The sequence below is a fragment of the Gasterosteus aculeatus genome, chromosome 15, assembly GCF_964276395.1.
Source record: "Gasterosteus aculeatus chromosome 15, fGasAcu3.hap1.1, whole genome shotgun sequence".
Taxonomy (NCBI): domain Eukaryota; kingdom Metazoa; phylum Chordata; class Actinopteri; order Perciformes; family Gasterosteidae; genus Gasterosteus; species Gasterosteus aculeatus.
This window is the reverse complement of record NC_135703.1, coordinates 11,734,345-11,875,435: the sequence shown is the minus strand read 5'-3', so window position 1 is coordinate 11,875,435 and position 141,091 is coordinate 11,734,345. Positions and strand designations below refer to the sequence as shown.

The window sequence follows — 141,091 nt, the reverse complement described above, 5'->3', positions numbered from 1 at the left end:
CAAATAACAAGATTGTGTCAAAAGATATTTAACTTTACTTTGTGGGTTGATCTACTTGGAGGTTTACGGAAGACGGCTGTTCATCTGGTTTCAGTGAATAAAAGTCGTTTCCAAGGCTGCGGATGAGAGAAACTTGATATACAGACATCAGAGGCCGTGCAGGCCAGGAAACAAAGAGGGGATTGTGTCTTTTGATCACTTTTTGAGGTCGGGGAGGAAACCCCTTCCAAATCAAACAAAGTCTAAATATTTAACTAACATTGTTGGACATATTTCTGCCATCTATTTTCTTCTTCACTGTGGAAAACCAAAGCTTGAATTGCAATGAGAAACAAAGGCAGTGGGGGAAAGCTGCATGGCAGACTGTGGTGTTCAAGCAGTGGCAATACAGAATAAATAACCAGGCAAGCAATTTAAGATGCATTAATTCATCTTTTTGGCTCCTTTGGTGCAGGACAGAAAACAACAACAGCGCTGACAAATCATCACTTTGTAAAGTTGTTAAGCTGTGTTAACAAACAGTTGCCAGTACATATGGAGCAACAAAATCATTTATTTGGTTTTGCATCTGATAAATGCAAATCCAATATTTACTGTAAATGCTGTGTTCATCAGCAAGTTACTATTTATGTAACTTGGTTGCATGGTGCAACTGAGAAACAGGTTATATGAGTGGTGAGAGTGGATTGTTGTTGGCTTAAAATCCCAAATACTGAGATAAAAGACATTGAAACCCTCTGTAGACTTGAGCTGAACTGTGGTGATAATTCATGATTATTTATGATGTGGAAGGAGAACGTTGCAATATGAGAATTTCATTGTACAGACTAACTTTGTTAACTGTAGACATGAGAATAACTATCTTGAATCTCGTGATGGATGTTTTCTGATTACGGAAAATAATAAAACCCCTAAATTTGCTCCAGCATGCTCGGTGGCTACAACGAGTTGCAGAAAAGACAACACAAGGTGATATTGCAAAACTGGGCTTCTAAAACCAGCAAAGAAACCGGTTTCCTTTTATGTGGACAAAGTGCATGAAGCCAGAAAGGTGAGTTCTATCAACAAGCAATAATTCAGGTTCTGAAAGAAATGCCTGAATCTGCAGCTGCGATCCAGATAATATACTCGGGTAGTTAAAAGTGAAGTATGATGTTTCTCTCTTTAGAAAAGAAATAACATGTGACAGATCAACCAATAGGTAAGTGTGTGCAACAAATCTTAAGGGCCAAAATGGGGATCAGGGGAAAACTGCGAGGCTAAATACTAACCAGATGTTGATCATATTCATGCCCTCTGGGGTAACATATATTATTATAAGCCTCCATGAAGCCAGCTACTTGTTTTATTAAGGGCACACAGTTCATTTTTTCCATCCTTGAATTGATTAAAACAACACAATAATGATAATATTAAGCATCACAATCACTGTACAAAACACTGAATATGGTAGAGCTACAGGTCAGATTACTGCTTAGAAACACATTCCCTTCATTTCCTGTTTTTGCTTTGTTACCATGGCAGCGCACACAACTTTGCTGACAAACAATTACCCAGTTGCCAAGGAAATTACAGCTTACCCGACTGTTTATTTACTTGACCTTTCTTTTCCCTCTAAATAGTTGAGCCTGTGCCAGATCCCAGCATTAAAAGAGTCTTAATGACAACGGTTTACCGGACTAATTTGGCCTTTTTTTATGGGATACTTTTTTTTATCAAAAACGTCTGCAGCAATGGTTTTCTCTTTATGCTTCCCATTTTGTACTTTCCTCCCCTGACAGTTCCCATGAAGATTCAAACGCGTGACCTCTTCTCATTCCGAACCAACCGTCTTTGTGCAGGAATCAAAGCAATGTGTGTGTGTGTGTGTGTGTGTGTGTGTGTGTGTGTGTGTGTGTGTGTGTGTGTGTGTGTGTGTGCGCGCGTGAGAGTATTTGTTTTGATTGAGAGTCATAACTGAAAGACTTCCAAGTCAAACACGGCTTGAGCTTGTTTTCCTGCAAAGAAGGGCTGAAATATTTAGGCGGCACTTTGCAAACATGGGAAGAAAAGGTAACATGACGTGCACAAAACCCTTTACACGATCTTGTGACGGGAGGGAAGTTAATCAGTGCGACGCCCACATCCAGCAGGCAGTTCACATTCACAGTTTCATAGGACGTAGTTCAAATCTCCTTCACATTCCCGGGAGATAAACAGGACATGATGATGAGCATATTTATGTTATTTGTTCCTGTGACTTTGTACTTTATACAGTCTCCTACATCTTAGAGATAAATGCTCTACTTTTAGTCCACATAACCGTAGTCATTTTGCAGACTCAGATTAAACATGTAATCAACAAAGATTGATCCATGGTGGGAAATTCAAAAGCCAGCAGCAAATAAAGTAAATAGAATTATCTCATTAACTGTGGTATCAAAGTGATAAACAAACATATGCATCAGTGATAATAATCCCAAAATATCAAAACATATTTCTGGCATGGAGCACTCTCTGCTTGATGTTTACTTTTACATGATTAATATATTAATACTAAGACATTTTCTGTGGAGACACCACAGTCGTTCAAGCTGCCCAAATAACTGCTGTCTAATTAGCAGGAGATTGTGGCCACACATGGCAACATTTGTACCTCACACACGGGCCTCCCTGTGGTCATCATGAAACCAGGATTCACTCAGTACCTCAACACTCAACACGCATCCACTCATCTCGTGCACCGAGTACCCTGCAAGGGGCCGAAGGGATCTGTTTGCAAAAGCCTAAGTGCGTGCAAACAAGCTGAGTATGACTCTGCGCAGGAAACAGACCTGATGAAAGGGAAAGAAAAGCCTGCGAGATGATGTGATGCAAGACAAATGACGCCACAAACATGCAATGAGCCGGGTGAGGCCGATGTTCAGGGCAGTTGATGGACATGATCACTAATAAGAGGCCATTTGTAACGCACATGTCCTGTCCTCTAGAAATAGAGTTGCATGGGAAGAAACTTCTCTTCAGGTTACGCGTCAAAACGTTCGATTTATCGACCATGACATGGAACGTCAAGACTTTCAGGAAAAGCGTTTTATTGCAGTCCTCACTGACAAGAGCGCAGGACCAATCCGCTCTTCTGCCTCTTTGGGGATAAGTCATCACTCCAGAGACGACTATCGGCCGCCGACAGCCGAGGCGCAGATGCTGCGGTGTTTCCCGTTTCAACTCAAATCTCCGGTTTGAGCGTGAGGTAATGCGAGCATCAAAGGCGAGCGGAGATAAGAGAGCAGACAGCGACCTTGGGAAAACCTGGAGTGTGTCTGAGAGAGGAGTAGTGTGAGAAACTGAGAACCCGGCAGTAAAAAGCTTAACAAAGAAAAAAAAGAATACTCAAATACATATACATATACATACATATATACATATATTTGAGTAAAATACTCAAATATATGTAAAGGTCCAAATTCAAATTTGTGCTTTACATAATGTCAAAAGTTGAGCTATGGGAAGCTAAAAAAACACAGTTCATTCATTGTTTTGTCAATACGAACGATAACCATGTGAATAAGAAATGTGTTGCATACAGTATAGTGGCTTTATGTGCTTGGTCGCTTTTGCTTCGGTTGGTTAAACATCTGCTGCAGATGAGATATCATGTGACTTTACTGCCATTGGTAAAGTATGCTTGCACGTGCACAGGCTGTATGAATGGTGGGAGCGGAGACTGAATACAACTACAATAAATGAATGCGTGTATATGATTTTTTTTTTGTGTGGTTTCTATGTGTGTGAAAGCGATGAATCAGCCGCTCTGACGCCATGTGCTTCACTAAATGGCCGACACCCCGACACGGCTAGTTTTGCTTTCCTCCCTGTCTGCTTGACGCTGATAGATCACTGTGTATAATTACAGTGCTGCTCACATGAACTCAGCAAAGCTATTTGTACTAATAACACAAGCAGAGTAGAACTTGTTTCTGATCCTTGGCAAGAAATGTATCGCAACAGCTTTGCAGCTCTGCAAGTAATCTCCTCAATTCATTCTCAAATCAGGAGGGCCCTCTAATTGTCGAGTAATTTCCAGATTGATGCAATTCAAATGTCAAATAAAGGGTTTTCTCTATTTTTCAGTACATTCAGAGGAACAGGATCTTCTCCCTACAAATGGGGATACGGCGGACTATGAAGTCGCGCTTCAGAATTTATGGCTCCCAAAAGGGAGACATAGTTTAGCTGCTCTTACAGTAGCTCCTCTGTGTTTGAGCAACTCTCTTGGTCAGGCGGTTTTCATTATAATACCTCACAGTTGAGAGGTCAATGCACAATCTGAATGAGTTTGAATGACGTAAAAGGTGCACAAAAAGAAGTGGTGTCCTTCCCTTAAAGGAAAATGTGACATGATTTTCCTTTAAGGACACTACTTTAAGAAGGACACTAAGCACTAGCTGCTTAAACCTAAAAGCTATTCCAAAGCATATAATCAAGTTAAACAAAAGACTGAATCCTATAAATTGAACTATCTTGAGTCTAAAAAAATGGATAAACCAACCAACAAAATGTAAGATTCTAGATTGTACATCGATTATTGGCCTTGTGCTCTCACAGGTTTCCCTATATTTTGAATTAAGGCTCCATCTTTGGGGCTGGACAGAAGCAGCCTGCTAGACTTCACGTCTCTCCTGCACACTGCGCACATTAACGTCTTCAGCAGTCTGCGTGTGTACTTGATCGGCGATGTAGAACATGAAACCTACCTCCATGTTAATCTTGTCTAATTTAAGGGAGGCTGATCACTGAATAATATAATTACAAGGCAGTAACGGAGGCCTAACCGGCTGGATCGGAGCCAGACCCAAGTGGTCGCTGGGGCGAGACCATCAGCCACCTGGGCGGCTGTTGAGAGATAAGCTGTCAGATCTGCGGAGGGCAGAGCTCGGGCCGAGCATCCATAATTTAATGGCAAACCATCCCAGCGAGGAAATTACAAGGCGGCCCTCTAATCAGGAGGACTTTGGAGATTCTCTCCACGCAGCAAAAACCTGCAGGTAAATCTGTCACAGTAAACCACGTCTGAAAAGGATCTCGCTACAATGAATTGTTATTATTTCACCTTTGCATTGTTGTTGTACTTTTCCACCAAGTTGCATTACTTGAGTCAAGCTGTTTTTTTGTGTGGTCTAAAAACAGTTAAAGTCATTTGTCATCTGTTAAGAAAGACATAAAGTAATCTGTATGTGTTTACTGGGATTTATCATGAAAATGTCCTCTTGTTAGTCAGTCAACATCAGAATGACTTTGAAAGCACCAAACGTCTGTCAAGATCAGCTCTTTGTTTTGTTGCCATGGTGATTTCATTAAAGACGACCCTCAGGAGGGTTTGTTGTCTTTTAGAAGTCACTCAACTGTGAGAAAACAGACCGAAACAGGCTTCGCTTTGCAGGTGTGATGATCCGCAGCAGGCACAGACACGCTCACAAAAGACAACTTAACAGCTTTATAATGCGACATACACATAGTCATCGACATAATAGAATCTTTTCAGGCGCACAGGCAAAGGTCAAAGGTCGCCCTGGGGCTGGGTGTGTGGCTTGTGTTGCAGGGATTACGCCCAGCAGGACTATGGAGTCAATGTCAAAGCAGAGTCCAGGCCAGAGGGACGTCATGGTGATCAGAACGCAGGCCCAAGACAAGCCGCCACACCCAAAAACAACAGGCTGCACGGCTACGAATCCGAGGAAGAGGATGTTATATGATGTGCATAGATACATATAACAAATCCTCCTACCAACCTCCTGGAAAATGCTAGATTTCAACTTCAAATTTTCTCACGTCGGGCTACTCGTAGTCAAGTAAATAAATAAGGATCAGGACGCGGCAACGTGGCAACGGATCACTTGCGGAATGCAGTTTAATGATGTTTTATCTAAGGGGTGATTCAGACGTTAGTGAGATTCAAGGCAAACCCACTGAAGATCAAGCCCCTATCTGACAAAGGTTGGGTTGACCTACAACACACTAATGATCATCACACTATCGTAGATTACACAAATGTCCACATAGCTCTGCAGCAGCTCTCTACTTTGAGCTCTGGGAAGGTGCGATGTAAAGTTGGCAAAAAGGAAATTAGCCAGACATCATAGAACAAAGGGAGAGATTTCGCACAGAGTATTAATAATTCAGCGTTTATTCCACAGAGGCCTCTGTGATGGTTAATTAGTAGATTATATGAGAGTGTGAAATGCGTCCCAGTAATTACTTCTTGATTACTTCAATCGGTTGACACTTAAACTCTGAACTTACACGGATAAAACATGACTTCAAAATAGTAAACTTTATTGTGTTTTTTTTGTAAAGTATCCCCTCCTGATTATTATAAGACAAATAGGATTTTGCTTTGAAATCAAAATTGCCTCCATAATATGTTCAATGAACACCACTTACGTAAAAGCTCAAATATAATCCAGTAAAGCCACAAAATAGCATAAAACCGCCTACATTAAACGTGTATGGTACATTAAACAAGTACCAAAAGTAGAGGTAGCCATTGTGCAAATGATCCAGTTCAGAATTCTGTATATTACTGTATAATCATTAATGTTGAAGCAGACAAAAGATAAAAGCTAGTTTTAATATATATACTCCATTATTTCAGAATGTTACATTATTTGGCCATTAATCTGAGCAAAGCTATAAAGTAAATGAAGTGAAGTAGAAACTTTCAAGCACAAGTACTTAAAGTGAGTTGCAGCCTACTTGAGTGAATGTACTTCACAGTGTTTAGTATGTACTTTGATTAAGTGTAAACCTCATCCTGCTCCACTACCCAGTTCACTGTGACCGTGATAACAAAATAAAGGTTTAATAATGATGATTCTAAATTGGGCGGTGATGTTTGACTCCTTGTGTTAGAGGAGAACTGCTCATGATAAAAAACACTTCAGTCCAGAGTTCACTTCCACTCTTACATTCCAGTACCCGAATGTGACTTATTTATTTATTTTTTCTTTCTGGAGCTCCACACTACCTCAGAATAAGCCTCACCCACTGGTAAAAAAAAAAAAAAAGCTTACTATTTGCTCGCTGCTATAAAAGCGGCGCGCATCGCGCACCGAGTCACAGCAAACAGGTGCGTCAGTCGCTGCGCTCTCACCTCATCGCCCGGATACCTGCCGCGTTCCCCTCCGTCCAGCCGACACACACACACACACACACACACACACACACACACACACACACACACACAACTGCAGCAACATGCCAAAGTGCCCCAAGTGCCAGAAGGAAGTTTACTTCGGTAAGATCTCTTTCTCTTTGTTGGTTTTGTACGTGCAGGAAATCGCGTTTCCTGGTTTATGAGTTGGCGGCTTTTTCTGCACAAACGAGGAAACATAATATAATATTGATAGTGATAATATTGAATAAGACGTGATTCAGAAAATAAATATTAGTGTATGTATTGTGTTCAGATCATTTGCTTGCGCGAAAGTCACTGTTACAAAATAGAAGTGTTGTCAGGAAAGTGAAAGTATTCGTGCAAAACGGCTCCTTAGATTCTCGCATCTTGTGTCATTATTACTGCTGCAACAGTGCCTAATGTTGTCATTGGTAAAAGTGGAACTTATCTTAACTGCTTGTGTAATAAATACACCAAAATCTCACATATATATCGCAAAAAGAAAACAGTAACTATCTCTTTGAAATAAATGTATGTAAGAATATCATATAAGAAATAAGTTAAAATGTTAATTATCTCCCTAATTACATATCATCATGCTATTTTAGTGGAATACCTATGAAATTGTGCTTGGTTAAAGTACTTAAGCGAATGTACTTTCCACCACTGAGAATACTGCATTTTGAATTGCAGTGCAGCTTGAATTACGTAAATCATCTTAATGCTTCTTCCACCTTGTAGATGTAAAATACAAATCTGACTAACCATAGATCGCAATTTCTGTCAGTCTACTCTCTTAGCTGTAGATATAAATATTTGCACATTCATTTCCGGTAGTCTGAAAGGCCACTGTACTCTATCAGCTTTCTAGTTATCAAGTTATTTTGGACAGATCAGATCTGTGCACCCTGATCGGATGCAGCGGAGGAAGTCGGCTCCGTCTCGTGGGTTTTACCATCGGAGCAGGCAGCTCATGATGCGTCCAGGGAGGACACGGACAGCTCCATTTTATTTGTGACTTAATCCATTTACCACATTGCATAAAGCTCCGTCGTGCAGCCGAGTTGATCTCCTCCAGGGAGACGCTCAGAGGCTGAGAGCCGACGCAGAATCCAGAGCCAAGTCTTTGGAATGTCAGTCAAATGAATCGACCGTGCGACCGGGGAGTCGTGCCTCCCGTTCTTCCTTTTCATGGATAAACTTTCCCCATCTGGCCAAAACAAACAAACCAACCTGTTGTGTCCAGAACAAGCCAGCCAAAGAGAATATGCTTTTTCTAGTATATATATAAACAGAACTGCGAGGAAATATAGCGTGGGAAAAAAAGCTTTGGATTCTTTTTATGGAAGCAGATTTGCATCAATATCCTCAACTGTCTGTATCAGTTTCCCCCCAAACCTCCTCAATAAGCTCCATGTCTCTCCTCACTGTCCCACTCCCCCATCCTCGTCTCCCTCTCTCTCTCTGTCTCTTTTGCGTCTCATCTGTCTCAATGTTTCAGATGGAAACAATCATGCTACTTGGAACAGATCCACAAAGAGCATAAGAGCCCCGCCCCCAAAAAAGCAATCATGATTTCCACTGTCGTACTTCGAAGAAGCGTTGGGCACAAAGAAACTAATGTGTAGTTTGTTATTTGAGCGGAAAGTTATCGCAAACACATTTTTAAGCCAAACATTCATTTGACTTAACGTATTTTTACTAAACTAAGCAAACTGGCTGCTGGCCAAGCTTAATATTCGGACGTGACGGTGAATAAAGTCGTAGGCTACAGACAGCCGCTGGGCTACGTAGCTTAGCATGACGACAGGGGAACACCGCTAGGCTAGTTTGTCTTAGCTAGTCTGATTGACTGTAACAAAATCCACCTACCAGCACATCAAAAGCTCACAAATTAATATCAAACAGAAGGAAGTCACTGGCCCAAATAATTAGCCAGCTGTTGAGCAGCTGGCAGGTGAATGTTTATAGATGGAGCAAGGACAGCTGTTTTCCTCTGTTTGCAGTCAGTTGCTAAGCTAATTGGCTACTGGTGGTATATTTATATTAAGTGTGACATCAATCTCCTCATCTAACTCTTGTCCGGAAAGAGATTAAATGCTTAACCATTATAAAGTATTGGTTTTAAGTTATTCCGTCAACTGTAAATGCTTCGTACTGCATTCTTCGCTTCTTCATTCTTTTTTTATCGTGACCTCGAGCGCCTTTTGCTTGACAAACTGTTATACAACCACTCGATGCATCTTTTGGGGATGGAATGATTAATGCTAGTTAAACATCCTCCCTCACTCTGTGTTTTTCCATTCAGATTTGGGTCTGTGTACACTGGAATTCCTCCATGAGGCTCCAGGCAGTTGAGTTGAGGTTGAGAACATACCTGATTATTTCTTTTGGTTTCTAGTGCCCCATTTTCAATCATATTGTCAGACAAAATGAATAACCGGTGCACAAAAACGCGTGCTTTTATGAGATCAACATACAATCAAGAGTAAAACAACACATGGCGTCTAAAAGCTCTTCTTTAGCTGTGAAGCTAATTCCTCTTTGTACAGGAGAGAACTCGCGTGTTGCACAGTCCACTTATGTGTTATTTTAATTCAACTGCACTACTCAAACAAGCTCTGTCCCAACTTTCTGAAAACTGGCCTGAGAGACTGACCTCGCCCCGGAGCTCTTTACCCGTTTCCGCTGCACGTTGCATTATTTCATGCCACACCAGGCTATTTTAGGGAGGAAGTATGTCGCATCCTGGTATTGTGGGAAGGTTTGGCTTCACCTGTGTTACACATTAGACGTCCATGTATCTGTAGCCCTTTTTGAATATGTTTTTTAAGGTTTTTCTAAATGTGTGAGTTATGACTTGTTTAGTAGAAACATCCTCGGTTTCCTGGCAACACTTCCTCCATTTCAAGACTTCCTGTGCACTCCCTGTAGGCATTTGCAAAAAGATTCTTGCACAGATTCTTGCTTGAAATCACGTGACGGGTCTCAAACGTAGTCTACACTCTCATTTGATCCACTGGAGGCCTGCAGAGGGTCTCCCCACTTTCACAGTCCTCTTAATGGGTGTTTGTGCAGATAAAGAGGGCCTTTCATTGACGTCTATGGGGCAGGATCTCTTTCCCTCCAGCACCCAAACAATGTGCTCAAAGTCATCTGCAAAGACACGATCTACAACTGAGAACTGACCCTGTGACCAGCTCCTCTTCAGACTGACTCTATGCGGTGGATGTTTAAGGCTGTGGTGATTCATTTGGTGGTTTGTGTGTTTGGCAGCTGAGAGGGTGACATCGCTGGGCAAGGACTGGCACAGGCCATGTCTGAAGTGTGAGAAGTGCAACAAGACGCTGTCGGCGGGCTCCCACGCAGAGGTACGGACAAGAATATCCTGTGACCTTTAATAATTTGCCTAAGGTTTGGTTTGCAAATCTGAATTCACACTTAAATATCTGTGGTTGACTCCAAAAGTTATAAATCAGATCAATTTCAATATTGTCATGACAGAAATAGGTGATCAGATAAGATGCAGGATTTGTCTCTCTTTGGCTAATACAACTCTCCCTTTTACAGCATGAAGGCAAGCCGTACTGTCACAACCCCTGCTACGGTGCAATGTTTGGACCTAAAGGTAAGCATGTTCCCCTTTGATCAGAAGACTCTCTGCTCTGTTCTGTGTCTAATAACGTTGAAGCTGTAACTCAATAAACCACTTCTTACATAATTGGCAACACTTTTGTTAAAATCTTGTGTGAAAGAGTAGGTTCTCGCTCAGATTTCCAAAGTAAAAGTCACACATGTCTCATGTTAATGGTCGTTCATTGATGTATTTCCTTGCTTTCTCTTCCCTCTAAGGATTTGGCCGTGGTGGAGCCGAGAGCCACTCATTTAATTAGACAGGTGAAGTGCGCACATTCATTGTTCAGTCATTTGCTTGTTGGCCTCATGCATTTTCATTTTATTTGTTAAGGCAAACACAACCCTTTTCTTTAGGCAAATCCATTCTTGTACTTTCCCTGTATGACTAATGTGCCATTTCCTCTGCTTCACCCGCAGGTTTGAAGTTGCCTCCATGGAAACTAGATAAAAGAAGCCAGCACTGCTCCCAAAGTTCCAATAAAAAGGGCAAACATTCAGATTTCATTGTTGTTTTTACTTCTGATTTCTGAAGGATGTCTTTGTATCATTCCCATGACATAGTAATGAAGTGGTTGACCAGTCTCATTCTGTTTTTACGGTCATTATGAATAAACTTTTTAAAATTTGTGTTATTCTTCAATTCTATTTTTTTAAATTTATATTTTCTCTGCAGCCTTTGCATGAAACCACATTGCATTGGAGCAAAACATGACATAGTTCAAGTGACATGCATTTTATGATTTATTCCTGACCATAAACATAACTGAATATACAACAGAATCTTAAACCCCCAAATAGGTCGATATAAACTAAGCTACATAAATACACCTAATCAAAGCAAATACAGAGATCAAGTTGAATGACACCATCAGCTCCCCCGTGTGATGAAAACCAAATCCCCTTTAAGTATTACACATGGAGGCTCTGCTGTTGTAGCACGCAGCTGTTTAATAAGTAGGTTTAAAGTTTATTCTGGACCATGAAAAGCAACGACAAGGAAACGTGTATTTCACCTGGTCAAGCTGCAGAGGTAGAATGTGTGAAGGGTTGAAAGCTCCAGGACGGCGACTCAAGAGACCTTGTGGTTCGGGATTGTTTTGCCAACTATTTTTGGAGGCCATTGAATGAACTTTAAATCTCCACAGTAATACTTTGATTGATGCTGCTCAAAATACGGTCAAAAGGGTTTTTTTTAGCAACGCATGCAAATCTGTCAACTGCGCTCATGGTGGTGCATTGTGGGTGGACAAGGTCGGCTTGATGAGTTTCTCCCGATGCAGCACATGCTTTCCATTTCCTTCCCTTTGGGTTTGTTTGCCAAATGTTTCCTCTGTACGGCCGCCCTCGCCGTCCATGAGTTACGAAGCAGCCTCCACCCACCACCGAGCCTCCGCCATCCCAGCCCAGCAGTTGCTACGGCAACAGACACAAACAAGACCCAACAACCAGTGTGCCCAGCCGTCCATCAGTCTGGCTGTCACTCTATTTTTTTCTCTGCAACAAAGACGCTCGCTGTCACAGGAAATGACAACCAAGGACACACACACACACACACACACACACACACACACACACACACACTGAGGCAACTGATGAAAACATGCAGAGGATGTTTGGGAGTGGAGCATTTTCCAGATTTTTCTCTAAACTAGTTGTCAAATGAAACACAAAGGTATCTTGTCCATGTACGATCTGCAACATGACCTGAGGTTACACCGTAGTCTTTGTTGTCATCTGGTTTTTCCATCCATCCATCCATCTTCAACCGCTTATCCGGGGTCGGGTCGCGGGGGCAACAGCTCCAGCAGGGGACCCCAAACTTCCCTTTCCCGGGCCACATCTACCAGCTCTGACTGGGGGATCCCAAGGCGTTCCCAGGCCAGTGCAGAGATATAATCTCTCCACCTAGTCCTGGGTCTTCCCCGGGGCCTCTTCCCAGCTGGCCGTGCCTGGAACACCTCCCTAGGGAGGCGCCCAGGGGGCATCCTCACCAGATGCCCAAACCACCTCAACTGGCTCCTTTCGACGCAAAGGAGCAGCGGCTCTACTCCGAGCTCCTCGCGAATGGCTGAGCTTCTCACCCTATCCCTAAGGGAGACGCCAGCCACTCTCCTGAGGAAACCCATTTCGGCCGCTTGTACCCGTGACCTAGTTCTTTCGGTCATGACCCATCCTTCATGACCATAGGTGAGGGTAGGAACGAAGATTGACCGGTAGATCGAGAGCTTTGCCTTCCGGCTCAGCTCTCTTTTCGTCACAACGGTGCGGTAAAGCGAGTGCAATACCGCCCCCGCTGCTCCGATTCTCCGGCCAAACTCACACTCCATCTTCCCCTCACTCGTGAACAAGACCCCGAGGTACTTGAACTCCTTCACTTGGGGTAAGGACACATTCCCTACCTGGAGTAGGCAATCCATCGGTTTCCTGCTGAGAACCATGGCCTCAGATTTAGAGGTGCTAATCCTCATCCCGACCGCTTCACACTCGACTGCGAAACGCTCCAGTGAGAGTTGGAGGTCACAGACGGAAGATGCCATCAGGACCACATCATCTGCAAAAAGCAGCGATGAGATCCGCAGCCCCCCGAACTGTAGACCCTCCTCCCCCCGACTACGCCTCGATATCCTGTCCATGAAGACCACAAACAAGATTGGTGACAAGGCGCAGCCCTGGCGAAGGCCAACCCCCACCGGAAACGCCTTCGACTTACTGCCGAGCACCCGAACACAGCTCTCGCTTTGGGCGTACAAGGATTGGATGGCCCCAAGCAAGGACCCCCTCACCCCGTACTCCCGCAGCACCTCCCACAGTATCTCTCGGGGGACCCGGTCATACGCCTTCTCCAAGTCCACAAAACACATGTAGACTGGTTGAGCATACTCCCAAGCCCCCTCTATGATCCTGGAAAGAGTGAAGAGCTGGTCCGTTGTTCCACGACCAGGACGAAAACCGCATTGTTCCTCTTCAATCCTTGGTTCGACTATCGGCCGAACCCTCCTTTCCAGCACCTTAGAGTAGACTTTACCCGGGAGGCTGAGTAGTGTGATACCCCTGTAATTGGCACACACTCTCTGGTCCCCCTTTTTAAAGAGGGGTACCACCACCCCGATCTGCCACTCTTTTGGCACTGTCCCAGACTTCCACGCAATGTTGAAGAGGCGTGTCATCCAAGACAACCCCCCAACACCCATTGCTTTTAGCATCTCTGGACGGATCTCATCAATCCCCGGGGCTTTGCCACTGTGGAGTTGTTTGACTACCTCAGTGACTTCCACCAGGCTAATTGACGATGATCCCTCCTCCGCCTCCAGCTCCGCCTCCACCAAAGAGGGCGTAGTAGTTGGATTCAGGAGTTCCTCAAAGTGTTCCTTCCACCGCCCGATAACCTCCTCAGTCGCGGTCAACAGGGTCCCATCCTTACTGTACACAGCTTGGATGGTTCCCCGTTTCCCCCTCCTGAGGTGCCGGATGGTCTTCCAAAAACACTTTGGTGCCGACCGAAAGTCCTTCTCCATAGTTACCCCGAACTCCTCCCATACTCGCTGCTTTGCCTCCATCACGGCAGAGGCTGCTGCCCTTCGAGCCTGTCGGTACACTGCAACTGCCTCTGGAGTCCCACCGGATATCATAACCCGGAAGGCCTCCTTCTTCAGTCGGACGGCTTCCCTGACCACCGGTGTCCACCACGGAGTTCGAGGGTTACCGCCCCTTGATGCACCTAAGACCTTGAGGCCACAACTCACCGCCGCGGCTTCAGCAATGGAGGTTTTGAACATAGACCACTCTGGTTCAATGTCCCCTACCTCCACAGGAATGTGAGAGAAGCTCCGCCGGAGGTGTGAGTTGAAAATCTTTTGGACCGGGGCCTCCTCCAGACGTTCCCAGTTCACCCTCACTACACGCTTGGGTTTACCGGGTCTGTCCCGAGTCTTCCCCCATCCTCTGACCCAGCTCACAACCAGATGGTGATCAGTTGACAGCTCTGCCCCTCTCTTTACCCGAGTGTCCAGAACATGCGGCCTCAGATCAGACGATACGATTACAAAATCGATCATTGATCTTTGGCCTAGGGTGCTCTGGTACCACGTACACTTATGAACATCCTTATGTTCGAACATGGTGTTTGTTATGGACAATCCGTGACTAGCACAGAAGTCCAGTAACAAACACCCGCTCGGGTTCAGATCAGGGAGGCCATTCCTCCCAATCACGCCTCTCCAGTTATCTCCATCGTCTCCATCACCATCTGGTTTTTAACTTTACTTATTATTTTGTGACTGTTTAAGTCAAGGGTTAAGGGTTTTCAACTTTAAGACTCAAATATAGATAGATTTAATTAAAGAGGGGAAAGAAATGCTAAACGCACTCTAACAATACTTTTTAAAATGAAAGAATATGAGAAGAAATTGAGAAAACTATACTGCTTCATTGGCCTAAAATGAAGACATTCATGGATAGCCACAGATTTTTTACAAATATTTTTTAATGATTTTTGAAAGTAGCATTTCAGGTCGACATCTCACTTCTTTGATTAACTCATACCAGCTAGCTAATTGAGCTATAGTCTACTCTACTTTACTATTGCAAACAATAATCCGTCATAAAACAAGAATTTTGTATAAAGATAAATACATTGTATACAGTTTATACATGAGTGGGGTGATCATGTATGATGTAATAAAAAAACTATTGCTTTTCCTTGTGAGGAACAGTTACTGGCTTAAAAAACAAACAATCAGTAAAGCAAAGTGGAAAATCTTCTTCCATTCTTCTTCTAGTAATCACGTGGAGAACGCAAATATCACTCTTTTTGTTTGTGGGCCAGGAAGCACAAACATCTTGGTCTTCAGTGCATCCAGATCTCTGTGTGAAGCTTTCAGCAGTAGTAAAGTTCACAGTTAAGTAGAAGCTACGTCTCCGGCTCACAGCGCATACTTGCTCCATGATGTCGAGACCTAATGAGCATAATTTCCGGACATGATCATAACGAAAGCTTTGTGAAGGCAGTAACCACGTTTGTAAAGCACTTACGATGACTTACGCCGCACTTAAAGTGGAGTGTTACCAGTTTTTTTCTTCCTGTCGAGCTGGAGGAGGGAAGCGGGACGACCTGCAGCGTCAGCGTGAATCGGAGGCCCTCAGTGATGAAACTATAAAATTAGGCTCATAAACCTATTAAGGGCTGGAAAATAAGTCTCACGGCTAATACAGCTCATCTCCACATGCAGCCCAGGAAGCTCACGAGTAAGAAATATATCAATTCCAGTGGACAGTGAGGGTTTGGCTTAGTTAACTTTATTGCATGTTTTATGTGAGACCAGAGTAAAATAATGTCGTCTACAAATGTTAAAGCGGATAGGGCTGATTTTGATACTTGTTTATGTTGTAGCACTTGAAGAGAGTATAGAGACAAAATAATCAAATCATTATTATATTAGATAGAGATTTAATTATCAGGTCAGACATACAAGAATCTACCATGGTTCTACCTCGACTAAAAGACTAACAAATTGTAGCACTTAAATTCTACTTTTAATGGCACTTAACTATAGCAAATTATAAATTGGCTTATTTGAGGAAATTGCACTTTTGTGTTTCTTGCTCTTCTGAGTTTGTATCCTTATGGTTGAAATGTACTTATTGTAAGTCGTTTTGGATAAATGCATTATCTAAATGACATGTAATGTAATGTAAAAGAATAAATTACACTAATTTCATGGAGTGTAACATGATTGATCAGGAAAAAAACAAATCAACTTCCGTTTTACAGTGCTTTATTTTAAAACTATCTGATGTTGGTGACTCCTACTGATGTAATACTGTGTAATACACACGTGGTAGTTCAGCCATAGCAGTAAGTAACACTTAATAATCATACAACATAGTCACTGACACCTGACGTTTTTTTCCTATTTTTAAAAAACATTGCATTGTAGGACTGTTGGCAAAAAAATCTAAATGTGTAAAAATGTCCATAGCTACAGTTGTGGAAATTAACGTAACCAGCTGCTGTACTTAGATCCAACTTTGATGGACTTTACTTGAGTACTTCCCTTCAAAGCGGCATTGTGCTCTTCTACATGTATATAAAGTGTGGTCATTACACTTACATCAGAGTATGTAACATAGTAATGAAAAGGTCTAAACACACCTTCCACCACTGCAGAGCCCCATAATGTGGGTACGTTTAACTATCAGAATAACATGGCGGTGGGATATTATAAACCTGTGCGCTGTGGAGTGAACAGGGAGAGTTATTACTGTTATTGCCTCAGTGTCAATGAATATTTTACAACATACAGGCTTTAAAAAGTAGTTTCTTTCAATTTCAAAGAGAAATCACTGGCATCAGAACCAAAAGGCACCAGAGAATTTATGATACAAATACCAGTGTTAGTGCTCAGCCTGCAAAGATTTCTTCACATCTGGAAATGCTGTTTAGAATCTGCACGTCAGAGTCAATGCAACTAGTAGTTTGCAATTTTTATTTTTGGTTATGAACAAATCTACTTCTAAACCCACTGTTCGGTCTTGTAGGAGAGGCTCTCCTCAGCGTGTGAGACATTACTCACCCATTACTGGACTTCCTGCTTTCCTAACAATGTGTGACTGTTGAAAAGCGTCAAATACATCATATCCTCCAGCTCACGAACACACAGAGGACTTTAAACGGTTTCACATGAGTGAAACTGTAGAAGCCAGTTTTAATATGGACACACACCGGCCTTTTGCCAACAGGCTTTTATTATTTTTCACATATGTCGTTCCGACAGGATTGAACTTTCTAAAGTGGGCCAATAAAATAATAATGTTCATTTGTGTGAATCATTTACATTCACCCGTCGTTTCCCACGTTGTCATTAGTAATTCAGCCAGGGTTTATCATCAATGGCAATAACAACTAAAACCAAATATTGATAATAAGCATTATTATTATTAATTAATAATTCAAGAATTATCTTATTATAGTAATTCCTGGTATAGAGCGATACAAAGACACAATGACACAACAAATAACTGAAGAGAGGGACGACAACAACAAGGAGACCTTAAATGACTACAAACAGACTGAACGCAATAAAGAGGCAACAAACAAGTGATGGAAGAGACTACAAAAAGGGGATGAACTACCACAAAGAGGCAAATAACGACTACAAAGGGAAATAAATCAGCTACATGGGGGCTCCAAAATGACTTAAGAGACTCCAAAATGACTTAAAAGACCAAGTTGCAACAGACACCAAAGGGACAGAATGAGACACAACATCATTACAAAGACACTCAGCTTAAGAGACACAAAATGACTGCAAATGCAGAAAAGAGTCAAACCAACTACAACTACTGAGAGACACAAAATGACTACACGAGGAGTCAAAACAACCACAGATTGTAACGGCCACAAAGACACAGAACAACATCTGTTAAATGGGGCTCTTGCTCCTATAAGCGGGGCTTTTTGCGTGTCTGTATCTCGGGGCCTGTTGTCTCATAACCCTCCTCCTCCTCCTCCTCCTCCTCCTCCTCCTCCTCCTCCATCATCGTCGTCCCTGGACAAGTCAGATCCGGTGTGTGAAATGTGGAAACTTGCTCCTGCAGAACCTCCGGCCCTGACAAACGTTAACTCGGGCCGAGCCTTCGGTCCTGTTGCAGAGCGGCTGAGCGCTTCGATCCGGAGCCTCCGAGACAAAGAGCTTCATTTTGCTGCATCTGGTCCTCGTTGCTCCGATGGAACACGCAGAGCCGTCTCAAATGATCTGTGTCACCTATCATTCCTTCCCTCTCATCCTTCCTCTCCTTCTTCCCTCCACCCTCCCTCGTTTAGCATTCCTGGGCTGCAGCTAATTAGAGCTGCTGTACGCCTGCGCCGTCACTGCAGCGCCCCGTCGCGGCACATGCGTATAAATAGGCCCTGTGGTGCTGTAATTGCTAATAAGGATCCAGAGGAGGAAGAGCCGCTGCCATGAGCATTTGTAATCAGCAGCGACTTCAAGCACGGGAGGAAGCTCTGGGCGCCGGGCTGCATAATGAGGTGGACGGGCCTCTTAGGCTGCATCTCAGAAAATGATCTTGGTGAATCAATCAAGCGCTCTTTTCCCTGTTGGAGCAAAAGGGTGAAAGTCTGTTAAACTCCCTTCTGCTCCAATTAGGCGTCAAGCAGCTTCAATAAGAAGAACGTGGATAAAAGGTGGATAAACTATTTACCATGTTCAGTATCTTAATTTATACTTTTAGCATAAGACCATTGGCTCATGCCGGTGTTTTGTTAATTAATCAAAGTATTGGAGGTGGTGTTATACATAAAAGGTCAAATCAAGTCATCACCAAAGTAATTATAAGGAATCCTTTAGGGAATATGAGTGTGTTCAGAAGCTAATTTAATCCTATCAGCCTGGACCAAAGTGGTAGATCAGAGTGACTGTGATAGCGTGGCTAAAAAATGCATCATGCAATCATTTTTAATTGTGTACCTTTTTTTGTCCCATGGGACATTATAATGAGTCTTGTTTACTATTTGCTGACACTTTGTAGAACACACGGCTCCGTGTTAGACCCGATATTAAACCGTGTCACACGGAGGTGGAGCAGATCGACGGGTGATGAGTGTTCTTCCATGTGTGAAAGGGGCAAAAAAAAAAAAAAAACATTAATTTCCTCTCTTTTCAGTGCACCTGGCCAGGATCACCGGTTATTCCCTCGATGCGCGTTGTCTGAGCCCACAGGGACCCTTAAATTGTCCTGCCGCAGTGATGAATACCGTTGGAGGAAATTCTCAGAATTGTGTTTCTGTAGAGAAAAGACCAGTGCAGTTTTTCACACTCAAAAGACAAAGACAGATGGACGCGAATGAGCTTTCAAGCAATTTTGTGATTCGGTGTTGTCCAAAGATCTCCTATGAGACGTCCCTTTGGTGTCTAATTCTCTCCAGCTGCACGGCCGTCCGATAAAGTTGTGTTCTTGCACCGATCTCCTCCAATCCTCTCGTCCCTTCCCTCCTGTTCCTTCTCCTCCCACGGTTTGGAACAAGCAAAAAAAAAAGAGAGTACACGAGGACACATCTGATCCGCATGCTGTTCTTGTTTGCCTTTCCCAGAATGCATTGCTGCTGGACCTGGTGCTAGTGGGAGTTGGCAGTTCCCCACCTCCTTGTATCGCCATTATTTTTATTTATTTATTTTATTTGTATATCGCTTTTTATTGTACTCAAAGACACTTACATTGAAATAATCAAACATTAAAAAAAAGAAAGAAAAGAAAAATTGACCTTTTCTACAACGAACTGCTTCATCGAGGAGAAAAATCCCAGCGCGGTAAACAAAATATGGCGACAGGTGTAAATGAAAGAAAACAGAAGCAATAAACAAAGTAACATTACAGTAAGAATCAGTAAGAAAAAGGGAGTTTGTGCACGTTGGCAGCTTCAATTTGAACTCAAAATTCACTAGAACTATTGATTTTACATAAAGAGACACTGTGTCTTTACTGAGACGGATCACGGTTGTTTTGTCTCAGTTTAGATTCCTTGATATTTTGCACTGAAGTTTAAATATTTCACATTCTGAGCATGATTTGGTTGAAATGATTATCACAAAATCAAAAGGATTCATTTCACTTTCAAATGCAACATAATAAAGAAATTAAAATCCCAGTTCTTAGTTTGTCAAGTATCTTAACTTAAATTCAGAATTTGTGGTAATATAGAACAATTGCCCATCGCTCTATGCTGTGATGCCATAAATTATTTTGTCCACATTGTAGAATGTCATATATATATTATATATATATATATATATATTATTATATATATATTAATATAGTAAACTGGGTAGAGGAGATGCTTTCCTCTTTTTCAGCTCAACACATTTATTCAAACCAATAATAATATGTATAACTTTAGCGGTTTTACGAGACTGCAGCAATGCTGCCCCCTTGTGCAGCTTCTCCTCTGAAGCATTTAGCAACAATGTCGACAACTTAAAAAAAAAACACTCCAAAAAGATTCTTGAAGATTCTAAAATTTTAATATACAGTGCTTTGTAAATCATTACTAAAAACAAAAAGGTGGTAAAAATCAAATTGAAACCAATAAGTTACACGGTAATAAAATGCACTGGAGATTCCTTTTCATGTTTCCTCATTAGTGTGAACCCCATGTATGAAAATAGCATAGAAAGTATGCAAACGTAGAATTTCATTCTGATATATTTGTGTCTAACTTTTTAGCTAAATAAAACATTTGTCCGCTTCCAATTCCCTTTAGCAACTGGATGAAATAAGGAAAGTTTACAGCCGTGCGTTTATCTCAACAGCCTCCATTTCATCTAGAATTCTGCTTTTTTTTAAACTTCTCAAAACAGCTTGAAAAATCATCTTGGTGGCGACAATGACGACTTCAAGACAAGCCCAAATAAAAAGGAAATATAAATACACATGTCGCAAACAGTCTGCAAAAACCTTTTCTTTTCCTCCTCTTGACTGGCTTTGACCCCTTTCACACACGCACGTACACGCACACACACACACACACACACACACACACACACAGTCTGTGCATAGACACCGTTTTTTGCGGAGTAACCGGTATTTGGAGCACCCCCCCCCCCCCCCCGAACTTCCCCTCTGTGGTTGAACTTCCCCTCTGTGGTTTGTCCTGGAAAGGAAAACTACCCTCTAACCCACTCGTCGCTGTGATAACAGCAGCTGGCTCCGGGCCCCCGGGCGCAACGCAGAAACACGCAGCAGAGATCACAGAAACAAAGTCGACCGCAGATACACACGACATATTTACAGTCCACTTCAGACGTTCGGATTTGTTTCCACCCCCCCAACTGCATTCAAACGTTGGCCACGTTGGCCCCGGAGTTTGTTGCAGAGTCACGCTGCCCTTCAGTAAACCGCTGACCCGCATGGCCGAGGTTTCGACACAGCGTCAGTGTCACAACAATCTGAACACAGGCTCGGAAACAAGACGGACTCCACTCCAATACTTTCCTGGCATAATATTTTTCAATTTAGACTCCCTGAATATCAGCAAACTGGGAATTTATATTTGTGAATGTAGAATTCTGATAACAGCACTCAAAACCCCCCACTAGTTTGGCAGAAAATAAATATTCTTTCTTTCTTAGGACAGTAAACTATTTACTGAATTATTTAAAGACTGTGGGAAAAGTGTGTAAGTAAGAAGATATCTTCAAAACATTAAAAACACTAGTTTAAGTTTACAGGAAAGAATTCTTCTCTTCCTCTAAATGGAGCTTTGTTGATTTCAATAGTTACTGACATTTGATATGTGGTTGTAAAAAATAATAAAATAATTAGAGATATATATCACGTTTCATTTAAAATCTCCTTAATAAGGTTTCAGTTTGGTTCATAGGTGGGGGGGGGGGGGGGGGGGGGGGGGGGCTTCTGCTGCTGTCTTAATGTTTTTACCAGCCAATTGTTTACTGGAGCTAAACCTTCATGTTAGTGGTCACGTCATCATCTGCCTGAGATCACTTTCCAAAACACGTGTTGAATTTTTCTGTGCAGTTTGTTGTATCCATGGAGACCTGTAGTCTGCAACAGTCGGTGCCTCCTATCGGTTACAGGGTTGACAACAAGGCATCCTGAGAAGCAAGGGGGGGGTGTCAAGTTGTTCTATTGCACATACATTTCTTCATTTCTAGCTTCCAAGAAGATGTCACAGTTATAAACAGGCAGCAATTAGCATTGTTTTTTGTTTTTCTATTTAAATAAAAAGAACGGTAGCAAGAAAAAAAAAAATGCTATGGACAAGAAAGAAAATAGCGCTTAATTGAATTGCAGCCCAGATCAGAATGATATAATAATAATAATAATAATAAATGATAATCAACAGGAATATTCACAAAAACAATAACCACATATAGCAACACAGGCATTAAAAGTAACGTCTACCTGTTTATACATTTATAAAAAAACAAGTGTAAAATTGATTGTCATTTTAAGATAAAAAGCATTACAACATCCAAGGCATCAACAGTGAGGAACAAACTGGGAACTATAGAAAAGTGACACGAACAGAGGGGCGATTCACAAAACAAAAGGACAACGCTCAGATGGGGGGGGGGGGCTCATTTAGTGCACATCATGCGTCTGAGAAAAGCTTTTCGGCAGCTTTGAGTGCAGGAGGGGCGTCAAAACAGTTTGTACGTGCCACCTGTCCGTCTGTGTCCGTCCGAGAGCAGAGGAACTCGCTGCACCCCCCCCGCCCCCCAGCTGTTCAGTGTTCACATCAAACAGATCCCACTGGGAGGCAGCTTAAGCGCGCGCGTTGCGGTTCACCGCGAGCGGATACAAAAGGCTCCTTCACGGAGGAGGGCGTGGCGAGCGATGGCTTTGATTTGAGCCCTGTGACCAAGGGAGGTAACACTTGAGAAGCTGCTTTGCAAGCAGAGTAAAGGGGGCGTCGGGAAGAGCGCGTACCACGCGGTCAGCCGGTGCGTCCACAAACACAGCCAATACGTCCCTGAATGTGCAGCGCAAAGTTCACAGGAAGGATCCTCCTTCTTTCTTTCTTTTTATTTATTTTAAACGTCCCGCCCCCCGTGGAGGACGGCGCCCCGCTGCACCCGTCTCCCTTACGGCCAGTCCTCGTCGCCGTCGTCCTCCGCGTCCGACGAGTCGTCGTTGGTGCTGTCCCCGCCCACTTGTCTGGTCCCGTTGAGCTGCCGCGCGGCGGCCTCGGAGGCCGCTTTCACCGCCGCCACTCGCTCCTCGGCCTCCTTCTGCCGCAGCGCGGCGGCCTTCTTCTCCTGCTCGGCGTGGCTCTTCATGTGGGCGCTGCGGCTCTTCACCTTGTAGAAAATCCTGAGGGAAACCAGAGAAGAGCCATTTAAAAGAAAAGAAAGAACAACGGAATCTGTGGCATTGCAGGCTGGATGGCGCCTGTTACGGCTTCTTGTTGTTTGGAGCCACAGTGCTCGCACTCTGTTTGCCATCTGGCACGCTGGCGCCACAGCTGAGGTTTAAATAAACAACACCATGGCGTGCAGTTTGGGAAAAAGATAATTAATGTACGCCCACGGTGGGTGAAGAGAAAGTCTCCCCACCTTTCATCGCAGTGTTTATACACACACACACACACACACACACACACACACACACACACACACACACACACACACACACACACACACACACACAGCGTTTATCCCCCCGGCGTTGTAAATCTAGGGGAAACATGTTAATAACGCCTTAATCATGCTGCCTGTGTTATTTTACTAATATGTTTCATGCATTGTTAACATGGATGAAAATCAAATATTTGAAAAGAGGGAAATGGCAAGTCGGATTATTTTGAGTCATCACCACTATTTAAAGTGGGCTTTTAGTCAGTTTTGACAATTTTTAATAAAGGAAAGAACAACCGGTAACATTTAATACAGAGATCTGGATCTCTATTATATTCCGTTCATCTGCTGTGGCAGAAAATATCAGTGAAGGGAAGAAAAAAAAAAAAAAAAAAAAAAGCTAATGCACTAAGGGAGAAAATGTTCCTTCATTCTTGTTAGTTCATGGAGTTTTTTGACCTTCTGTAGATTCCCAGAATAGCAAAGCGCAATTTATCATCCATCAGCCACAATCTGAGGTTGTACAACATCGCAAAAAGAAAATGCTTGTCTGTGTCTAATTTAGAGAAAGCAAATGAATAAAATGCATTAACCGCTCATCACATTTATTTATATTATATTGCCATAATGCTACAAGAGAGCACGGTTATAAAAGAATGTATCTTTCTCTCGGCCTGTCTTCATAAAAGACGAGTGAAGGATGTATGAAAACACCCCAGCATGTGACACGAGCTTCCTGTGAACACACACTTGGTGACTCTGAAGCGGTGGATGATCCACAAGCAGCTCCCTTTGAGCACGGCGAGTACCCAGAGGGCGAGCGACGTCACGCCACCGGGCTGAGCTGTCGAGAGGCGCGATGGGCCCCCTCCATCTACCTTGTGTTTCAGTTGCTAGGACACCGTTGGCAACAACAGGCCCCGGTGTTGCCAGAGGACGCGCGGTCATCTAATCACGAAGGTTTGATTCCTTCCAAACCCCCAAGAGACACTTGGCCTCTATGAAAAATCCAAGTGGGCAGCAGCAGGAGCAACATTCCCTGCAGAAACCGTGCACTTCATGTCCAGCCGGTTCAGTCGGAGGCCACTTATGTAACCGCCGCCGTCGGCTTCGCATCAGCCAAATGAAGCCTCCGTAACATAACAGCAGCGCGTGAGGCGACGATCACTCACCTGCCACATTTCTTGCAGGGGAACTCTCCCTCCTGACCAGCAGGGACTTTGGTGCCCGTCGACGGGCTGGTTTTACGCGCGTTGGCGTCGTAGCGAGACTTGGAGCCGGGAGGGGGAGGCGGAGGCGGTTGGGCGACCCGGGACAGCAGCTGGTCCCTCGCAACGTCCTCCTGGCCCTTCATGATCAGGACGGTCGCCGGCTGCACGCGCCACACACAGAGAGAGAGGCAGGGATTTAAAAACGGGACAGAAACCGTCGCTGGGAGCAACTAGGAAAGAAAATGTGTGCGCCTGCAGCTGGTTTATGAGCACCTTTGACGTAGGTCAGTGGGTCAGTGGCAGGCACACATATGGCAGTTAACATAAAGACACATAAACAAGCACTTTTAACAACAACCCCTTATGTGTGCTGAACGCTAAGCGGATAAAGGTTTCTTGCAGAGTCATTGTTTGCTGACGGACGTAATGGGGTTACACAATCCAGCCTAAAATATCTACTCTAAAACACCCAGCAGGGGGCAGCAAATCCAACACTCGAGCCGGCACAAGAAGGGAGCAGTTCAAAAGGTCACGCCTGATGAGGTCAAATGGGGATTTTAAGCAGTAATGTGCAGAGGAGGCCTTTAGCTTTGCACAGTCTCTGTAAACAGGCTTTTGTTTCCTTTAGATTCATGCATATCTGAGTAAAGGCTGGTGTGAAGACAATAATATTAGAACTTCTATGAGCACTTTCATGGCTTTGAGAAATTACACTTTTTGCCAAAATGAAGAACAGCACACGGTATTGTAATTAGAATTTAACCACCAGCGTATTAATTAACACATACAACAATGACATTAATCCCTCCGGAGTACTGACCTACTTCATGGTTTTGCATGGTTTTTCAATACCATTATTATCACATTTTCTATAGTAGTTTATGAGATATCAACATTAGATTTTTTTTTCTTTGTATAAAGTGCACGAGAATGTCTTTCAGTGCAAATAAAGTTCTACCCTATCAAATCTTATTTTACGGGTTGTTTCCAGCCATAAAAAGAGAAACAAACACTTCGTAAGTCCTGAAAGTGGTCAAAAATCCCAACTGAAGCTTTGAGTTTGTGATGCAAAATACGCACATATTTACTTTACTTCAAGCTTTACTGCAGAAACACGACGAGGAGCCGACTCATCCGCCAAACTACAAAAAGTTACTACTACTAAGTTACTGTGGACATTCATGATGAAGACTTAAAAAAACACATATAAATAATTCTGATCACCTCCGAGACCCTGACAGCACAGTGTGCGCGGCACACACTATGCCGCGCTGTGCATAGTGTGTGCGTGTGTACGGTGTGTGTTTGTGTGTATGAAGCATTAACTGACCCTGATAAACAAACAGCATTTCCTGTTGCACTTTCAAAGGAGAGAAGACTTGTGAGGGCAGATATTCTAAAAACTATCCCAAATCAGGAAACCCTTCCCAACAGGACTCGCCTGAAAGTGTTTTCTTTATTTCAGTGAGACGAGGATATTTGATCACTAAAGAAATTATATAATTTTAAACTACAGGACGTTTTGCCATGATTGTCGGTTCAAGAAGCAAACTGATCCCAGACAAAAACAACCCGTATACGATGGATGTCTCGTCCCATGTCAGTGATTAGCTCATGTTGGGAATCAATTAACACTGATGTTATTATGCGCAGCAATGGAATCGGATCCTGTTACATTTCTCAAGTTGTGTTTGTTATTTCCCTTCCGTTCCCATGCAGAGCTGCTAATTGATCGCACACTCACATTCTCAGCGGACTGCAGCGTGTGCGCCGCTCCGGCGGGGCCGACATCCGGCTTCCTGTCAGCTGACCCCTCCCACTTCCTGCCGTCCTCCTCCCTCTGTGGCTCCAACCTGTGATGACCCTGCTGGTCCCAGGAAGAAGAGTGTGAGACGCCACAGAGAAACGACCTGTGGAAAGCTCTATTGTGAGTCATTTACTAAACATTACTACTAAGTTTTTTCTTTGTGAAAGGGACGAGCAGTAAACACGGACAACTATACATTTATGTAGTATTGAATAAACAACTTCGGTGGATTAAACGACTCTGCATCTACTATTCAGATGGAGAACAGTATGGTGGAACATCCGGAGTGAACGCAGCTCATGGCAGGTATTCTGAGCCGTGTTATTTCTGAACAGACACTTTGCATTTAGTTTCATGTTTTATCACATGGTCCAGATCGTTCCACCTGCTTTATTCATTTAAACTTTATCGGGGGCTGTGTTCGCTGAAAAGACGTCTTTGCCCGTGTGTCGGTGTGCCGTTCACAGGCTGGAATATTTCAATCCAAGGCGCTTGGTAGGTTGCCTTCATGCCGTTACTAAGCAACAAAAACAACAACAACAAGCTACACTGACCATCAGTGAAACAAAGTCAAAACAATTGCATTTCTGCCATGTAGATGGCGAACAGGAGGTCTGCGGCTCGCTTTTGGGAGGGTTCAGTTTGGCTGAACGATGTTGCGACGTCCTTGGACCGAAAAAGGTGCAGCAAGTGGAAGACAAACACACCTCCAGCGCAGGAACTCGACGCTGCACGCCACTGACCTTGTGGTCCGTCGTCTCCTCCTCCGTGGTCTTGCTGTCGAGCGGCTCCAGCTCGCCGTAGATCAGCAGCCCGTTGCGGCCCATCTTGACGTGTTTCTTGTACGTGTAGTAAAACTCCACACACTGCGCCACTGACTTAGTGGCCACCTGGAAACCACACACACACACATTTATTAAATGAATAGACTTTCTCTCACTAGGTTTTAGAGCTCATAACGCTTTTAGGGCATTTTGGAGCTGCCAGTGCTGCTGTGGAGCGGCAGAGCAACCTCCCAAGACGTGCAGCTGTTGTTATTCATAGTCTGCTTTTATTTCCATATATCAAATGTCCTACGGATAACACAGCAACATAGGATTTGTTTGGAGAGGCTTCGTTGTTGCTATCCGCTACAGCAAAGACGGGGCCAGGCACAATAAAAGCCTGAAGCACATTAAGAAAAATCCCATTTAAAAAGCCTTTATTGTGGCGGGTTAGCCGATGAACACTGAATAACAATGAAACATATTTACTTGAGTTTACTTCTTGATCAACAAAGTGCCACGGACAAGAAAAATGAATGATTGACTGCAGACACTGGCAATAATCAAACCAGAAGGAAGCATTATTACGGAGTGACTGGACATCCCTTCTCAGGAAAAACATTGCGTGCAGCGGTTTCATTTTTGGGGACGTTTTACAGCCACTGCGTGACCTTCGCCAGCACAGAGCGCTTTTGTTTTCATCTCCTTGCATTTGAAACCACAACATACCTGTTTCTGCACCATGAAGAAGTCCTTCTTGTATGTGGCGATGCCTTTGTTGAACTGCCGTCGCTCAGCTGCGCTCCAGCTGTCTGATCCTGAACGAAAGAGAGAGACGCAGACCTTTAAAAAGCACTCGAGGATCTGCTTGCAGACTACATTCTGAATGGGTGGGGAGACCCTGACGAGTTCAATCCCAGCCCCCCACCCTTAAAACCACACACAGCAACATAGTGGAATCACTCGATAAACAATGGCGCTCCTGTCTTCTGCTTGGGATTAGCCACATGCTGCAGACCCCCTCCTTCCCTCGTCGCGTTGACCCTGACAATCCACCACAGTCGCCCACTCCCCCCCCACACGCCACACGCCACAGCCCCGACACCCGCACTACTGCAGCTGCCACGGCCCCTGTTCAATGGTGGACACGCCCGGTATTATAAACCAAAACACATAGTCAGAGTTTTACGACAGTTTTCAATGTGTTATTTGCGTTTGTTTTGGGCGTCTAAATGCCAGCTGGGTCGGGTTTATCAGATATGGCAGAACTTTCTCGTGATGACCGAATGTTAAGACAATTGTGAAGAGTTTTGGCAACTGTCTAACAATTTGCTCGTCCTTGTCTCCACGTCGCTGCTGTAAATCTACGACTGGATTAAGGATTATGCTCATTATCAAATGGCTGTAAGGCGATCTCATTATCTGATATTCATGGCCTTACAATGTTATCATATTTGAAATGAATAATAACCCTGTAAGTCAAATTCATCTTTAAATGGGTCCGTTGGGTGTTTTGACAAATCAATTACACTCAAAATGAGCGTCGGGATGTAGAGAGAACCTGTAACCATAACGGCATAAAGGATTTAAGAGGCGCTTGACTATCTACACATTATGATTGGCATTGTTGAAACAAAATGTATTTAATCCATCACAATTGTTAGCAATACCGATAATCATTTAACTAATTGTTTGGTGGAGACAAATAGTGAAAATTGACCCTTGATATATTTCAATATGTAATTCAACATAAATACAGAAGAAAAAAAACGTGTTTTGTACCTGAGTAGTGGTAGTTTGTTAGATTATGAGACGGGGGGAAAACTGGATTCTTCAGCATCAGGAGGGACAGGGCAGCCTGAGGGACACAAAAAAACACTTTAACAATGCGTGAAAGCAACAAACGTCAGCAGCGCAGCGCTAATCGCCACACAGCCGCTCACAGACTCCATCAGCCGCTCCCATTTGTTGTTTCCTAAACACGCACAATCACACGTAGGCGAAACAATGAGCCGGTTGCTCGCCGTTAACCGGGGGGGGGGATAAGCATCGTTCTCATTTGTCCGACGTGCATCAGGTGTCCGGTGCATCACACCCAGCAGGGGCCAAGCGAGAACCAGCTCAGTGTTCTCTGGGGAAGAAAAGCGTGTTGACCGCTCATGAATGTTGAAAGACGGCAGTCTGAGCCGGACTGCTGCAGAGAGTGGGTGCATTGACACCCGCCGCCGCCCCCCCACACTAACACACACATACACGAGTGGTTTCCTTGACAACGCTGGACCAGTGTTGGTCGCTCAGGCCTGAAATTTGAAGCAGCAGCAACACAAAGCACTCTGACAACTCGGCTGTTTCTCCGCGAGTCGACTCCAGCTTCTCCTCGTTCATTGGTTTAGGATCAGCGCGTAAGTCACTGACAACACAAAGAAATGCACAGTCGGCAGATTTGTTTACTCCGGGAAATGTTCATCTTTCAGTCCCACTGGAACTTTATCGTTATAGAACCGGTCTTCTTTACGAGAGAAGAAAATTAGTTAAAAATGTTACATCCTGGTTTTAAACCTAATTATCAGGAAGATTTGTTCACATCAATATCTCAAGTAAATGTTGGACGTGAAAAAGCACTTTGTGATTTTGTAATTTGCCTGTAATCAATAATTTAGTATTATTATCTTTATTATTATTGTTAAGGCTGCTGAGATTTGTTGACTGACAGAATGATTCAGCCAACATCTACATAAATAGGTAATGAGGCATCTGGAATGTACATATTTGATCCACAGACTCTTTGGAAATTGTGACAGGCATTTTTTTTTTACATTTATTATTTTTGTAATTAACTACATTATAATCATTAATGAAAATAAAGGCTACTTGCCCACAATATAAAATTACTTTTGTTATTTCAGCGAGGAATGACGTGACCGAGAAAGAGCCACTTGCGATGTTACCTCATCGCGTTTCACTGTCCCTCATCCCCACGAACGCCACAGAGAACGTTGTTCTTGCGGCAGATTTGGAATGCTAAAAGGTGTGTTTGATACCAGCATGGTGAACATGCTTTAAATAGCCGTTTCACACAGAGGTCACGGATGGACACCTGCCCTCGCTCCGGACGCAAGTAGGCGGGACACCTTTCTGATTGGACCATTCAGACTTCTCCATGACACTATGAGCTGCCGTTTGTGAACATGTATCTATGACATGACTATTCCATATGTCCTTCAAGTGAAGCTAAGTTATACTTATTATTATTATTATATAATTACGTGAATAAATGAAAGGAAATCTACTACACAATGTTGTACACTTCACTCGGAGACAAAACACTGTCGCACCATCACAGTTTCCAAAAGCATCTTTCAAGGTCCTGTTTGGTCTGACAATCAGTCCCAAATATTCAGGTTATCATCACATAAGACAGAGACAAGCACATTTGAGAAGCGGGAAGCAGAACGTTTTTGCTTTAAAAACCTGGCCAACTATTAATCACCCGCAGAGCGTTTCATTTTCTGTGTCGTTTAACTGTCTGTTTGTTGAAGCCTGTGCATCCACCTCATCGACCACATGTGCAGCTCCACACACTCTCATCTCAGTCATCTCAGGCCACCACGAGTTTCATCTCAAAGCACACAGACCACCTGCAGATGCCTCACTTTCGTTCGTCAATCACAGCTCAGATGAAGGGACTCGATCATGAGCATGTACGCGTACACGAGAGAGATCCGCCTAGTGGAGAACGTTAAGTTTAAGTCACGCGCAGATGCACTCAAACATGACTTGAAATGCACGTTTACATGCTGCTGATCAGTAGTCAAGGTTTCGTTTTTTAACAAAGCCTTGCATACTTTTAGTGCCCAAGTCAGATACGCTTTGAAGTGTTTTGGCATTTAATTATCATGGCGCTAAGGATGCACCGCTGTAAATACTGATCTTTTCTTAGTGCCACCTCACAGGCCCACTATCTTGGAGCATTTTGCAAGTATTGATAAAACACATTTATAACAACGTTCACTTTATAAGATCAAGAAATCTGGATTTACCAACAAAAAAGATTAGATTTTTCTCTCTAACCCCCATTAAGGAAACTAAGCTTCGCCTACATGATACTTTAGAATACAAGAAACAGGAAATCAGGTTTGATATAAACCAGTTATTTAAGTGCATAGAAATGATTTGATTGCAACCATGGAAACAAAGAACTAAAATTACGTTCACACGGCTTTACGTTTCCTGTCATCGAAGAGAAGAGCGCTTCAGAAAGAATGAATCATTATTAATTTTCAAAATGAGTGGTCTAAAATACTCTCATTTTAAAATTACTATAATCTCTTTAGCATCAATCACTTTAGAACCCCCTGAAAACTAGTATTCTTCTGCAACATGAAATACGATTGACTATATAACTCATTTATTTATATAATAAGAACTGTGCTACTCAAATCAGTTGTGTGCATTTTCATTTTACTAGTTTTAATGGCACCGTCCAAAGAGGCTAAATCTAATAATAATACCGTAATAATAAAGAGTACACAATGGTACTTGATGACAAACTTTTGTCAGTTTGGCTCACTTCAAACCAACAATTCAGGTTTCTCTCACGGAAAACATTTTTTTTTTTTTTTAAATTGCGGACTTTGGTATAAAATATCGTGTTGATGTGAGTCCGGTTACTCAGCAAAATAAACAAGCTCCTTTCGGACGGTCTTCCTAAATGGCAGGTTTTGCACTTTCTACGTGTCACAGCAATATTTACGAGGAAAAGCAGTTGGTTTTTCTATTGATCATGGAAGTCTGCATGGACGGTTCTGTTGTGCTCACCATTATCTCCCCTTTGCACTCGTACAGACAATGGTGGGCCAACTCCTGGTTGGTGCCTCCTCCACACAAAACACTGGAGCAGGCCACGTGCATGAGGGCTTCCACTGCAAGACAAACGCACAGGGTTCTGAGCATTTAGTTTACCTTCAGTGGCGACAAAATTAGATTCTTGGTAAGGTAAAAACAAACGTCTAATTAGAAGGTAGTGGATTAAATTAGGATAAAGCGTCGAGCAATGAGCTTTGTTTAATTTGGGGGGAAAAGTAAAACATTTTCAGATTCAAAATGCATTTCCTGTGTGGAGAAATGAAGCTGCCTGCATCTCCTCACTGAAACGCATGTATGTAAATGCAATACAAAGAAGTCATTTACTGCCGGAATTGAACCCATTCGATTAAAAAAGACAAAACAATGTATCACATCACAAACAAAAAAATGATAAACCAGTAAGCTTTGAGGAAAGGAAAAAAGATTCTGATTTATATACAAAAAGATAATGGAATTTTAAGAACAGACGGTCAGTTTCGCAGTAAATCACCTCACGTGAAGGTTAACAAAGTCTGTCAAAAGGATTTATACTTTCAGTTCAAGGTGACTGGATGATACTACTGGATTTGGTACCTCTCTGCTGGAAGTCCGGCTTTTCCTCCAGATCCTTCATCGGAGCCCAGAGCAGCTCCGCTCGATGATGATCCAGCTCAACAGCTGACCGCCGCCTCAGCTCGGGCACCTCGGCCTGGTACCGCGACCCAATATTTATCCGTCTGGGAACAGGACATGAATTTGATCTATTCAAAAATCCATCAAGTTTGCGACCCATTCATTCACTGTTATATATCCAAGACACCGTATATATATATATATATATATATATATATATATATATGCTTACTTGTAAAAGTACGTTCTTGTTTTATTTCAGAGATCATATTTTGATTACTTGGCTTTTCTGATCTTTAAATAGCAAGAGGAAGATTGTTGCGGCTCTCTGGCTGCGAGCACCACAATCCCTGCACTGTTTGCCTTTCCAGCTTGTTACACAGCTCGCTTTTGTGCTCCCAGCAAAATGAACAAAAACCAAATTCCTTTCACATCTTGTATTTGAAAAACAGAGCGCTCTTCTTAAATTCACTGAATGGATCCTCAACCGGCAGTGAGACAAAAGGCTGCGTTCAAGTAGGAAGAAGGGCTCATGATTCAATAAATAAAGTCCAACTAATGTCTGTAGGCCGACGTGTCAACTGAAACCAGATACCTCAGTGTAATAGTTTGGAAAGTCATGCTGTGTTACATTAACAGATAACTCCGTTCCAGCACGCCCCCTCCCACCCCTGCACTTCCAGTAGGCCTGCAGTATTTCCAGCTGAATGCGTGCGTGTGTGTGTGTGTGTGTGTGTGTGTGTGTGTGTGTGTGTGTGTGTGTTGGTCTGGCAGCCTCGATCGGGGAAGGTGGGCCGCTACAAGTTGAACTGCGCTGGCTCTCGCGGGTTTGGGCAGATTGAATCATTTACCTGGCGGACTGCTGAGCAGCTTGCCCCTATGCAACCCCCCCTACATGAACTGCACCTCACCGGGGATCAAACAAACAAACAACAAACAAACCCTGACTATCAGGAGTTAAACAAAGTGGCGCCTCGGTGGCCTCACAGCTCCACCGTCTCTGCAGCTCGAATTTCCATAAACATGCAAGTGATCACTGTCTGTGTTTACATGCACCGCTGGTACCGAGCAAGTTTCAAGCTATGGTTCGCATTACGTTACAGCATTTAGAAACAGTAAACTGATAAGAGTTCAACTTGTACAAGACGATATTTCTGTTACTGAGAAGCAGCCACAGGAAATGTTTATATGTCACAAGTCTATCAAAAGCTAAATCACAGAACCCGACCATCGTTCCTACGACGGGTTAGCCCCCGAGGGAAGAGGCGGCATATTTATGGGGCAGCGAGCAGATATCTGGGCAGTGGCTTCCTTTTCCGTGCGCTGCTCATTGTAAACCGTCCGATTAGCAACTTGGAATGAGAGTTTTACGTCGGGAGACGACGTTTACGAGCCGATTGCTTCACAACAGCCAGATAACAAGCACATTTTCCACCAGTGGAAGAACCTCTGCAGATGGGGATCCGGGTCCGATGCCCATGCTCTACACACAGACACGCCCCACAGCCTGCTTAAACGTGATTGGTCTGTACAACTCTGACGCACTCTCTGCCATTGGCTTTTAAAAAAGGCCTTAAGGATTTCGTTTGACACTTAATGTGGAGCAGCTAGAGCAGGATGCATTTCTGCTGACAGACCGCAGAGGAGAGGGGCGATCGCTGGCTTCTGGATGACAGGGCAGAAGATTCCAGCGGGAGCAGCAGGCGGAGGGAGGAGCGCCGCCTAAAAGCACGGGTTTAGTATTTCAAGAAGTCCGTGTTCTCTTTCAAAACATTTGGTGATCCGGCCCAGTGTTGTGGCTTGAATAATTGATTGCAGAGGTGCTCCTCTGGCTTTGGTAGTGAACGCTGTGCTTTGAGAGGCCGCCGAAGAAAAGAACACGCAACAGATACCACTCCCCACCACCCCGAAAACCTTTCCACATTCAAAGAAGACATTTAGAGGATGCAGAGGGGGAAATACTCACGGCTCTATGCTGACCGGAGTGGCCTCGATCATGGCAGACAAAACTGGCGGTGTGATGTCGCAGCTGCCTGGAAACAGCAGCAAAACAAAATCCACTCAGTGACATTATCAAATATATACATGGAGCAGAAAGCTAAGAAAAGAAGAATATCAGTCAGGCTCAACACTACTATTTATACATCAACTATCCGTAGTCTTGCAAATTACACATAAAGTCGGAAATTACTTTTTATTAATATATATTACAAGTTATTTATACTATATGGATGGCATGCAGGTGGTTCTAGAGTTCTAGTTGTGCAGGATTCAGCGAGGTCTTCATGAGCCCGTCGGACTTACTTGAGCGCAACAGGCTGCGTGTTGCCGACTTGGGCGTTGCAGGAGGCGCCAGGCCCTGGCCGGCGGCGGAGGACAGGAAGGTGGAAAAGTAGAGGCCGGAGCCCTCGCGGACCGGACTGAGGATCGGCGGTGGCGTGTAGGGCGGAATAGAGAGCGGGTGCTCGGCGAGGCGCACGGGGGACCGTAGGTGGCTCTGGTAGGGCGTGATGCTCGAGTAGAACGGCGGGTTGATGAATAGACCCGGTTTGGGCGGCGGGATGAAAAGGGGCTCGGGCCGCGGACGCCGCTTGGACTTTTTGCCGTCATCGTCTCTCTCCCCTTCGGTTCTTCCATTCTGGTGGGGGAAGAATAATATAAAGAGCTGCATTGATCAGAGTGCGCCTTGAAAGACAACAACACATAAACGTATATGCATGCTCATGCAGTCGGATTGTTGTGCATTTATCCTGATAAATCCTCAGGAGGAGGAACATGGGACCCCAGCCCTCTACTATAGGGTACATAATGTACAATATAGCAGAGCTAAACCCTGATTATCTGCATAATCTGGGACAGGTCAACTAGTTCACCCCCCCCACCCCCACCAATGAAACAGGGAAAGGGAGAAAAGTGTGGAGGACTGAAATGGGGGCAGGGGAGACAAGGAGCACGATGGGGGGAGGGGACTGTGTGTTGGCACAGATGCAGAGGATTTAATAGCCGGAGTTTAGAAAGACTGAAAAACAGGATGAGGAACACAGTTGACACAAACCTACTGACGCCCCCCCCCCCCCCATCTTTGGGGGAGGCAGTACGTAAAGATGTTCATTAAAATATGGAAATATAGCCAATTAGAATATGGCTACGAGGTATCCAAGTGCAAACAAAGAAAGAGGAAACAAGCAGCGAATGAACAATGCGGCTACCTGCTCGGAGCTCTCCGACAAGGGGTTCCTGAGTGAGCGCCTCCGGGTCACAATGACCGAGGGCTTGTGGTCGGCGCGGCCGAGGTTCAGGGGGTTCGAGGGCCTGTGGGGCCAGTCGGAGGCCCGGGCCGCCTCGTCTCTGTCGGGAGAGGAGGGCTCCTGCCGTCGCACGGGAACCGACACGGGGATGACGAGCGGCAAGAGGCTGTCGTCTCGAGGCCGCTTGGTGCTCAGACCCCCGGTGGGACTCCACGGCCTGTGGGGATCCTAATGAAAGACGAGGGGGGGGGGGGGGGGGGGGAGGTGTTACGGTGCCTGCAATGGATTGATTTTCTTTAATAGAACGCTAAGGTATCCCGCCATTTATTAGCATTTGATTGGAGAATTGTTACCATACGCTCTAGACCAGGATTTGTATTGGTGGTCAGAAAAAACAAGTTGCATGGCATCATGATGGGCCAAACAATTAATTCAGAACACAATAAGAAGAAGAAGAAAAAAAATCCATGCATGTGAAGCAGCTCAAAGACTCGATCGCACTGAGGCTCTCAGGTGGCACATTCTGAAATACATTTCTCGTGTAACGGATACAATGCTCCCCGCAGCCGGTGAAAAGAAATCACAACAGTTAACAACTTCAGCTATTGTAGCCGAGCACCCCCAGCACACAACAGCCTAACTGAAAATCTACTTTTATGGTCTGCTACGTCTGCCAGGGAAGGCTGCCAAATTTAACCCGAAAAAAACACGACTTTGTTCTTTACCTCACATAAAAACACAGATCGTAGTGACAATGAAGTCAATACAAAAATGGAGGGTTAACAGATCGAGCCTGAGGTGTATTTTAATTGATTGATTCCAAAAAGCAGACTCTGAACTCCGAACCCTGTAGAATTCACAACATGACCATATCTTGGATGATTCACAACACAAGCTTCTTGCACCTTGTACGCCTTGATAAAAGCACCGAACCATGCGGCCCTCAAGTGACCGACCTCAGAGGCACTGCCAAAGGAACCGCCGGACAAAAGCATCCTCCGATTTTTATTTCTTTGCCAAAACCACAGCGAGTCGGCATGAGCAGCCTGCAGCGGCCCTAGAGGCAGCACCGAGAGCCCTCTGAACCACCGCGTCATTGAAGGCAGACGCATTCTGTCATCGTGCAACGCGTCTCTGGGGGGTGGCGCTCTGTACTGCTGGTAGAAAACACCAGTCCCCCCCCCCCACCTCCCACACTGGAGCGGTGGGGAGATATTCTGCTGAGCACTGCAGGCAGAGCAACCGTGCACCCCTCCCTGTATAGAAGAAGGCAGTCGAGGCGAGGCTGGAGTTTCTCTCCTTTGATGGGAGGGGAGGTGAGAGGGAGGCGTGCAGGCACGTAACCAAACACAGTTTGTATGATCGGCGCTGCGCTACGGACGCGTTGCCCAATCAACAAGCAGCACCTTTAACACAGACGAGCGCCGCCGGGGTGTTTCATCAGGTCCGCTGGCCGATTCATCTCATGAGAGCCGACGAGCACATATTTGTGAGGAGCATATTTACCTTGTGGACGGCATGTGCAATGAGGAGTACGGCTTTAGCAACACACACACACAAGGCGGAGCCGGGCGGCCCTGTTCTGCTGTGTAAACTTCCAGCGACACGTTAATCACAAACAACACTCGACCCGGCACAGCTTTTCCCTGACAGCGTGTTCCAGTTCCCGCTCCTGCTCGGGGAGCTGCAGTCCCACTGCAATTATACCCTCGGATCACACTAGAAAAATAGATTTTGAGCTCTCGCTGAGATGATAACAATTAAGGCTTACAGCTTGCAGCGATGAGTTCATATACGGACTGATATGCAATTATAGGGATTCAGAACAATCAGTACTTTTCTCTGGGAAAGGTTATCCTCGGTTGAGAGGAAATAGCAGAGAAACACATGAGAGAACAAGGAAACGAGAGTGACAGAAGCCGTAAACAGACAAATGATTCTGAAAAATAAAACGGACTACATACCTTGACAATATGCGGCGGCAGAGACTCCATTTCTGAGGCCTTCTGAGCGAGAGTCTCCAGGTTGACCTCCTGGGACACCCTGCGTTTCCTCCGCGTGCTCTGGATGACGCCCGTGGGGGCCGGCTGGGCGTCCCGGGCCCCGTTCTGAGAGCCCGGCGACCCCAGGGAAGCCTGGTCTGAGGGGACAGAGAGAAAGGGGTTGTCCGACGGCGCGCCGCCCTCCTTTGAGAGCCGCCGCAATCGGCGAGGCTGCGCCTGAGCGCGGGCCTCGGACGGTGCCTCCGGGTGGAGCGTCGGTGGCAGCAGCGGATCCGAGGGCGGCTGGGGTTCCGGGGTGACGTCCTGGATTATTGGTTCCTGGATCTGTGGGGGAGCTGGCGCCGAGGAGTCCAGGGAGTGCACCACCACGGGCTGCGGGTGAGAGTGCGCATTTTGGGGGCCGGGGTAAAAGTCGAGCACGTGGGGGTTTTGTTGTTGCAACTGCTGATGTTGCATTTGCTGCTGAATTTGAAGCTGCTGCTGTTGTTGCTGAATCTTTTGTTGCTGCTGCTCGTGCTGGATTTGTTGCTGCTGCTGAAGCTGCTGCTGCACATTGTGTTGATGCTGAATGATTTGTTGCTGCTGCATTTGTTGATGGTGCTGCTGCTGCTGAATTTGCTGCTGGAGTATTTGATGTTGTTGCTGCTGCTGCTGGCGCTGTATTTGCTCTTGCTGCTGCAGCTGGTGCGGGGGTTTCGCTTGTGCGGAGTAGTTCGGCGGGTTAGGGAGGGTTGTCCTGTTGCCTTGAAAGGTCTGGTAGTACGCTGGCAGGTGCTGCTTGGGCTGACCAAAGGCCAACTGGAAGGGCTGCAATACCGAGCTTCCTCCCGGATGGGACGCGCTGTGCTGCTGCGGGTTCAGCGCCCCGGGTTTCAAGGTCTCCTGGAAGGCCTGGGGCTGCTGCTGCTCCCAGTCCAGTCCCCGCACCTTCACTGCGTCCCTGTACGCTTCAACTGCGGGGTTTGGCCCCAGCGGCTGCTTGTCCGCCGCCCTGCTCGGAGGCGGTTGATGCTGTAAGCCGGAAGCTTCGTGCATCGACTTCCCAAACGAGTTCTGGGTCCTTGAGTCCGTCACGTTGACTCCCCCGATGTAATTAGCGAAGTTCTGTCCCCAGTTGGACACTGTATTCCACGAGGCGGCTCTCTGCTGCTGGGACAGCGACGGCTGCTGCTGACTAGGTTCCTGGTGGGCCCATTTCATAGGCACAGTCTGCTGATAATGACCCCTGTTCTGGTCACCCTTGTCCGGGCTGAAGATGACAGAGTTCAGGTACATGTGGGGGGCTTCCGGATTGGAGGTCACGGTACTTGCAGCCTCGCTCTGTCCGGGGTCCGAGGTAGGGCCCCCCGGGATATAGTAGGACTCCTCGGGGTGTTGCGAAGTCTCCTTCATCGCTATGCTTTGCTCGTTGAAAAACGTGATGCGTTTTCCGGTTCTTTTGGCGCTGGCTTTCTGCTGGGCTGGTACGCTCATGACGGGCATGAAGAAGCCGAGGCAGGAGGATGTTCTCGACCAAACCAATGGTCCTGTTGGATATATAAATCCCTTCCCATCCACCCCAAAAACAGAAATTGTGAAGTAAAGCTGTAAACTACATTGACATCAGAGGGAGCAGTACCAAGATAATCTCCTCTTCCCCTCTCAAGTTATTCGTGGCCCACTCCGTGGTCACGGTCCCGGGGTGAGCAGATCTAAAGGAGTCCGTCTGCTTTTGTCATTCACGGGCAACACCCTGTATAGAGAAAATGAGAGAGAGAGAGAGAGAGAGAGAGAGAGAGAGAGGTCAAGCACCAGACTAAAGGGGTCCCCCCAGGGGTGTCTCATTATCGACCCCGCCTCAGTCATGTGAAAACCTGCTGTTTGCTATTTAAACAATAGAGCTCGGCTGAAAGGTGTTGTGTGCGAGAATAAAGGGAGGGGGGGTCCAAACTTTGTCATTATTCACTAAGCTCACGTTCCGGCATTCAGCCGAACACGTAAAACAGACCTGCGTGTACTATCGGAAGGTGGAGATGGCTCAATCAATAGTTCCTGGAAATGGCATTACTGCACCGCGTTTAATGACGGGCCGTGACATCAGCATGAGCAGAGAACACGGTGGAAGTGCTGCTCCACTGATCTGTGACATACGTCCTCTTTCCCTGCAAACTGCAGAAGCGACAGCAGATTGAACGACATGAAAACGTGATTGCAGCTGTGTGACTCATAGAAGGACAGAGAAAGGAGGAGGGGGGGGCACACGTGGCCTTTGAACCGCGGCTGCACGATTAAAAAGGGAAGGGCAACTGAAAGTGAGCAAGCATGACTCGCAATGAAACCATCTCTGCGAGGGAAGAGGAAAAAAAAAAGAAGAAAGAAGTCAAAACGTCCTTGCAGGTAGCTTGCTTCTTGACGATCGCCATGGTAACCCGTGGCGATCATCAAAACTATTATCGGATGCCACGGTTTCGGTGCAGATTTTTGACACAGTGCGGCCTGCCAAATTTCAAGAAGCACACAGAATCCCCACTGTTTCTGTTAAAATTTCAATCCCTCCTCCGTCTGTACGAATTAAAACGGGGGCACTTTTGTGCAGCAGCCCCACTCATAAAACAGAAAAAAAAGGTATTTTTTACTGTTCCTTAAAAAAACAAAAACACAATCACTTGCAGAATACATGCTACAAAACAAAAAGGCAATACTACGCGGACATCTCTGACAACCTAGGAAGTGAATGTTGATTGTCACCCTTTACTCTGGTGGCCTAGTAAAAACACGGGCTGCTTAAAATAGACGGCTGCAGCTGTTCAGATCCTGCACGCTGGCTCGGGGGCATCACTGGCTGAGGAAGCTGCATGACCGTGCTATGTGCGTGCGTGCGTGCGTGCGTGCGTGCACCGTCAATGCCGTGCATGCCTATGGCCATGTGCGAGTCAGCCTCTTCTGGGAAAGGTGCACACAAATAAATCACATTCCCCCCCTTGCAGAAAACAGTAACACCGCTGTGTGCGCGGTCTGTGTGCACAGCCATCATTGTGACGCATCACCAGCGCAACCTTGCACAAGCCCGAGGTTTAGCCTGAAGACCAAAGTAACACGTTTAATTGGCTTACACTACGCCCCCGAGCACCGGCAGCCGCCCTAATCCATCGCCGGTCCCTCATTCCAACCAGCCTCGTGCGGCGTGGCTCGCGCACCCAGCGAGGCCTGCGCGTGTGTGCGCGTGTCCCAGGCGCGAACCGATTCAGGACATTTGAGAAGAAAAACATGCCGCGTCCTTCCGCGAGACGACCAGCACGGCGCTATTTACGAGGACCCTTTGTTACGGACCACGGATCCCCATCACTACCGCCGTGCCCCGTTGTGCAACACGCTGACACCCCCCTCCCGCCTCCCCCTTGCCCCTCCTGCCTCCCCCCTGGCCCCTCCTGCACGGTAGCGGCGTGACAGCACAGCGCACGAAAAAACAAAAATACAAATGCCGTGGATCGACGCAGCGTGTGCCCGAGGGGGGCGTCGGTGTGCATCCGAGCCGCGTCCCGACGAGGTAAACAAACTTTTGTCAGCGAGCCGTGGCGACGACAACACCAACAACGCACTGTCAACAACAGCAACAATAACAACACCGCCACCGCGGCGGCGGCTCCGGATACTTACTGTGTTCGTGGTGAAAGCGGCTACGGGCGGCAGCGCACCGGCGGCTTTGCGCGACCAGCAGCAGGCCCGCGCGGTACCGACATGCGGTGATGACTGCATACATCCCCGGGGTTGACTCATGCTATACTGATGACCTCACGCCCTGGTACCCCCCCACCCCTTCCTCTGCCCTCGTAAAGTGAAGAGGGGCCGATGCGTGAATAAGAGTGCTTTAGAGTCCTTGCCGGTCGGAAACGGAACCCGCTTAATGTGTAGCAGCGCGATGGCGCAGCGCCGCCGCTGTCAGTTGCACATTGTTGCGGTGGGATTGCACAAAACAAAAAAAGACTCACGCTTGCAATGCGGGCCGTGTGCAGTGTGTGCATCGACTCGCTCCCCGCGTGTGTGTGTGTGTGTCTCTCTGCTCGTCTTGTGATTCTCCCTCCCGCTGTCCTCCCCCCCGCCGCCACCAGCTCCGTGGCCACACCTACTTCCGTGCCCATACAAGGCGTTCCTCTGACACGCAGGGCGCTGTAATTTACGGAGCAAGATCCCTCTCGGTCCATGCGGGAAATTCCAACACACGGTGGAGGAGGAGGGGGGATTATGGGGAGGGACGCGTCCGGCTACTTTCCGTTTTACGTTCACTTTCCATTGAAAGTCACACGCTTTATAGGACTGACACAATTGCACTTGAAAGCCACGCGTGCTTATTTCCACGTGACACAGTAAAAACAAGCGAAATAAAAAGGGGAACACATTTTTGTTTATGCTGGTGGTGGGACTTGGTGTAAAACGTTGTCAAATTATATTTTGGTCCTTTGGGACACAAGTCGTACCACACTGATCCTAAATAGACATTCAATTCAAATTCTCAATTTATTCAACTCAATTCCAAAACAAATACTTGCATGGACCCAGATAATGTACAAGACATCATTAAATAAACACAATGTGTCACTTATTATGGTTGCAAATAGCAAATATTTAAGCGTGAACTTAGTTTAACTTGAGTACACAAGAGTTTCGGAGTGAAATAATACATATTGAATCCTTAACCAGGCGCAAATGTTGCAAGGTGATCTGTGGACCACTCCGTGATGTAACGTCAAACAAATAAAATTATGAATGAATGACAGACTGCTGCATTGGCCTTTTTCACAGCAGACATTCTGATGTGTCACACAAGGAAAAAGCACAAGTGTAACTAAATAAAATCAATGACGACTGACTTTAATGTAGCCGTCTTAGCGCCGGGGTCCTCGGGTCGCAAACGCCGGCTCACGTTCCCATCTTACTTGACCATTGTTATTTTCGGTTAGCCAAATGTGATTTTCTACCAGTAAGATGTGAAACGTCTACAAAAAGAGCTGTTACAAAGGGGACGACGTGGAGACTGTTGCAGTGTCGTGGCATCAGCCTGAATGTGACGGGCTCTGGTGGGCTGCAGTCTAAAATAACGTGCAAAAGCCTGAAAACATGCAGCGGCGGCGTTGACAAGGGGTCGAGTCAGACTGACATGTCTGCTGCCGCTGATGACTCTGCACTAGGAATACACGGTGCAAGTATTTGTGTTTGTAAAACCTTCTGCAGGCCGCACGAGTAGGTTCCTTTGAAGCTGAGACCAGAAGCGCTGAACGGATGAAGGGGGTCATTGGCCTAGTCGACAGAGTGACAGAAGAGTAGTGATTGGAATGATGATTCATTGAACATTTTCAAGCGTTGAAAGCCTGATGGTTGCAGATTCTCAATGGTGAAGATGAGCTAGAATTCTGGGTTTTATTTCATTTTGAAGAGAATGTGTTTTGAGTTGTTGACGGTCTTTCAGATACAACAAGCTTTACTATTTAAATTTGACCAATAAATTGCTGCACACTTAAAACACAAACATCCTGTTTTGCACCACACGCACACTGAAATATTCCTACAAAATAAAGTGCATTTCAGGTGATTATTTAAGGATATTTTAATGTATTAATTATAGCTCACTGTCTCCATTGACTTGCACTATTTTAGAGTGGACGTTTGAGTAAACCACATCATCATTTATTCAGATGATTTTATGGCCGACACCGTTTTTTATAGGAGGTTTCTCTTTTATCAAATTTCTTCCTGCACAACAGTAACTACTGTAGCTGCAGGCAACGCACACCGGGCACACGTGTCTCTCTGGAATGTGGACATTCCGCGCAGTGACGCCACTACATCCGGTCAGAGGAGGCTTAGCATGTCCTGTCCGAAGCTAGCTGACGTTAGCCTTCCACGAGCCGTCACTAACGGAACGGCGGGCGCTAGCATGGAGTTGTGGTGCAGCTGTACTCACGTTGAGCTCGGTCCCTCCATGGCGCGCTCGCCTTCATGTTCCTGCGTTGACGTCGTCGGGTTGCAGCTACAGTCGATCATAAATTAACGAAACCATGCCAACTTTCGGTTTTTTTTTTGTTTCAGATTCCTCCACAAAGCGTCACTTCCCCCAGTTTTTGGAACTCTTTTTTTTTTCTAGCTAGCGAGCGATGTCTGATGAGATGCGGTTGTATTGTATAGTCACAATTAATTGTAACCGTGGTTAAATTCACGGTGGAACGTGACGTTAGTAAATAGCTGCACTCGGGTGCTGATGAGCTGGATTATCCACCGGGTGCTGAGGGCGCGATCCGCTTCTGATTCGCTGTAACTGCTGTAACGGCTCAGCGGGGAACTGAAAAGAGGACACGTGAAAGACGAGATGTTAAACGTCCGCTATAGCAGAACGTTGGGGGGGGGGGAAATAATGTCGCATCAACATATAATATCTCACAATGGCGTTTTGAGATCTTTAGAAAAAGCGTGTTGGGTTAACAGATATCACACATCATTTCAACGGATACCGCATCGCGAATGCACTAACGTTAAATGGGACAGGAACCCGTCTATTGGTCTTATATTAAATTCTGAACATTCCAACAGTGGATGCGACGAGGGGCCGTCACAATATTCATTAAATGCTTTTTTTAAATTATAGAATTAAATGAGAGCTGCCCATTGAATTTACCTAAAGAAGATGCGTCTAACTGCCGAACGGAATCTGAACGAAGCCGGAAGTAGCTGGCAGGGAACTCTCTTGCTGAGTGAGACTAATCGCAGTGGCGCGTGTGTGTTTGTTGACTGTCTGCTAGCTCACAAGAGATTTAGCCTGTGAAGTAAACAGTGTTTATTATAATCAGTTGGCAATTTTCTCGAGGTGCACACATACGTCTTAACCCCGTTTAACTCTGACTCTTTAGCGCACGTAAAGCCGGATTGCTCGTTGCCAGATTTCTGCAAGCAGGTCACAAAGCTAAGGTTACTTTTCAAGGATGCAGGTGACGAGGGTCGTCCTCAACTCCAGACCAGGTTGGAAACTTTTAATAATTCATTTAATAACAGAATATGGCACTCGTTGCTTAAACATTAATGTGTTGAATAAAGCTCTTTATTTATGCTCAAAGGTAATAACGGGGCGCCAGTCGCTGAAAACTTCCGTCTCGAGGAGGCGACTTTGTCAGCTGACCTCGCCGATGGGGACGTCCTCGTTCGGACGCTCTGCTTATCAGTCGACCCTTACATGGTATTAATCACACAGTCTATTCTATTGGTTCAGTCTGAATGGTAATTCATTTGTTTGTGATTTTTATCTGCTCGTCCACAAATAGATCCCCAGCTGAATTAATGTTACAAAACAATAAAAACTAGAAACAAATACTCCAGCTTATTCTTGTCCCTTCAATTAAGCCCACCGAAGTGACATCATACAGTCAGCTAGTCCACCAAGACGAGAGTTTCCGTCACTCATACTTACTGTTTTTGCTTCTCAGCGATGCAGAATGAATGAAGACACCGGCGTTGACTACGTGACCCCGTGGCAGCTCTCTGAGTGTGTGGACGGCGGAGGGGTCGGCGTGGTGGAGTCCAGCCGCTGCGGCCTTTGCGTCGAGGGAGATGTGGTCACTTCATTCAACTGGCCTTGGCAGACCCGTGCTGTCATAAAAGGAAGTGTCCTGCAGAAGGTGTGGCACGGTGCGGTGTGTCAACAACATTAGGATAAAGTCCATATTTCCTCTTGCATCATTTTGAACAATGCGTTCGACATGCATGCACTAAAAGTCCCCTGCATGTGACAGGCAAGCCTTCTGCAAATAAACACTCAATATGATAATGCCTTCTGTTTATACCGCAGGTTGATCCAAAGTTGGTTGATGGACACCTGTCCTACTTTTTGGGTGCAGTTGGCATTACAGGCCTCACCGCTCTGTTGGGCGTAAGGGAGAAGGGTCATGTGACCAAAGGGGCCAATCAGACCATGGTGGTGAGTGGCGCTGCTGGTGCCTGCGGCTCAATAGCTGGACAGGTAACTACAGCATGATTCAACCTTCTGGCTTCAATGTTTATACGCAGTTATAGCTGTCTGAGATTACGGCAAAATGCACAGAAATGGCATTCTTAAAATGCCTTTATTTACTCTCTTGAATACAGATTTTTTTTTTTCTTTAATCTTTTTAACGGATTTAAACGTAAGAGGTGGTCGGTAATAACTATAACTGCAATTTTAGTAACAGATCTAATCTGGCTAAACATAAGCAGAGGTTAGATTACGGAGAAGAGGATGTGAATGTATCGCTTCCCCCCTGCTTATTTTTCCAGATCGGCAGGCTGGATGGCTGCGTGAGAGTGGTTGGGATTTGCGGCTCTGATGAGAAATGCAAAGCTTTAGTGGACGACCTGGGCTTTTCAGCTGCCATCAACTACCGGCAGGAGGACGTCCCTGCAAGACTGACGGAATGCTGCCCCGACGGGATCGATGTTTACTTTGACAACGTGGGAGGGTCCATCAGCGATGCTGTAATCACACAGGTGCTGCTTGAGTTGTGTCGGTGTTGTGCAGAAACATACCGCAGTGGTTGTGTACATTCGTATTTTTTCAGGGCATGAAAACGTGATTCCTGAGGTGTTAGTTGCGGTTTATTTTCCCTAATTGTTCTTGCAGAATTAGAAGTGGATTGTGGAGCGAAGCTTCCTCCTGAGTCCCATCGGCGAGTGTTTTCTGTCCCATTAAGTCATTTGTCACTCGTTTGACCTCCAACCCTCTTGCCACCAGATGAACAGCGGCAGCCACGTGATCCTGTGTGGGCAGATCTCACAGTACAACAAGGACGTGCCTTATCCCCCGCCGCTGAGCGAGGAGACAAAGGAAACGCTGCGAAGGAAGAACATCACACGGGAGCGATTTACGGTGCTTAACTACATGAACCAAGCTGAAGCCGCCCTGTGTGAACTCAGCCAGCGAGTTCAATCAGGCCAAATCAATGTGAGGAGGAAACGGATGACTGCGTGTGGTGGATTATGTGGGTCTGTCCTCGTGCATCATTTAGTTATAATTATGCTGTCACTCTGCAGGTGCTGGAAACTGTGGTGAATGGGATCGAAAATATGGGAGGTATGTAGGATTTAATTATCGCATTTCCTTACTGTATACCCTTTTTTTTAATTAACTCTGCTTGGGTTGAATCGTTGTTTTTTTTAATCTTTTTGCAGATGCATTTTGCTCTATGATGACAGGGGGAAACATTGGCAAGCAAATTATAAAGATTTCCGAGTGAAGGAACGCCTTGGGAAATTAACCGACAGTTTCTATCACCGTCGTTAACACTAACTTAATCAGCTTATATGAGGTGTCCCATTAATTAGGACGCAATGTTCTTTGACATTTTCTTCTTGTAAAAAATAAATATAGAGTGAGTGCTTGGAGGCTAGTTAAGTCTTGGATTATTGGTGCAGAACTTAAACAACAAAGGGCAACATTGTAATAGTCTCTCGTGATATTAACCCTCCTCCTGAATTGCAACAATGGATCTTTAAAATCTTCCAGTATAGAAAAATGCAGACGTTTCTTTGTGTGAATCCCTCCACGAAGGTTATCAAACATGTCAAAAAAATACGGAGCTTTATTTGTTTTTACCGCCACCTGAAAGCTGAACAGATTCGAGGTAAAACAAAGAAGACTGTGGTTCGTAAGCGTTTGAACTGAAACCCTCCAGCTTCCTCAGCTGGCTACGTAGCCCGAGCTAACCGTCTGCATAGAACCACGGCCAGTGCATGCAGCGCTCTGCTGCATGGGAATTTAGCATCACTGTCTTAACGCGCAGCAATGCGCCGGCTAGTATACGAACTAAAGTCATCTTTAAAACATCATTGTCTTAAAATGTATTTCTTTTTCAGCTTGACAGAAATAAGGCATTTCATTTCTTTACTGAATAAAAGATCTATGAGCAGCTTACCACGCTAACTTTGTGTTCACTAAATTACTGGCCAAAGTGCTTTAGGAGTTTATGAAGTGACGCCAGCAGAATGCACACAATTAAAGATGTGTCTTATATTTAAGACATTGTCTGGATGGGACTTGATGTCTCTTTTCTCACACTGTAAAACTAAAGATTTTACAATAACATTATTGTGAACCAACTCTGTTTGCATTAGCTTTTCAGCAAAAGCTTCTAAGGCCACCAGAGCAAAGCTCCAGCAGTGCAGAGGATAAACATGCGCTGTTAGCAAAGAGCCTCGAATGGCAGAAAAGGCCACTTAGCGGCTTTATTTTCCACCAATATTTCAGATAAGCTCCATACAAATAACCAACTCCTTAAACATTAAACAAAAAGGTAAATAGTGCAGCTGAAATAAAGCCTTTTTCTTATCACTGTTTCAATTGTTTAACTTTTAGGTTTTTTTTTACCATCTTTTATTCACTGTTGGGCAGCGTATTCTTTGGTGACGTCATGCGACAATGACATGCAGACCAACATGTATGATTTACTGTAATGAGCATTTTATTCCACAGCACTAAACCATTAATAAAATTTTAAAAAAGTGATTGGCTCTAATTTCAGTTGTCATCAGAAAAACATGTGTCCAAATCATCCACATTTCACTCATATACTTCCGTGTTTGAACATAGGAGGGGATGCAGAATAAGTCACTTGTACTTCATAAGGCGGCGCCGTCGTCTCTTCAGTCAAATCCGCGTACAGCACAGAACCATCACATCCAGGCTTAGTAATGAGTGACCATGTATACGCTTTCAGAACCGTGTCATCCAGATGTGGTGTTGCTGCCTTTCTGCCAAACAGATAAGAAACGGAAGTGAAATCGAACACAACAGCGCCTCCTTGTGGACGGACCACCAAACCTCTGAGGAGAATCATTGGAGAACTCGGCAGCAACGGAAGTTCTTCTATTTGTAACATCTGTCAGAAGGCAGGAATTACCAAACACTAGTACTACCACGAGTACTACTACGTAGTACTACTACTATGCAGAGAAGGTGTACATAATTACATTTTCACATTCTCTGAGCTGTTCATTTTAAATCACAGCACTAAGCAAGTACTCTGTGCTCATGCTGAATATTGTTTAAAAAAAAATCAGGATCAGGATCCAACTCTGTTGGAACATTGTTTTCTATTAAACAACTCGATAAATGTGGTCTTCAACCAATTTGTCTGTTTTTTGTATTAGTTTGTTCCTTTGGATCCTGCGGTCTCAGACGGATTGAATTAGAGGGAAACAGACACAGTTTACTCCCCTCTGACCTCCACAGAAAAGGGAAACGAGAAATGTACAGACAAACAATGTTGTCAAATTAACTTCCAACAAAACAAAAGGGATACCCTTTACCAGTGTAGACATATGACACGAGAAAGAGGGGGGGGGGGGGGGGGGGCTCAATACAATCAGAAAGAATGAATAAAAACAGCATAGTAATTCATCTCATTTCACCACATAACACATTTGTTTCGTTGCCGTTTCTTTGCCACCAGCACATCTGGATTGTGTAATCATGGGTTTTTAGCTCACCGAGTAGCTTTGGAGTATAAAAACATCGTCCTGAAACACTACTGTGACCTGCCTATTGTTCAAGAGCTCACATTTCTGAGAAACAAACAGCTGCTTTCTGTATTCACGTTAGGAGCACGAGGAGTCCGGCCAGCTCGTTGTCTACGCAGATATACTATGTGGCAGTTGTGTGCAGTGGAATTCTTTTCATTTAAAAACACTCAGTCATTAACTGCTGATTCCACTACAGTGTTTGTTCTATTTGTTTTTTCTTCTCTTCACTTGATTTCCTTTAAATCAAAATTAGAATAAACATGAAAATATAATTGTTTAGGTTGCATTTGCTGTGTCTTTACTTTAACTACCGCGCTCCCTCAGCTGTGTCCATGTTAAAAAAAAAGACATTTTTTCCCCCTTAGCCACAGTTTGTGTGTCCAAAGTTCAACAAGAGGTTCGATTTGGCACGTCCCGCCTTCACTGGTGAATGAAAACAATCTTCAGGGGGAAGAATGAAGTGTTTTTCTTATTTGTCCTTTGGCAGTGGCGAAGGGACAGCTGGCCACGGCGGATGCGTGAGCTCGAACCACAGCAGGACGTACCGCTGACCGCGGCTTACATTGGACTTGTTCACTTAGCTCAAACAGGCTATTTTACTCCCAATGTCACCTTGGTGATGCTTCTTTTTACACTGTGCACATTGCTATGAATAGGGCCAGAAATGTGCTCAGTGGTGTTTTACAATAACATGCACATTTAGCAAACAATACCATAAACAGGGTGGTGAGTGATGTGCTGTGAAGTGGCTGTTTTTTAAAGAGGAGGGGTAGAAGGAAGGGGGGTAGGAGCTGCCGAGTCAGCCTCGAGAGGAGTCGGGGTGGCACAGTGAGATTACTGTCAAGAGGGAGTGGCGCTCTTGCCGTTGTCGCGTAGGGGAGGGGCGGGGCCTGTCCAGGCGCGGTAGATCAACAGCAGACTGAGCCCCAACGCCCACGTGCGGACTGGAGACAGGAAGAAGGCTATCAGGCCGTAGGTCTGCAGGAGAAAGTAGCAGGAGTGGACCTGCCAGGTGAGCAGCAGCAGCATGACGAGGTGAACGGCAAGAGTCCACAAGCGGCAGCCCGGCCGCAGGAAGTGGGATCGGAAGGTGTTGCCGCGGCGACGGTGGTGGAGGCTCCAGCAGAGATAACAGGTGAGGGGCATGTTGAAGAACAGCAGCTGGCAGGGAGGAGGAAATGACTCCAGTTAGATGTGATTAGTTGGTGATGAATCCCTGTGGGCTGCTTAACAAGATAAGAATGGACTAGCATGTTAGCGGAACCTATTAACATATTAACTAACATTAAACCTTTTGGTTTCTCTCTTGGTCTCCACCAGCTCCTGGGGGAAATATCCAGCTTTTCAGCTGCTAAACAACAGCAGTAATTCTCTGTTGGTTTATGATCACGAGTGACATACAAATAAGTGCTTTGGCCTTTTGCTAATGAAAAAAAGCACCAATAGACACAATGCATGCATGTAAACACACACAACGGACTCGTAGATGTGTATTTCCTACCTGAACAACTCCAATAACATAAGTGAGGCTGCCCTCCAGGAAGTGTCCATCGACAAACACCCCAAAGGCAAAGCAGGCCCCACTATGGCCGTCTATCAGCTCTCCTACGAACCACGGACCTGACGGGAAGAGAGGGGCGCAAACAACACAAGGAGCTATTTAGACAGGAACAGATGCAGGATTACAAAGAGATCGTTCAGAGAAAACCAATATTTTAACTTCGCACAGAAGATTTGAGCCTTTGAGCACTTCGAAATCGTGATTTGCAAGATCAACATTATTCTAAAAGTAGATGCATGTTCCGCCTGAAGCGCCAGGCAAAAAACGTCAACCCACCTAAGGCTGTGCACAGATTGAACAGCAGCAGAGAGTAGTAGAAGGAGTCCATTGTGCTGACCAGATGGAGCGACGTACATGCTTGAGATGTCAATCCTGTGGAAGAGTAACAGCACAAAGATGCAGAGCAATGAGAATGAAGAACAAATAAAAACTTCAGCCTGTATTCACAAACACGCATGTTCGTCGAAGTCTGTCGCTAATGTCAGAGTCTGACAGCTGACATGGGATGATTGCTCTTTGGTGGCTGCTCACCTCTCCCAGAGGGAACCCGCAGGAACCTGAAGGCCATCAGCACCCCGACGTTCAGCAGAATCGTTAACACGAAGGCCACTCGGGCCAGGACGTAATGGTCTGTGAGGAGGACGAAGGACTGAGCAAAACCAAAGCTCGGAGTCAGGTCGTCCTCCAGAGTAAAGTGCTGCTCCCGTACTGACGCCCGGCCTGCCGAGTCCTGACTCACACACACACACACACGCACACACACACACACACACACACACACACACACACACACACAAAGACAAAAAACGAGGGGACGTTTTAATCCCTTGAGTGAAAGAAAGAGCCTCAGTGCACACAGAGCAGATCTATCCGTGAACTCAAGTAAGCAAACCAACCTAGTCGAGACCTAAGACAGATAAAAGAGTCTCAGAACGATAAATGTGTGCCGCACCGACCTTCACGTTCACCCTGATGGTGTGCAGTCCGGTGAGGTAGAGAGACGGATCCCACAACAGAACGTAGAGAGGACCTCCGGCCGAGTGGCCGTTCCCCAGAGGTTCCCCATCTACGCTCACCTGCACCGCTGTGATCGGGGCCTCTGAGAAGGCCAAGATCCTATCGAGGAAATGAATGATCTCACATTAGAAATGTCATATTAGATATCTAGAGAGATTCCGAACATTTGGCGTTTAAAATAAATCTGCAACAGAAGTGCAGATGTGCTTTAGGAAAATATGATCAGTTACGGTCAGTGAAATGGCTGCAATAGTTTCAGAGAAATTGCCAAAAAAAAAGTACTTTAAAAAGATGAAATACCAAACTCAAAATGTAGTTGCTTGTTCCAGACCAAATGACATCAAAAGCCAACACCTGATTTTTACACACGTAGTACTGCTAGCAGAAACATTACCAAAAAACGTGCATTAATGATAAAACTTTGCAAGCTGGGTGTATTATGTATCAGGGCCGCGTCGTCTGTGAAAAGAAGCGTTGTGGTACCACGTGTAGTAGACGGGTTTTATGGTTCAACAAACGCCAGAACAAACACCTGATGTGTGTCGATCTCCGTATTCGGCCCAGCGGTTCCACTCCGGGATGCAGGTACTGGGCGTTTTTGGGGTTGGTGATGAGCACCGCGGGCCACTGCTCGAACCTCAGGTCAGAGAAACTCAGCAGGTCGTGGTCCAAGGCAAGAACCCTGTACCTAGAGACGGGGGTGAGACGCTGTTTCTGCAGGTCTGTGAGGCCTTTTAGTTACCACAACCAGGGCAGTTGAATACCCTTTTTCACAGAATCATAACGCAATAGAAAAGAGGTATAACATATGAATGCATCATTTCTTCTTTATCTGGGTATAATTCTGTAATAACACCCGTTCTTTGTCCCTACCTGCGGTTGTCCATCCAGTCGCCCAGCTCCAGCTCCAGGGTGCCTTGAGGGTGTCGGCTGTGGAGGACGGGCATCAGGCCCCCCAAGGTGTGCAGGTGGCCACACAGATATGCGACTGCAGATCTACAAACAAGAAGTGCAGACATCAGGAAGCTGTGGTCCCGACGACTGCTTGAAAATACGCTGAGTGTTCCATTTATTTCAAAATAAAAGGAATCGAAAATGTCCCATCACATGGATTTGAATATATGTAAAAGAGAAAACCGGCTGCCAGTCAAACGCTGATAACATTTGGTTTCCTAGTTGTAGGATTGTGTAGTAAAATTCTAGTTTGTGTGTTAAAAGAGCAGCAGAAGAGTCAATATGCGCTCACACACACACACACACACACACACGCTTTGAACCAACCGGTTTAACATCCAGCATCGTCTTACCTCATCGCGTCCCGAAGCCCCGGAGCCGGAGAGACGACAGTGGAAGTGGTGTAGTGGCCGAACCAGATCGACTGGTTGCTTTTCAGACTCTCTACTCTGAACGTGTCCAGCAAGTCCATTTGGGTCTGTCACATTTTGAGCAAAGAGTGTATGGGTGCTTTTTAATTATCCCTTTGAAGACACATATAGCGCCGTATATCATTTAATTATTTCTTAATTTAAAATGACTATTCAACGGGAACATTTCTTTATAGTGGAATACGACATTAAATCATTTAGGTCTGATCCAACCTTCAAGTGTAATAAAATGATGAGTGACTATTGAAAGCTTCTCTGCTTTGTGTTTGACACAAATACACAAATCCCGTGTACAGTCGTACCTGGTTGAGAATACCAAAGAAGTTGTATGGCCTCTTGGGTCCTGGATCCAGAGTGGCATCCGCACAGACAAAGGAATAGTTGCCGAAGGGTTTTTTGTGAACGTAGTGAAAGGAGCCTACTTTCTGATTAGCAGAGTATTTCCTACAGAGAGTTGAAAGAAAAAGAAGAGTCAATGTGAGATACGTCAGCAGCTCAAATAGAGCCCAAAGATAATACGATGCATTTTAAATAAACAAATTAAGCTTGCAGACATTTTTTTGAATATTTAGGAGATAAATGATGATTACAGCAGTAGCAACGGCACAGGAAACATCCTTTGTGTCAGAAGGAGGGCGAGTCAGCCTCTGTTCTTGCAGATTCTGCTTCTATTTCAGTCCTCAGGAAGCTCAAACAGCTTGAATTATTGTCAATAAATAGGTCTGCAGCTTCTCATGTTTCAGTGGCATTGAAGTTACGATGTGCTCTGAGCCACTTCACGCTCAGCGAGCCATGCAGGAGGAGGCTGCGAATCAGGCATTTACTGTAGTATTGATCAATTCATACTGACCGGTAGTAATTGTTGACGCTGTCCAGAGAAATAATATTGAAGGCATCTGTTGAGAGATTTTTTTAAATAGTGAGATTGAGCAGTATATAAATAATAAAAGAGGTTACTGAATGTCTAATGAGGAAATTCCCAATGGAACAATATAATGAATATGAATATTTAATCCGGGAATCAAATTTCACAGGAAGGTAGAAAACAATATCAGTTTTTACAATAAACGCAACCAACTGACGTCAACAACTGTGATCAATAAGAGCAGAACGTCCACATCCAATAACTAGTTTCTTTCCAGCTACAAAGTAAAGATATCTCCTTTCACATCAAATCTAATTGAAGGGATTGCGATCCAATAACGGAGGTTGGAAGCAGCACTGAGGAGGACCGGGTGGCACGAGGAGCGAATCAGTTAATGGATTCTTGGAAACGTCCTAATTGTACTCTGGGATGTTTCTACTGGAAAGAACAACAATACGGTTACAAAAGGGCTGCGCTTAATCACCATGGTTTCCCCGGATGTCTATCCACCTGGTGCGCTCCATCACACGCGACCTCTTCAGGATGTTGTGGTAGGCCTGCCACTCCACCTCGTGCTGCAGGGAGCCCACCTTGCTCTCCGTTTTGGCATCTGTCAGATCTCCTGCGGAGTCGGTAAAAGATTCATGTGAGATAGGAGAAAAAAAAACTAACCTGGCCACACCTGTGTAGCCTCAGTGAGGGCCTTTTTAAATGACTTTGGTTAGACGGGCGGTGGGTTACTGCACCTGTCGCGAGCACCAGATCCGGCTGGATCACCTTGATTGTGTCAGTGCAGAACTTTTCAAAATCCGGAATGCGTCTCGGGTCATGAAATCGACTAATGTGAATGTCAGAGACCTTAAACCAGATATTATAAAAAAACATCAGGAATAAATAAATAATATTTCAAATATGGCTTTTTTACAACCTTACCAAACAGATTAGTATAGGTGTTGCAAAACAGAATGGTACAAAGTCTGATAATAATAACGTGGGCGAACCACCTTTCCTTTCGGTTTTTTTCTTCCTGACAATGACGCTTCTGTGGTCAGTGACCCTTCCTGTTAAACACTCAGTTCAGCGGGGGAATTACACACATGTATGTAATCCCCTTTATCTTTACCTTTTTTATGTTAAAAATTAAAACAGCATCAAAATACAAAAAGGAGCAAGCAGAGCTATCGAGACGAAACAAATCCCACCTGTATAAACCAGAATATATTGCCCAACTCGCCGCCGGGGAACGGTGGAGACTTCCCCGCTTCTCCATCGCCGACAGCCGGCTGCCGAACGCTCCGCTTCGGGTGCCAAGCCGTGTCGTAGCTGTCCAGCACCCAGGAGGTGATGCACGCCAGAGCCAGTCCGAGGAACACCAGCGCACCGAACAGCTTCAGCATCCTCCTGTAGTGGCGACTAGCTGCCGCCGTCTGTCCCGGGTACAGGGAGGGGGAGGTGGGCGGGGGGGCTAGCTACTGGAGGAAATAGCTACGGCGCACGAATCACACTGACATTAACTACGGATATTGTCAACCGTCTGGCTACATAGCGAAGACCTCAGACCGTCACTGTCGCTGCCACCGCGGCTACGGGAGATACATTGAGGCGATGGGTTTCAGTCACGGCTCTCCGCTCAGCTGCCTTCTGAGGCGGAGGAGGAGGAGGAGGAGGAGGAGGATGTAGCTCGGTGGGTCAGCTGTCAGCTAGCAAGCTAGCGGCTAGCTAGCAGGCTAGCAGCTGGAGAGCGGTTGGATGTGGAACGTCACCGGAAGAGAAAGAGAGACAGAGACAGAGACAGAGAGAGTGTGTGGTGGAGGAGGTCTCACTCCGACTCGGTTTTCAGGGTACCGCGGTCAACAGACCTTGTCATCACCCCACAACATACAGTGTATGCTCCTTGATGTTATTTGATATATTCCATACATATGGGACGTTATAAAACGAAACAAAATCATGAATAATAAACAGAATTGTAAACCTAATTATTTTCAATTATTTTATGTATTCATTATTTTATTTAATGTTATACTACTGTTTACACATGTATATTATGTATCTATAAAAAATGTTTCTCCTTTTTCTAGCTTTCATGTTCTTGTTTTTCAGTTGCATGACTACGGAAAAAACGCGAATGTGTTGAAGTTGATTTTGATTGTAAAGGTCGTAATTGAGTCTTAAAATGTCTGTTCCACTGCTTTTTTACTAAATGGGAAAGATCATTTACTAAACCATCTGGGGACCTGACTAAATTTCAGTCATTAATGTAATTGTCAATGGGAATATAGTGAGATACATGTAACTTGTAAATTGTGTTCAAGACCCAGCAGTAAAACAAGTGCATTTGTCATTGCAAAGGGATCTTTTTTAAATCCATGTGAAGACTATCCGCCATCAGTCATACGCCATATTTAACTCAATGTCGCCTCCTAGTGGTCTTTGTGAAAAGTGTCATTTTTCTCCTTGGCCACATTCCAAACAGTTCCCAAGTATAATCCTCTAGATAAAAACCCCGACAATAATAACTTTTGGTGAATATTCATTGATGGCTGTCAACGGCGTTTCATTCACTCATTTACTATCCCGTTTGACAACATGTTAAAGCCTTGAAAAAAACAACAACTGATCCGTGCCCGTGAACGAGCTTTTAAAACGACCCCGGTGCGCGCTCTCGTGGCTTGTTGCGAGGGGCAACTGAGTCGGGCACGCGCGTTCAGGGAAGGCTCGACGATCATCACAGAGTCGTCACGTCACGGATCCGCAGCGACCGACAGAGATGCCGAGGTGACAGGCCGCTAGCAGAAAGAAGGGGGACCACACTCACAGACATATTTCCTTCGTTTCTAACCCCCCCGACCGCCTCTTCTTCACGGGCGGTTTAACTCGCGATGGGATTCCGCCCGACGTCGTCCCCGCCAGCCTCCAACCTAGAGGATTTGTCGTAACCACACCCGGCCCTTCTTCACGCCGAGGCTCGCCAGCGAAGAAGACCCCGGAGGTAAGGACTCAGGGATGCATTAGGCCGACCGTCCCGCTCCCCCGCGCCTGTCTTTCGCTTAGCTGCACCGAAAATCGAGAGAACCGCCCACGCGCCTCGCAGGCCGGACGAGGTGGCGCGTGTCCCCGTGTGGACGGCCGGCGCGCGTGGACGCGCCCGAGTAAATCTGCTGGCGGTCACCGACTCGTTGTGCAGGCGGCTCTCTGCACTGTGGGTCAGGGGACAGGTGATGTGTCACCAGCGGGACACGGTGTCTGCTGTCCCGTCGATCACAGCCGGCCAAGGGGTCGTTTCGCACGATTGGCTTCTAATCGAACACATCTGAGCTTGAGTTGCTCTTTAGGTGAGTGCATCTTTGAGTGCAGCCGTTATGCCAGAAACACACACACACACACACACACACACACACACACACACACACACACACACACACACACACACACTCGTCCTTCACAGATTCTTCAGGCTGGATCAGTTTCGTCCATGCTGTGACTTGGAGTGTGCAGGGCCGCCCCACGCTGGCTCCTCTCCAGGGCTTGTCCTGCTAAACCAGCGGCCCAACAAGTGAGCTGAGCCACGCCGGGATCAGACACAGAGGATGCATCCACAGTCAGCTCATTCTCACCCGAGCCATGCATTCTTGCACGTGCACGCTTGAGATTGTCCTTTAGGATTAGGACTTTTACCCCCCCCCCCCCTCCTCCCATGTCAATATTTACAGACAAATCTCCAGGAGCGAAGGCTTTGTTTGGTGGGTTCACTCATTGACATTTCACCATCGCTTCGGTGAAGCTGTGAAGACTTGCAGGCGACGACAAGCTGCCGTCAGCAAAGGAGACGAGGCACTGCAGCTTCGCCAGCGTGGAGATGGGGGGGGGTCAGGGAGTGTGATTCATCATCATGATGAGAAAGGAGTGGGTTTGTCATAGCCGGCTCCTCCCGTGCTTTTATTTACTGTTTTCAGTTAATTGACGTGGGTCGTATGATGATGGAGGAGGAGGAGGAGGAGGCGGCAGATGAAGAACAGCGTCTGCCGGGTGTGAGATTAGTCCCAGCGTGGGGCTCCTAGGAGCACAGGTGTGTGTTCGGTCATGCGGTGTGTAATCAAGCTTGTGTTGGAGAGAGAGAGTCGGGCGTTTGTACATCCAGCGTGTGTTGCCTAAAACAAAGAAGCGAAACCTCCAACTGTCCCTTCCACATTCACGCTAGAGGTCAAACAGCAGAAGTCTCTCCCGAGCGACTCGCTCATCCTCAAAAAGAAGACAAAGACGAGACGTCTCGTGCGATACCTCAGATATGACAGAACCGTTATCTCCGTGTTCCCCGTAAAGGCGGGACAGCGCTGGCGCGGGGTTGACCTTGAAGTTTGGGACGCGAGGCTCACAGCCGAGGTTGTTTAATCATTGTTTACGGCGAGTCTCTCCCTCTCTCCTCCCCCTGTGGGTCAGAAGAGTCTTGTTCAGCATGTTTCTTGTGTGCTTTGGACGGCGTGCTCCAGATGACTTTACTGGTAACATAACGCTGCTGTTTTCCCCGAGTCAGCCCTCGCTGGGTTTGTCAGTGTCTGAAAAGATTTACACGTGTGCAGTCAAAGGTTTTAGTGCTTGACGCGGCAATAAAGAGACACTTTGGTTCGGTTTGGGCCAAAAAAGAAGCTCGATCAAATTCAACTTCCCTCCTGTGGATGTCGCTTTCTAGGTCCAAAGGGAAATATCTTCATAACAGTTTGATGGATTCTTGTACTGTTTGTACAGCTGTTCGTGATCCCCAGAGGGTGAATCCTACTGTTTCACCTGATTCTTCATCCAGGGTGGACTATGCAAACGTCTGTGCCCCCCTCGGGCCTTTTACGAAGTTCTGTCGGGTCATAATAGTGCTTTTTAAAAAATTGCCAATACCTACAAAACTAATGACATCCCATTTAGTGTTGGGTGTTCTGCTAATTAGCAAACTGTAGCATACGGACACGCCAAACCGTGTCAGTGGTAAACATCACCGTGGTAACAGTGTTATTTTTAGCATCATGCTGACGTTAGCATTTAGCTCAAAGCCCCATTGTTCCTCAGCAGCAGAGCTTCTAGCTCAGCCGCGGACTTTCAGTATTGTCTTGTTTCTGTTACAAAATCACACTTTTCTTTTTGTGTGCACAGAATATCACCAACTCAACTATAACCTATTCATAATAAAGTTACAAAAAGAAGGGAATGTTCTGTTATTTATGAGCGTAAACGTACTGGCTGCACGCTAAACAGATTTCTATTGTATTATATAGATCTATCTTCAGAGTAATTAAGAGTACAGATCTAGAGATTAGGACCGTTACAAGACTTCTAATGAGACGTCCCACGTGCTCCTGGTTCCTAACCCCGGGTCACATTTCATGCTGGTCGTTTGGCTGATATCTGCTCCCCCCACGCTTTGCCCTCTTCCATCTCCTGCATGACGGGAGACTGATGGCCTCCTTGATCTTGGGTTTATGCCCCTGTAACCAAATAGTGTTTTGAAGGCTGGTTGCAGAAGCGTAGTCGTGTGCAGAATGACGAGTCCAAGTCGGGTTCGCTGGGTTCGCTTCGAGCGCTTGAAGCCGTGCCGAGGAATGCTGCTCCATGACATGGGTGATAATGTAGGAGCGTACACAACCACCAAGTTCGTACTTCCACCACAAGGCAATGAATGTATTAAGTATTCATGAAATAACAACTTTTGGGAGCAAATAAAGCTGCCGGTAGGACAGATCTCTTTTTTTAGCTAGAAGTTATTCACCTTCTGAAGGAAGAACTACGTTATTACCGACTTATTAAGTTATTGTCAAACTGCAAACACGATGGTCTCTTTGAGAGCAAGAAACCATCAAGCATTTATTACTGTAATAAATATCTGTGATGACCAAAAGAAAGGATAGAGATTCTTCACAATATGTGCTGTGTCTGTAGTTTATGACGGATTTTTAAAAGCATTAATAAATTAGGTCAGAACCATTTACACACCATTAAACTAATTGGCCAACCTACAAACCTTTTACAACAGGAGACTTAAAAAAGAAAAAGAAAAAAAGCAGCATTTTATCTTTTGGCATCTGATTTGTTTCAAGGACAAAACTTGACTTTGGTTGAACAGAAATGCGGCGAAGCAACGTGAGCCTTGAATTAAGAAAACAAGCGAGGCTGAATTCTGCCAAATTCTATTTCAAGCAACTTAATGAAACGTAATCACTATGATGAATATCCGTGTATCATGACCTCAACTTTCTTCTCTCACAGCCAGCGCTAAATCCAAATTGGGCTTAATAAACCTCCTCGTTATATCTGACAAGACCGCTGTGTCTATGAGAACCGCCCCTTAGTTGTTGACACAAATGACGAATGGAGGTGAAAAGTGGTACTGAGATGAAGCCTTTTTGTAACTCAAGACGCTGGCCTGTGGCCTGCGCCCCGGCGGGGCGAGCCGGTCCGGGCGGACAGCTGCTGGCAGCAGGTGTGGCAGCTGCACCGATAGCGGAGCATCAGAAAGCTCCAGCCGTTAAGCCAGGGGTTTAACTTAGTCCCCCGACGGAGAGATGCTGGAGTTTGAATTCGTGCCCTGAATAACCTCATTTGTCACATCATTTGAAGTTTTGTGTGTCTTCTCCTTCTCGAGGGTTCTCCATCAAGACCCAAATGCGCGGCCCGGTCTGAGGCAGCTGGAGGAGGAGGAGGAGGAGGAGGAGGAGGGGGCCAAAGAAGTGAGGACAGCGTCCCCCGGCGCGCAGACGGGATGAGCGGGGGAGCGGAGCAAGCCGACATCCTGACCGTGCTCTCCCTGGTCAAGGAGCGATGGAAAGTGGTGAGTGACGGCGCGGTCGGCGACAATGGCCGGCGACAATGGCCGGCGTGTGCTTGCGCGTCCCAGGCGCCGCCCGCCCGCCCGCCCCCATCTTCCCGTGTCTCTTCCCCGCCGTCCCACAAACAACAGCTCTTTGTCTCCACCAGCGATGCCTTCCCCCCTGCCCATGAGTCTCCGAGCTATCTATCCAGGCCCGGGCCTCGGGACAGTGTGGGCTCGCCCCACCACCCTGTCCAGGTCGGGCTGATGCAGAACAGGGCATCCTAAAATAGCCCGCGTAGCTATTTGTGTCGGTGCGGCGGGCTATAGGCTCTCTCTGTTCCCCGCCGACGTCACTTCCTGTCTTCTGAGGAGCGGGGTTACATAAGGACGCCGCAGCTACATCCCACGACTTCAGCTCCCAGTGCGGGCGCACGTGTGCGTGCACGGAGGACGCTGAAAGACAAATGAAAGGAAATTAAAGCTCCGCTAATTGGAAGCAGTGAATAGAAGAGAAGCGTGTGAAGCACATGCAGTTCTTTGTGTGAAGCAGCTTTAGGCCTGTTTGTGGCCTCCGTCAGTGCTGTGAGCACCAAGTAGAGGAAATGTTCATAGATGAAAGGTCAGGCACAACTGAACCAGGCTGGGAGCAATTATTGATGAGACAGAAAAATGATCAGCAGCTCTTCTGATCATCTATGTTTTAGATATTTGATCTTTTAAGTATAATCGTTCAAGGTAAAATGTCCCAGAATACTTACCTACTGCTTCTCAAATGTCATGAGTTTCATTACTTCTTTGTCTTTGGTAGCAACAAACTGGTAAACTGAACAGCTCATAATCATAAAGAAAATAGTTTTCGAATCTTAAAAAACATTGTTTTGTTGTTGTGTTTCTAGGTTTTCTAAAAATACAATTCTGGATATTCTCAAACTCTCAAACCAACTCTGGATAAACAGGACTGAGTCAATTCGTAACATTTCAACATTTGCTGAAATCCTACTAAGAAAATACAAGAACTGTTATTTTTTCACATGTGCACAAACCCTTTATAAGTAGGTATTAAATGAAAACAAAATTACAAGAAAAAAATGACTCAAAATAACATATAATATCCTGCACATCACACACAGGTTGTCAGTGTTTATTTCGTCTCACGCGGTGTGTCATAACCTTTCTCTAGGTGAAGAAGATCGGAGGCGGCGGGTTTGGGGAGATCTACGAGGCGGTGGACCTGCTGACGCGGGTCAGCGTGGCGCTGAAGGTGGAGTCGGCCCAGCAGCCCAAGCAGGTGCTCAAGATGGAAGTCGCCGTGCTCAAGAAGCTCCAGGGTGAGTCGACATGGATTCAGTGGATTTGGTTACATTCCTGGAATTGGCTAATGGTCCCCTGCACCTCAACCTATCCATGACAGGACGCCTTTTGTCAGAAAAACAAATCCTTAGGAAATGCTTTCTGTCAAAGATTTACCCTGGATCGATCAAATAAACACGAGTGAAAAAAGAGGGGGACTAATCCAGGAAATCTACACAGAAGGGTGAAATAATCTACATTATCTGACCCTCACATTTTCTCCATCTCTTGATTTCCGAGTTTCAGAGTGACATGAAGTGCTTGTCATGTACACGAGTGGCCGGTGTTCCACACCAGAGTGCGAACAGGGGGCTTGCATAGTTTTACTCCTGCCTCTTTTCTTTCTTCTCTCCCGTCCCCTCTCCTCTTCCTGCCCTGCTGAACACTTTGCCTGTTTTTCTTTTCTCTCTCTTTAACCTCTGAGAAGAAAATCAATGGGCCGGGATCATGTTTGCCGTCTAATGGCTGCCGGCCTCGAGCACTGTGGGTTTGTTGCTTCCTGAGGGAACCAGCATGTAACGTGAGACAAAGCTGAACTCCAGCCCCCCCCCCAAACATTTCTGACCCCGCCCAGCTGTAAACGCCTCACATCAACCAAGCGCCTCACAAGCAGCCTAGTGGGTCAGATCACGCTAACCGTAATTGCTTCTTTGTTTTTAATTGCATTATTTTGGATAATGTTGTGTTGGATTTTGGTGAAAGTAGTCAATCCAAATCGTTGTGTTTGTTAACGTGGAAGCTTTGTTCGAAACCGTTGGCATTCACTGCATGCCGAAGGGTTCAGGGTGTGGCTGCAGTCCAGCTGCAGTCCAGCTGCTGGAGCAGCCATGTCCTTTCAGAACACACACACACACACACACACACACAGATGAATGCACAAACGCACTAGGCAAATTCATGTACATGTTCAGCCCTTGTGTTGGGTGCTGTAGCCCATAAATCAGCAGGGCGGTCATATGTGCGCTCTGCAGGTGGGGTGTGGGGGGTGGGGGGGATTCAAGCTCGCACGTCATCATGATTCACGCAGCATCTTATCGAGTGATTGATGTCTTGTGACTGTGGCATGACCTCGTCTTTTTTTTCCCCTCTTATTTCTCAGGTAAAGACCACGTGTGCCGCTTCGTGGGATGCGGCCGCAACGACCGCTTTAACTACGTGGTGATGGAGCTTCAGGTGGGTTTAAATGCAAAGACAATGTGCCCCATGAGCGCTTACTTTTGCTTATCAAACAAATGAATCAGAATTACCGTAATAACCTTAACCATTCTGATGATGGATTCACTTCTCATGCATAAAATGGCATAAATGCTTGCATGGCTAAGCGTGTACACTAATCATTGCAACAATACTCCACGCAGAGATTCAGGGAACGGTTCAGGTACGATGGGATCTACCGAGGCATCACATCCGCTTCAACCACTTCACTCGTAGTAACAAAGTCATCATATTGAATCACAAATACTTGTTGTGCTCTGGTTTCAATTCATGCCAACATACCCACAGGAATGTTACGTTTTGCTGTACAGCACTGACTCCCAACCGGACCATCAGATCATCTGTTTAATTATAGATGAGGCTCAATGTATGTTTTCTCCTGCCGTTCGGCTTGTGTTCTGTTTCTATTCTCACTCCTGTTACAGTGTGTCGCTTCCGAAGGAGAATCAGAAAACACCCCTTTTTTTTATGTCGAGACACACAGACCTGCTGAGTTACTTGAAGGGGTGGTGGCGGGATTCATCAGATCTGACCCTGTGCATCTGCTCTCTCTCAGGGTCGTAACCTGGCTGACCTGAGGAGGAGTATGAGCCGGGGGACCTTCAGCATCAGCACCACCCTGCGTCTGGGACGGCAGATCCTGGAGGCCATAGAGAGCATCCACTCTGTGGGCTTCCTGCATCGCGACATTAAACCGGTGAGTCACGATCAGCAGCGGAGGATATGAGCGGCCTGGTTGTTATTTCATGCCATAGCTTCAACCGTATTTATTCCCGACGGATGGGAATGTTTTCTTTTTGCTGTCCGGGCAGTGTTTGTGACTCCAGCACTTTACTGCCTGCTTGCATAGTTGCTGATTCAGTATTTTGTTGCACTTACAGCGAGCCGGCGGATTGTAAATACCCTCTGTCTTCTGGGCTATTAAAGTATATTCTAGCACAGACAGACATTTATTGTTATCATTCCTTTTAACCGTTGCCTCCTTTTTTTATTGCTTCAGTCCAATTTTGCAATGGGCCGCTTCCCAAGCACCTGTCGAACCTGCTACATGCTGGACTTTGGTTTGGCTCGTCAGTTCACCAACTCCTGCCAGGAGGTCCGACCTGTAAGTGTGCCCCTCTGTTACTGGCCATATACTGAACTTAAAGCTGCACCGGTCTGATATGGTGATCTGTCAGTGGAATTGAATGGTGATGAAATTGTTTAGCCACAAAAAAGAATCTCAGAGAAATGGATCAATCTCACCTAAATTGAAATATTCCCTCAATCCAATTAATATGTTTATTTGAATGCATGTAAACATGCAACACGATTGCAATTGAAACTGTGGGGGAAATATTTGCACTGAAATTCTAAAAAATGTTATGTGATAATATGTAAAAATTCTGCTATGCCAAGAAACAATTGCATGCTAGTGAAATGTCAAAAGGTTAAATGAAAGACTGGGAATAGTCCATTATTCAAATATGTCAATATTTGCATGTTAACACTAGTTTCTGTGGTTGTTCGTCAGCCTCGGCCAGTGGCAGGCTTCAGGGGAACGGTCCGCTATGCATCTGTCAATGCACACAAGAATAAGGTCAGTGTCCGTCCACCCCTCCAGCTCTTGTGTAATCAGTGACGCTGCCCCACACACGTCTATTTTAGGGCTTAGCGCAACCTTCTCTTTTCTTTCTTTTTTTTTTGTCATGATTTATCTATGTAAACGTAATTGATTTGTGCTCATCCCTAATGTGATTCTGCAGGAGATGGGCCGTCACGATGACCTGTGGTCTCTCTTCTACATGCTGGTGGAGTTTCTGGTCGGTCAGTTGCCGTGGAGGAAGATCAAGGACAAAGTAAGGGCAGCCAATAATCGCTGCCCCTCGTGGAAGCTGAACAGCCCTCCCTGTCCACGCAGCTGTGGATGATGACATTTGACAGTTGTGTGTGTGTGTGTGTTTGCTCCCAGGAACATGTGGGGAAGCTGAAGGATACTTACGACCATCGTCTGATGCTCAAGCACCTGCCGGCAGAGTTTGGCGTATTCTTGGAGCACATCGCCAGCCTCGACTACTTCACTAAGCCCGACTACCAGGTGACGCAGGGCTCTAATTTGAATTTAAAGTAACAAGGAATTGTTTTGTTTTTTTCTGCTTGTATCAAGTACAGCCTGTCAGTCAGAAGTGCAGCACGTGATCTAGATTTTCTTTTTTCTGTGTTATTAAGCTGCTGATGTCAGTGTTTGACAACAGCATGAAAACCTACAACGTTGTGGAGAACGACCCTTACGACTGGGAGCGCACCGGCACCGATGGCACTCTGACCATCATTGCCGTTGCCACAACGCCGCAACATCACACCCGCCTCACTCCGGCACACATGGGGTATGTTTGATGGAAGCGTCGATCCCTTTCTTTCATTTTCTAGAACCCACAAATATAGCCTGTATCTGCAATTATGGAATACAGAGACTCAAACATAAAACAATGTCCTTCTGTGGCCCCAGTATGGCCAACGCCTCCCTGATACCCGGCGACCTGATGAGGGAAAACACAGACGAGGTTCTGCAGGACGAGCAGCTCAGCGACGTGGAGAACAACCCCGCTCCGGAGCGCCTGCCGGGCTCTCCCCTCCACCTGCACCGCAACCAGGAGGCCGACGTCTGGGAGGAGCTGGACCGCAACCGCAACCGCGTCCGGTCGGCAGCCTGGAAGGTGGTGTGGCTTCACCTCCTCAAGTTCTCTCAGCGAGAAGTAAAGGCTTATTTGAAATATACCATTTCGCTTTTCCTTTCCAAAAGGCGGCAACGGAGGAGGAACACGGCAACATCCCGGGCAGCCATGGGCACCAGAGCCCCCACCCCGGGCCCAGCCTCGGATCCCCGGTCAAACTGCAAACTGATGTGGGGGCTTCGGACCGCGATGGGACCCTGCTGAGGAAGCTCCGCAACATTCACAGTTTTGACCTGGAGAGGCGGCTGACCCTGGAGGCCAAGCCCAGTCCAGAGCGCTTCCTGGAAACCTGGTATGGCTGTCAAATAACCGGTCAGCGCTTAACATCAGTTTCCCCAAATGCCCCCTGGGGTTCGAGCTGAGTATCTGCATCTGGCTTGTGTCTCTTCAGCTCAGGGAAGCAGCAGCAGCAGCAAGCTGGCAACCAGCACCAGGAGAAGGAAGGTGACGGCGCTGCAATCGTCCCGGTAGCTCAGGGTCAAGCGGAACCTGCCGGGGAGCGTCCCGATAGGGTCTGGCACTACGATGAGGAGTTCTTGTCCGGCGGTGGTTCTCCTAAACCAGCGTCCTGTGGATCTGCGGAGCAGGGAGAGGGGGCGGTCATCAGCGGGGGCTTCGTGGCCCTCAACCTGAGCTCGGGGAGGCAGGACGTTGACTCAAGGGAGTGGGTAATGGTGGAGCGGCCCAGTGGCTCTCCGGGAGCCAAGGTCACCACCAGCCCCTCAGAGGAGGACGAGGAGCCGGAGGTGCTCCAGCTAGGGGACCAGTCCCCCGGCTGGGAAAGGGGATATCCGGGGCCCAACTCTGGCAACGCTAAACAAGGAAGCGTGGCTTCCTCCAAAGGAAGTGCGAAAGTCGACAAGTTGGAGCTTAGCGTGGGTCTTGTGGGGGCTCTGCCACCCGTCACTCCGACAAGCCCGGCTGAAGCTCTGGCTGAGGGAGTTCTCACGCAGGTAAGCCCGTTGTCTTTGAAGGCCGTCTCTCAACGTGGCAGACATGATACTGACCGTAGTCAGCACTTTACCAAATTAAAGTTCCACCGGCTGCTTGATGTTTTCTGGCTTATTTGCTTGTGTTTATTGTAAGTAAAAGTATATTTGTGTCACAACTGCACAGCTTTTTTATCAGATCATCATGGGGGAAAAGAGAGCTTATGGCTTTGAAATGCATATTGAGTTGCGTCAAATTTCATGCAAAATTTGGTCTTATTTGCACTGTGTTTGGTTGGTTTAATTTATTTCACAAATACAATAATTTGATCACAATACGGCTTGGTTTCCTCAGTTTAAATTACTTTTTTGCTCCATTATTTATATTTATTTGTATAACCCTCAGCCAACCCAACAAAATCCTAATCAATCTGCAAGCTCAGCACAAAACTCCTTTCAAATAATTTACGAACAAGGAGGAATAATCTTTCCGCCCCTTTTATCCTACAACCAGAGCAACCGCCTACGAGGTGATAATGTATACGGCCTTCCCAGAAACCACCCACATTGCCTCTGTCTTCCCTCTGTGGGCCTGCGATCATCCACGGATCTTCATAAACAGCCCCCTCCACACTTGCTATACCCGTTGACGTCGTGCTCCCCACCTGCTCGTCCTGCCTCAAAGCACTTCCTTCTCCATCTTCTCCCTCCTCCACCAGTCTCACCAACCCACCTCTCTCCACCCTCCACTTCTGTCCTTCCCCCTCTCTTAGCTCCCCACCTCTCCTCCATCCCTGCCTGACGAGGTCGCCATGCGGACATGCAGCCCCGTCCCGCTGCGCTCTCCCAGCCCTCACACACTCCTGACCACCTTATCGGACCCGTTGCACCTGCGCCATCATCCGGCCATGAGGCGTAGCCAGTCTGTCGACCCCCAACAGCAGCAGCAGCAGCAGCAGCAGCAGCAGCAGCAGGAACGCCCCTCCTCCGCCTCCTCCTGCCACGCCTCCCTACCACTGCCACCGCCAAACCCCGCCCCCGGCACCCGTTCCCCCGGTCGCAGGAAACTGCCGGCCATCCCGGCGGGTGCTGCCAACGCCAAGTTTCCCTCTGTCATACGCATCACTCGCGCCCAGCTTCAGCAGGTGATGAGCCCGTCACGGCCTCATGTAACCCTCCACTCAGCTTCCTCCACCTCTGTAGCAACACTGAGGCTGTCAACATTTTTTTTGTTCCTTCTTTTTCTGTTGTTGTTTTGTCTAAGTTGCTCATATTTGGCTTCTTTGTTCAATCGGCTCGCTCTTTGTGTTGTTGTGAGGCAGCTCTCTCCAGATCCCCCCCCCCCTCCCCTCCCCCCCTCGAGGGACATTATGCAGGCCAGACAAGAGCATGGGTCAGATGTGTCCTTGTGGTCTGGACATGTGTCCTTGTGATCTGAACAGGGGCGTGTGTTTGTCTGATTGTGGCATGTGTGTTTGGAATGTCGAGTCATGACTACAGGTTGCATGGTCTCTTTTGTTTCAGATCGTCTTTGTCCTCTCTATCTTTCTCTTTCTCTCTCTCTCCCTGTATTTGTTCCTCACCCTCTCTTCGCTGAAGCCCCCTGCGAAGTTGCGTGAACCTTTCCTGTCCTACTTGCTGGTTTAGTACTCACAGCTTGACTGACACTGCCATAGCACTTGTGTGTTTCGGTCTGATAATGGTAGCTATGGTACTGCATGCTGTTGCCAAACTAATCACCATTTATTACCGTACATCACACAACACTTCTCTTTTCACACATCCGGCTCTTGCTACAGAACTACAGCACAACTCGACATGTTGTAGTCTATCAGCAACAGGCCCTTGACAACTAGCATATTATTCCCACTCTTGGTTTGGTCGAGCCTTTTAAGTAACACTCGTGTGTGTGTGTCTCTCTCTCTCTCTCCAATCCCGTGTCTCCACCTCCCCACCCCCACCCCCTCCAGTTGACCGCTCAGCGTCCCTCCGGGCTGTCCTCCCAGTCGGGATCGGATGCCGCGCCGCAGTGCCTCCTGCTGGAGAGGCGCGGCGAGCCCGAAGCCGAGGCTCGGCAGGTCCAGGAGCGCACAGCGGACATCGGCTCCCCCCAGGAGCGTGTGCTCGCCCGTCCGGGGACACCCACGGACCCTCTGGCTGAGATCCCGGTCAACGGGCACGTCCACAACAAAGCTCAAAGCCCCAACCGCGTGTCCTCCCCGCGCTCCCCCCGCTCCCCCCGCTCGCCTCACTCGCCTCCTCTGCGCTCGCCTTCCTCTTCGCGCTCTCCCCGCTCCCCTCACAGCCCTGCGTTTCCAAACGGTCGCCCCCCTCCGCTTAACAGCCAGAGGGATTTGAGTAATGGTGCATTTCCCAAGCTGAAGGACCCTGAGAAGGATTCTGGCCCGACTCTCTGCGCCACAGAGCCTCAGTTATGGGGCGAGGTTACTAGAGAAGAAGACCACGTCCCAGATCAGACAAAAGGGCCGGTCTCCTCCTCCTCCTCCCCCGTGGCCCTCCGCAAGGACCCCAGCCGGAGGCAAAGTCGCATCCCAGTCCTGGAGCCCTCCAGCCTGCTTGAGCTCCCTCCCGCCGGGTCTGCGAAGGAGAAACTCCTGCAGAAGAAGGCTAACCACCAAGGCCCCGTCCCGTCTCCCACCGCCTCGCCCTCGCTCTCCGATAGGCGGGGCCCCGCGGTGGCCTCCCTGGCCCGGGACCCGTTGTCCTCCGCCTCCGACCGCTCTCAGGACGAGGACTCTCTCATGGGCTCCCGCTCCGACCGCCAGGGAGACGACGCTGTCTCCCACTCCTCCTCCTCCAGCCCTCTGTCCCGCAAGAGCCGGATCCCTCGTCCCGTTCACGCCGCTTCTTCCGCTGAGCAGCTGGCTGCCCAATTCCTGCCACGCCCGCCACCTGGAAAGCCGCCGTGCCGCCCCACAGCGGAGGGCAGGTAATTTGCACATCTTCGTCTTTTGGCTTTTGACAACCACCGTTGTAGTAGTGTTCTCAAATCAAGCCTATTGCACGATTCCCGTTGATGATTCGTTTGATTAATTTTCTCACATATCTGCTTTCTTACAGTAGTGAGAGAATACTGTTTAACTCTTTAACGTACTCCCTGTGATGCTGCTCCGCCATGATGTCTCGTCCATCATCCTGGTTTGACCTGGCTGATATTCATAACCCGCCCACCCTCCATTCTGTCCCCACTCAGGCTTCGGCGTTTACGCATCCGAGCCGGCAGCAACAGCGACTCGGACCTCCTGACGTGCCTTGCTCAGCTGATGCACGGCTCCCGAGGGTCGCCGCTCCACCACCGCTCCTCCGCCCAGCACGGGGGCTCCAGGATGGGCGTCTGCAGCCTGACGAGCTCGCCGCACCACCACCGCAGCTCCAGCGCCTCGCCGCGCAGCTCCTCCTCCCTGCAGCGCTCCGTCAGCTCCTCGCCCTCCCGCCACGAGCACCGCGGCGGCGGCGGCGGTGGGGGTTGCCTCGGCCGCAGCCGCTCGCCACCCAGCTTCTCGGGCTCGCCACCTCCGCGCCGCTTCCACGCTCACCACCAGGACACGTGCTGCAGCCGGCAGGCTCGCGCCGGCCCCTTCCACCTGTCCAAGGGGAAAGGCTGTAGCCGAGAGGGGAAGTGCTCCAGCAAGCTGAGCAGATAGTTGCGCTCCGCAGAGGACGGGAGGACTCTTATTATGAAAGGGTAGACCTCAGGGTCCTTCCTGTATAAGTTTCCCTGTTTTCCCAATGACAACCTTACAGTTGTCCCGCTGTTTCCCGCTGTCCCTGTCAGTCCTTGCGTTTGCACACAGGCTCATTCATTTACATGCCCGTCTTTGGGGGGGAAATTAAGTAATGAACTTCCATAAAGTGGTCGGACTGAGAGACAGATTTGAAGAAGAGCGATCAAAACCCGTGCTGCAGCAACTGCGATATCCACACTTTTGCTCCGTTAAGCTCCAAAGGCTGGTCCCTACATTTACCTTTAATGCATCTCAATGGCAGAAGGGCCAAACTTCATCAAAACCCTTCGGTTTGCAAAGACTTTGTGTAAAAAAGTCTCAAACTCTGTCTGATATGTGCGGACTGAAAAGTACTCCTCACTGAGCCTCACGTGTAAGTGGGGTGCCCCCTTTAAGGTAACTTATTAGACAAACAATATGGACATGTCAGGGTCCTCATTTTATTTATATTATCGTGTTGGAGAGCGAAATAGTACAGCTGCTAAATGAAAGCCAACGCAGCCGTTACTATGATCTGTAATACTTAGCTGGTTGGGCCATTGGGCGCATAAATAAATCAGTTCCCAGTCTATTTATCTTCCTGCATCCTGCGCCACTATATATGACTTATTTATCTCCAGTATTGATGCACTTGGATGATACTGATGTAATATCAGTATAGATAGCCGGGCGTTGTCCTCTCTGCATTCAGAGATTGCAGGCAGGTGTACTTAATGCTGTGTGTGTGAATGCATATAGCCAGAATTTATGTACAGTTGTTATTTATTGAGATATTTATTTTGACGCTATCGGCTCCCACCCTCCTCTGTGTGAGCGCGGATGTGTGGTTTTGTGTCCCTCGCATTAGTTTTAAGTGTTTCAAATCAAAGGGATTACTCCGAAGTGACCCTCTTTATACAATCAATCATGTCGAGTGCGTGAGGACACACACCTTTTTGTGCCTACTGTGTTGCTAAGAGGGACTGAAAATGACCCAGTGGCCGAGGCCGTTGATGGTTAGAGTGGTGACCGTTGTTCAGTAGTAGCAGAAGTACGTTCAAGCAACATAAGGTGCTGATGAGTAATATTAAGACACAGATGTTTGTCTCAGCGTGTGCCTTTGGGGCACTTTGGGCAGCTTGAAGATTCGCTTTGTTTGTAATGAGACAAAAGAAGGAGCCAAAAACTTGTGCCAGCGGCTAAAAGACGACCCTTTTCACCGGTATTCTTTAAATGTAGAACAGGTAGCAACACAAATGTTTGTAAATCAACTGCAATTTGAACAGCATTTACCTGGAGTAGCTATTGTTTGTACTGACTAAAAGGAAAGGACAACCTGTCTCTGCTGTCCTGTGTGTAGCTACCAGGTCAGTGTTGGAGACACAACTTTGAAAATAAATGTGAATTTCAGACCTCTAACAACATTTTGTCAAATAGTATTGAAAACAGAGGCCATATGTACATATATATACATATTTATCACACCAAAAGGCTGTTCCATGCTCCCGTCTGAATGAATGTCTTTTTGTTCGTCCTGCGCCGCAGAATGTCGTTCATATGATGACGTGTGTGTGTGTATGTTCACGCACAAAAAGTATTGTTCGTGTTTTGATTTAATTAGGATTCCTCTCGGAAACGCTCCTCCACCACCTCCCACCGCTCCTCTGCTTGTGAGATACTGTATGATAACTCCTTCCAGGGCTTCTATTCGCATGCACCACAAAGAAAACACTGCATTAAGTAGTGAGCGCAGAGCCGATTACCGCTTCCTCTCTCGCCTCATCTTTCCTGGGAAGATTTTAACCCATTATCACCTCAAAATATATTTCCCATCACAATATTATTTCACTGTTCCTCTTCCCACCTTGTGTGTGACTATGACTTTTTTTTCGCTTCCTGCACTGACCCGGAATTAGCTGGAACATGACAGACTGTATTTTTTACCAGTGAAATGAACGCACTTGATGCTTAAAAATAATCAAGCCGAAAAATAATAAAGGAGAAGAGTTTTTGCTGTGATTTACGCGCTTGTATTGATAATGGCAGTTACAACCTCTAACAAGACATGGCTGCACATTGCCAAATATGTTGATGGATTTGAATCTCGATGCGACGACTGTGGGGAGCGCACAGTGATGGGAAGGGGGCACGTTGCCGATCTTGCAGATACCTGCGCCAGCCTCGCGTGGCAGCTTTGATGACTCCTCCTGAATCCAGACAGCGTTCAGTCAGTCAGTCGCCTTAACGTCTCCTCTCTGCCCCTCTGTGCATAGCGAGGGATGACTGAGCCTTGTCTGTGTTGGACATCATTCCACTATTCCGCCCGAGCCGAGCCTCCCCGTCACTTGTCTGTTGTGCGTAAATGGCACGTGCCACCACTAGAGACCACATGCCGCCACTGAAACCAGGGCTGTCTGCAGTGTGCTTCTGCCGGAGAGATCCCCGTTTAGTTTTTTTTTTTTTCTGCGAGAATGGGTGGAGGCCATCGAAGGTGAAAGTGGAAAATTTGTGATTGACGCATTCAAGGTGTGTTTTGTTAGTGTGATGACCGTGTGCCCTCAAACGTGCTAATCTCTAAACGTCGGCAGCAATCAGGCTTTGAATGCTCCATCTTTTAACTCACTACTTTAAGATATTTCAGCTTTGCTGTTGTGCAGACTTTTAATATATACCTGTAAAATATGAAGTCATTCTATAAATACAATAATTATTGTTAAACCATAACTTATACGCCAACAGGCTTAAGTGCAACAGAAGAACAGAGCGCTGCGGTTTCTAAAAGATAATCAGATTTTCAGGTTTTTTAAATCGTTATTGCATAATTGGTGTGAAGTTGTAGTAGTGTTACTCTCCAGATGAGATTTTCTTTGGCACTTTTCAAAGTGGCCTGTTTATAGCAGAGTGCCATGTATATAGTAGCTTGCTGGATATTTGTGCTAACAGATACCCGCAGGACAAACCCAGCTGTTTTATTTTGAAAAGTGAGATGGAAACTAATGGAAGCTGTGGCTTTTACGGCATAACACCAAATTACTTGTTAGTAATTTGTCATTTATGAATACAATATAAATTATTTATTGTCACATTTGCCCATCCATACTTTTGACTAACTGTCAGGATTTTTTAACGGTTGATATTTTGTGTTGTAATGCTTGTCATGGTTTTTAAATGTAACTACAGTCTCAAGGAAAGAATGTAACAAGTGGGAGTTTTGCATTGTATATAACTGTAATTATTTATGTTTATTCTATCATTTGTATCATATCAATGCCTTGTACAGTGTTTTTTTGTTTTTGTTTTAAAATTATTTTGTATTTTATTTTTATAAACTGATTATAATTAAAATACTCATTCCGCATGCAGACCAAATCTTGGGAGATTTCCTTTTTAATCCTGAAATGTTGGCCATTGGACTTGGACATAAAGGTTACAATTGTCAAATGTTTTACTGTTTTATTTATTGTCTGTAGATATCACAGATTGTACAAAAGGTTGGTGAGTTAAACATCAGATTAAGATTAAAGGCTCACAAATACCATACAACATGGTAAAATTTAAGAAACGTTTGCGGGAAAATCTCTTTTAATCCTAATAGCTCATATATAAGCAATTACCCTATTTTTTTGTCTTTTATCTTGGGAATACTCCAATAAATAACCCTAAACATTAACAAATCAAGATGCCTTTAGCTGTCAAACAGGACATGTCTGAGGGCACAGAAAGTATACCAAATATTAATTTTCAGTCATTGAACTACAATTTTTACAATATCTATGTTGTGTCATTGGTGACGCCTAAAGAAAGTAACGTGTTTTATTAACGCCTCAATGATTTAGTTTAAACTGTACAGCTCACCGTCGCATTTCCAGCGAGTTTAATGAACTATCAGCTCCCGTTAGCTGCACACGTGGTCAACCCACGTCATTGCGCATTACGCGCCTGCGTCCCAGCAAACCCCGCCCCCTTCCCCCCCAACCCTTCAGCCGCGCAGAATGGCGGCTCTTTTAGAATCTCTCCTGTGCAAGAAAGTGGATATTAAAACGGTTTTGGAATGGCTAAAGAATGATGAGGTATGTCCGCAATGATTACGAGCCACATAACCGAGACGCCTTTTACGCGGTGGCCCTTATATAACGTGTTTTCAGAGATGACATAGCTAACTACTGATTGTAAACAAAACTTTTAGCCGGAGAGCTAGCTCGCTAGGTTAGCTGTAGCCTGGATGGGGTGGACGTCAGACGAGACGCTACATCGCAACTATCTTTCCAGAAAATGTAGTGTTAAAACATTAGTATGCAATAGTCATGTACTCCTGATGTAATTAGTATTAGTGTCTGTAAAGGGCTGCGCAGTTTAGTGGATGTTAGTCACTGCATTAGCTAATAATAGGTCGGCATGCTGCTGTCTGCGGAAATGCCCTCAAGCTGTGCAGCAAAACATGCAACGTTGCTGAACCCGTTACGCTCCCCGTTGGGTTCATCATGCATCATATCTGGTCTTGATCATTTCAGTTAGTTTAGCTTTATGAGTTCTACATCCGTCACGGTTCATTGTTTTGCAACACGTAACGTTATGTCTCAACAGGAAGGTGAACGGCTGGCGTTCAGTGAACCGCAGGTGTCAGTTCACAAACAAGAATTCGTCCCATTTCTTCTGAACTTCCTGAGAGAGCAGAGCAGCCGAGCACTGACTCATGGCCCTGCCACGCCGGCCAAGACCCCCAACCGCCTCAGACCTGGTGCACAGGGCTGCAGGTCAGCGGCAGGTGCTGCAGCTGGTTCTCGGAGTGCCAGCCGGGTCCAGCTGTTTTCTCCTTCCCCATCGGTGTCCCCTGGGTCTGAGTGGGACGCTGCTGGTCAGTCAGCGTCCCACTCTCTGAGTGGGGTCAACCCCTTCAGCAGCCCCTCCTTTGCCACAGGATGGAGCCCCGCCTCCAGGCCTTCAGGTCATGAACGCCGTTCTGGCCAGAAGGTCAGTCTGGGGGACTACATGGTTTCTCCTCCTGACCTCCAGAAAAGCCCCAGCATCCAGTCGCAGAAGAGCCGCAGGAGAAGCGGTGGCAACATGGCACTGGGGGGACAAGGGAAACATGGAGGATGGCGGCAAGCACATCACAGTGATGAGATCGGAAGAAGGCCGAGTAGAGGAGGAGGGAACAGTAGGATAAGTGAGCAGGTTTCACCTCCATCTGTGGGGCAGCTCAATTTGAACAACTTGGAGGACTTTCCCCCTGTTGGGTCTTCACCCATTTCACCTGCGTAAGTCCAAACAACTCTAGGCTACTAAACAAAAGTCAACACTGATCCCATCATTGGTTTTTGTATTGGTTTAACAGTTTCCCGTCATCTTGCAGGGCATCAAAACCATCAAGAAGAATAAACCCAACGCCGGTCAGTGAAGAACGTGCTCACTCCAAACCAAAGACCTGCTTCACCTCCATCCCATTCACTGAATCTTCTAGTCCCTCATTAGCTGTAGATGCGCTCGAGGGCCCATTGACCGTCGGCAGTCCTCTGAGCCTGCAGGAAGAGAGGGAGCTACTAAAGAAAGAAAAGTAAATGCACATTATTCTACACATACTGGTATGGACAATATATGTTAAGTGGAGGAAAATGTGTCACAAATCCTTTTGTTCATACTTTGGACCTGGTCAGTGCTACAGTCTAGTTGAATGGTGCCTTGTTGTATTATATAGCGATTTGTGGAAATGTAAACAAGACTTCAAAGTCTATACACTCATTATGATGCTGGCATTTTTTTTGTCATTGCTTCTTACTTTTCTACAAATGCATCATAATATATACTATCTTTATTCTCTCCTCAACATCAATAATAGCCTCTTCTTTTTTTTAGCTCTGCAACAGTGTTTACTTTATTTCACCTCGGGCCCTTTTCATAATTGGAGATTTCTTGTTTTTAGGACAAAGCGTGCTCAGCAGGTCAGCTCTCCTCTGCTGTCCTCTCTGGACCCTTGCACCCCCACCAAGTCAGGGCTTGGGGCGGGATCTAAAGTTACACCGGAGCTGCAAACACCATGTCCTGAACCATCCAAAGTCACCTTCTCTTCGGAACTGGATCTCCTTGCAGAGCTGTACTGTACCTGTATTTCTGGTTAGTGACCACAAGGAGGTGCTAACCTTCTACTTAGAGTAAAGCTGGTTACGTTAAATGTGTTCTGGTATATATGTAACATTTAACATAATTAAGATTATTAGGTTAGGCCAAAATACATTACATTTATTTGAGGAGTCGGACATAAAATGTATGCTTAAGGAGTAATTGGAGAAATGTTTGTACAATGCAAAAACTGTGAAAATGAATTTGTTTTGTCATGTGTTACAGAAAACCTTGTGCCAAACATTTTCCTGGAGCTTTTCTTTGTTGTGCAATTGCTAACGTCTCAATCGGCTCACACTCATGATGACGACGAACGGGAAAGTTTGTGTTCAGTGAATTCAGGTGTGCAGTTAGCATTTCTTACTTTAGTCCTACAACATCAAAATATTATGATTTTTCAACTTTTGTTTGAATTCAAATGGATATTGATTTGTTTTTCTCTAGAAATTATGGAGCGATGTTACCTGAGACGAGTACACAACTGTGTGTATTTTGCGGTGAAGGTTTTGCAGAATCAGTTTCAGTGAGTCTCGTTATCTACATCATAAATTACCACATGGGTGTCTTGAATTCTTTCCCTTTTCACTCGCAAAAGTATCTAAGCACATTTCTCTGCGGTGACACTGCTCATGCTCCACGAGTTCATTCCTAAATATCTCTTCTCATCAGGTTGGTGGCTCATTTGGACAAGTGTACTCTCCGTCTGCTGGCAGAGAACGAGCGGGTGGCGTCTTTCTCTCCATCTCTCAGGGACCGTCTGACTGAGGCCCAGGGGGGGAGCACGGCCCAGGTGACACGCTTGATCTGCCACAAATACTTGTCATTCGTGTTATTGAATTTGATCAAATATTAGTACCAAACAAATCATTCTTTTTTTTTAAGATGGCTGAACTGTTTTCAGATATTTTATATCTTTTATCTACAGCGTTTTGGCTAGTTTAGTAATCTCTTGAGTGTTTTTTCAAGCAATGATACTGAATATTTAATGTATCAGCTTCTTACATTTTATTAAGTAGAATATAATTTCTTTTTGAACTGTTACTAGGAAAAAGCAAGATAATTCACAATGATTTTATTATTAATTGTTTTAATTTTTTTTTTTGATAATGTTCAATGTTCCACTCCTGTTACCTATTAGGATTGTGGTGGTAGTTACTTTATACTATCTATAGGAAACTACTTTAGTTTAATGTGTTTTTATTCCTCCATGTGTTCCAGCACTCTCCTTCAGTTTCCACTTTCATCCACTCAGTCCCATTCCAGCCAGCTACTGACAACCAGTCCAACTTCTGCAGTACTCACGCCTTCCACATCTTCAAAAAACAGAGGTAGATCACAACTCATTCGTTCTTTGTTCACAGCCGCCCTCTCACTTTGTTTCCAGTCAAAACTTCTAAACTCTAGGATTTCATTATTAAAACCGGGCTACCGGCTCCGCATTGTAAGAAATTGCTCACCTAGACCTAGTTATCATATTTACATTCAAAGTTTTTGCTCTTTCCCCAGAGATATTTTTTATGAGGTTCTGCGAGAATGGGAGGACTTTCACAAAGAGCAGGGGTGGAACTTTGACGCTGCTCTCGGCAGAAGGATAAGGCAAGTCCTATTGACGTTCATCTTTTTTTAACTGGTTGGTATTATTTAAATGTTCTAACTCACACATCCATCTAATCTATTTCTGTATTTTGTTGCTTCCCTTTGTTGTTTTTTTAGGGGAATTATGAGTCAACTCACTTCTGCAGGAAACCATTCACATTTTGCCCGTTTGTTCCTGAAGCAGCTTATTCAGGTAGACTGGCCCCTCATTCTTACCGTAACTATTGTTCTTAACAAACCTTTTATTACGTCAAATGGGATACCATGATAGCATTTCTCCTGTTAAACAGAGCGGTGACACATTGCGCACAGTTGGTGCACTAAATCCATCCATGTTCTGTGCAGGTGTGTAAAGGGCCGGGCGTGAACAGCTCTCCTGGAGAGACTCCTGACGCAGACCTGCTGGGCATGCTGGGAGCCGACAGCCTGGGCCGTCTGAAGCGGCTCGAGGAGCGGCTCATTCAGCCGCAGGGAGTCGTCGGGCCCTGTCCTCCACCGTCCTTTCCTGGTCACCAGGAGTTCTTCAGGGATTTCCTGCAGGCAGCCAGTTGGTCAGTAAATACTGATTAAAGCTCTTCATCATCCACTTATTAAGCATCCACAATGCGCATAGATAATTACTCGTTACATGTTCCAACACATTGTGTACCAGCTGCCACCTGAACCAGCACTTGCAGGACAGCTTGTGTCAGCAGCTCCTCCAGCTGGACGAGGTGTCCATCCTGAGTCCGCCTGCTTCCGTCGCAGGGGTGGACGAGGAGGGAGATGGGGACATGGAGCAGCAGGTACAGTTTGGCTTCATAGTACATGCATTTGCAAACACACCACATTGAGAAAAGGACAATCTGACCAACGTGAATCATCATGTAAACATCCGCATGTCAATTCCGTCCACTGCACCAGGATGAGAAGCAGCGGTTCACCTCAGTGCTGCTCCTGGCTCGTCTTCTGGCTAAGTTTCTGGGATTCATTTCCTTTCTGCCTTACCAAACGTCTGAGAGACCCTCCAGGGAGATACGGGACGCTGCTGTAGCCCTGCGGAGCAAGGTGAGGGGACAAACTCTTTCTAAATTCTTTGTTTTGGCTAGTTAACATTAAGGTTCTTAAAAGGCCTAGCTAGCTTGTTTGTCCAAAATGTCCCTATAAAGATCAATTAATCATTTTGATTTCTTAAAACGATCCCTCAGAGTGTCCCGGTGCTGGATGTGTGTGCCGTGCTGAGTAACAGTATGAAAAGGAGGCGCACCATCCTGACTGTGCCCTGGCTGGTGGAGTTCCTCTCCATGATGGACTTTGTTGGTCCCCTCCTGCTTTGCTATAGAACGGCATTGGGCAAACTGCTCCTCCTGTACAGGTCTTTGTCATTTATGTTATTCCCTAAACATCCCTAAACATCCGTTCGAGTAGCGACAGCCGTTGTAAAATGTTGAATGAACACACTTCAAGAGGCGTGTTTTTGCTTTTCCAGTCATGTATTCTACTTTAATTGAAGCCACACTTGCACACTGCTGAGTGGATTTCTTTTTCATGGGAAGGCCTGTGTATTAATTTGTCGATTTAATGTTTCCCCTCCGCGCCAGGGTTTTTAATTGTCGTTTGACCTCCTATTTTCTTCTCTTTTACCTTGTAGGAGAATGCTGCTGGGAAGATGTGGAGAGATGTGTTACCTGAACAAGCTACTCACGGTGTCCGTGTTGGGTTGGCTCTTCCAGGTGAGACACAACTTGTGGATGTTATTTCCCTGCAGATTGAGTAATAAAAGACGACTGCAGGCAGAAAACCTACAAAGAGCACTCCTTGAAGTTCATGTTAACAAAATTGACCTGCGTAGATCCCAGTGATTCCCGAGGACATTTTCTTCACCAATGAGTTCACCGAGGTGGCCAAGCTGGAGGACAGCAGCACGAGTGCTGCGGGGCTCGTGAGTCAAACGTTCATTTAAGTAGCCGTTTGTCCATAAATGGACCGCTGCCGGTTCTTCACTTAAACCAAGTGCTCTCTTGATATTTTGTAGGACTGCATTCCCCTGGTGGATCAGCAGCTTCTCTACACATGTTGTCCATTTCTTGGTGAGTGGAACGTGGAAGCACACGACAGGAATCGATGGCATGCTTTTGTGTCTGAATTTACTGGTTGCACTGTCTGTTTTTTTCTATAGAAGAGGCAAAAGCCTGTTCACTGCAACTCGGCAGTAAAGCGGATCATGCACTTATTATCACTACCTGTTGACGTTCTCCCTCGTTTCTATCGGTGCAGGTGAGTTCCGTAAGCTCCTAGCTGCCTTTGTGTCGGGCAGCTCCGCCAAAAGTGGAGGAATTATCCGCAAGATTACGCCCACTTCCGCCGAGCTGAAGGACGCGCCGACGGCCAACAGGTCGCAGCAGAAACTGCAGGTCAGTCCACACGGGAGGCGAGCGAAGTGGAGCACGGAGTCCCGTCTCTGCATCGCCTTTCTGCCCGTATTGAAAGCGCTTTAATGTGACAGGTGGACCTGGAGCAAGCCTTCTTTCACAACCAGCCTCCGTCGCTGCGTCGCACCGTGGAGTTTGTGGCCGAGAGAGTCGGATCCAACGCTGTCAAGCACATGAAGTCAGTATTGCACAGCCGGCCGGTTCTGTGCTTCAAAATAGCTTCTGAATGAAGTTTTTCTTTCACAGAATAGCCGTTAATCAGCCTGTTGACTTGACCTGTTGGCAAGGTTCGTTGCCTTGCTAAGAGGCTCATTGCTGTGTTCAACAGCACCAATTTACCGGCCTCTATGTGGTGGCTTGTTGTGAATTCTCAAACCTTTTATAGATGTATTTTACAGATGTTTTGAAGCTCTATTTTGAACAAAATCGAAGCATTTGTGTGTGTGTGTGTGTGTGTTCACCCCGTTTTTCCTCGGCATGGTCCTCACCAGGGCCACGCTGGTGAGCGAGTTGGTGGAGCGAGGTGAGAAGATGCTGCGGGATGGTCTGGCGTCGCCCAACTCCAATCCCTCAAAGCTAAATGACTCCATCTGTGCTCAGCTGTGTGTCGCCGGATTGGAAGCCATGGCCAAAGCCACCAGGTATGACGGCTTCTTTTACGAGCAGCCGGCTGCACTGTCTTCCTCCGTGTCCGTAGAGTCGAGCATTTCACCACTGTATGGTAATGTCTGTGCGTTGTTCTTTTCTCCTCAGATTTTGCAGTGAGAAGAGTCCAGAGGCAATACGGATTCTGCTCTCTGATGAAACGTCCCCTGCTGTACGTCCTGTTTCAATCGCCACCTATAACTCGTACCAAAAAAAGAGCACAGCCAACAAGGTTTTAAACAACCCAGAATAAACGTCTGCTTTTCCATTTTCTGCAGGTCCGGACCACGTCTGAAAACATCACCAAACGTCTTGCGACAGAAAAGGCCTGCAGCTGGCTCTCCGCCAACATCACAGGTAGCTGTTCGTGTTGTAGCATACAAATCATTTTCTTTGTTGTTTTTATAACGCAGGATCCACAGATTTGACCGGGTTGCTGCTGGCTGTTTTGCATTCCAAATATAAATAAAATAACTAGTTAAACTAGACTTACTGTAATTGTGAGTTGATTAAATTATTTTGTATTTTAAGCAACCTGACTTTAGGGACGTACCGATCCAGCTTCTATCTCTGGATTCTCACACGTCAACTCAAGTTTTTTTTTTCCGACAGCAAGCGGCGGTATCGTCTTTTTTCACAGATGTAATACGAAAGTCGTTAATATTGCCGGCGGCAGGAGGCGAGAGATCGTTGTGAAACTGATTTGGTGGCGTCTCATGAATGAATGAATGAATGAATGTGACTGAGAGCAAAAACGTAACATTGTTCAAAACGTATTCATAACTAATTGGCTTAATACGGTTGGTGTCTGGGCAAAGAATGATCCGTGTACCGGGTCAGTGGATCCATGTTTTGATATCGCTGCAAATTGGTCATCATGCCACCATGAATAATAGCAGCTGGCTCCCATGAAGCCAGGATGAAGTATTAAGTTATCCAAAGTAAAACACCGTTAAATGCCGTTGGCGCCAATTTAAAACTCAAAATATTCCCGTTTTGTTTTGGCAGGCCTAGTGCACTAGACAGACTAAATTGTGCAAGGACCACTAATTCTCCACCCACTAAAACTAAGTGAGGATACACAACACTGTAAAAAACTCTATAATCTCGTTCACAGTTGAAAGGGGGAAAAAAAAATTTTTTAAACCAGGTTCCCCGAGGACGTCGGCCCTAAGATTCTCTCCTGTGTCCTTTTATCAGCCCTGATCAGACGAGAGTGGAAGAGCAGGTACGATCGCGTGATGAAGACCGCGGCCGGCCCGCCGCCTCCACACTCTAGGCTGGATGTCGAGGCTGCCGCGCCCGAGCCGCCCACCAAGGAGGAGCCCTCGGCGGCCCCCAAGACGAGGCGAGGAAGCGAGAGAGTGACGTCCTGCCCGCCACACTGCAGCCACGGCGCCTCGCTGCCCTCCGACGTCCTCATTGAGATGAAGGTGGGGGTGCATGTAGGGCAGGAGCACTGGCCGTCACTCTTAAATGGTTGCTCTGCTAAATATGGGATTGTTTTTGCTTTTCTTAGTGATTTTTTTTTGCACAGGAGTTTTCCGTGACATTTAACATGAGGAAAGGACATAATTTGCAATTAACAAACTCGTGATTCTCTATTTGAATATAGGAGTGGCTTAGCATCGCAGTAGGCCCCCGGACCAATGATGAGCTGCTCACCGGCTCTCAGGCGAAAGCGCTGCTGCAGAGAGTGGCGGACACGCTGGCCTGCAGAAAGGTGCACACATCACACAGGCGCTTAAAGCAGAAAAAGAAAACAAAATTTGTGGTGGGATTTTACTGCTTTTTGGCCTGTAGTCCTTCCACTGTTGTTCTTTGCTCTTCACTTAGTTCTCCACTGCGACGTCAGAGCAGATGCTGCTGAACTCTACGGTGCTGCTGGCCTGCAGACTGGGTGAGAAAGTGTGCGAGTGGCCGACTCGTTCTCTGAGCAACCTGCGCTCTGGCTAAAGCCGCGTGTGTGTGTGTGTGTGTGTGCGCTCAGTGTCCGCCGAGCTGCCCGTCCTGTCTCCGTCAGAGGGGGACGGGGACGTAGCGGGTTCGGGATCAGAACCTCCGGTCCGAGCGCTGCTGGAGCAGCTCGCCGCACTGTGGCAAGCTGACGGCTGTTCCTCCGCCCCGCTCCACCTGCTCTTCGCCCAACTCACCGTCTCCGCTGTGCTGAAGGCCAGCGACGCCGAGGTTCGTCTCCCTGCTGCTCTGACCATTGATGCGACTGTAAGCGTAATACGGCACTTGTCAGGGGATGAACCCCCGATGCCATCGGCGAGCGCTAACATTCTGCATCTCTCTAGCTTTTTCCAAAGCAGTTCTGTCTCTTTTACCTTTTGTGACGCATTCCTCTATCGTTTCAGTGGAAGAACTACCTGTTTCTGGTTAGAAAGCTGGTAGACGGACAGGTCTTGAGCGAGGAAGAGGTCATATCTCATTGGAGGAAGCTAACCAACTTGGCCTTGCCAGCGGTGAGGGCTCGTTGCATTCTTGTCATCTTTTATTCCTTTTTTGGAAATTACATTTTCTGGCTCACGTTTGATCTTTTTCCTCTCGCTCACTTTCTTCTCTCTGCTCTGCGTCATTTCAGAAGCTGGTGGAGAATTTCCAGCTGCAGTCACAGAGCATTAAACCCCCGTTGCCTCTGGCTGAGTTGCAGAGCCAGCTGGACGTGCTGCAGGTCTCCCAACAGGCAGTAGAGGGCGCTACATGACAGCGATAATACCACTCGGGGAGCCCACAGCATCTGCTCTGTTATCCACAACTGTTTCATGTCACACCTGTCAGGTGTTTCATTCAGGGGAGGGATGCGGATGCCAGGGGACTTTGTGCTGTTGACCGTTTCCCTTTGAATTGCCATTGAAGCGACTGCGGTCTTTCATGTCTCCCTTTTGCTCTTTGGCTAAGGTGCCGGCGAGAGGCAGAGAGCCGTGTCAGTCAGGAGGAGCAGCTAGGGGACCACAACGTTTCAGATCTGTTCGACTTTCCTGCAAGCACAACTGGTCTATGGTTGTGTCTGAGGGGAAATACCAGTACAGTAGATGAAACATTTTAAAACAATAGAGAGACTCTGCAAAGACATAAGACGGGTCAACATTAGACTGCTGTGGACCTTAGCGTTACCGTGACAAACTTTGAATTCAAAGATTTTACGCAAAGTATTCTACCAGAATAATATTTTAAACCGACTCTTGGTGATAAAATGGACACAAAAAAACTAAAAATGTTCTGTTGGTGTTTAGACTTGCCAGAGAAGATAAAAGGTCTTCATTTTAGTAGCACTTTCACACACTGCCTTTGACCGCCACGACTAGTGATGCATGTTTCTTCCACGAACGCCAGACTGCGCTTGTGTTTTTTAGTTCACGTTGGATGCACGCTGCATTCCCTGCTGCTTTTTTAAAAACCCTTTAATATTTTTATGTTGCCACGGAAGTAATAATAAAGATGTATTCTGCTTTAAATGTACTTTTTTTTGTCATTATTTTACCGAATACATTATTTCATAATGGAACTAGAAAAGGCATTTCCTGCTGAAAATGCGTTGGAATGCAAAAAGCTGAAAGCTGCACTGAATATTTGAAAATAGCTGAAAATACAGAAAGTTGAAGGGAATTTGAATACATTTGCTGAAAAGCTGAAATGAATTTGAAATTGCTGAAAATACAGAAATGGGAGAAGCTGAAAGGAATCAATAGATTTGCTGAAAAAGCAGAAATGAAAACAGCTGAAATAAATTTGAAATATTGCAAAAAAATACAGAAATGAATATTAAAAAATTGCTGTTGATAGAGGCATAAGAATAGCTGAAATTATTTTAAAGAACTGCTGAAAATACAGGAAGTGGGGAAGCTGAATTTCAATAGATTTTCTAAAAACAGAAGTTGCAGGAGCTTAAATTTGTTTAAAATTGTTTGTAGTAATATTAGTAGTAGTATTAGTTATAATCGTGGTATTAGTAGTACTAGCAGTATGAGCAGTAATAGTAGGTTTAGTATCAATAGCAGTAGAAACAGCTGTAATACTATTAGCCATAGTCGTATTTGTAATAACATTAGTAGTAGTTGTAGTATTAATAGCAGTAGAAATACTAGTAGTATGGTAGTAGAAGTATCAGTTGTAGTACTAGAAGTACGAGTAATATTCGTAGTGGGAGACAGAATGTTTGTTATTCAAACTAAGAAGTTTTTAATTAATAGGCCTCATCACAAACATTACAGTAAAAATTCCCTCCATGTGGCTTTTATTTTGAAATTATTGGATTGGGTGGGTTGGGGGGGTGTAGATAGAGGGAGGGAGGGTGAGAGGGTGAGGAAGGGAGGGGTGGTGAGGAAGAGATAGAGGGAGAGAGAGAGGAGGAGAAATAGACAGACATACTGACTGACTGAGTGATTAACAGTAAGAAGAGGTCAGGGTGGAGGGGGGAGGGGGGGCGAGTGTCTTTATCATATTGGTCTGTTGACAGAAAGCATAGCTGCGTCATGTGACTCCACTAATCAGGTCATTGGAGCAGCTGTGAGTCACACACAGAGATACTGCAGCGTGTTTACGAGTAACCACGGCAACGGCGCACGTATTGCATTGGGTGGGGTGGGGGGGTGTAGATAGAGGGAGGGAGGGTGAGAGGGTGAGGAAGGGAATGGTGGTGAGGAAGAGAGGGAGAGGGGAGGAGAATTAGACTGACTGAGAGTGATTAACAGTAAGTAGAGGTCAGGGGGGAGGGGGGAGGGGGGGCTAGTGTCTTTATCATATTGGTCTGTTGACAGAAAGCATAGCTGCGTCATGTGACTCCACTAATCACGTCATTGGAGCAGCTGTGAGTCACACACAGAGATACTGCAGCGTGTTTACGAGTAACCACGGCAACGGCGCACCTATTGGATTGGGTGGGGTGGGGGGGTGTAGATAGAGGGAGGGAGGGTGAGAGGGTGAGGAAAGGAATGGTGGTGAGGAAGAGAGGGAGAGGGGAGGAGAATTAGACTGACTGACTGACTGAGAGTGATTAACAGTAAGTAGAGGTCAGGGTGGAGGGGGGAGGGGGGGCTAGTGTCTTTATCATATTGGTCTGTTGACAGAAAGCATAGCTGCGTCATGTGACTCCACTAATCAGGTCACAAGGAGCAGCTGTGAGTCACAGACAGATCCTGCAGCGTGTGAGTGCTCGTAACCACGACAACGGCGCACCTGTGATCATTAACGATCTACTGCAAAAGACAGAGACATGGCAGCAAGTTACACAGAATCCACACCTCAAACAAATGGGAACCAGCGCAAAACTATAACAGCTATCTAAAAAATACGGCGTTTGTATGAGACCCAAGACTCTACCGAACGCGTGGATGTGTTTTTATGTCTGTCCGGTAATAAATACGGCTCCTATGGCCGTTTACAAAACGTGTACCTTGTGGATTTTTGTGAGAAATATGTCGGCAGATTTGTATTGGAGCCTATGGGGCTTTTGGCAGAGGTTGTGTCACTCAAACACACCTTGCGCCAAAACTAAAGAACTCTGGGATTCCATGAACACATTAATCCAATCAGCACAACCATACCCTCATTAATCTGAAGAAATGAAGCCTCTAGAGTGTATACTTTGGCTGCAAGGACAAAAGTTCCATACTTTTTTAACCAGATTTCTGCGCTGCCCCACACTCTAGCCTCGAGCTCTCCACTCTAGCAGACGCAATACACACTCATGTAAAAGTCAGAAACGGAGCGAAAAACTAGTGAAACATAATCAGTGATTATGAAAAAAGTACAATAGATATCAAGAAGCAGTTTTTTTCATAAAATAGTTGAGACTTGTGTGAACATTTGAGAGTTGAAATGGTGTCTGTAGCTGAAAGATTGGCGAAGCTGAAAAATCTGAAAGTTGAAGAAGTTGAAGAGGATTTGAAAAGCAAACTCCATTTGAAAACCATGTTAAAATATTAATGATTATTGATTTATATAAATTCAAGCTTAAGAGCTAGAAAGCTGAACATACATAGCCCTCAAGCCAGAAAGAAGCTGAATATTTTAAAATTTGAACGGTTTAAATAGCTGAAAATGGGAAGCAGTTGAAAGGGGGCGCGGAAGAAATATAATAATAATAATAACTAGAAAAGGCATTTCCTGCTGAAAATGCGTTGGAATGCAAAAAGCTGAAAGCTGCACTGAATATTTAAAAATAGCTGAAAATACAGAAAGTTGAAGGGAAATTGAATACATTTGCTGAAAAGCTGAAATGAATTTGAAATTGCTGAAAATACAGAAATGGGAGAAGCTGAAAGGAATTTCAATAGATGTGCTGAAAAAGCAGAAATGAAAACAGCTGAAATAAATTTGAAATATTGCAAAAAAATACAGAAATGAATATTAAGAAATTGCTGTTGATAGAGGCATAAGAATAGCTGAAATTATTTTAAAGAACTGCTGAAAATACAGGAAGTGGGGAAGCTGAATTTCAATAGATTTTCTAAAAACAGAAGTTGCAGGAGCTTAAATTTGTTTAAAATTGTTTGTAGTAATATTAGTAGTAGTATTAGTTATAATTGTGGTATTAGTAGTACTAGCAGTATAAGCAGTAATAGTAGGTTTAGTATCAATAGCAGTAGAAACAGCTGTAATACTATTAGCCATAGTAGTATTTGTAATAACATTAGTAGTAGTTGTAGTATTAATAGCAGTAGAAATACTAGTAGTATGGTAGTAGAAGTATCAGTTGTAGTACTAGAAGTACGAGTAATATTCGTAGTGGGAGACAGAATGTTTGTTATTCACACTTAAAAGTTTTTAATTAATAGGCCTCATCACAGACATTACAGTAAAAATTCCCTCCATGGGGCTTTTATTTTGAAATTATTGGATTGGGTGGGTTGGGGGGGTGTAGATAGAGGGAGGGAGGGTGAGAGGGTGAGGAAGGGAGGGGTGGTGAGGAAGAGATAGAGAGGGAGAGGGGAGGAGAATTAGACAGACTGACTGACTGAGTGATTAACATTGAGAAGAGGTCAGGGTGGAGGGGGGAGGGGGGCGAGTGTCTTTATCATATTGGTCTGTTGACAGAAAGCATAGCTGCGTCATGTGACTCCACTAATCAGCTCATAGGAGCAGCTTTGAGTCACAGACAGATCCTGCAGCGTGTGAGCGAGTAACCACGACAACGGCGCACCTATTGGATTGGGTGGGGTGGGGGGGTGTAGATAGAGGGAGGGAGGGTGAGAGGGTGAGGAAGGGAATGGTGGTGAGGAAGAGAGAGAGGGAGAGAGAGAGGAGGAGAATTAGACATACTGACTGACTGAGTGATTAACAGTGAGAAGAGGTCAGGGTGGAGGGGGGAGGGGGGGCCAGTGTCTTTATCATATTGGTCTGTTGACAGAAAGCATAGCTGCGTCATGTGACTCCACTAATCAGGTCATAGAAGCAGCTGTGAGCCACAGACAGATCCTGCAGCGTGTGAGTGCTCGTAACCACGACAACACCGCACCTGTGCGGCTGCAAAAGGGGAGACATGGCAGCAAGTTACACAGAATCCACACCTCAGACAAATGGGAACCAGCGAAAAACTATAACAGCTATCTAAAAAATACGGCGTTTGTATGAGACCCAGGACTCTACCGAACGCGTGGAAGTGCTTTTTATGTCTGTCCGGTAATAAATACGGCTCCTATGGCCGTTTACAAAACGTGTACCTTGTGGATTTTTGTGAGAAATATGTCGGCAGATTTGTATTGGAGCCTATGGGGCTTTTGCCAGAGGTTGTGTCACTCAAACACTCCTTGCGCCAAAACTAAAAAACTCTGGGATTCCATGAACACATTAATCCAATCAGCACAACCATACCCTCATTAATCTGAAGAAATGAAGCCTCTAGAGTGTATACTTTGGCTGCAAGGACAGAAGTTCCATACTTTTTTAACCAGATTTCTGCGATGCCCCACACTCTAGCCTCGAGCTCTCCACTCTAGCAGACGCAATACACACTCATGTAAAAGTCAGAAACGGAGCGAAAAACTAGTGAAACATAATCAGTGATTATGAAAAAAGTACAATAGATATCAAGAAGCAGTTTTTTTCGTAAAATAGTTGAGACTTGTGTGAACATTTGAGAGTTGAAATGGTGTCTGTAGCTGAAAGATTGGCGAAGCTGAAAAATCTGAAAGTTGAAGAAGTTGAAGAGGATTTGAAAAGCAAACTCCATTTGAAAACCATGTTAAAATATTAATGATTATTGATTTATATAAATTCAAGCTTAAGAGCTAGAAAGCTGAACATACATAGCCCTCAAGCCAGAAAGAAGCTGAATATTTTAAAATTTGAACGGTTTAAATAGCTGAAAATGGGAAGCAGTTGAAAGGGGGCGCGGAAGAAATATAATAATAATAATAATAAGTTGAATAAAGATTAGAAGAACAATACTTGGAATGCTTAAAGCATTCCAACTAACTAGAAAAGGCATTTCCTGCTGAAAATGCGTTGGAATGCAAAAAGCTGAAAGCTGCACTGAATATTTAAAAATAGCTGAAAATACAGAAAGTTGAAGGGAAATTGAATACATTTGCTGAAAAGCTGAAATGAATTTGAAATTGCTGAAAATACAGAAATGGGAGAAGCTGAAAGGAATTTCAATAGATGTGCTGAAAAAGCAGAAATGAAAACAGCTGAAATAAATTTGAAATATTGCAAAAAAATACAGAAATGAATATTAAGAAATTGCTGTTGATAGAGGCATAAGAATAGCTGAAATTATTTTAAAGAACTGCTGAAAATACAGGAAGTGGGGAAGCTGAATTTCAATAGATTTTCTAAAAACAGAAGTTGCAGGAGCTTAAATTTGTTTAAAATTGTTTGTAGTAATATTAGTAGTAGTATTAGTTATAATTGTGGTATTAGTAGTACTAGCAGTATAAGCAGTAATAGTAGGTTTAGTATCAATAGCAGTAGAAACAGCTGTAATACTATTAGCCATAGTAGTATTTGTAATAACATTAGTAGTAGTTGTAGTATTAATAGCAGTAGAAATACTAGTAGTATGGTAGTAGAAGTATCAGTTGTAGTACTAGAAGTACGAGTAATATTCGTAGTGGGAGACAGAATGTTTGTTATTCACACTTAAAAGTTTTTAATTAATAGGCCTCATCACAGACATTACAGTAAAAATTCCCTCCATGGGGCTTTTATTTTGAAATTATTGGATTGGGTGGGTTGGGGGGGTGTAGATAGAGGGAGGGAGGGTGAGAGGGTGAGGAAGGGAGGGGTGGTGAGGAAGAGATAGAGAGGGAGAGGGGAGGAGAATTAGACAGACTGACTGACTGAGTGATTAACATTGAGAAGAGGTCAGGGTGGAGGGGGGAGGGGGGCGAGTGTCTTTATCATATTGGTCTGTTGACAGAAAGCATAGCTGCGTCATGTGACTCCACTAATCAGCTCATAGGAGCAGCTTTGAGTCACAGACAGATCCTGCAGCGTGTGAGCGAGTAACCACGACAACGGCGCACCTATTGGATTGGGTGGGGTGGGGGGGTGTAGATAGAGGGAGGGAGGGTGAGAGGGTGAGGAAGGGAATGGTGGTGAGGAAGAGAGAGAGGGAGAGAGAGAGGAGGAGAATTAGACATACTGACTGACTGAGTGATTAACAGTGAGAAGAGGTCAGGGTGGAGGGGGGAGGGGGGGCCAGTGTCTTTATCATATTGGTCTGTTGACAGAAAGCATAGCTGCGTCATGTGACTCCACTAATCAGGTCATAGAAGCAGCTGTGAGCCACAGACAGATCCTGCAGCGTGTGAGTGCTCGTAACCACGACAACACCGCACCTGTGCGGCTGCAAAAGGGGAGACATGGCAGCAAGTTACACAGAATCCACACCTCAGACAAATGGGAACCAGCGAAAAACTATAACAGCTATCTAAAAAATACGGCGTTTGTATGAGACCCAGGACTCTACCGAACGCGTGGAAGTGCTTTTTATGTCTGTCCGGTAATAAATACGGCTCCTATGGCCGTTTACAAAACGTGTACCTTGTGGATTTTTGTGAGAAATATGTCGGCAGATTTGTATTGGAGCCTATGGGGCTTTTGCCAGAGGTTGTGTCACTCAAACACTCCTTGCGCCAAAACTAAAAAACTCTGGGATTCCATGAACACATTAATCCAATCAGCACAACCATACCCTCATTAATCTGAAGAAATGAAGCCTCTAGAGTGTATACTTTGGCTGCAAGGACAGAAGTTCCATACTTTTTTAACCAGATTTCTGCGATGCCCCACACTCTAGCCTCGAGCTCTCCACTCTAGCAGACGCAATACACACTCATGTAAAAGTCAGAAACGGAGCGAAAAACTAGTGAAACATAATCAGTGATTATGAAAAAAGTACAATAGATATCAAGAAGCAGTTTTTTTCGTAAAATAGTTGAGACTTGTGTGAACATTTGAGAGTTGAAATGGTGTCTGTAGCTGAAAGATTGGCGAAGCTGAAAAATCTGAAAGTTGAAGAAGTTGAAGAGGATTTGAAAAGCAAACTCCATTTGAAAACCATGTTAAAATATTAATGATTATTGATTTATATAAATTCAAGCTTAAGAGCTAGAAAGCTGAACATACATAGCCCTCAAGCCAGAAAGAAGCTGAATATTTTAAAATTTGAACGGTTTAAATAGCTGAAAATGGGAAGCAGTTGAAAGGGGGCGCGGAAGAAATATAATAATAATAATAATAATAAGTTGAATAAAGATTAGAAGAACAATACTTGGAATGCTTAAAGCATTCCAACTAACTAGAAAAGGCATTTCCTGCTGAAAATGCGTTGGAATGCAAAAAGCTGAAAGCTGCACTGAATATTTAAAAATAGCTGAAAATACAGAAAGTTGAAGGGAAATTGAATACATTTGCTGAAAAGCTGAAATGAATTTGAAATTGCTGAAAATACAGAAATGGGAGAAGCTGAAAGGAATTTCAATAGATGTGCTGAAAAAGCAGAAATGAAAACAGCTGAAATAAATTTGAAATATTGCAAAAAAATACAGAAATGAATATTAAGAAATTGCTGTTGATAGAGGCATAAGAATAGCTGAAATTATTTTAAAGAACTGCTGAAAATACAGGAAGTGGGGAAGCTGAATTTCAATAGATTTTCTAAAAACAGAAGTTGCAGGAGCTTAAATTTGTTTAAAATTGTTTGTAGTAATATTAGTAGTAGTATTAGTTATAATTGTGGTATTAGTAGTACTAGCAGTATAAGCAGTAATAGTAGGTTTAGTATCAATAGCAGTAGAAACAGCTGTAATACTATTAGCCATAGTAGTATTTGTAATAACATTAGTAGTAGTTGTAGTATTAATAGCAGTAGAAATACTAGTAGTATGGTAGTAGAAGTATCAGTTGTAGTACTAGAAGTACGAGTAATATTCGTAGTGGGAGACAGAATGTTTGTTATTCACACTTAAAAGTTTTTAATTAATAGGCCTCATCACAGACATTACAGTAAAAATTCCCTCCATGGGGCTTTTATTTTGAAATTATTAGATTGGGTGGGGTGGGGGGGAGTAGATAGAGGGAGGGAGGGTGAGAGGGTGAGGAAGGGAATGGTGGTGAGGAAGAGAGGGACAGGGGAGGAGAATTAGACTGACTGACTGACTGAGAGTGATTAACAGTAAGTAGAGGTCAGGGTGGAGGGGGGAGGGGGGGCGAGTGTCTTTATCATATTGGTCTGTTGACAGAAAGCATAGCTGCGTCATGTGACTCCACTAATCAGGTCATAGAAGCAGCTGTGAGTCACACACAGAGATACTGCAGCGTGTTTACGAGTAACCACGGCAACGGCGCACCTATTGCATTGGGTGGGGTGGGGGGGTGTAGATAGAGGGAGGGAGGGTGAGAGGGTGAGGAAGGGAATGGTGGTGAGGAAGAGAGGGACAGGGGAGGAGAATTAGACTGACTGACTGACTGAGAGTGATTAACAGTAAGTAGAGGTCAGGGTGGAGGGGGGAGGGGGGGCGAGTGTCTTTATCATATTGGTCTGTTGACAGAAAGCATAGCTGCGTCATGTGACTCCACTAATCAGGTCATAGGAGCGAGCAGCTGTGAGCCACAGACAGATCCTGCAGCGTGTGAGTGCTCGTAACCACGACAACGGCGCACCTGTGATCATTAACGATCTGCTGCAAAAGACAGAGACATGGCAGCGAGTTACACAGAATCCACACCTCAGACAAATGGGAACCAGCGAAAAACTATAACAGCTATCTAAAAAATACGGCGTTTGTATGAGACCCAAGACTCTACCGAACGCGTGGATGTGTTTTTATGTCTGTCCGGTAATAAATACGGCTCCTATGGCCGTTTACAAAACGTGTACCTTGTGGATTTTTGTGAGAAATATGTCGGCAGATTTGTATTGGAGCCTATGGGGCTTTTGGCAGAGGTTGTGTCACTCAAACACTCCTTGCGCCAAAACTAAAAAACTCTGGGATTCCATGAACACATTAATCCAATCAGCACAACCATACCCTCATTAATCTGAAGAAATGAAGCCTCTAGAGTGTATACTTTGGCTGCAAGGACAGAAGTTCCATACTTTTTTAACCAGATTCCTGCGATGCCCCACACTCTAGCCTGCGAGGTCCCGCCTCTAGCAGACGCAATACACACTCATGTAAAAGTCAGAAACGGAGCGAAGAACTAGTGAAACATAATCAGTGATTATAAAAAAAGTACAATAGATATGAAGAAGCAGTTTTTTTCATAAAATAGTTGAGACTTGTGTGAACATTTGAGAGTTGAAATGGTGTCTGTAGCTGAAAGATTTGCGAAGCTGAAAAATCTGAAAGTTGAAGAAGTTGAAGAGGATTTAAACACGATCTCCATAGGAAAACCATTAGACGAAATATTCATGATTACTGATTTATATAAATTCAAGCTTAAGAGGTAGAAAGCTGAACATACATAGCCCTCAAGCCAGAAAGGAGCTGAATATTTTAATATTTGAACGGTTTAAATAGCTGAAAATGGGAAGCAGTTGAAAGGTGGCACGGAAGAAATAGAATAAGAATAAGTTGAAATAAAGATTAGAAGAACAATACTTGGAATGCTTAAAGCATTCCAACTAATAAGTTGAATAAAGATTAGAAGAACAATACTTGGAATGCTTAAAGCATTCCAACTAATAACTAGAAAAAGCATTTCCTGCTGAAAATGCGTTGGAATGCAAAAAGCTGAAAGCTGCACTGAATATTTAAAAATAGCTGAAAATACAGAAAGTTGAAGGGAATTTGAATACATTTGCTGAATATTTAAAAATAGCTGAAAATACAGAAAGTTGAAGGGAATTTGAGTACATTTGCTGAATATTTGAAAATAGCTGAAAATACAGAAAGTTGAAGGGAATTTGAATACATTTGCTGAAATAAAAGATATTAGAAAAGCTGAAATTAATTTGAAATAGTTGAAAATACAGAAATGGGAGAAGCTGAAAGGAATTTCAATAGATTTGCTGAAAAAGCAGAAATGAAAACAGCTGAAATAAATGTGAAATATTGCAAAACAGAAGTTGCAGGAGCTTAAATGAATTTTAAAAAGTACAGAAATAACAAAAGCTGAGATGAATAAAAAGAGGTTTAAAATTGTTTGTAGTAATGTTAGTTGTAATTTGGGTATTAGTACTAGCAGTAGAAGTCGGTTTAGTATCAATAGCAGTAGAAACAGCTGGAATACTGATACTATTAGCCATAGTAGTATTTTTAATAACATTAGTAGTAGTTGTATTAATAGCAGTAGAAATACTAGTAGTATGGTAGTAGAAGTATCAGTTGTAGTTCTACTAGAAGTACTAGTAATATTCGTAGTGGTTATAGTAGTATTTGAAAGAGCAATGCGTATTTCAACGAAACCGCTTCATGGTTAAGGTACAGATAATCATTCAGGCTTTTAGTTTGTAATGATGGAATTGGGTGAGGGGGGGTTGGGAGACAGAATGTTTGTTATTCAAACTAAGAAGTTTTTAATTAATAGGCCTCATCACAAACATTACAGTAAAAATTCCCTCCATGTGGCTTTTATTTTGAAATTATTGGATTGGGTGGGTTGGGGGGGTGTAGATAGAGGGAGGGAGGGTGAGAGGGTGAGGAAGGGAGGGGTGGTGAGGAAGAGATAGAGGGAGAGAGAGAGGAGGAGAAATAGACAGACATACTGACTGACTGAGTGATTAACAGTGAGAAGAGGTCAGGGTGGAGGGGGGAGGGGGGGCGAGTGTCTTTATCATATTGGTCTGTTGACAGAAAGCATAGCTGCGTCATGTGACTCCACTAATCACGTCATTGGAGCAGCTGTGAGTCACACACAGAGATACTGCAGCGTGTTTACGAGTAACCACGGCAACGGCGCACCTATTGAATTGGGTGGGGTGGGGGGGTGTAGATAGAGGGAGGGAGGGTGAGAGGGTGAGGAAGGGAATGGTGGTGAGGAAGAGAGGGAGAGGGGAGGAGAATTAGACTGACTGACTGACTGAGAGTGATTAACAGTAAGTAGAGGTCAGGGTGGAGGGGGGAGGGGGGCTAGTGTCTTTATCATATTGGTCTGTTGACAGAAAGCATAGCTGCGTCATGTGACTCCACTAATCAGGTCACAAGGAGCAGCTTTGAGCCACAGACAGAGATCCTGCAGCGTGTGAGCGAGTAACCACGACAACGGCGCACCTATTGGATTGGGTGGGGTGGGGGGGTGTAGATAGAGGGAGGGAGGGTGAGAGGGTGAGGAAGGGAATGGTGGTGAGGAAGAGAGAGAGGGAGAGGGGAGGAGAATTAGACAGACTGACTGACTGACTGAGTGATTAACAGTGAGAAGAGGTCAGGGTGGAGGGGGGAGGGGGGGCGAGTGTCTTTATCATATTGGTCTGTTGACAGAAAGCATAGCTGCGTCATGTGACTCCACTAATCAGGTCATAGGAGCGAGCAGCTGTGAGCCACAGACAGATCCTGCAGCATGTGAGTGCTCGTAACCACGACAACGGCGCACCTGTGATCATTAACGATCTGCTGCAAAAGACAGAGACATGGCAGCGAGTTACACAGAATCCACACCTCACACAAATGGGAACCAGCGCAAAACTATAACAGCTATCTAAAAAATACGGCGTTTGTATGAGACCCAAGACTCTACCGAACGCGTGGATGTGTTTTTATGTCTGTCCGGTAATAAATACGGCTCCTATGGCCGTTTACAAAACGTGTACCTTGTGGATTTTTGTGAGAAATATGTCGGCAGATTTGTATTGGAGCCTATGGGGCTTTTGGCAGAGGTTGTGTCACTCAAACACTCCTTGCGCCAAAACTAAAGAACTCTGGGATTCCATGAAAGCATTAATCCAATCAGCACAACCATGTCCTCATTAATCTGAAGAAATGAAGCCTCTAGGGTGTATACTTTGGCTGCAAGGACAGAAGTTCCATATTTTTTTAACCAGATTCCTGCGATGCCCCACACTCTAGCCTGCGAGGTCCCGCCTCTAGCAGACGCAATACACACTCATGTAAAAGTCAGAAACGGAGCGAAGAACTAGTGAAACATAATCCGTCATTATAAAAAAAGTACAATAGATATGAAGAAGCAGTTTTTTTCATAAAATAGTTGAGACTTGTGTGAACATTTGAGAGTTGAAATGGTGTCTGTAGCTGAAAGATTTGCGAAGCTGAAAAATCTGAAAGTTGAAGAAGTTGAAGAGGATTTAAACACGATCTCCATAGGAAAACCATTAGACGAAATATTCATGATTACTGATTTATATAAATTCAAGCTTAAGAGGTAGAAAGCTGAACATACATAGCCCTCAAGCCAGAAATAAGCTGAATATTTTAAAATTTGAACGGTTTAAATAGCTGAAAATGGGAAGCAGTTGAAAGGTGGCACGGAAGAAATAGAATAAGAATAAGTTGAAACTAGAAAATGCATTTCCTGCTGAAAATGCGTTGGAATGCAAAAAGCTGAAAGCTGAAATGAACTTTTTAAAATAGCTGAAAATACAGAAAGTTGAAGGGAATTTGAATACATTTGCTGAAATTATAGATATTAGAAAAGCTGAAATGAATTTGAAATTGCTGAAAATACAGAAATGGGAGAAGCTGAAAGGAATTTCAATAGATTTGCTGAAAAAGCAGAAATGAAAACAGCTGAAATAAATTTGAAATATTGCAAAAAAATACAGAAATGAATAGTGAAAAATTGCTGTTGATAGAGGCATAAGAATAGCTGAAATTATTTTAAAGAACTGCTGAAAATACAGGAAGTGGGGAAGCTGAATTTCAATAGATTTTCTAAAAACAGAAGTTGCAGGAGCTTAAATTTGTTTAAAATTGTTTGTAGTAATATTAGTAGTAGTATTAGTTATAATTGTGGTATTAGTAGTACTAGCAGTAATAGTAGGTTTAGTATCAATAGCAGTAGAAACAGCTGTAATACTATTAGCCATAGTCGTATTTGTAATAACATTAGTAGTAGTTGTAGTATTAATAGCAGTAGAAATACTAGTAGTATGGTAGTAGAAGTATCAGTTGTAGTACTAGAAGTACGAGTAATATTCGTAGTGGGAGACAGAATGTTTGTTATTCAAACTAAGAAGTTTTTAATTAATAGGCCTCATCACAAACATTACAGTAAAAATTCCCTCCATGTGGCTTTTATTTTGAAATTATTGGATTGGGTGGGTTGGGGGGGTGTAGATAGAGGGAGGGAGGGTGAGAGGGTGAGGAAGGGAGGGGTGGTGAGGAAGAGATAGAGGGAGAGAGAGAGGAGGAGAAATAGACAGACATACTGACTGACTGAGTGATTAACAGTAAGAAGAGGTCAGGGTGGAGGGGGGAGGGGGGGCGAGTGTCTTTATCATATTGGTCTGTTGACAGAAAGCATAGCTGCGTCATGTGACTCCACTAATCAGGTCATTGGAGCAGCTGTGAGTCACACACAGAGATACTGCAGCGTGTTTACGAGTAACCACGGCAACGGCGCACCTATTGCATTGGGTGGGGTGGGGGGGTGTAGATAGAGGGAGGGAGGGTGAGAGGGTGAGGAAGGGAATGGTGGTGAGGAAGAGAGGGAGAGGGGAGGAGAATTAGACTGACTGAGAGTGATTAACAGTAAGTAGAGGTCAGGGGGGAGGGGGGAGGGGGGGCTAGTGTCTTTATCATATTGGTCTGTTGACAGAAAGCATAGCTGCGTCATGTGACTCCACTAATCACGTCATTGGAGCAGCTGTGAGTCACACACAGAGATACTGCAGCGTGTTTACGAGTAACCACGGCAACGGCGCACCTATTGGATTGGGTGGGGTGGGGGGGTGTAGATAGAGGGAGGGAGGGTGAGAGGGTGAGGAAGGGAATGGTGGTGAGGAAGAGAGGGAGAGGGGAGGAGAATTAGACTGACTGACTGACTGAGAGTGATTAACAGTAAGTAGAGGTCAGGGTGGAGGGGGGAGGGGGGCTAGTGTCTTTATCATATTGGTCTGTTGACAGAAAGCATAGCTGCGTCATGTGACTCCACTAATCAGGTCACAAGGAGCAGCTGTGAGCCACAGACAGATCCTGCAGCGTGTGAGTGCTCGTAACCACGACAACGCCGCACCTGTGCGGCTGCAAAAGTGCAGACACAGGACAGCGAGTTACACAGAATCCACACCTCAAACAAATGAGAACCAGCGCAAAACTATAACAGCTATCTAAAAAATACGGCGTTTGTATGAGACCCAAGACTCTACCGAACGCGTGGATGTGCTTTTTATGTCTGTCCGGTAATAAATACGGCTCATATGGCCGTTTACAAAACGTGTACCTTGTGGATTTTTGTGAGAAATATGTCGGCAGATTTGTATTGGAGCCTATGGGGCTTTTGGCAGAGGTTGTGTCACTCAAACACTCCTTGCGCCAAAACTAAAAAACTCTGGGATTCCATGAACACATTAATCCAATCAGCACAACCATACCCTCATTAATCTGAAGAAATGAAGCCTCTAGAGTGTATACTTTGGCTGCAAGGACAGAAGTTCCATATTTTTTTAACCAGATTCCTGCGATGCCCCACACTCTAGCCCGCGAGCGCTCCACTCTAGCAGACGCAATACACACTCATGTAAAAGTCAGAAACGGAGCGAAAAACTAGTGAAACATAATCAGTGATTATGAAAAAAGTACAATAGATATCAAGAAGCAGTTTTTTTCATAAAATAGTTAAGACTTGTGTCAACATTTAAAAGTTTAAATGGTGTCTGTAGCTGAAAGATTTGCAAAGCTGAAAAATCTGAAAGTTGAAGAAGTTTAGGAGGATTTGAAAGCAAACTCCATTTGAAAACCATGTTAAAATATTAATGATTATTGATTTATATAAATTCAAGCTTAAGAGGTAGAAAGCTGAAAAGTCATAGCCCTCAAGCCAGAAAGGAGCTGAACATTTTAATATTTGAAGGATTTTAATAGCTGAAAGTGTGAAGGAGTTGAAAGGGGGCGCGGAAGAAATAGAATAATAAGTCGGAAATAAAGATTAGAAGAACAATACTTGGAATGCATCTCAATGCATTCCAACAATAAAGATTAGAAGAACAATACTTGGAATGCTTAAAGCATTCCAACTAACTAGAAAAAGCATTTCCTGCTGAAAATGCGTTGGAATGCAAAAAGCTGAAAGCTGCACTGAATATTTAAAAATAGCTGAAAATACAGAAAGTTGAAGGGAATTTGAATACATTTGCTGAATATTTAAAAATAGCTGAAAATACAGAAAGTTGAAGGGAATTTGAATACATTTGCTGAATATTTAAAAATAGCTGAAAATACAGAAAGTTGAAGGGAATTTGAATACATTTGCTGAAATAAAAGATATTAGAAAAGCTGAAATTAATTTGAAATAGTTGAAAATACAGAAATGGGAGAAGCTGAAAGGAATTTCAATAGATTTGCTGAAAAAGCAGAAATGAAAACAGCTGAAATAAATGTGAAATATTGCAAAACAGAAGTTGCAGGAGCTTAAATGAATTTTAAAAAGTACAGAAATAACAAAAGCTGAGATGAATAAAAAGAGGTTTAAAATTGTTTGTAGTAATGTTAGTTGTAATTTGGGTATTAGTACTAGCAGTAGAAGTCGGTTTAGTATCAATAGCAGTAGAAACAGCTGGAATACTGATACTATTAGCCATAGTAGTATTTTTAATAACATTAGTAGTAGTTGTATTAATAGCAGTAGAAATACTAGTAGTATGGTAGTAGAAGTATCAGTTGTAGTTCTACTGAGGTACTAGTAATATTCGTAGTGGTTATAGTAGTATTTGAAAGAGCAATGCGTATTTCAACGAAACCGCTTCATGGTTAAGGTACAGATAATCATTCAGGCTTTTAGTTTGTAATGATGGAATTGGGTGAGGGGGGGTTGGGAGACAGAATGTTTGTTATTCAAACTAAGAAGTTTTTAATTAATAGGCCTCATCACTAACATTACAGTAAAAATTCCCTCCATAGGGCTTTTATTTTGAAATTATTGGATTGGGTGGGGTGGGGGGGTGTAGATAGAGGGAGGGAGGGTGAGAGGGTGAGGAAGGGAGGGGTGGTGAGGAAGAGATAGAGGGAGAGAGAAAGGAGAAATAGACAGACATACTGACTGACTGAGTGATTAACAGTGAGTAGAGGTCAGGGTGGAGGGGGGAGGGGGGGCGAGTGTCTTTATCATATTGGTCTGTTGACAGAAAGCATAGCTGCGTCATGTGACTCCACTAATCACGTCATTGGAGCAGCTGTGAGTCACACACAGAGATACTGCAGCGTGTTTACGAGTAACCACGGCAACGGCGCACCTATTGGATTGGGTGGGGTGGGGGGGTGTAGATAGAGGGAGGGAGGGTGAGAGGGTGAGGAAGGGAATGGTGGTGAGGAAGAGAGGGAGAGGGGAGGAGAATTAGACTGACTGACTGACTGAGAGTGATTAACAGTAAGTAGAGGTCAGGGTGGAGGGGGGAGGGGGGGCGAGTGTCTTTATCATATTGGTCTGTTGACAGAAAGCATAGCTGCGTCATGTGACTCCACTAATCAGGTCACAAGGAGCAGCTGTGAGCCACAGACAGATCCTGCGGCGTGTGAGTGCTCGTAACCACGACAACGCCGCACCTGTGCGGCTGCAAAAGGGGAGACATGGCAGCAAGTTACACAGAATCCACACCTCAGACAAATGGGAACCAGCGAAAAACTATAACAGCTATCTAAAAAATACGGCGTTTGTATGAGACCCAAGACTCTACCGAACGCGTGGATGTGTTTTTATGTCTGTCCGGTAATAAATACGGCTCCTATGGCCGTTTACAAAACGTGTACCTTGTGGATTTTTGTGAGAAATATGTCGGCAGATTTGTATTGGAGCCTATGGGGCTTTTGGCAGAGGTTGTGTCACTCAAACACTCCTTGCGCCAAAACTAAAAAACTCTGGGATTCCATGAACACATTAATCCAATCAGCACAACCATACCCTCATTAATCTGAAGAAATGAAGCCTCTAGAGTGTATACTTTGGCTGCAAGGACAGAAGTTCCATATTTTTTTAACCAGATTCCTGCGATGCCCCACACTCTAGCCTGCGAGGTCCCGCCTCTAGCAGACGCAATACACACTCATGTAAAAGTCAGAAACGGAGCGAAGAACTAGTGAAACATAATCAGTGATTATAAAAAAAGTACAATAGATATGAAGAAGCAGTTTTTTTCATAAAATAGTTGAGACTTGTGTGAACATTTGAGAGTTGAAATGGTGTCTGTAGCTGAAAGATTTGCGAAGCTGAAAAATCTGAAAGTTGAAGAAGTTGAAGAGGATTTAAACACGATCTCCATAGGAAAACCATTAGACGAAATATTCATGATTACTGATTTATATAAATTCAAGCTTAAGAGGTAGAAAGCTGAACATACATAGCCCTCAAGCCAGAAAGGAGCTGAATATTTTAATATTTGAACGGTTTAAATAGCTGAAAATGGGAAGCAGTTGAAAGGTGGCACGGAAGAAATAGAATAAGAATAAGTTGAAATAAAGATTAGAAGAACAATACTTGGAATGCTTAAAGCATTCCAACTAATAAAGATTAGAAGAACAATACTTGGAATGCTTAAAGCATTCCAACTAATAAGTTGAACTAGAAAAAGCATTTCCTGCTGAAAATGCGTTGGAATGCAAAATGCTGAAAGCTGCACTGAATATTTAAAAATAGCTGAAAATACAGAAAGTTGAAGGGAATTTGAATACATTTGCTGAATATTTAAAAATAGCTGAAAATACAGAAAGTTGAAGGGAATTTGAGTACATTTGCTGAATATTTAAAAATAGCTGAAAATACAGAAAGTTGAAGGGAATTTGAGTACATTTGCTGAATATTTGAAAATAGCTGAAAATACGGAAAGTTGAAGGGAATTTGAATACATTTGCTGAATATTTAAAAATAGCTGAAAATACAGAAAGTTGAAGGGAATTTGAGTACATTTGCTGAATATTTGAAAATAGCTGAAAATACAGAAAGTTGAAGGGAATTTGAATACATTTGCTGAATATTTAAAAATAGCTGAAAATACAGAAAGTTGAAGGGAATTTGAGTACATTTGCTGAATATTTGAAAATAGCTGAAAATACAGAAAGTTGAAGGGAATTTGAATACATTTGCTGAAATAAAAGATATTAGAAAAGCTGAAATTAATTTGAAATAGTTGAAAATACAGAAATGGGAGAAGCTGAAAGGAATTTCAATAGATTTGCTGAAAAAGCAGAAATGAAAACAGCTGAAATAAATGTGAAATATTGCAAAACAGAAGTTGCAGGAGCTTAAATGAATTTTAAAAAGTACAGAAATAACAAAAGCTGAGATGAATAAAAAGGTTTAAAATTGTTTGTAGTAATGTTAGTTGTAATTTGGGTATTAGTACTAGCAGTAGAAGTCGGTTTAGTATCAATAGCAGTAGAAACAGCTGGAATACTGATACTATTATCCATAGTAGTATTTTTAATAACATTAGTAGTAGTTGTATTAATAGCAGTAGAAATACTAGTAGTATGGTAGTAGAAGTATCAGTTGTAGTTCTACTAGAAGTACTAGTAATATTCGTAGTGGTTATAGTAGTATTTGAAAGAGCAATGCGTATTTCAACAAAACCGCTTCATGGTTAAGGTACAGATAATCATTGAGGCTTTTAGTTTGTAATGATGGAATTGGGTGAGGGGGGGTTGGGAGACAGAATGTTTGTTATTCAAACTAAGAAGTTTTTAATTAATAGGCCTCATCACAAACATTACAGTAAAAATTCCCTCCATGGGGCTTTTATTTTGAAATTATTGGATTGGGTGGGGTGGGGGGGTGTAGATAGAGGGAGGGAGGGTGAGAGGGTGAGGAAGGGAGGGGTGGTGAGGAAGAGATAGAGGGAGAGAGAGAGGAGGAGAAATAGACAGACATACTGACTGACTGAGTGATTAACAGTGAGTAGAGGTCAGGGTGGAGGGGGGAGGGGGGGCGAGTGTCTTTATCATATTGGTCTGTTGACAGAAAGCATAGCTGCGTCATGTGACTCCACTAATCAGGTCACAAGGAGCAGCTGTGAGTCACAGACAGATCCTGCGGCGTGTGAGTGCTCGTAACCACGACAACGCCGCACCTGTGCGGCTGCAAAAGGGGAGACATGGCAGCAAGTTACACAGAATCCACACCTCAGACAAATGGGAACCAGCGAAAAACTATAACAGCTATCTAAAAAATACGGCGTTTGTATGAGACCCAAGACTCTACCGAACGCGTGGATGTGCTTTTTATGTCTGTCCGGTAATAAATACGGCTCCTATGGCCGTTTACAAAACGTGTACCTTGTGGATTTTTGTGAGAAATATGTCGGCAGATTTGTATTGGAGCCTATGGGGCTTTTGGCAGAGGTTGTGTCACTCAAACACTCCTTGCGCCAAAACTAAAAAACTCTGGGATTCCATGAACACATTAATCCAATCAGCACAACCATACCCTCATTAATCTGAAGAAATGAAGCCTCTAGAGTGTATACTTTGGCTGCAAGGACAGAAGTTCCATATTTTTTTAACCAGATTCCTGCGATGCCCCACACTCTAGCCTGCGAGGTCCCGCCTCTAGCAGACGCAATACACACTCATGTAAAAGTCAGAAACGGAGCGAAGAACTAGTGAAACATAATCAGTGATTATAAAAAAAGTACAATAGATATGAAGAAGCAGTTTTTTTCATAAAATAGTTAAGACTTGTGTGAACATTTGAGAGTTGAAATGGTGTCTGTAGCTGAAAGATTTGCGAAGCTGAAAAATCTGAAAGTTGAAGAAGTTGAAGAGGATTTAAACACGATCTCCATAGGAAAACCATTAGACGAAATATTCATGATTACTGATTTATATAAATTCAAGCTTAAGAGGTAGAAAGCTGAACATACATAGCCCTCAAGCCAGAAAGGAGCTGAATATTTTAATATTTGAACGGTTTAAATAGCTGAAAATGGGAAGCAGTTGAAAGGTGGCACGGAAGAAATAGAATAAGAATAAGTTGAAATAAAGATTAGAAGAACAATACTTGGAATGCTTAAAGCATTCCAACTAATTATCAACCAACAAAACGTAATCTCCAGTGAAACTTTTAACGGCGTATTTAAATAATAACACATGCAGGAAAAAAAGGAAAGGGGGAGAGAGGAGGAACCAGCAGCATCTCTCCTCCCTCTCTGTCCGGCAGGAAGTCCTAACTTCTCCGGGAGCGACTTTAACGTCAGTTAGTTAGTCGCAGCCGGCGGTCGAACCCGCAACCCGCCGCCGGTGACTTGACCCGCGGTCGGTCGGTCGGTCGGTTACCTCCCGCTCCTCCACCCACCACTCGGATTTAAAATGCACGGACACCCGACGACGCCGACGCGGGAGCCGTTACTTCCGTCCCGCTCGCAGCGAGTCGCCCGCTGAGCGTCATGGCCAACGTCCAGGTGGCCGTCCGCGTGCGCCCGCTCAGCGCGAGGTAGGTCCTGACGTCACGGCTCCGTCCAGCTAACGCTACCGATCATCAAACCTGATTTAAAACGGACATTTTTTTCCGGTGTTTCAACTTAACGGTGGCTGCCTAATTTGCGTCAGACGTGTTTACAGCAACGGGACTTTGGCAGTAATGACAGCAACGTGCGACATATTCTGTTTTTTTTAAATTTTGTTTTAGTACCAACGTACTTTGCTGAACCGTTAGTTAACGTTAGCTAGCCGGTTACCTAGCTGAAGCTCCCGTGGTGGATCCTGACCCCTGACCTCTGTGGATGTCACTTGTGGGGTCTGTATGATGAAGCTGTACTGCAGCCAATTATCTGCACACAAAAGCCATAAGAAAAAGGCTTCATTTAAATGAGCTTATTTACACTTTAAAGACCCTGCATTTATTGGAAAACTTTACCCCCCATTTTATAGTGCTGTGAAATGTGCTGTTTAAGTAGCAGAATAACACATGGCGCTGGTAAAGTGACTTGGATCAGCTGGGCAGCCCTGAACAAAATAAATAAATTGCTACAGCATACGGGTTGTAGTCCATATAAAGCAGACTAACTTAGTGCATTGAATTCAATTAAACTACTGCAGCATGTTTTGCAAGGCTGCTTATATGACAATGCCATCACAAAGCATTATTCAGGCTACGAGGTGCTGAACAATGATTCTTTCAACCAGTCTTCCTGGTATTTTGCATAACAAAAGCATTTCTTATAAATAATCTACACTGTCATGCAAATCTCTGCATCCTAGATTCCAATGCTGCTGGTCTCCCTTCCCTCCTCTCTCCTCTGAAGGATGGATTTCCTTACGCGTGTGTTTGAATCAGGGCCTGCTGGCAGAGAGAACCCTACCACTCACACTGGTTCAGCTACATTTCTCCCAGAAGTGTATTGCTTTTTTGTTTTTTAGGATTTCCCCCCCCCCCAAGGAGCCTCTCGCCTGTGCAAACAAACACGTCTAATACTTCTGGCCTGAGATTGAAGGTTGGTGGTTTTGGCGGCCGGGTCGCTGCTTGGGGTCGGCGAAACGAGATGATTTCAACACGAACGAGGAGCCTCCGTACCACAGGCACCGAGCGCCGCCATCGCCGCTCCTGGAGGCCGTAGTGCTCTGGTTACATGTTGGGATTGCCTCCAGTTTTGCGTGCGTTGCATCAGAGGTGCTCGGTCCAGCTGCTGGAGCACACGTGGCTGAGTTGACCTTGTTTTATATATACACACACACACACACACACACACACACACAAAAGCAGCACGCTCTCAAGTTTTCTGGTAACAGCCGCCGTCATTAATTCTCTTGAAGGCCGGAGATTTTTTTTCACAAAGACTCATTGTGTCGACTGTTGTGACAGCTTCAAGTCAAGTGGTCTAAATTTATCTGACCACCCTCTCAATTGCGTCTTCTGCGTCGGCCAAAATATTTGAAAACCTGTTTCAAATCGTAACTGCACGCTGTCGAATCCAAAGTGAAACCTTTTGTTGAATCTGTGTGTGTGTGTGTGTGCGTGTGTGTGTGTGATGGCGTCCCCTTCTTTGTGTCTCAATGTTTTCTCCGTCTTCACCCTTCCACATGGGGATGTTGGCAGAGTTGACTGAAGCGACGGTTGTCTTGTTGCCCACAGGGAGCGGGCGGAGGAAGGAAGGCTCGCCGTCCAGGTGGAAGACAAGCTGGTCAGGGTCAGAAACGTGAAGGTGAGGATGACTGCGTGTCTTCGATCAGCCCACTCCTGCTTATTGTTATGGTTATTATCTATGTTGAGCTCACACAAAGACACAAAGAGATCCCTTTGGCCAACACATGCACGGTGGCAAACTGAACCACAATGTAAACAGCAACACAACTACAGAATACCTATTGTTTTGGGGTTAAATTAAAGTTTTTCCCAGGGCCTCAGGTGTTATTAACAGTAGTTTTATTTGAAAGAAAGTGGTGTGAAAAGAGGTTTTGTAGTGTATTTTGGCTGAAAAGAGTATTTTCTGTTTTTTCTTTTTTTTTCTTATTAGTTTAGGTGTTCAAGCACACATTGGGAATCTTTATTATGCCAGTTAAACATTCTTGTAAGATGATACTTTCTCCAAATTACCAACCTGCTACGCCAGATGGCCGAGTTGCCTGATTGGTCGAGCAGCACAAAGCTACATATTCCTTTTCTTTTGGTTGGTTTTGGTTTTGGCGTGATTCAGCCTTGTGTGTTTGGAAGACACTACAAGTTGTGGATCCAAAAGCCTGGTTGCGGATCGTACATCAAAGTGTCCATTCTCTAATGAGAACCAGTGAAGCCAACCTAGAAAACCTGAAGATAAGGTCAGTCGACGACTCGACTGAGAGCTTTTGTTTACGTTTGCGAGTCCCGATGTGTAGAGCGAGAGGGGGAGGAGAGACTCTGTTACAAATGATGTGACAGAGACGGAGCACATGTGGCCTCCCTCCGCCACGGGAAAGGATCAAGGCCCTTGCAGGGGCTCATGGGAGTTTTGTGGGAAGGATTATTTATGGAAAGTGGGGCCGTTATGGAAAAACAGGAAAGATAAAAAGGAGTTTTTAAAAAAAAAAACGGGAATAAACGTGAAGCTAAGTACCAAACCGCAAGTAATATGAGCTATAAAGAGCTACTGAACTTGATTAAAAAGTGTGAAACGCTAAAACGATTTCAGGTCTTTACAAGCGGTTGGAGCTGAGAGTTTTCGTTGATGTTGCTCCTGCGTAATCTTTTACAACACACGGCCATAGTCACATTTCAAATGTCAAGCAAACCAATGGTGGGAACACAACGGATGGCCGGTGCTCAGTGTTGCTTGGTGCTGCGTTCAGGTGAAGAAAAGGCTGTTTGCATGATGGTTGGATTCATCGTTTTTCAGTTTTAGTTCATTGACTGGCTGCTTGGTTTTGAGGTACAACCCGTTCCTCTGCCATCTCCTTGGCAGGAATCTGCCCCTGAAGTGTACTCGAGCATTGAACCTTTCTCAATTCAAACGATGCTGCGGCAGCCCGGCGGCATCTCGCAGTGGTTTTTAAACTGCACCGGAATCACACAAAATGTGAAAAACACACACACACGCGCACACACACACACACACAAACAGGGAAGTGTTGCTTCCAGATTATCGGTTTCTTTCCTTTTTGAAAAACATGTTCCAGGAGCAGCGAGTTTCAATGCCACTACAATACATCTTGTTCTTCTGGTAAAGCTTCACAAACGTGTTTTCTTTTACTCAGAGTGAATTCCTCTATATGCAAATAGACGGGAGGTGAGTTTAAGGTAAAGTGGATGCACATGAATATATTCATATGTCCCGAATGGAGGACGCGGTGCTCCGTTCTGTTTTTCCAGTGGAACTGTTGACTGTGACGTGGTTCCTCATCCTCATCTCAGGATTCACTGCGAGTAAGCAGAACGGTGTTTACTGTTAATGCAGTGAGGCGACTGGAGAACCCCAGGAGGAGTGATTGCGTTTTTAATGAATGGAAACCACTTGCTTGCAATTTCACCCCATAGCGGTTCGATGAGCAAAAGCTGTAGCAGCTGTCGTCTTGGTTGTTTTCATCGTCGTCGAGATTTACTGAGTCAAATTGTTTAAAAAAAACAAAAACTTTTGGTCATGACTTTCAAGTAAAGAGTAATTTCATTGCAAAACTGAAACGATGTGATGTGCTTTTCCTCACCTGTCAGGAAGAGGTGTGTTAGATGTCTGAGAATGTCTTTGGTAGAGGACAGCTGCTGTCTGTCTTATGCTTTGATATGCAGCCTGAAATGTCTTCGTTCAGTCCTTGAAGAAAAAGTGTTTTATTTATTGTCCTGGACAAGTTAAGTCATTCCGCTGCATTTGTTATGTTGGAAATGTTACATTTCATTGGATGATTTGAAATAACATTTAAAAATAAAATAATCCCTTGTGCTTTCCTCCCTGAAGCCGGATGGACGTGCCGATGGTGCTGCAGATTCCAGGGAGAAGCTTCTGGAGTTTTGCTTCGACTACTGCTACTGGTCGGTGGACCCCGCGGACCCCCACTACGCCTCGCAGGAGGAGGTACTGCCTTAAAGCCCCACGCAAGCAGGATTCCAATGATGTGGTTCACTCCATGAACCATGACAAAATCCATGTGTGTGTGTCTGTGTGTGTGTGTGTGTGGGGGGGGTAAAAAGCTCTTGTCTCCGTGCCATGTTACATGCCCCCGTGTGTGTGCGTGCCAAACAAGGCCTTCGGCTAAAAGTGTACCGAGGAAACGTCCGCAGGAAACGCGCGTGTGTGTGTTTGTACACAGATGGCCACTCAGGGGGGATATGATATCACCTCCATCTGTTACCCAGAAGCCTCTTTGCCTCAGACTTGGCATGGACCCGGCTCACTTTTCATGTCGCAGCTTTGATTGGACGATTAGATGTCTTGGCGCCGCTTGATTTGAGGGTGTCGCTGGAACCCGAGAAGAGCTCCGGATCAAGGGGAAGTTGTCCCCGGGTCCGTGACGGGGAAATCTGTCATTCATATAGAGCCCTTGTTATTCATTGTTCAATACAATAACTGGTGTAACCGTCCCTCTGCCTCTCCTCTGCTCAGAGACGCCTTTGTGACGGCGGCCCACACGCCGCTCAGAGCAACGGACAACACAGCGCGTTCTTCTTCTCAATCCTCTCTTTTGCTGCCGTCGGCTTTCCTCAGCATAATTGTGTCCAGTCACAGGCGCCCCGGTCGCCACAAGACGTTCCTCTGTTGAGCCGGGCCGTGGGCGAAAGGACACCGCCGAAGGACGCGGGCCGTAAATCCGACCTCCTTTTTATTTCTTTTTTTCCTGCGGCAGAATGCGAAGACAAAAGAACGTCGCAGAAGACCACGTCAGCCGTTAACGGATCACATCTGTTGCCACATCAGTAGTTCATTTGAATGCGGCGTCTCTCTGATGGCTCTGAAGACACAGTCTAGATGTGGTTGGAGCGCAGGGGCAGGTGGACACTATGATAACTCTTTTACCAGACCAACAGCACTTGCTAACAGCTTCAGTCTAACTGGCGTGTTGAGGAGGCAGATTTGTATCCACAAGCGTCCTTTTTACAGCAATGTTGGGACTGGATGATTTCATTTCCCACACCGTGGAGGCTTCTCATTTCCCGTAGTGTCACTACATTTAGACACTCGTTCTCGAGTGAGGGTTCCATTTTTTCCCTCTTCTATCTAAGCACATGTATTTTTACCACATTAATGAGCCGGCACTGGTTTTTCTCATAGTTTATCATCCAAATATTTTTTTTTTTTTCGGACCAGGAAGAGGGACGCCGCGGTCCCCATGAGACCAAAGACAATCTGAGCCAATGGGGATGAGATGTAGGGAGTTTGCTTTTCCAGTGCAGGCCTAACCCAACGCCCCCCAGATCAGGACGTGGCCACGCATCACTGATAGTTCACACTAGTGAACACTAGTGAGGCTCTCCGTCCTCACACAGCAAAGAGAGAAGCCCCATGTTGGGGGGCAGACGCGGTTGCCTTCTTGATGCTGGACCCTTCCCATGAAAAAAAAAAACTAGCTTTGTTTGCGATGCTCAGTTTTTAAGGTGAGAAAGCGCTGCAGTGAGAGGGGACGGGTTCTGCCAGCTGAGCAAGTCATTTGGAAGAGAAATGTAACCCTTAATAGGAGCCAGCTGTTTGCCTAAAGGCGTCCTTTGTTTTGGGGGCTAGATATTTAGCTAATAAATTGTCTGCCCGCCCCCCCTCACTATTTAATAACACAAACCCCTCTGCTGGTGTATTGCGTCTGACAGCAGGACGCACGGCGGAGTGAAGCGAAAAGGCAGCAGAGGATTGAGGCGGGGGAAAGGCAAGAGAAACCGATTAGGCTCCAGGAGATCGTGCAAATGTGAATTCCTCGGGTGGAGGAGAAGGGGAAAGGGGATCGGCTGTGCCCCCCCCCCCTCCAACGCACAGCTGCCCCGCAAAGTAATTTTTCACAGTTAAATCTCCAGCGCAAAGACGTCACTGCTGAGGATTTATCACGGAGCACAATGTTTTGTTTTTTTTTTCCTTCGGCTGGCTGGAGTAACCCCCCCTCCTCCTCCCCCTCCTCCCGCTCTGCGATTGAGAGAGATGTGAATGTGCTCTCAGTGTTTCTGGGTCTGTGTGTCAGTGGTGCGGCAGACAGGGGAGAGAATAGCCTCTCTGTGCATGAGGAGAATCCTGCAAACACACATGTGCATCTGACCCCCCCCCTCCACCGCACCCCAGCACAGTCCAGTGGGCTGGTTTGAATACAAACAGGTCGGCGAACATGCAGCCTACACAAGGTCTCCCCCATGTGGAGACAGGAAGAGCACCTCACACATACATGTCCGAGTTTGGATGCCAACGTTGGATCTTTAGCTGACTGAAGCCTCTTAACTCTTGTTAACTCTTGTCTTTTGTGTCTTTAAAAATCACGTGTTTGATCCACTGTCCAGCCCCCGGTTGGTGCACCCATGGGTGTGGTTACTTAAATCACACACGACAGAATACTGCCCCACTTTACACCCCCCCCCCCCCCTCCTATGGGACCACTGCATCCTATGTACATCACACACATGCAGTCTCCAGTCTGCAGCGCTGTGCTTTGGCCCCTTTAACCACTATTGGGGGAGGAGCAGCACACGCCTCAATAGCCCCCCCCCCACCCACTCGAGTGGCAAAAACGAACTAAAACGAATACTCATACATGACCAGAGGTCTCTCTCCTTCCCGATTTCTCTCCTTCCCGATGTTTCTCTTGTTTCCCCGAGTAATGAAGAGCACCCCCCCCCCCCTCCCCCTCCCATACTAATTTGACCTACAAACTCTGTCACAAACGAGAGCATTGTTTGAACCCCTCAACTTCCTCTCCGTCTCTTCCCCCTGCACATGATCTGTGTCACCGCCGCCACACTTTTCTCCCCGTTTCACTTCTGATTCATCACAGATTTTTAGCAGGAATTCAGGAGAAAGTTGACCAGTTCCTTTCCCGGTGTGTCCAAAGCCCGGAGCCCAGCTGTTTGTGTGACCCGGTTGGGGAGCGTGGGACGGGCTTCTCCTGCAGCTGTCCACTGAGGAGAGGGAGGGAAACCATCTTCTAGGAGTTGAATGTTTTGTCGGATAACCTATCGAGGAGAAAGTTGCGTCTCCCTTTGCACTTGGGTCTCTAATGCCGTCCCGAGCTGAGCAGCTAGCGTCTTTACATGTGGAGAAGTGCTTCGCTGTGCCTGCCTGGCCTCTCGCCATCACCCCTGACGACGTGTTCCACACACAAATGCTCCTCCGGGGTTTAGAGTACAGCCGGCCACATAAAACCAGGCCAGCAATTGGTAATTTCCAGCCAGTGATTACAGCACTTGCATCGCTAAAGAGCCGTTACACCATTACTTACTTACTTACTTACTTACTTACTACATACTTACTTATTACTTGTTTTTTTTTCATGCTGTCCTTCTCGTTCAACATTGCCGCTCGTTTTCAACATTCCTCACCCACTGCGTTGCCTTTCTCTCCTCCTTTTTTCTGCGTTACCAGACCAAGACTTAAGCTGCCACTTTGGTGGGTGAAAATGTGTTTCCCAAACCAGTTTTTATTACCCTGCAGATCTCTGGCATGAAACCCGGCTGAAGACCTCATTTTCCTCAGAGGGCTGCTCCAATTTAGTTACTTTCCTTTTGAAATCTGTTTTAGATTAGACTACGTAATCTTATAAAATATATTGCGTCATCTGTGTTCAAGTAACCGCTGTATTTAATAGTGTCTGCCGTGTATAACGTGTGTATATATATTCTTTATCTCTATATCTGACTATTAATGGGTGACACTGGTGTGCTGTGTTTGCAAATATTATCCATCCAAATATCTTCCTGGATTAAAATGTATTTAATTATAATGATAAAAACTTGGATGTATGGTGGAGACTGGAGAAAGTGGGTGACCTGTGCCAAAGGTCATGTTTGAATCCTAACCTGTATGTCGTGCAACTTCTCCTGAATCCGCCCATCCCTTCTAACACTAAAGCCTTTTTATTCTTCTTTCCTTTCTCTCTGTTTTGACCGGACGAGTTTGAACTCAATAACATGTACAAGAATGAAATCTATATTCTGCTCTTCCTCTTTCATTGTTAACGTGTTTGTTCATACTTTTCTTTTTTCTCCGAGGATGAAGCCAACTCTGAGGCTTTCGTCTTTGTTGTGGATTGGGTTTCCTCTAAAGGGCTCCAGCAGGGAGACGCGCGCGCACACACACACACACACACGCACACACGTGCAGCGGCGTGCTGATGAGGACGCCTTCCTGTTGTAATGTTGGTGTTTATTCCGTCCCCGGTGTGTTTTGAGTCGACCAACCAGCCAGTCTCTTTATCACCGGGCGCTTTTTCTGCTGCTTTCATTTGATCCTGGAGTACATTTCCATTCCCACAATGCAATGCTGCCTCCCACCTCAACTGCTTTGTTTGTCTAAAAATACCTCCCAATGCAGGGAAACACTGAGTTGTGGCAGAAGGCCTCCATGTCCATTTAACACCATTGCGAACTGGTGATGTGTTTTGGTGTGATGTCCAACGACAAGATTGTTTTGATTTTGGCCGACATGATCGTACCGATTCACCTGCAGTTTTTTGTTCCCTTTTGCTTCCTATTGTTTTTATCTGATTTTCGATCAAACCAAAACAGCAGTAACAGGAAAAGAAAAGCGATAAAAGATGTTCAAGTTCAGAGTCGAAGTGAAGTTCCTGCTCTTTGTGCCAAGCCTGCAGGGACCCTCAGCCTCGTCTTGGCCCCCAAAGAGTGAATTTAAGAGAGTCTATTAAAGAGGGTCTATTTGAACAAGAGCTGTATTGATTCTCCGTCTTTGAGGGCGGACAGGTTGTCGGCTTGGTTTTGAATAGTAGGATGAGCACAAGGCGGAGGCGGCGCTGCTTTTTGTCCTCGTGTTTAAGCCTCCATTCAGCCGGGAGGCAGGGGGCGGCTCTAGGTGGTCTGCACCCCAGGGGGGCCGCACACTTTGTCACAGCACTATTTATGGGGTCAAAGTTACGTCACGGTTTATATGTTCTCTTTACCCGGGAAAATTGTGGGCTAAGCTTGGTTGTCTAAATTACAGGTTTTCTCTGCCCAGGCTTATAAACAGTGTAGTGATGACGTTTTGGTCACAAAAGCTTATTTTTCAGCTGGGGAAATAAATGTAATGCTCTTTATTGTCATTGTTTTTATCACTTCACTTCACTTTGTCACTTTCAGCAATAAAATACCTGTTTGTTTGATAAAGCAAGCTGAATAATGCTGGTTGGTCTCTGGCAAATTTTAATTGTGCATTTTTTTGCTACTTTCATTTTCATTCACAAAAAAATGAATCGATACAACTTGAAAGTATTTAAAGATTTATCTGGTTATTTTCGGTTCTCGTTTTGCAGTGTATTCCTACGTGGGAGGGATGCTGGGCGTCCTCCCCGCTGTGCCTGTCCGCTGGTTTCTAAGCTCACGGAGTGAGGCAGCGCTGTTAGCAGCTCCACGCGGCGCCTGGCTTGGATACGCAGTAGTAGTTTAAAATGAGAAGCGTGTTCGATGTGCTGCAGCCAACAGCTTTGTTCTGTATTCATTGATCTGTATAGTTGTCTTTGGGTAAATAGCTGAGTGTATTCTTTGTCAGGAGGCTCAACAAACGTTTTCCCCTGAGACATAACTGCATCTTAAGACACTCAATTCAAAATGACTTTGTTTCTTTTGCATCTTATGGCTGCAATCCTATTTCTCCACCTGGTGTGTGATGGAGTAAAAGTAATTTAAGTTATTCTTGAATATATTTAGTTTTTGGAATGTTGTTGGATAGAACGAGACATTTGAGGACGTCCTCTTGGACTCTGGGAAATTGTTAAGGCCATTATTTGGATATTTAACAGACCAGACACCCAATGGATTGAGCGTAAAAGTAATTGCATATTAATTAATAATTGAAATGATAGTTGGTCAGCAGACTCAAGTCTCTGTGAAAGCCTTGGGTGGTTTCCTCCCTGCTTTATGCTTTATGCTTCATCGCTGGTGGTGCAATAAGACGTTGTTCTCTGTGTGAGCTTCACTCCACTCAGTCAGTGTTTAATATTTTCCTTTACTCTGAGAAATCTCAACACACACACACGTATTCCCACACGCCTCAGAACAACCACGTGACCATTGGATCTTTTTCACATTGCGGGCGGGTGGGACGGGGCAGTGGACCCCTCACTGATCCCCCAGGTGTGTTATGGTTCTGGGGGAGAATGTGCTGTGTCTCAGGTCTCAGAGCTTTGGGGTTTCCTGAGGGGCCACACATCCCTCTTCTGATGAAGCTCCATCTTCATGTTACTCTAACCAGTAACACATCCGTCTGTAACAATTCCTCTATTAGGCCAATTACTAAACATGATAATATACGAATGTGAGGCCACTAAATTGTAATAACCTGCCCAGACACTTGGGATAAAATCTCCAGCTAACTCAAGCACATTCACATTGACGTGGAAACTGGAATGTTGATGAATTCGCACCGTCCTTGTTAAATGAATACATAAATCGTCTGCAGAAAGTCCTTTTGAAAAAATATATCAGGAAACCACAGTGTAGCATTGTAGCTAACCGCACAACGTTGGTTTACGTTTGACAGACATTATTATTGTGTGCAATTTAAGCATTAACAGGTTTCTTTCTTTCTGAATTATCTCAAAATGCTCCTTAATTTCCGTCAGATTCCTCGATTGCTTGATAAAATGATCAATGGCTGCGGCTCTGCATGCACGCACACATACACAAAGTACCGATGACCTAAAAACACCTGCTCATCATTCACAATGTGTCAGGGGCAGCGAGGTGTTTAATTAATGCTCAGTTCTTATCACTAGACTGACTGCCGATGAAGCATATGAAGATAAGTCTGCCGATTTTGCCCCTGTGACGATACCATGGGGGGGGAGAAACGGTTGGCTGACACTTTTACACAGAAACTAGCTTTTTGTGGAGCTGTGAAAGAGAATTGTGTCCATATTCCTCCCCTGGCACCAGTGGAACCGGTTTCTAGACATGGCACACTGGTGCCAAATACAGAGCAGGAACGATTAGTCAACATCAGCCAAAAAGATGGATTCATCATCTTTTTAACCAGTTTACTGAACTGAAGATTACAATTGCTGTTGAGGTAGGAATTTGGCGCAGGACGTAATCTCCAGACCCAGGAATACAGTCGGAGAAGGAAAACAAAAGGCCTCTGTTGATTGTTTTTGGTGGGACTCTCCCTGATCGCACCTCACCACCCTGTTTTTTTCCCCAACGTTTATTTTCCTGACCCAGTCACACTTTTTTTTCTTCTTCTCCCTCGCATTTGATTCTCTCTCTCTCTCTCTCACACACACATGCATTCTGCAGGGTTGTTTACCCAGAGCACTTCCGATCTCCCTGCTCTGTACCCAAGCACCTCAGCAGGATGCAGCGCTGCCTCCCCGCCGCTGTTCTATCGTTAAAGTAGTTCTGCACTCATGTAAAAACAAAATCAAGGCCATCGGATTACACTGTATGCGCAGCGCGCACGTCTTCTAATAAAACTTTCCATTCTAATTAAAAAGGCTTCTATTCACATGGTTATTTGAAGTCCCGAATCAGCGCTCTTAATTAATCATTGAGACGTTTTTTAACTCCACCCAGTTATTAATGCCTACATCAGTGTTTCTTTGTGTACGTGTGATTGAGGGGGTGTGTTTGTTAACGCTTCCTCAGGTGTTCCAGGACCTGGGTGTGTCGGTGCTGTCCGGCGCCTCAGAGGGCTACAACGTGTGTCTGTTTGCGTACGGACAAACGGGATCGGGAAAGACATACACCATGATGGGGACGCCGGTGAGGAGGACGCTGAAATCACTGCATGGCGTTGTGTACTTGATCCCCGGGCACATGCGACGTCTTAACCCTGAATTATTCTGCGCTTACAATGAGCTGCATTCTCATGTTTTTTTTCTTCTGGGTGATGTCAGGACTCCACCGGCTTGACCCCTCGGATTTGTCAGGTACGTCGGGGGATTGTACGACTCAATTTGGAGAACCCCCCCCCCCCATGACCCGAGTGTTTAAGCATCCTTTGTGGGAAGTAATTTGCCTTTATCCTCTCCTTGCAGGGTCTCTTCCGGCCTGAGGACACTGTTCCTGATGAGCAAAGCTCGAGCAGAGTGGAGATCAGGTATTGTGTTTATAACTGCCCGATTCTGGGTCCCCCCTCGCCCCCCCCCCTCATCATTGACATATGAACTGTGCGTGGCACGATAGCAGTGTGTGTTGTCTTGTGACCTTGCAGCTTCCTGGAGATCTATAACGAGCGGGTGCGAGACCTGCTCAGAGGAGGAGAGCCGAAGAAGAGGGCCGGCCTGAGAGTTCGAGAACACCCGGAGAAAGGACCCTATGTCCAAGGTCGGTGCTCCGCTACCTTCCTGCAGCAAAGACACGCCCGAGTCTGAACTTCCAAGTTCCAGAGGCATCCGTTGGGGTGGATAAGATGCCGATTCTCTTTTTATTAACGTTACTTGTTCCTATGCACATCCGCCTCAGTGTTTTCCCCAGGTTTACAGCTCTTTGTTGTGCGTGTGTGTACGTTTGTGTGTGCACACTCTGGCGTGTGCAATGCAGAGAGCGGAGGAGGGTATTAAACGTAAACCATAATAAAAATGCAATTCAACTAAATAAACTTCACCTTCGCGGGGGGGCACCAATGGTTGGGAAAATGTTATGTGTGGATCCTCCATAGACATTTAAAAAACCCTGTGCAGAAAATGTAGTGCGCGTAAGTAGAACTTTTAATCAAATTATAATTCCAATTTAATAATCAAACGTGACCCCGCAGTTCAAGTCGTAATCAGACAAAATGATGAGCTCAAAAATCACCAGATCATTTCTGCTTTTTGTCTTTTTCTGTCCGTCTTGCTTATTAATCATTAATTACAAGTGCTCATTTCCCTACGAAGATAATTTTCCAGATTCAATCTTAAAATCAGGTCATATCTGTTCATGGTCCACTCGCTGTCTATCTCACACATTCAGGGTCACCTGCATATTTAAAATGAACGGTAATCTTTGTGCCTTCTTTGTCTTTGTCAAGCTTCCAATGAGCAATGTTTAAAACGTAAGCAAACAATCACCCAAAGCACTTTTGCACACAACCTATAACATGCTGCTTGGCTTTTTGTCGAGCTCTGAAAGAGAACCGTGTCTATATTCCTCCACTGGCACCAGTGGACGTGGTTTCTAGACATGGCACACTGGTGCCAAATATAGATTGCAATGTGATGAGAGTTAAATCTTCTTTTCTCAACACTCTCATACACCCCATGTAGTCAAATGATGGACTTCTTCTACAGTATTTGAAGTAACGTCATGTAAGTTCAGTTTATAAGACGCCGTGGTCCGGGAGTTCTCTTGGTAGAGATTGTTGATCCGGTTCAGTCTGTGGTCTCTGCTCCAAACCGAGACTCCTCTTTTAGCTTGTCCTACTTACTCTCTCTTTCCCCTTTTCTCCCCTCCCTCCGCCCCCCAGCTCTTTCCTTCTCCCCCTCTCATCCGCCCGCGTCACTGTGATTTAAAGCCCCACATCCACTCATTGTCAGTATCTGGAGAAGTCCCAGTGGACCAGAGGAAGTGAAGTCATTTCCTCTAAGGTTCCAAGGAGAACGCTCCAGCTCTCCCAAAGAGCGCTTCAGATGCCTGCAGCAATGTTAGGACGAGGAATGACTAACCACATGGTGCAGCACCTCCTGCTAATCTGTTAAACAGCTTCTTAAAATACACCACACCTCCAAGTCGAGCATTGTAGCAGTTTTTTTTTCAACGTTGAGACACGTCGTCTCTTTTCCTGTTTTTGTCCCTCACATTTCGTCTTTAAAAGAAGTGAATTTTGCCTCTAGGTCTTTCCCATGTGTGCTGTGGTGTTAACAGTTTAAGGCCATTATCAGTCTACGTTTCACAGATCCATCTCGCTGCACATTATGTGCACAAAAAGTGTCAGATAGCCAATGTTTTATTTATTTTACCATTGGGAGCATATTCCTCTGGCAGCCATACGAAGGCATGACCTTTAAAATCACATATCACATATAAGAGTCTGGAGAATTTCATCTTTCAAATTTCCAACACTTTTGTATAATGTGCATCTCGATGCTTAACCGTGTAGCTGCACTCGTTTTACAGTTTTCCATCACAAATTCCTCCTCGGTGTTGCAGTGAATTCACCGATTTTGAGGTTGATATAAAACACAACCACTATTGGTTTATGTGCTTCAGACTTGTCCCAGCACGTGGTGTCGGACTGCAAGCAGGCCATGGACCTTTTGGAGCAAGGCATCGCCAACCGAATCACCGCGGCAACTCACAACCACGATGCCAGCAGCAGATCGCACGCCATCTTCACCATCCAGTACACGCAGGTCAGCATCTCTTCCGGCGCTCCAACCAGCCAATCAGTCGCTCTGCTAGTGATCACTGTCTCGCGTTTGACAACTATTGGTCATAAGCAGTTTATTATTGTCAGTATCTATTTTCAGGTGCTTTGTTTGTCAGTACTTGCAGTTTTCCCGTCTGATTCCTCTTTTCTTTTCTCCAAAGGCAATCCTAGAAAATAACCATCCCTCCGAAACTGTCAGCAAGATAAACCTGGTGGACTTGGCTGGAAGGTGAATGGATATTTACTTCTGTTGTGTGTGTGTGTTTGAGACAGTCATTGACTAAACTGCCCCCTAGTGGACTTTGGCTCATGCCCTCTTGGATTTCAAATAATGTTCAATTCCACACTTTTTTTTTTTGTATTTGATAGTCTCTGTTTTTAATGAATGCGCGGGACATGAACCTCACATTGCTTTCACGTTGTGTCTGACAGCGAGCGAGCCGACCCGCACTACTGCAGGGACAGACTGACGGAGGGCTCCAACATCAACAAGTCGCTCGTCACTTTGGGCATCGTCATATCCGCTCTTGGTAAACTAAGACCGCGCGGAGCAATGAAATCTAGCCGCGATACCTGTCGACCTTGCACACTTCCTCGCAGCATTCCCGTCTCTCCTGAAAAATCCATCAACCTGTGTACTCGCCGATGCCTCCACAGCACAGAACTCCCAGATGTCCAGCAGCTGTCAGAGTATCAACAGCATGGCCTCTGAGGGCGACGGCAGCACGGTGGGCAGCCACAGCAGCTCCCTGTCAGGAGGAGGAGGAGGAGGAGGAGGAGGGAGGAGGCACTGCTTCATCCCCTACAGAGACTCGGTGCTAACCTGGCTGCTGAAAGACAGCCTGGGCGGCAACTCTAAGACCATCATGATTGCCAGTAAGTGAAGCAGATGTCAGCATTGTGAAAGGTGCATGGCTGGGATTTTGGTCTGTTTTGCCTTCATTAAGGCAAGGCAAGTTTATTTGTATAGCGCTTTTCATACACAAGGCAGACTCAAAGTGCTTCACATCATAACATTTCATACAATAAAGTGAAAATAAAATGCAGGAATTAAAAGACAATTAAAAACAGCAAATAAAATTATAAATTAAAATCTTATTTAAATTGTTTAATTAAAGGCAGAGGTTAAAATTGCAATGTAGGTAAAATTTAGCAGAAGGCAAAGCTGAATATAAAAGTTTTCAGTCTTGTTTTAAACGTGGTCAGAGTTGGGGCAAGTCTTAAATCTTCAGGAAGTTTATTCCAGCTGTTTGTTGCGTAGTAACTAAATGATGCTTTCCCATGATTTGTATTTACTCTGTATTAACAGTAAATACAAATTTTTACAAACACAAATTTTTACTCTGTATTAACTATAAATTGCCTGTTTATCTTTTAAAGCTTTAACCGAACACTTGTTTAATATCTATATCAAGCCCTAAAGGCAAGCATGGAAAAAAAGGAATCATTTATCGTGAAGAAACAAAATGCTGTTGTCTGCAAGGTCTGTTTTTGTATGTAATCTAATACCTGGCTTTCTTGGGGAAATAGTTTCCAGTAATGTAAAACCACTGGCACGGCCCTTTTTTTAAATCTCCCTCATGATTTTCTGTGTGTGTGTTTGTGTCGTAGCCGTCTCGCCCTCCTCTAGCAGCTACAACGAGACCCTCAGCACGCTGCGCTATGCCGGCCATGCCAAAAACATCATCAACAAGCCCCGGGTTAACGAGGTCAGTGGTTGTTGTGGAGACAGATGCAAAGACTTTAACGTTTGATCCCAACGTTTTTAGTGGGTTCATGTGAGCTTTCTATTTGCGTGCAGGATGCCAGCGTTCGGCTGATCCGGGAACTGAGAGAAGAGATTGACAGGCTGAAGAGCATGCTGCTCAGCTTTGAAATGGTACGGGCACCTTTTTTCATCACAGCCCCTGCGGGGTTCCCTTTCTTGTGTCTCTGTGACATCTTTAATCCCCCGGATGGTAAAGATGGATTGACGGCGTTGTAACGCATGTCACATTTTAGCTTTTGCTCAGTATGTTGACTGTTGAATGTTTTTGATTGACAGCAGCGTAATCTCAGTCCATCCCTGAGCGATGAGAGGGATGGAAATCTTTCTGATATTGTGCATCAGAACGAACTCAAGGTAACACGGCGTGGACACACACACACACACACACACTCTCACCCCGTGATGACTACTAGCTATGACCTCTTTGACGCCCTGTTGATTGATGCGTCATCTAAAAAAACGCATGAATGACAAAGCTTTTTTGGCAGGTCTTAAATTTTAAGCTCTTGTTAGGCAACAAGGTATTTGAAAAGGTAGAAATATGTGCAGATATATTTGTAGATGTCCATGAAATGGACTTAAAGATCAGTTGGCGCAAAGTACGTAAAATACAAATTTCAATAGATTTTATGATTATTACCTTCTAATTGTCTCTAATTGTCTTCTGACATCTTTCTTTTTAGAAAAGCGATCTTCTCAGTGAGGGATGCCGATGTAAATGCGAATGCAAATGTTGTACTGCGCTCCATAAACAGGAATCCACTCACCTCCTCACCCGTGTCACCGTGAATGGAAGCAGATTAATATCACAAGAATCTGGACACATCTGTATTTCTTGCCACACTGTAGTTTTTTTCTTCAGACTTTACAGTTAGAATTGGAAAATAATCGTTTGTAGTTGGAATAGCAGCAGAGCGCATTTATTGCCTTCCTTCATCGTCCTCATCCACCTCTCCTGCTCAGGTGGAGCAGCTGACGAAGGACTGGTCGGAGAGCTGGAGAGACAAGAAGGAGCTGCTGGAACAGTACGGCGTGGACGTCAACCGAGACCGGGCCGGGTTCCTCATCAACTCCCTCCGACCGCACCTGGTCGCTCTCGATGGAGATGTTCTCAGCACCGGAGTCGTCTTCTATCACCTCAGGGTATGGGTTTTCGAGGAAATCTTGTATGTTTCGTATTTCTTTTTTAATTGTTTGCTTTTTTAGTGTGATTTTTGGAATACTCATTTGAGTATTGAAATGATCATCATCACTGTTGTAGTAGCTGGTGTTGTGTATGTTCTTTCGCTGTGTGTCTTCTTCTTTGTGCATTTCTTTTCATTCCCACTGACACGTCACTCATTTGAACAACACGGTGCAAACTCTTACATACTGACATTCTTTACATTTGCTCTTCTTTCCTTCAACTCTCAAGTTACTGATGCGTCATCTGTCCTGACTAAACCATTTTAATCTCCTTTTTTCCTCTAGATTCTTCCCCCTTCCTCCTTCTCCCACTATTTCTCTTTGTTCTGCTAGAAAACCTCCTGGGAAAAGGTGCGTTTCTACTTTCTTTTCTCTCTACCCTCCAACTGTCCTGTCGATCTCCCGTCTCCGTACGTGTTTGTCTTCGGCGTTGCATAAAGCTCTGCTGGATGAGAGGCTCTTAGCTCTGCGGCTAGGACTCGAGGGAGCTTAAGCTGTCCTGATTCTGACAATGACAAGCATACCCTCAAGCCTGACAATTAGTGTTTGCTCCACGCGAAGAGCCGAGGCCACCTGGGAACACATGTGGTCTTGACACCGCATAAGAAAGCCTATAATCCCATTAGATAAGACTTCAAAGTCAACAAATTAAGTTTTCACTGTCGGCTAAGTTTGTGATTAAAAGGGACAATGGTTGTCATAGGATCATTGTGTAAAATCATTGTGTATCATTATATCCACTATTGCTTGCTCTTTTTCAGCACAACCGGCTAATATCCAGATTACACCAGTTTTTCTTTTTTTATGTTTTTGTTTATATTGATTTTAAATATAACTGCCATGTTTACACAATGCCTCTTTCTAACAGGAAGGACTCACCCACATAGGACCTCAGGATCCGTTTGAAAAACCACAAATAGGTATTTATTTATTCATTGATCTCCATGTTTCCTCATCCAGCTGCAACCGCATACGATTTTTTTCTTTACTGTTTGCACCTTAAATAAGTGGAAATTCTCAAGACATCTTGCGCCCTGCACTGTCCCAGAGTAGAAAGTCTGCAAACCGGCAGCTTCTTAGACAAAACACACATAAAACATGGCGGAATATATGCACAGTGTGGTACTGCACGTTGAATACATTCAAAAGAAGAGTATCTGAACAGCTTTCTGACTCGCTATGTGCGGCTGTGTTTCTTCTGCATGGTGTTCCTAGTTGTGCCGGGCGGCGCCAGTTGTGTGGTTGAAAACAAGGGAGGTGTGGTAACGCTCAGACCGCTGCCGGGCTGCGCCTGCTCGCTCAACGACCGGGAGGTCACTGAACCCTGCAGACTGGCTCAAGGTCAGCGTACGTCCTGAACCCACCAGTTGGTTCATGTTGTCTGGTTCCCGCCGCGTTTTGTAGTCAAACCGAACAGGCTGTTTTTGAATAGTGTTTTGATGGCCATGCTGCTTGATTCATTAAGGTTTATGAGCCGTAACATTTCAATTATCCATTAGTACTTGTTCTTGCATTGTTAAGACACTGAGAACATCTTCATCTTTTTCTTTTTTACAATTGCACCATAATGGCAGCCTTTCCTGCTCACTTTGAAAAACAACCACCTAGAGAAATAATTAATGTGTGTAAATAAATGTATTGGGTATACTACCCATACTATACCAGCGATTGTTGAACTATGCAAGTATATAAATCATATCTATGTTGACGTAGGATAACAACATGCAGTAAACAGATTTTATTATTGAAATGTACATGTGCAGGCACACTTCTCCCCCAGGGTAAACGTATAGACACGCATATACCCCCATGCCCCCCTCCTGCACTGAACCACATACTCATGAATATGAAAGAGCTATGTCTCTCTCTGTGTCTCCAGGGACAGTTATCACCTTGGGAGGAGTTCACAAGTTCCGCTTCAACCACCCAGCCGAGGCGGCTGTCCTCCGGGAACGCAGGCGGGTGGGTGTTTGAGATGAAGATGATGATGATGCTGATGTTTATGATGCCAGTAGCAGATGAATGAGATCCTGTAATTTACATACTGTGGAGCTAGTGACCCACAATATTGTTTTACTTCACTTTTGCAATATATTTGAGCACAGCTGTGATGTTTATTTTCTATATTCCTTGGAAATTACACACTTCGTCTCCTCTTGTTCTCAGGCAAGTGAAGGTGGCATGACCTGCACCTACATCGACCTTTGCCCCATGACCCTGGATCACAGGTAAACACTGCCACCAAAAACATATTCACAGAACAAAGGTCAATGAGGCATAAAACTACGAGCACAATATTTGAAATGGTTGTATACTTTGCTTTGTTTACTCTTGTATATATTGAATACTTGAAAACTTTAGTATAAGGACCTTGTTATCGTTGGATACATTTATCCGGTCTATAGTCACTCTGAGTATACAGTGTGCCGTGCACGGCCAACATGCTGCATACATATTTGATAATTAGGGATATGTAATGTGTCACATTTATGCTGCAGAAATAGGTCAATGCTTTATGCGTCTTTCAGTTCAGTTGTTGGGATGCATCATGCGTTTCCAGTTGCCCCCACCTTCCTGAACAATCCCCTTCAGCTGTTTATGGAACAGGCTCAGCCGTTGCTTGGTTACTACTGAGACGCTGAACTGAAAACCAACGACAGTTTAATTTACTTCAAACCCGCCACCACCTAACTGCTAAATTCTAGACGTTAAATTGCACTGTCTGGTGTTTGGATTGCTTTTTTACTTTCACAGTCTCCCTCTTTACCTTCCCTCTATGTGCCTATTTTGTAGTGTCGAAGATGTGAAGCTCCCAGACCAGCTGGGTGCCGGTGTCTCCCCCACTGAGGAGCCCACTGCGAGGCAGCGTGTGGAGGAGCAGCAGCGCTATGTGGAGAGTTTGCGACATGAGATTCAGGCTGAACAGAGGAGGGCTGAGAGGGAGCTGGAGAGGGAGCAGGCCCACCTCCGACAGCAGCACTGTGAGAGTAAGTCCTCTGTCCAGCCGTCATCACTATCAACTTTCAAAATCAAAGCCAAAATACAAGATATATTGGATAAGCACCGCAGAATGATTTGAAATCACTTCATTAGTAAGATATTCTCACATGATGATTTCCTTCTGTAAATCTTCCCCCAACAGTCAAGCAGTGGATTCTTCAGGAGAAACAGCGTCTGACAACCACAGAGCTGAGAATCACCCGAGAGTCCGGAGTCCAGACGGACCTCGTCCCCTCGAGCCTCACCCCGGAGCCAGTGGCGAGTCCTGCGCGTGGGAGCCAGGAAGGTCGGACGGTAGATCGACCATCCGTGGTCATACGGGCCAGGAAGAGGGCGGTGCAGGAGGAGCTACTGAAGCATCACGCCCTCCGCCGCTCCGAGAGCCGCATCCGTCGGAAGACGTTGCACTACCAGCTGGAGAGGGTCGCCCGCAAGCGGCGTCTGTTGGAGGCAAAGCGGGAGTTGCAGCGGCTGGAGGGGGCCCTGCCTGCGGGACTCGACAGCCCACAGTCTCCCAATCTGGGCTCCCCCACAGCGCCCAGAGGAAGATCGCTCGCTTCTCGTAGACACTCGTTCTCGGCGGATATTCTGTCTCGGCTTTACCCACATAACACCCCCATCTTTAGGTAAACACGCAGTCGTTAAACCTGTCGACTTTTTTCATGGGTTAGTCCATACCAAAATGCTTCAGGTCATGTTGGTCACACGGCTCGTACATAAATATCCTTTCTGGTCTTTTCTGTTCCCTCCCTACAACAGGCACTTCCTCAAGAGAAACAGATCCACAGAACTGACGTCGAATTCCTCCACAGCCTCGGATGCCATTGACGGCAGGAAGTGGGTTTCCGATGAGTGTCTTCCTCGAGAAAGAACCCAGAGTTGTTCCGGTTCGCTCTCCTCGGGACAAAGTGAAGCCGGCCGCAGAAGAGCAAACTCCTCCGAAAACCTCCGACCAACCGGCAGAGAGGAGCTCCAAGCTCAGCCCATCCGGGAACGACCAGAGAGAAAACCTCTGCTGCCGAACCGAGAACTGTCTTTTAAGAACAGATTGGATCAGAACTCAACAGGGACTCTCAAGTCGCCACATGGTACTACTTTGCAGAAAGCCTGCAAAGAAAACACACAAGGAACCACAGCTTGCAAAACCAGTTCTCAGATTGTCTCCCGGGGGAATGAGATAAATCTTCCCCACGCAGGTAACAAAGGACTGGAAACCATTCAGAAGACCGTCTCTTGTTCTCTTGGGCCCACGTTAAAAACGTCTCTCTCCAAAGTATTTAGGAAACCCCCAACTATTGTGAGTGGAAGACGAAACCCCAAACCTCTGAGGAAGATAGCAAGCCAGTTTCCCTGGAGGCAAAGAAGAGATGGGATCCTTAAAGACACCAAGCTGAGCCGGAGACAATGTGTTGTTAGGGCGGCTGTCTCGTGTGAGGAGCTCGACCAAAGGACTGTGTTTGAGGACGTTAAACCCAAGCGCTGGCGCAGTACTGAGGCTCTGATGAGCAAGACCAGCACGTGGGTCCAGAGACAACAGGGATTGATGGGATGGGAGGAGGAGCCGGAGGAGAGGGATGAAGTAACGTCAGACTGCGAGAGCCTCTTCTCTCTCGACTCGCTGTCCTCTGCTTACGTGACGGCCCTCGCGCAGCAGCTGAGACGCGAGGAAGCGGCTTCGAGTGAAGTAGAGAGCGAGGACAGCCAGATGTCTGAAGACTCCTTGGTTGGGGAGGGCAGTGGGAGACACTCGACAGTGCTGACGGAATGCTCCCTTTCCTCGGCGCGGCACCAGAGAACCCCAGAGATCGGTCCGGACTGGAACAGCTGTCAGAAAGCTCCGGTGATCCGAGGCGAGGCGTACTGGAGCCGGCAAAGTCCCCCGAAATCAAGACAAAGCGGTGCCACAACAAGGCCTCCTTCCCACGACTCGTTAGTAGCAGGTGTTCCCAACCCGACTGAGGGCTTTGGGGACATGCAGACCACTTCCACCATCAGCCCACGCTCCTTGAGCAGCTGCAGTGTGAAGGAGCCGGACAACGTGCTGGCCCTCACCGATGCCTGGTCCTCCTCCGCAGCAGACAGTCCCAGGATTCACAGGGATTCTCTCCCTTTACAAGTGTTCACGGGTGTAGAGAGCAGCAGCAGCAGTCCCAGTCCAAACAGTATGACCCTCTCGGACTGTCCGAGTGGACCCAGCTCCGCATCCACCAGCACTAAGGGTGTAAATGTAACCGTGCAGGATCACGGTTGGGAAATTGTATGGGGCACATCTGAAACGTTAGGCTCCCAGGTTCTAACCTCACCAGAGGAAGCCCTGGAGCAGGAAGGACGTTGTGTGGAGCAAATGGAGAATACGGGGAACGCAGCTATGGATACTCCGGACCGCAGCATCAAAAGTCCAGACCTCGTGCTGACGTCAGAACCTCGAAGCGCTCGTGTGCCGCCCACCGAGATCCTCTACAATAAACAACAAGTCACCCAAGTAAACCTGCTTCAGGTGCTGCTGGATGTGCCCGACATGGTGGCAGCAGACGAAATGTGCCGGTCAGGTTGTAAAACCGTCCCGCCGCTCTCTGATACCAGCCATGTTCAATTATTAAAAAGTGACCCTGTACGGGTCCTCAAACCGTTGTCTGAAGATGAAGTACTAAGCAGAACAGATGGTGCAACAGAAAAGTTGAAAAATATGAACCGATCTGACCTTCGGAACACCAAACATTTATCGTCTACGCGGGACAAAATGTTGGATGAGGCTGAAACCAAAGAAGCTCTGACTGAGCACCATATTGCACTACAGCAGGAGCTTGTTAAATCCTCTTGTAAAAATTCCAGGAAGAGGAACAAAGGCCGGCGGGATGCTTTCATAGGTAGCCTGAAAATTCCGAAGAGGAGCAACGGCAGTGAGGTGCTAACTTCCTTCACTGCACCAGTTGACGATCGGGAAGAAGATTTTCCTGATGACCATAACAACAGTGACTCAACCGGGGAACAATCTGACGTGGAAGCTGACGGCTCCGGATTTCATTCCGTTTCCCCTGATGGCAGCTTTAGGGAAGGCGCGGAGGCGCCGCCGGTTTCTGATCCCATGGGAAAGAACCCTGGAGAGATCTTTAATGACTCTGAGTGCGGTGACAGCGGTTCTCGGAGCGGATCCTCTGCAGGAGAGCGCAAAGTAGACGAGAAGGGAGACAAAGCAATTGAGGACGTAGCTGCAGAAACAAAAGAGGGGGAATCACCACTTGATAAACCCAGAAGACGTCAAGAAAGTATAAAACACGTATGCAAGTCGGAGGCTATTTGTAGCGCCATTGACCTGAGAATCGCAGAAGTGGTCGAAGAGCACATGAGATTGTCATTGATTGGCATCGAGGATGATAGGAAGAGCAGGACTCAAAGCATGCGTGCCCTGTCGTCCCCCGCGAGTCATTTTGGCCCAAAACGTGATGAAACTGGATGGAAAGAAGTCCAGCTGAGAGAGAAAGTGAGTGATCAGGTGATGAAAGGAACAATCCCCGAAGGATGCCTTGCACCTGATCGGATCAAGAGGGAAAACGCAGTGGGCAACAGTAAACACCTGGCGTCAGATCTGCCAACCGAATCAAGCACTAGCCATGAGAGCCACATGCTTAAATGTGCTGAAGCAACACAGAACGTCGACCATGTGCACGACGTCTGTGATGCGCTATCAAACAAGCCGGTAACCTCTCATTGTGTCCCAAATAACAACGTCCAATTAAACATGAACCCCAACAGCCGGAAGGAGTCCGAGCACTCTACCGGCAACCCCACTTTGCAGTCCCCTAGCTCGTCCTCCACTAGCCGTTCCTACATTGAGTCCAAAGGAAACGCCGTGGGGAAAGATGCTTTGTGCAGAGAAACAAATGATTCAGGTAGACAAAAAGGAACATCCCGTCTTCATCCCACCATCGGCGATACACGCTGGAATGAAGTGGACACACGGAGCTCTTTGGTGGATGGCCCTGCTTTCACTCCTGAGCTTCACCAAGTACGCCGGGGAACACCTCCCACTCTGGGTGGTGCAGAAGAAAACTGTGGGTGTAACCAGGAAAGAGATGTCAGTACGGAGGGCACATCGACCCGTCCGTTCGAACCGCACAGACGTCACTGCAGCCAGAACACACCTGCCTCCACGAAATGCCTCTGGGTTTCTACTGTCCGTGATGGAAATGGGGAAACCGACCACTCACGAGGAGGTGGACCCAGTGTCACAGCACAGGAGGAGGCCAGTTCCATACCGACTCATTCAAGGGGCTTTACTCAGACCTGTGTGGTGAATATGAATTACCACAACGATTGCCAACATGGATCAAATTCAGTGTGCACATTTGTTAAGGACGCTCAAATTGACAGCCAACCAGATTACTTCATGCTAAACGACGAAGAGACTCCAAGGCTCTTTGCAGAGTCAAAACACGAAGCGAGTATTTCTGGTTCTGTGGAGCTGCAACGCCAAAAGCCGCAGGGGAATGCCGTCAAACGTGCCGGTTGCTACGGATCTGTGATGTCCAAAGCGGTTCCTCCGCTTAAGGCACCTGCACCAGCTGACCAGCAGAACGGATCTCCTCTCGTGTCTAAAATGGCCAAGTCAAAGAGGTTGAGAAAGAGTAAGATCCAGACTCATCCCATGTCTTCCACTGAGTCCTCTCCTAAGTCCTCAGATGAGGACAAGGAGGACGACAAAACCCCCAGAGTGCATCACAGCCGTCCCTCATCGAAATGGGTAAAGCTCGGCGCTCGGAGCCAGGATGCGGATATGTGTGCTACGGAGTCAGCGAGGAAATCTAAAATGAAGACTTGCTCTGCCGGAACTCCGGGTAAAAGTGAGGTCAAAGCTTGCAGAGACAACAACCAAACAATAGACGCTCCTCAAAGGACCCATTCGGAAGAAATCATCCTGTGTGCAAAGAAAGGTGGACCGCACCAGGACCCCCCGATGCATTTCGCCTCCAGCGACATCAACCCGTTCGTCCACCAGTGGCAGGGCGAGGACTCAAACCAACACTGCCACAAGAACCCCGCCTACGGAAGCGCCGCCGACCTGTCCTCTAAAACGCCGCTCTTGAACAGCGCCGAGAAACGCATGGCGAGATGCTGCAGTGTCGACAACGGTTTGAATGGGCAGAACTCGCCCTTCTACTCGCACTTGAGCGCTTACGCCACCCACAAGGGGCTCTCCAGCACGCTCAGCAGCATGGAGGACTATAAGGAGCAAGGCAGTGAAACCCGTCAGCGAGCCGCCGCTGGTGGCCTGACGGCGGCGGGTAGCTCTTCGAGTAACGGCGCTCCCGACACTTTCGGTGACAACTCCTGGCGGATGCATGAAATTAGGCCCGCGTGCTCGTCCGAGCGAGACTCCAAGGGAAGCGAGGGAGCCGCCCGGAGGAGGAGCAGCACGTGCGAGCACGGCACTCAGACTGAGCGCGGTCTTCGGGCGGTAAATGGCGACGGCCCGACGAAGAGAGAGCGGCACAAAAGGAGCAACACGGATGTACCAGGGGCACAGAAAACCAAAGTGGGAATGAAGGAATGTCCGACGTGGGCCAGCATGGAAAACATGTCGGCTCGCCTCTCAAAGCTGATCGACAGCACCTCGGACCTGCTAGGAGACGTGCAGGGAATGAGGACGGGCGAGGGCCTCAAGTCCAGTCCGAGTTCAAGGCGGACGACGAGCGTCAGCATGTCCAATAGCAGCATCCCTCACGGCGACCGCGCGCGGAGGGATCGCTCCACCCAAACGGCCGTTGATGTGGGGGTCCAGACGGAGAGGGAAGCCGCTGCCGATGGAATGCCCAGCGAAGGGTCCATATCCCACGAGGTCAATGTGATCGTCAAGGTGATCGGCTCTGAGGTCGTCCTCGAGTCCCCAGACTCTGCCGCGGCAAAAAGGCCCGCCTCCCCGTCAGAGAATAAGACGCCTCCTCTCAAGACGGCGGGCGAATGTCGCCGACGCTTAGTGCCGGCTCCTTCACGGGGCTCAAAGCAGAGCCCGCACGAAGTTGCTCGCAGGACATCTGTAAAAAACAGCCATCAAGAGAATCCCTGTCCCTCTTTGAGAAATGACCCGCCGCTTTCTTTAGAGAAACAAGTGGCGTTCACCGACCGCGCGTCGTCTCCCATCCGTACTGTGGGAACAGGTCTACGCACGAGGAGGAAAGGAAACCAATCCGTCCTAATTAAACCCCAGAACTCTGAGAGCGATGGCGGCGGCGGCGCGTTGTCCAGCCAACCATCGGCTCGCTCATCCGTTTCAGAGGGTGAGCGGATACCGCGGCGCGATTTGGACGTCTCCTCAGAATCTGCCTCCCTTGGGATGGCGAAGGAAACGAGTCGCCCTCTAAGCGTTCGATATGCCGACGCTGACCTGAGGAGTGTTTCCCACAGCGACTCAAAATGGCCGAGTTCTTCTCAGCAGTGGAGGACCTCTACTTCAACAAACAGTTTAACCATGCAGAGCCACATCTCTCCTGCATCGAGAGCCGATGAAGTGCACAAACAACGGGCTGAAGCTACACATCAGAACCAAACATCAAGCTCCACAAGGCCCGCGGTCGATTCTGTCGATTGCGCCGATCCTCGCAGTTCGTCCCCGGTCAGTCGCCGGACCGCCCGACTCCAAGAGGACGACGCGGCGTCGCTGGCGCCCAGCGAGTGCGACACGGACGTCCTGGTGAACGTCGAGCCCGTCACTGGCGTGTGCCAGCCTCCGCGGCGCCCGGCAGCCCCGGAGGACCTGCCCATGCACAACAAGTTCACCAACTGGTCGGGCATCAGCCTTCAGCGATCGAAGGCCTCCGACAAGCCGGGCCCGCTTGGCTCCACGGAGAGCTGCGGCTCCACCGAGGGAACCGGCGAGCATGGCGTCGGAAGGGCCCGAGAGATCGAGAGGCTGCGACAGGAGCGAGAGCAGGTGATGGCCACCGTCAGCCTCAACATGAACCCGGCGCCTCTGACCGTGGAGCGGACGGAGGCCAAGCTGCACTACGGCCTCGGGCAGACGGACACGCTGCTGAAGATGCTGTCCCCGCGGAGCAGAGAAGAGGCGGAGCCGCAGACCTGCGTGCCTACCAAACGGCAGCTGTATGACAGGTGAGGACGCAAAGGACCCAAACGCTCTTTGTTCTGATCGTGATCGTGATGTGTCGTTTTACAGCTCTCCTTTTGTGTTTCTGTATTCATTGTTCCTCTCAGACACCGCAGGAGTATCGAGGGTTCTAGGCAGGAGAGGGAGGAGCGTCTCCAGACCCAGCGGAGGGCTCGGAGTCTCAGTCCCAGCCAACATCCTCGCTCGTCTCCACAAGAGGCAGCTGCCACCGCCACGGCGCGCGCCGCCACGGCCGGTCGCCATAAAGAGTCACTGCAACAGCTCCGCCAAGAGGCGAGCAGGTGAGACTTCCCCGGCCGTATCGGCTCTACGTTTTCAACATGAGTCTATTGATTTCAGGCTTTCACGTTGGAAAACGGGACTGAGTTTACGCCGAATTATCTAAACGACAGAATACCACCACCCCCACGAGGAGAGAGCCACTGTCCGTCAGACATTAAGCAGCTGCTGCGCGACTACGGCCGCGCCCGAGAGGAGGCCAGGACAGAGATCGCCAAGGCGCGAGAACGACTGCGAGAGAGGACTGAGCAGGAGAAGAAGAGGCTTCAGCAACAGGCCCTGTTTCAGGAAGTCAGGGTCAGTTTTTTATCACACGCTACACAATAAGAGTTCATACACAATAAACTGTTTTATTTATAATTGTTTATTTCTCTGAGCCAAAGATAACTGTGAAATTGTTAGGTTTGTTAATTCTGGCAAATTCTGACATTTTGCCGGATGGATTTGATAAATTTATCTATCACAGAGAAAATACTTTCCTCTGATTAAACACCTCATTTGCTACTACAGTGACTAAGGTACATTTGAATGAGAAGTGAATTGTGAGGGACACGCCACACTATAATGTCCCTGGTATCTCCCTCTCCCCCCCCTTGTGTGGTCAGGATGACCTTAGACATCGGACAAGAATCAGCAACAGCACCTTATGCACAGGATCCAGCCTGAGTCTTTCCTCTGGACCAACATCAGGGTACAACAGCGGAAACGCTCTACAGAACGGGAACAGGTCCCTTCTGACTGGACAGGTCAATAGATTTAAATAACTGAAATGAAAATCCAGTATTGCATATTCATGCTTTGGATTGTTTTTGCTGCAAAGTGATGTCATTATTCTTTTGGAGCAGTTCAGTGGGTAAATTGGGTCGTTGTTCCTGTTTAGTTCTCAGGGTTTCAGGACGAAGGGCTAAAGGTCAGGACACGTCTTCCCATGTGTGGGCCTCAAAGTGTGAAGTCTCAGAGAGCCTGGCTGTCTGCCCATGGTAAGGACCGCACTCCTTCAAATAAAGACGACCACTGACATCTTCTTTTTACTTTCCGGTAACATCAAACAGTGTTTGAGGGCTTTTATATATTGGCATCAGTCTACAACCTCATATTTAGACATTCAAGTACAACAAAACTGGTTTCCTTCTTTCATTTTTCCCCCTATGTCTGTCACTAGTGTGGTACTTAACCACTACACCCTCTGTGTTGAAATTCCATGTGTTTTGCTAGATGTCCGCCTTGAGCCTCCTGTCAGCGGGTTTGAGCCCCTTATGACTTCATCTCCCTCGACTCGCTCACGTCAACGCACCGCCTCCTTTGGATCCTCCTCTTCCATATCCACGACCTATCAGGACATCACATCCGGTCTCCTCGGCCGTGCTTTGGATGAGGTAATGCACATCTGGATCCTTTTTATTTTCTACTCCTTTTTAAAAGTTTGAATCAGGTTAAATCATCTTTCTCTTTCACAGGTGCGACTGGCTTCCTCTGGGGATTTAAGAAACCTGCTGATGGGCAAGGCCACAGCAGCCTGGAGGTGAGCTCAGTCATTCTCTTTAATAAACTCATCCGAAATCATCGACCTTCAAGCCAAGCTCTAGAGATGAAAGCTGTGAAGTGAAAAGCTACCTAGAATTCCTAAAATCATAAATACCAATCATTTGCTGATATATTAAGTCTGTGTTTATTTAGGTACCAGGGAGAAGAACAAGGGGTCGAGGCTTACTACAAGCCCTCCTCCAGCCCGTCGGTCCATAGTTTCCTCGGAGCCGGGGAGCTGGACAGACCTCTGGACAGTCTGTGGACCACAATCTGCCAGCTGTCCAAGAGCCACGTGTATAATCAGTCGGTCCGTTCTGTGTGGACGCGACCACTAGATGACAGCACCCAGCTGGGTGAGCAACCATGTCTGCTTGGCCTCCTCGCAGATCCTTTACATTACAATAAAGCAAGCTTAGTCGAGAGGAATTCTTAAGTGGTTTTATTGTATGCCTTTTTATTTTTCTAATTCACAGCAATTCAGTGTAAATTTTGCTGATTTTATCTGACAAATATAGTTGCTAATTACTTTATATATTTGAGTTTACATTAAAACACTAAAACATACAACTAACTTGTATAACAATAATGTGTATTCATGGATTAACTATTGCTATAGTTGATCAATTGCAACCAATTCTGAATGTAATAATTTATTATCTGATATACTGTATTTTACAGTTTTCTGTACAGTGTTTATACATAATGTAAATTTTGCTCTTTCTACTCGCATACTACATGTTGGATGCAGTATCTTTACTTGCAATCTGAGTACTCACCACCTCTGGTTAGTACTCGGTTGCTCGGGTGCGAGATGATGAATAATAATGTTAACTTTAGTAGACCTGAAACATCAGAATGCAACACTCATCAAGGGAAGCAGCAGTCTATAAGACAAATGGATAGATAAATAGTAGTTATTTGCATTGTGAGCTGTGTGCGATGGAAGAGTTTACCTTGCAAATATTATTTGTATTGTTGCAAGTATATAAATAGAGAAAAGTTTTGTAATTTTTGTCTATGCTGCAAAACTAGTACTTTTGCAGGGTGTTCATGGATCCTGATGAGTCTGCATCCATTAGCTATGTATAGTACAGTACACAGTCACATTCATCACTGACTAGCTTAGTTAGTGCATCAGCTCCGCTCTCACACCTGCAGTACGTGACATTTAACACCTTTGCAACATCATCGGGTCTCATGTTTTTGTATCAGGGTTGAAATGTGCCTTTTTGTGATGGTAGAGAATTAAACAGCAACCTTGTTTAGCGAAACAGGTACATAGCAAATATTTTCTTTCATTTCCAGTATTTCATCCGCAATGTTTCTTATCTGACACATTGTCTTTGCATTCCTCTCCTCTAGTTTATGCACTAACTGATCCGTCCGCCTGCCACCTCAGCCAGCCGCGCGATTTCTGCTGCATCAGCACCGAGTCCAAACAGGTAAGCACAGCTGCGAAACCAACCGGCCGGCCCTGATGATTACTGCTTGTCGCCCTTGTATAAGCTCCACTGAGCATTTGAAGCGGGGCTGTTCACAAACTCACACTTCGGTTTCCACGGGAAAATTCTATTTACCGTCAAATTAGTGTATCAGGAAACCACGATCGGACGGCGCTGTCTTTTTAGATCAAGTTCAATTCATGGTACGGCGAGGAATTTAGTTGGTCATCCATAACATGTAGAACATGCCCACAGAAACAACGATGGGGGGGGGGGGACGACAACACTGACCCGTGCAGTCTCCTCTCGGCAGATCAGAATGCCTCTTTTTTTAATTCTTTTTCTTTTGCCCTCTGCCTCAGGGGGGCTTGTGTGTGCTGGCAATGCAGTCTGTGTTCGAGGAGTCTCTTCCTCGTCCAAGTGTGGATGCCGTCCGCGGGGAGATGATGCCCAGTTGCTGGATCCTGCAGCCAATCGGACGTAGTGGACAGGAAGCCACCAGGGTCATTTACTTGCTACAGGTGAGCCTTTGTTGCTGTAAACATAATCCCAAATTACCGTATGACACGTGTGTGAAAACGGTCTTGGCGCGTTCAGAGAGGTCGGGAACATTACCAGTAACTTCTGTGCAACCTGCAAATTCGGCTGGAATCAAATCCAGCCGGTCGTTTTGATTGTAAAATCAAAAATTTGCAATCCACGATTTCTTGTATTTGATTTTTATTAAATACATTAATAAAAATCTGCTCCACTAGAAGTTGTAAAAGCATGATTTCTGCCAGGAACCATGTAAAGACATTATGAATCCCCATTGCTGGTCACATTCTTAGCAAATGAAAGAAAGGTCGCAGGTTGCAGGTCTACAGCGTATACATAAATACAAATATATATATATATATATATATATATGGCATCTTGATCACTAAAGGACTTGTTACTGCGTGGGCTCACAAAGAGAGATGCCACCACAGTGATGTTGGTTTCTTCAATTCCACCTTCAACTGGGTTTGTCCTTGCAGTTTGTTGTTGCCAGGCAGCGCTGCATGTGAAAGCGGTCATGGTTTTCTAACTTTGTTCTTCCCCAGGTGGACTTAGGAACTCCATCCTTCCCTCACCGACTGTTGAGCACTGTTGCCAGGAGACATGCCGCTGTCATCGCCGATCTTGATGATTTCCTCGCCAAATCCACAGGACTCCAGGCGACGCATTAGCAGTGAGCACGTAGACTACACCGTCTCCAGCCTGGAGTTACTTTTTGAATTTGCCCCTGAGATTCATTTACTTGACTTTGTTTTGTTCTAAGAGCACTGATATATTGTTTCTCGGTCCCAAAGTTGAAGCAGCTTTTTTTTCTATATATTTATATCTATGAAGTTATTTTTTATAAAATACTGAGGCTGTGTTTTTTCTATTTGCGTTGTACATGACTACAGTCATAATCCTGTTGTACCAAAGAAGATTTAGCAGTCCAAGGGAATAACTTGCCACTATGCATTGGGTGCACTGCTCAATATTTAATTAACCAAGGCTACAAAGCCACCCCACCTAATCACTCATGTGACAAAATAGGTTTAAAATGATCAGACTATTTGGCATTTAGGTCCCTTAATGCCTTAATATAGGAATATGGTCTATTGATTCCCACCATATTAAGTTTAAGTTTACATCCAAATACATCTAATTCAACAAGGTCAACATGCTACCTAGAAAACCTTTTTAAAATCAAATCGAGTTGATCAGAGGATAACCCAAGGTTACACTGATTCAAAGTGTGTTTGATACGCGAGTGTGTTTACTTCTATCCATCTATCAAAGATGGATATCGAGATGCGGCTAGCGTTGTTGTCACAGTGACAGATTATACAAGAGGCAGTAACACTTTGTTCCGTGTCTGGCTCAAGCAGTTTTTGTAAATATTTGCATGTAAATGCTTTGTTTCAGCCTCCTTGGATCGAGGATGAGGGGGGTTTGCCAGAGATGACTATAAATTAAAGCTGGGACACTGAAGTACACACAGGGGAAAGATTTTGAAGGTCACTTGAGATGATTTTATGTGAATATCCACTGAGTTGACACCTGAGTGGTCCTGGTGAGGTGGACCACATCCAAAATATGAAGGAAATATTAGCAAATGCAGTTAACCCGTCACAAAACAACATTCACAGCCCCGGGCAGGAAGTGAAACAACGGCAACAGCGCCCGTACGGCCCCTGTTGGATCGTTATCGCATGGAAGGAATCCCAAGAATGATTTCGCTTCTAATGTCATTTGAAAAGACTCTGCACCATTTTCTCCCGCTACAGGAACCAAAACCCTTTGAAAGCGGTTGAGTAGCAAAAGTGTATACTTATGTATACTATACTTTTGGGTATAAAAAGTCTGAGTAGCCAGATCATCTGTTCGGCAGAAGTGTCTCAGAGCAAGATGCTGAGGATCCAGAGATGTTGCTCTGTGGCCGACCCCCCCCCTCGTATGCATATTTGAAGCTGCAGCGAGACGCGGACATGAACACGGTACCCCGAATCTGTATAAGCTCCGTTTTAAGGCCTTTTGTTCTCACCTCTTTTTGAAGTATGTGGTATTTACTTTGTTCCACTCGCCTTTTATGCTTAGAACGCTGTTGATTTGTGTTTGTGTAGTCGTCATGGGGTTATTATTTTACGAGCAGTGCTGTTTTATTAATGTTACTTATTAAAAAGTGATTTGTTTGTGACGTTCAGTGTTGAAGCTATGCAGCGGTGATCAAAGGCAGGACTGAGCTCGGCCGCGTCCTGAGATGAAGCCATATTATTTACAGTAGTTGAAGGTCCACAACTGTTTTGGCAGCAATCAGATTGTGATTAAAGATCCAAAGAGGTAAAAGACACAAATACTGAAGACAGTGAGTGAAGGAACATAAAACAATTGTTTTATACAGAGTTCTTTTTTAAATGTCTATATATTTGTACGTGTTCATTTCATTTTGTAAAAAGCTTTGTTATTTATGTTTTGATGATGTGTTGTAAGTGTATCTTATTATAAACAACTTGCTTCCTGAATCTTATAAGATGTTATGTTGCCCGTGTGTTTGGCCGTTTTATACAAATACAAAACATTTTTAAAGTGATTTGTTGTTTTATGCATTTTTTAATCCCCTGTTTGTGTGGCCTGCTGCCAGCACGGTCTTTAAGCATCTGCAGTGCCTGGGAATCTTAAATCTTCCTTAAATCATTTGCAATTAGACTAAGTAGACTTCAGAGAGTATTGAGCTTCTGTTCTCCAGACAGATTGACATCAGCATTAAAGATTCACTGTATCGAAAACTGCCAAGTACCAAAAAGTGACAGTGAATACTCAGATTTCAATCTTCTTTTTCCATTTTTCCGTTTATTCTTCAAAACGTCTTCAAAACGTCATTGTCTTCTTTTGACCAACATTATTTGTTATTTTGGGATCTAAACTTAAAAAATATCCAACCACTCATTCTAACTATGTGCCCCTTTTTTTATAATGTAGCTTTTTTTGTCCCTATAATCCACCATAACATAGTTTCATGTAAAAATCTAATAATGGACCAAATTATTTTATTCATACGTGTGTGTATATTTTATGGGGGAACTGTTTACAACTCCGACACCAATACAAGGATCCAAACAATATGTATTTCAGAATGTGTTGGCCTGTGTTTCTTTTAAAGAAACACCGTATTCTGGAAAGTAAGTCAAATCAGTCACAAAAAATACACTATTTCCTCATAAGTTGCAGAAGAACAGCGGTGTGATGCAGCATAAAATAACGGGTTAAAAATAGCTTTACTAAATGTACTTAATTCATTTTATATTTCTCCTTTCAGATGTTCTGACGTGTGTGTGGACTCTGGTGACGCTGATAGAACGTGAGGGTCTCCCTCCGCGCGCGGGCCTCACTTTCTCTGCGAGTGGCGCGCCTGATAACGTTTACGCACGCGCACGCACACACACACACACACACACACACACGCAGGTATTGAGTTGCATTTGTTACCACCAGCAGGGTCCCGGTGGGTGTTCTGTGTGTGATTAGGGGGGCACACAACGCGCCACAAGTGTCTCTGGCACTCAAGAGTCAGCCGCTCTTGTCAGGAATGTCCGTCCCC

The 141,091-nt window shown here is 45.6% G+C and overlaps 8 protein-coding genes and 1 long non-coding RNA gene across 18 annotated transcripts in view; 7 read left to right on the top strand and 2 right to left on the bottom strand.

The window, feature by feature from the left end:
* The first annotated feature begins 6,885 nt into the window (after positions 1–6,885).
* Positions 6,886–11,416, top strand: crip1 (cysteine-rich protein 1). The gene is made up of 5 exons (XM_040199600.2): positions 6,886–7,273; positions 10,430–10,524; positions 10,724–10,781; positions 11,006–11,050; positions 11,207–11,416. Exons 1-4 carry the CDS (start codon positions 7,234–7,236, stop codon positions 11,044–11,046), a joined length of 234 nt encoding a protein of 77 aa, XP_040055534.1. The 5' UTR covers positions 6,886–7,233; the 3' UTR covers positions 11,047–11,050; positions 11,207–11,416.
* A 9,373-nt stretch (positions 11,417–20,789) lies between these two features.
* Positions 20,790–44,711, bottom strand: mideasb (mitotic deacetylase associated SANT domain protein b). 7 transcript variants are annotated; one of them, XM_078089666.1, is made up of 14 exons: positions 44,333–44,690; positions 43,594–43,668; positions 38,356–40,126; positions 36,353–36,619; positions 35,448–35,781; positions 35,110–35,176; positions 33,105–33,247; positions 32,484–32,587; positions 29,448–29,523; positions 28,395–28,483; positions 27,645–27,791; positions 26,839–26,961; positions 25,056–25,255; positions 20,790–23,620 (listed from the first exon to the last, which is right to left on the bottom strand). In XM_078089666.1, exons 3-14 carry the CDS (start codon positions 39,874–39,876, stop codon positions 23,392–23,394), a joined length of 3,300 nt encoding a protein of 1,099 aa, XP_077945792.1. In that variant the 5' UTR covers positions 39,877–40,126; positions 43,594–43,668; positions 44,333–44,690; the 3' UTR covers positions 20,790–23,391. The 7 variants fall into 7 exon arrangements, with proteins under 7 accessions (XP_077945792.1, XP_077945791.1, XP_077945796.1 ...); XM_078089665.1 differs by lacking the exon at positions 43,594–43,668 and having other exon boundaries at positions 44,333–44,711; XM_078089670.1 differs by lacking the exon at positions 43,594–43,668 and having other exon boundaries at positions 26,839–26,958; positions 44,333–44,709.
* ptgr2 (prostaglandin reductase 2) lies at positions 44,696–48,301 on the top strand. The gene is made up of 8 exons (XM_040199669.2): positions 44,696–45,381; positions 45,477–45,595; positions 45,843–46,034; positions 46,205–46,375; positions 46,669–46,878; positions 47,123–47,332; positions 47,422–47,461; positions 47,560–48,301. Exons 1-8 carry the CDS (start codon positions 45,345–45,347, stop codon positions 47,622–47,624), a joined length of 1,044 nt encoding a protein of 347 aa, XP_040055603.2. The 5' UTR covers positions 44,696–45,344; the 3' UTR covers positions 47,625–48,301.
* Positions 48,302–48,827: 526 nt separating this feature from the next.
* tmem62 (transmembrane protein 62) lies at positions 48,828–56,789 on the bottom strand. Its single transcript, XM_040199668.2, has 13 exons — positions 55,939–56,789; positions 55,483–55,594; positions 55,221–55,358; positions 54,722–54,767; positions 54,174–54,315; positions 53,794–53,918; positions 53,360–53,482; positions 53,019–53,174; positions 52,426–52,585; positions 52,001–52,199; positions 51,746–51,841; positions 51,410–51,528; positions 48,828–51,069 (listed from the first exon to the last, which is right to left on the bottom strand). The coding sequence occupies exons 1-13, from the start codon at positions 56,131–56,133 to the stop codon at positions 50,749–50,751; spliced, it is 1,932 nt and encodes a 643-aa protein (XP_040055602.1). The 5' UTR covers positions 56,134–56,789; the 3' UTR covers positions 48,828–50,748.
* Positions 50,832–54,116, top strand: LOC144388419 (uncharacterized). The gene is made up of 2 exons (XR_013452788.1): positions 50,832–51,043; positions 53,378–54,116. It is a non-coding gene; the product is annotated as an uncharacterized LOC144388419 (long non-coding RNA).
* Positions 56,790–57,313: 524 nt separating the features above from the next.
* ttbk2a (tau tubulin kinase 2a) lies at positions 57,314–74,834 on the top strand. 3 transcript variants are annotated; one of them, XM_040199665.2, is made up of 16 exons: positions 57,314–57,728; positions 61,365–61,550; positions 62,713–62,860; positions 63,982–64,055; positions 64,654–64,794; positions 65,098–65,202; positions 65,611–65,676; positions 65,843–65,935; positions 66,049–66,174; positions 66,306–66,463; positions 66,586–66,793; positions 66,880–67,103; positions 67,203–67,764; positions 68,514–68,885; positions 69,711–70,690; positions 70,955–74,834. In XM_040199665.2, the coding sequence occupies exons 2-16, from the start codon at positions 61,482–61,484 to the stop codon at positions 71,403–71,405; spliced, it is 3,777 nt and encodes a 1,258-aa protein (XP_040055599.2). In that variant the 5' UTR covers positions 57,314–57,728; positions 61,365–61,481; the 3' UTR covers positions 71,406–74,834. The 3 variants fall into 3 exon arrangements, with proteins under 3 accessions (XP_040055599.2, XP_040055601.2, XP_077945789.1); XM_078089663.1 differs by having other exon boundaries at positions 57,464–57,728; positions 61,340–61,550; XM_040199667.2 differs by lacking the exon at positions 68,514–68,885 and having other exon boundaries at positions 57,411–57,728.
* Positions 74,835–75,427: 593 nt separating this feature from the next.
* cdan1 (codanin 1) lies at positions 75,428–85,695 on the top strand. Its single transcript, XM_040199663.2, has 28 exons — positions 75,428–75,535; positions 76,050–76,723; positions 76,819–77,019; positions 77,386–77,576; positions 77,808–77,924; positions 78,027–78,105; positions 78,252–78,372; positions 78,801–78,910; positions 79,089–79,178; positions 79,296–79,371; positions 79,524–79,729; positions 79,831–79,963; positions 80,082–80,225; positions 80,366–80,532; positions 80,809–80,890; positions 81,010–81,099; positions 81,193–81,247; positions 81,435–81,571; positions 81,664–81,767; positions 82,081–82,230; positions 82,343–82,406; positions 82,513–82,591; positions 83,435–83,667; positions 83,850–83,957; positions 84,071–84,134; positions 84,225–84,421; positions 84,595–84,702; positions 84,822–85,695. Exons 1-28 carry the CDS (start codon positions 75,458–75,460, stop codon positions 84,942–84,944), a joined length of 3,981 nt encoding a protein of 1,326 aa, XP_040055597.2. The 5' UTR covers positions 75,428–75,457; the 3' UTR covers positions 84,945–85,695.
* A 20,181-nt stretch (positions 85,696–105,876) lies between these two features.
* stard9 (StAR-related lipid transfer (START) domain containing 9) lies at positions 105,877–140,083 on the top strand. 2 transcript variants are annotated; one of them, XM_078089661.1, is made up of 32 exons: positions 105,877–106,219; positions 107,858–107,927; positions 110,148–110,264; positions 117,950–118,066; positions 118,201–118,233; positions 118,342–118,403; positions 118,518–118,630; positions 120,494–120,636; positions 120,815–120,882; positions 121,086–121,183; positions 121,311–121,529; positions 122,265–122,362; positions 122,455–122,532; positions 122,701–122,775; positions 123,385–123,564; positions 124,475–124,526; positions 124,822–124,947; positions 125,486–125,568; positions 125,773–125,834; positions 126,400–126,593; positions 126,749–127,232; positions 127,366–133,713; positions 133,816–134,010; positions 134,122–134,305; positions 134,614–134,754; positions 134,889–134,988; positions 135,224–135,384; positions 135,466–135,530; positions 135,686–135,888; positions 136,898–136,977; positions 137,340–137,498; positions 138,063–140,083. In XM_078089661.1, the coding sequence occupies exons 1-32, from the start codon at positions 106,173–106,175 to the stop codon at positions 138,186–138,188; spliced, it is 10,281 nt and encodes a 3,426-aa protein (XP_077945787.1). In that variant the 5' UTR covers positions 105,877–106,172; the 3' UTR covers positions 138,189–140,083. The 2 variants fall into 2 exon arrangements, with proteins under 2 accessions (XP_077945787.1, XP_040055595.2); XM_040199661.2 differs by having other exon boundaries at positions 122,698–122,775.
* Positions 140,084–140,928: 845 nt separating this feature from the next.
* Positions 140,929–141,091, top strand: part of sptb (spectrin, beta, erythrocytic) — a 35,041-nt gene continuing 34,878 nt past the window's right edge. Inside the window, exon 1 of the mRNA XM_040200513.2 lies at positions 140,929–141,091. This exon is cut by the window's right edge and continues 287 nt beyond it. The gene's annotated coding sequence lies outside the window, so the exon portion shown is untranslated.

Coding starts and splice junctions, on each gene's coding strand:
- mideasb (XM_078089665.1), bottom strand. CDS start 39,876: ATGCCCGTCATGAGCGTACCAGCCCAGCAGAAAGCCAGCGCCAAAAGA. Junction 36,620..38,355: donor TGCCGCCGCATATTGTCAAG/GTATGTAGTCCG, acceptor GTCTTTCATTAG/GATCCCCACAGGCCGTGGAG. Junction 32,588..33,104: donor GCCGGACTTCCAGCAGAGAG/GTACCAAATCCA, acceptor TTTGTCTTGCAG/TGGAAGCCCTCATGCACGTG.
- stard9 (XM_040199661.2), top strand. CDS start 106,173: ATGGCCAACGTCCAGGTGGCCGTCCGCGTGCGCCCGCTCAGCGCGAG. Junction 122,363..122,454: donor ACAAGCCCCGGGTTAACGAG/GTCAGTGGTTGT, acceptor ATTTGCGTGCAG/GATGCCAGCGTTCGGCTGAT. Junction 126,594..126,748: donor CCGACAGCAGCACTGTGAGA/GTAAGTCCTCTG, acceptor TTCCCCCAACAG/TCAAGCAGTGGATTCTTCAG.
- ttbk2a (XM_040199665.2), top strand. CDS start 61,482: ATGAGCGGGGGAGCGGAGCAAGCCGACATCCTGACCGTGCTCTCCCTG. Junction 62,861..63,981: donor CGTGCTCAAGAAGCTCCAGG/GTGAGTCGACAT, acceptor CTTATTTCTCAG/GTAAAGACCACGTGTGCCGC. Junction 68,886..69,710: donor CTCGCGCCCAGCTTCAGCAG/GTGATGAGCCCG, acceptor CACCCCCTCCAG/TTGACCGCTCAGCGTCCCTC.
- tmem62 (XM_040199668.2), bottom strand. CDS start 56,133: ATGCTGAAGCTGTTCGGTGCGCTGGTGTTCCTCGGACTGGCTCTGGCG. Junction 55,359..55,482: donor GGATCTGGTGCTCGCGACAG/GTGCAGTAACCC, acceptor CCGACTCCGCAG/GAGATCTGACAGATGCCAAA. Junction 51,070..51,409: donor ATGTTATTGGAGTTGTTCAG/GTAGGAAATACA, acceptor CCTCCCTGCCAG/CTGCTGTTCTTCAACATGCC.
- crip1 (XM_040199600.2), top strand. CDS start 7,234: ATGCCAAAGTGCCCCAAGTGCCAGAAGGAAGTTTACTTCG. Junction 10,525..10,723: donor CGGCGGGCTCCCACGCAGAG/GTACGGACAAGA, acceptor TCCCTTTTACAG/CATGAAGGCAAGCCGTACTG. Junction 10,782..11,005: donor TGCAATGTTTGGACCTAAAG/GTAAGCATGTTC, acceptor CTTCCCTCTAAG/GATTTGGCCGTGGTGGAGCC.
- cdan1 (XM_040199663.2), top strand. CDS start 75,458: ATGGCGGCTCTTTTAGAATCTCTCCTGTGCAAGAAAGTGGATATTAAA. Junction 76,724..76,818: donor TCTTCACCCATTTCACCTGC/GTAAGTCCAAAC, acceptor GTCATCTTGCAG/GGCATCAAAACCATCAAGAA. Junction 77,925..78,026: donor TTTGTGTTCAGTGAATTCAG/GTGTGCAGTTAG, acceptor GTTTTTCTCTAG/AAATTATGGAGCGATGTTAC.
- ptgr2 (XM_040199669.2), top strand. CDS start 45,345: ATGCAGGTGACGAGGGTCGTCCTCAACTCCAGACCAG. Junction 45,382..45,476: donor CGTCCTCAACTCCAGACCAG/GTTGGAAACTTT, acceptor TTATGCTCAAAG/GTAATAACGGGGCGCCAGTC. Junction 46,035..46,204: donor AAGGAAGTGTCCTGCAGAAG/GTGTGGCACGGT, acceptor TTTATACCGCAG/GTTGATCCAAAGTTGGTTGA.